Source organism: Trematomus bernacchii, unplaced genomic scaffold, assembly GCF_902827165.1.
Source record: "Trematomus bernacchii unplaced genomic scaffold, fTreBer1.1, whole genome shotgun sequence".
In the NCBI taxonomy this organism is placed as follows: domain Eukaryota; kingdom Metazoa; phylum Chordata; class Actinopteri; order Perciformes; family Nototheniidae; genus Trematomus; species Trematomus bernacchii.
The window spans coordinates 3,559,424-3,681,319 of record NW_022988066.1 but is presented as its reverse complement, the minus strand read 5'-3'; the positions used below and the strand labels follow the sequence as shown (position 1 = coordinate 3,681,319).

The 121,896-nt window shown below is 40.0% G+C and overlaps 6 protein-coding genes across 13 annotated transcripts; 5 read left to right on the top strand and 1 right to left on the bottom strand.

Moving 5' to 3' along the window:
* The first annotated feature begins 1,289 nt into the window (after nucleotides 1-1,289).
* On the top strand, nucleotides 1,290-39,651 carry LOC117474799 (phospholipid-transporting ATPase ABCA1-like). Of its 5 annotated transcripts, none has more exons than XM_034120808.1 (49): nucleotides 1,290-1,442; nucleotides 5,643-5,751; nucleotides 7,087-7,180; nucleotides 8,185-8,326; nucleotides 9,652-9,770; nucleotides 14,645-14,766; nucleotides 16,474-16,665; nucleotides 18,148-18,234; nucleotides 23,054-23,297; nucleotides 23,412-23,551; nucleotides 23,646-23,762; nucleotides 24,832-25,026; nucleotides 26,401-26,609; nucleotides 26,708-26,884; nucleotides 26,977-27,199; nucleotides 27,379-27,600; nucleotides 27,708-27,912; nucleotides 28,044-28,157; nucleotides 28,347-28,518; nucleotides 28,612-28,743; nucleotides 28,833-28,972; nucleotides 29,095-29,232; nucleotides 29,342-29,571; nucleotides 29,690-29,759; nucleotides 29,867-30,069; nucleotides 30,190-30,241; nucleotides 30,337-30,441; nucleotides 30,637-30,785; nucleotides 30,937-31,061; nucleotides 31,543-31,641; nucleotides 31,762-31,951; nucleotides 32,067-32,161; nucleotides 32,251-32,283; nucleotides 32,385-32,490; nucleotides 32,747-32,821; nucleotides 33,369-33,538; nucleotides 33,661-33,838; nucleotides 33,949-34,064; nucleotides 34,173-34,317; nucleotides 34,431-34,554; nucleotides 34,667-34,796; nucleotides 34,949-35,132; nucleotides 35,313-35,419; nucleotides 35,649-35,790; nucleotides 35,979-36,113; nucleotides 36,247-36,350; nucleotides 36,461-36,553; nucleotides 36,668-36,911; nucleotides 37,005-39,651. In XM_034120808.1, the coding sequence occupies exons 2-49, from the start codon at nucleotides 5,686-5,688 to the stop codon at nucleotides 37,146-37,148; spliced, it is 6,798 nt and encodes a 2,265-aa protein (XP_033976699.1). In that variant the 5' UTR covers nucleotides 1,290-1,442; nucleotides 5,643-5,685; the 3' UTR covers nucleotides 37,149-39,651. The 5 variants fall into 5 exon arrangements, with proteins under 5 accessions (XP_033976699.1, XP_033976697.1, XP_033976698.1 ...); XM_034120806.1 differs by having other exon boundaries at nucleotides 30,337-30,474; XM_034120807.1 differs by having other exon boundaries at nucleotides 29,687-29,759.
* A 237-nt stretch (nucleotides 39,652-39,888) lies between these two features.
* spink4 (serine peptidase inhibitor, Kazal type 4) lies at nucleotides 39,889-42,580 on the top strand. The gene is made up of 4 exons (XM_034120809.1): nucleotides 39,889-40,010; nucleotides 40,522-40,553; nucleotides 40,882-40,994; nucleotides 42,227-42,580. The coding sequence occupies exons 1-4, from the start codon at nucleotides 39,959-39,961 to the stop codon at nucleotides 42,270-42,272; spliced, it is 243 nt and encodes an 80-aa protein (XP_033976700.1). The 5' UTR covers nucleotides 39,889-39,958; the 3' UTR covers nucleotides 42,273-42,580.
* A 237-nt stretch (nucleotides 42,581-42,817) lies between these two features.
* Nucleotides 42,818-49,830, top strand: stra6l (STRA6-like). The gene is made up of 18 exons (XM_034120336.1): nucleotides 42,818-43,053; nucleotides 44,235-44,307; nucleotides 44,745-44,845; nucleotides 45,058-45,188; nucleotides 45,445-45,565; nucleotides 45,732-45,777; nucleotides 45,933-46,055; nucleotides 46,293-46,366; nucleotides 46,599-46,707; nucleotides 46,821-46,974; nucleotides 47,153-47,228; nucleotides 47,309-47,390; nucleotides 47,495-47,543; nucleotides 47,768-47,885; nucleotides 47,972-48,091; nucleotides 48,241-48,404; nucleotides 48,664-48,807; nucleotides 49,059-49,830. Exons 1-18 carry the CDS (start codon nucleotides 43,028-43,030, stop codon nucleotides 49,295-49,297), a joined length of 1,950 nt encoding a protein of 649 aa, XP_033976227.1. The 5' UTR covers nucleotides 42,818-43,027; the 3' UTR covers nucleotides 49,298-49,830.
* Nucleotides 49,831-50,001: 171 nt separating this feature from the next.
* On the top strand, nucleotides 50,002-72,818 carry tdrd7a (tudor domain containing 7 a). Its single transcript, XM_034120369.1, has 22 exons — nucleotides 50,002-50,247; nucleotides 51,656-51,874; nucleotides 52,129-52,273; nucleotides 52,475-52,607; nucleotides 52,900-53,028; nucleotides 53,601-53,638; nucleotides 58,776-58,828; nucleotides 58,984-59,154; nucleotides 59,411-60,181; nucleotides 60,479-60,675; nucleotides 61,203-61,395; nucleotides 61,476-61,587; nucleotides 61,740-61,951; nucleotides 62,303-62,437; nucleotides 62,570-62,653; nucleotides 62,808-62,942; nucleotides 66,922-67,032; nucleotides 67,328-67,523; nucleotides 69,681-69,847; nucleotides 70,322-70,518; nucleotides 71,513-71,673; nucleotides 71,770-72,818. Exons 2-22 carry the CDS (start codon nucleotides 51,671-51,673, stop codon nucleotides 71,991-71,993), a joined length of 3,768 nt encoding a protein of 1,255 aa, XP_033976260.1. The 5' UTR covers nucleotides 50,002-50,247; nucleotides 51,656-51,670; the 3' UTR covers nucleotides 71,994-72,818.
* Nucleotides 72,819-74,633: 1,815 nt separating this feature from the next.
* Nucleotides 74,634-97,298, top strand: tmod1 (tropomodulin 1). 4 transcript variants are annotated; one of them, XM_034120299.1, is made up of 13 exons: nucleotides 74,634-74,892; nucleotides 79,076-79,148; nucleotides 79,321-79,370; nucleotides 79,695-79,826; nucleotides 82,401-82,557; nucleotides 83,788-83,904; nucleotides 86,474-86,563; nucleotides 87,963-88,093; nucleotides 90,815-90,922; nucleotides 91,218-91,361; nucleotides 91,704-91,848; nucleotides 92,783-92,882; nucleotides 94,348-97,298. In XM_034120299.1, exons 4-13 carry the CDS (start codon nucleotides 79,704-79,706, stop codon nucleotides 94,400-94,402), a joined length of 1,170 nt encoding a protein of 389 aa, XP_033976190.1. In that variant the 5' UTR covers nucleotides 74,634-74,892; nucleotides 79,076-79,148; nucleotides 79,321-79,370; nucleotides 79,695-79,703; the 3' UTR covers nucleotides 94,403-97,298. The 4 variants fall into 4 exon arrangements, with proteins under 4 accessions (XP_033976190.1, XP_033976189.1, XP_033976191.1 ...); XM_034120298.1 differs by having other exon boundaries at nucleotides 79,290-79,370; XM_034120300.1 differs by having other exon boundaries at nucleotides 79,290-79,370; nucleotides 94,344-97,298.
* Nucleotides 97,299-97,872: 574 nt separating this feature from the next.
* On the bottom strand, nucleotides 97,873-113,088 carry cplx2l (complexin 2, like). The gene is made up of 4 exons (XM_034120539.1): nucleotides 112,868-113,088; nucleotides 111,377-111,461; nucleotides 101,207-101,385; nucleotides 97,873-99,547 (listed from the first exon to the last, which is right to left on the bottom strand). Exons 2-4 carry the CDS (start codon nucleotides 111,405-111,407, stop codon nucleotides 99,356-99,358), a joined length of 402 nt encoding a protein of 133 aa, XP_033976430.1. The 5' UTR covers nucleotides 111,408-111,461; nucleotides 112,868-113,088; the 3' UTR covers nucleotides 97,873-99,355.
* Between the last annotated feature and the right edge of the window lie 8,808 nt (nucleotides 113,089-121,896).

The window sequence follows — 121,896 nt, the reverse complement described above, 5'->3', positions numbered from 1 at the left end:
AAATTATGACATCGTCAAATTGATTTTGCTTCATGTTGTACACAAAGTTCCATATATATGGTTTTTTTAAATGAATATTTCTTTAAAACTCCTTTCCAATATAAAATCATAATATTTTGTAACAGAAATAAAAGAATAATGAAGTATAATGGTTTAGAAATAACATACCAGTCTGCAACAAGACCCTGAAATCAACTGGTAGAGTGGAGTGTGTTCATTGAATAATCATTCCTATGTTTTAACTCTATCAATGCTAATTTCATCCTCATATCTTAAATTGTAATACTGCTTGGGCCCCCATATGTCCCACTTAACTTAACACGATTTTCCTAATCCCAAATACTTTTTTGAGAATGTTAAATTCTGCTCAAAGATGCAACTCTTCTGCTCCTCTCCTAAGAGATATGATGGTGATAATATACCATGCTTGTGTATTTAGTATGCACACGCTACTCATGACTTGCCTAGTGCTTTTCTGAGATTGTTATGTCTTCCTTAGAATACACTCATTTTTCACAAGACACTGAGAACTTGTTATCTGCCCCATTGTCGGGCTTTACCTTAAACAATATTCATTTGACTTCAAAGACCTTTCTCTTCTCTGAACAACCTATTTTCATTACTACTTTCATCATCTGCATTATGGTTAAACAAAATCTGAAAATGTATATCATTGTAATGCATCTTAACTATTACAAATAAACTGCCTTTTGTCAAGTATGTTTTATTTTAAAAGGAATTATTGAACAAAAGAACACTGTCTTCATTTTTATATTATATTATTTACAAACATACATTTTTATCTAAATTGTACTCGTATTACTGCAAAGTCTTGGAACTTTGATAAAGTATGGCAATCTTTGTCTTGATCCTTTTATCCCAAAATGTATAACTAATATTTAATAGGGGAGTACTTTAATAACCAGTCTCAGATTATAACCTCTTCTGCTCAGTGTTCACATTATTTTTTTAATTCGTATATCTTATAGTGCAAATGCATTAAAAAAGTGATACATTTATAACGGTTATAATGAGTATTTTCATATTATTTGTGGCAATTCTAGTCAATCCTAGGAGTAGCATTAGCAGTAATTGAATATGTTCATACAACCTTCTTGAGCTTGGCACTAATTGAAAAGTCCCCACTGAGCATTGATTAAGTGTTGAGGTGTCGCTGGTCCTTTAAGAGATGTTTTGACTCCGCACGTGCTTGCCTTATAAGGGAGCCGCATCAAACGGTGACCGTTAGTTACCTCTGCTCCGCATCAAGCAGCGATATAAAACCCTGCCGGAGGAGAGGAGAACAGCTTCTCCAGACACTGAGACACGGAGGACCATCACAGAGAGCAGCTGGTTCACCATTTATAAGTTGTTCTCCAAGAAGGTTTGCAATATATGAAAGGAGAAAGAGTGGATATTTACGTCGCTCGGGATTAAGGACGGTGAGTTCTGTTTTTTTGTTGGGGGGCTGTACGTTTTTTTGGGGGGGGGGGGCTTTATGAGTTTCTTTGTTGGACCAACAAAGAGATACTACATGCCACGGTGTACCAGTTAACATTTATTTTCTCCTTAAACTATTATTTCTTCATATGTTGTCAGCTACTACTTTTGGCTTTGTATAATTAAGCGACGATAACAAAACAAAGATTGGATTGGCTGTTGAATGCCACATTCTGTTGTTTTTTTTATTTTCTTCGTTTCAACGTCGCAAAGATAGTCAATACCTGCTATGAGATGAATGGACTTCAAATGTACATGGCAATACCGTCGTTTGAGTGAAATGACAAGCATTGTCTTCGCTGTTTTTCGCTCTTTTATCATGTTTTTGTCTCAGTATCCTCCTCTGTGAGTAGGACCAGTGTCAAGATAGCTATTGTTAAAATCAGTACTTCCGGTAAGGCATTACAAAAATAAAAGCCTCATTGTGGAAACGAATTTATTTATTACAAAACCTGAATCTATAAGAGAAACTAAAGGCACCATTTCACATTTTTAATTGACTGCACTTTTAATTGTAACGTTACAGACGTGCATATTACCGTTTAGTGGGAAGTATATTCAAGTTACATGTGTTGCAGCTTTACTCTGAAAGCACATTCACCGTACTTCCTGTCTCATTGTGGCTGAATTGACGTTAATTTGGGTCAGTATCGCGAAACTGAATGACCGACAGTAACCTTAATCCACTACTAGAACAATTAAACAAAAGTATCACAAATAGCATATAATAAGTCAGTCACTCGATTAATTTTGGCATGTTATCATCATTTTGACATTTGGTCACAGTGAAAAATATGTCACTGTGTATAACAATTAACAGTAGCCTGATTTTCTTTCTTTCAAGTTACAATGTTTTTTTCTTCATAATGTGTGCTGGGTCAGCTAAGTTATGTCTTGTTTTTAGTGATTTTATCAAAGTGCATGTCTGCAGTGTTGGTGCAATGTCGACGACATACATTTGCTTTGTTTTCGTTAGTGGTTTAAAGAAGAAAACATGTATTTGTATGCATAGAATCGACGATCTATTATCATCTTTTTGGGCAAAATTGCTTTAATTTGAACAGTTTTTAATTTTTTTAATACATGTCAAGACAATGAGGGTTGAGAAAAACATCCTGTATCAATGAGGTATGACACGTGAGCGAGAGTTGATGTAAACAAGTATTATAAAGAAGGAAGGTTTCAGTGTGTGCCACTAGAGGCGCCATGGCTCTGCACCATTTGTTCTGCTCAACACTCAGCTCCACATCTCTTCTTATTTCGGCATGCGATGTGTTTTCACCACCATGTTTACCAAAAGCAGACAATTCTTGAAAGGTTAACTCTGAAGATTCTCAGATAGTTTGATTGTGGAAAACATCAGTAACATCAAGCTGATCCAAGTTCTATAAATATCAGGTTTCTTAATGGGTATCATCAACATGTAAACAGTATGTTATGTAAAAATATCGATCCCCAAATGGAGGTGGGAGAGTTTTAGTGACACAATTTATTTCAGCGGTCAGAAATGATAGCCATGAATGTATATTATTTATTCATTAATTCAAACTTCTATATAAGATTCAATACATTAATTGAGGGAGACTCTTAATTTGCAATGATGATCAAATAAATCAAACTCATGTGAAACCTCTTGTTAAAACCAAATATAAGATCAAAGGAGAGAAGAAAATAACATTAAATGTCTATCAAATGTGGGGAAAGTGTAGTTGTCCTCCCACACATTGCAGACCACTAATGTGTTCCCCTCACTCATTTTGTTTGAGATGTGCACTAGTGTATTGCAATATCCATATTTGCCACGAAAATCTTAACATGTGATTTCAAACCTGTACTGATGTGTTGAGCTTTACGCCAACTACAATATAGGCATTCAAGTTGTTTCTGGTTCAAGTTTTACTGCATATGTTGCCCTTGTTTAATCACTTGCTTTGCAATCATGTGTTAAATCAAAGGGGCAGTTGTGTATTTTGTATTCATTATCTGTTGATTGGGTGTATAAAATATCAGAAAATAGAGAAAAATGTCCAATCCAGTTTCTCAAAGTTGATGTCTTACATTTTGTTTTGTCAGTCCTAAAGCCAAATACATGTTGTTTATATATGATAGAAAACAGAGCAAAGCAGAAAATCCCCATATTTTAAAGGCTGAAAAACAGAATATTTGCATAAAAATGTAAATACTACCATAACGATGATTTGATTATCAAGATAGTCTATTGGTTGTCTAATTGTTACAGCAAGAGCATGAATTCCTCATATCTTTTTGTTTAAGAAAGTCTTTGGCAGGAATCTTTCCGATAAAGCTGTGTGTGCCGTCACTGCTGCCATTTAATCAGGTGACTCATAGAGAAAACAGATGTACCAGTTCAGCAGATACTGAACGTGGGCCGCTGCGTTGTTTGGGCATCCCAAAGGTCCTGTTGATTTTTCTTGCGAAATTTCATACAATCTGGTGGATTTACTTAATTCAGCCATTTCCATGTATTCTGCGAACATTTGTGCAATAGTGCCAACGTACTGGAATATAAACATAGATGTTTTTGTCATCTGTATTTATCATCTCTCATGTTGTCTTTTTGTCATCTGCACTGGCAATTAGTTAGATCATTCTGCAAGTGATGGTACACATTAGTTTCACCCTGTAAGTAGGCCGAGACTGCTAGGGAAGTGGTTAGACTATGTCGTTGTTATGATTGCGATTGAGAAAATGTGGTGTAAAACCATAGAAGTCTAAATTAATGATTTAATCAGGGCAGGACTTTTTCTCAACCCACAAGCAAATGATTGATGTGTCCTTGATGTTGTTTTGCTGTTGCTTTCTACGACAACCAATCAGCTTTATTCTGTATAAAGGGCATTCAATAAGATAAACAGGATTGCCTTAATCCTTTTCGAACTTGAGTTTTACCAACAACCTAAAAAAATGGCCACAAAAATTAGGCAACAGCATTAGGTTATGTAAAGCATTGTTAAGACACGTAAAAAAGCATGATGACATTAATAAATAAGCTAAGTATCTCAGTCTTGAGTGGCTGATCTGATCTGATCCCAACATACAGGATCGAAAAGCAGCATTAAAAAAATAGTTTGATAACTCCTGAATATTTTCAGTATTACGGTATTCTTTCTGGAGTCAATAACAAGTCCGGGCACCAATCCAAGGACTTTTGAATCTGCAAATAGAATAAACAAATAGGCATGTAAACTGTTTTGCCCCAGAGAGGTTTTTTTATATGAGATAAACAATGTGCCATTTATTACATCTGACAAAGGCCAGTTCCTTGCAAAACAGTGAAAAAGTGTATCAGCTTTTTCCATTAGTTGAGCAGTAGACCAACTGCTTTGGTTTAATCAGTGGGTCGTTTGAACAGAGGGGGGTTGGTGATGTTGTCTTGTAACATTTACATATAATGCAGCTTATCATGTGATTCGGAGGTGTTAACGGGGTAAAAACGGTGATGATAAAAGAATGTCCGACAACTTTGACCACTTAAAAACTTCCCACCGGCACGCACTCATCTTGTCAGTTGGAGGCTGACCTTTGGACGGATGAGTCTACATGTAGTGAAGCTGCAGTAGTTCCTCAGTTATCAGGCGACTTGGTTTGCTGAGTGCTGCTGTACTTTTGGCTGGTCTGCGTGTCAGAACTGTTTAGTCCTATAGGTAAATCCATTAGAAAGGCTTTTGTCTTTGAGTAAGGCTTTTTTGTTTCTGATGGCAGCTGTAGTTTAGTTTTAGCATTTAGCATTATTAAGCAACCAGGTCATATCTGTTGTGTTCCTGATATGGTATTTATTTTTGATAGAAGATCTATTTCTGACTGAATTTATTTTCTTATCATGGCACAATTTACAGGTTGGCACAGCTATGTTTGGTCTAAGCATGCGCTAGGTTACGGATTGCTGATGTCAGGACTTTCTGTTCTGTATTCATATTGGTTTCATGCGTCAATGTGGGATGTACGCTTTTTTTTTGTTTTCTTAACCATGTATTTTTCCACAGGAACAAAGCAGCTGTTGAGGTTTTAGTTAGCTGACTGTGTTTAATCGGTGTCCTTTTAACAGAAAGGAAAGTGTCTTTTGTTTGTCTGGTCAACGTTTGCATGGTCTGACCCTCTTTCTTTGTCTTTTTGGGTCCCAGTGAGGAGCTGGAGCGTGCTCAGTGAGGTTGGGAAGACGTCATCATGACTGTCTCCACTCAACTGGGTTTACTGCTTTGGAAAAACTTCACCTACAGACGGAGACAGACTGTAAGTAGAAGTGCTTTAAATTACTGACATATTTGTATTAATTGAAAAATATAGATATTTTCCATTCCATATGATTATTTCCCAAACCAGAGGTTTTCACTAATCCTTGCTGTTATTTTGTGAATTTTATTTTATTTATGATAAACACATAAAGCTTTTTATATATTTGTTAGTGTTATACTGGTCTCAGTATCACATACAGTATTATGCTGCCAGTCAGACTCATTAGCTTGCCTTGCATTGTGTCTTCTTTGAAGTTAGCTCTATTTATAATACAATTAGGCACAGTTTTAGGTCAGTCCCTTAAAAAAAGACTAAAAAGCTAAAATGGAGGGATATCCGTTCTTTTGAGAAATGTCCCCTGAGTGCTTTGTCCCAGTCACATTTTCAATGCACTTGACTGGGAGATGATTTTCCCAGTACCACATGACTAGTCATAAGGGCAGTACAAAGACTTTATAGATGTCTTCCCTCATAACTACGCAGTCCAAATGATGTAATTCCCCTCTCAATCAATCAATCAATCAATCAATCAATCAATCAATGTTTATTTATATAGCCCAATATCACAAATGTTACATTTGTTTCAGTGGACTTCACAGCCACTCGTTCTGAAAGCATCACAGTTTACAGATCACTGTGAGTCATTAATGATGTGATGATGACATATACAGTATGTCCAGTTACCATCATGTTCTGGTTGGTGCCCACATACTCAAAGTTATGTAAATCAAATTCACTTCCAAGCAGTAGCACAGTGGATCTTTATACATGAGGAGGCTCATCTGCATACAATTGAGCCAGCTGACCATGGCGGCTGGACATAAGTCCAATTATTTCCAACAAAAGGATACAGTGTGTACTCTAAGACAGAGTCTTTATTCTTTATCCCTGTGCTGCTTGTCTGACATGCTGTTTCAAGCTGAGACACTGGCAGCTGAAGTAGAGGGGCCATATGGAGCAGATGGACATAGTTCCTTAAACCCTGCAGACCTCCCTCTGTCTCGCTCTGTCACCCCTTATTAACCCATATACCACCCCAGACTCATTGTGGGATGGATTACTGTGTACAAAGGACAACAGCCACCTCTAAATACAGATATTTTAGAGGGCACAGAGACACACTCACAAACTGATCATGTTTTGTTTTATAAAGAAGCAGAAATTACCTTAGTTGAACTGAAACATCCCAAAACTGATGAAAACTTGTCAGTAGATGATAGTATACTAAAAGATAATTAACTCATTTGTTTTGGTACGTTTTTGTTTCCCAAAATGCTTTCTTTTATTCATTTGATTAACACATATCATCATCCTTTTGTCTTCTTTTCTTAGGTCCAGCTGCTGATTGAGATCATCTGGCCTCTGTTTATCTTCCTCATCCTGATCTCTGTCCGAATTCATTATCCACCCTACGAGCAGCATGAATGTAAGCACACATTAAGACAGGGAGAGATATACACATTCATTTTTTATTTCACTCACATATATAACAAAATTAAACTTCATTGCTTTTTTTGTAGTATTAAAATACATAGTTGAATTAAGATGAATGAAACCTCAGACATTTTGTTCTAAGACATTGTCTTTATTCATCCAATATTTGTATCTAGTGATCAACTTGTTCGGAATTGTTTGCACTGTGTGGACCTTCCTGGAAAAGTTGGTTTCACAACGTTGACCATGTTTGACTCCAACAAATTATCATGGTCTAGACTAGAGCACAAACAAAAAAGGGCCTTTTAGCATTTCCAAGTCGCTTTATTCACTTGGGGAAGGAAAACATACAAATTACCTTCATTCTGTACATCTTAGAACATTTTATGCAGTTTCAAGCTTGTAACACAATTATAGATTACTGTTTTAGGATTAATGAAGTGTAGCTCTGTAATCGATAGTGTTTACATGTGACCGTTTTAGTATCCACTAAACAAGTTCCCTTATTTGGAACAAAATCATCGATATCTCATGACAGTGTATTACAAGTGTGTCCAATCCCATTAACCCAGTGAACTAAAGCCTCCTGACCCCCCTTTCATCCTCTACACTTATCTTTTCGACATAATAGCTCGTTAACCTCAGTAATGCAGCATTAGCAGTTAAGTTAGCTTATAAGTGTACAAACAATTGTAAAGATAATGTAAGTGCCGTAAAGGCAGTGGCAATGAGTGACACGTTATAGTTAGCCTAAGTTCAATGAGTTGGACATTTAGTAGTACGGGTAGTTTTATATGTTGGAGAGTAGTGGAAAAATGGAAGTGAATGGGACACTTAAAATGAAAGACTTTACCTGATTGGCAAGGATGAAAAATATCCTACTGGTTATCAGTTTTCTCCAGTGAGCCTTATTAGGTCTGTAAATGTAGATTTTTACTGAGATCCACACTTCAAAAACACATCATATAAATTGAATTATTTTCCTTTCCTTTCCAGGCCATTTCCCTAACAAGGCTATGCCCTCGGCGGGTACGTTGCCGTGGGTACAAGGCATCATCTGTAACGCCAACAACCCCTGCTTCCGTAATCCCACCCCAGGCGAGAGTCCCGGGGTGGTGGGAAACTTCAATGATTCTATGTGAGTACCGTGGCCCTGTGGCTGATTTATAGCTCAGGCAGTGCAATACTTTGAATAATCCAAAATATTCACGCAGTGCATTTTTGTATAATTTTGTATCTATATTATTCAATCTTTTAATCAATAGAGTGGCGAAGTCACGCCCATCTACTTCCGGTCCATGGGACCTTTTTTTCTGAAAAATTATGTATTGAAGTCAATGGAGAGAGAAAACGTATCTTTCGATCCCGTTTGAATTGTGCCATGAATTACACATATGATGTTTGTCAATCTTAACAAATAATTTCCATGTCAAAAAAGTCACAGTTTGTCGTAAAACTGTTGAAATATAAGACTATGAAAAATACGCAACTAGAAAGACTACAAATCCCAGAGTCGCGTAAGTGATGTCACAATTGTTTTCCTCCACTAAAATAGAGATAGCTAAGATAAGATAACTTTAACAAGATGCCTGTGTGCTTAGTACCAGGTTGTTATCATACCAGCAATGGGTCTTGCTCGTTCTTTCGCTTCCCGTCTGATGAAAGGACCAGGAGTGGCTGGATCAAGTTAGCTACCTAGCTAGTAGCAAGCACGTTAGTTAGCATTACAGCCGGCTTAGCCTTGTCATTTTTATTAGCCTTAACATAAAGTAACCCAAAATGTTAAACAGTAAGAGTAGTAGTCATATTTTGTGAACCCTTTGAAGAGTACTGTCACACCGGTGTGATCATTCTATAATACACCATTTAAGCCTGGGGGAGAAATGCTAACGCTAACGCTACATTAGCATCGGCGATCTTTTGTACTTCATGCTATCTGCACAAATGGTTGACATTAAACATTAAAACGACCAGGCAGTTCAGAGAGAATCAAAGGAAGGCAGGCAGCTTTGCATGACATTCTTCAGGACGTGTTTCATTGTGGTGATAGTGAGGGTAGTCAATCACTTTTTTGACAAGACAGTAGTGACGGCCATCTTGGTGACGTGTGTTGTTGTGCAAGAGATGTAGTTCATTGAGCGTTTCACACAAAAAAATGTGTTACTTCACAGTTTTACGACACATTCTTTTTTTTTTGACTTGCAAAATTATCTTTTAAATTGACAAACATCATATGTGTAATTCGTGGCACAATTCAAACGGGATCGAAAGATAATCTTTCTCTCTCCATTGACTTCAATACATCTTTTTTCCGAAATAAGGTCCCATGGAGGTTCACCGGAAGGGGAGGCACTTCGCCACTCTATATATGAATGTATAATGTGCCTTTAAAATAAATACTCAGGCTTTGAATTCTCGAGATGAAGATGTGTCTGATTTTGTCTCGTTCTGTAACATCCCCAGAATCTCCCGTTTGTTCACTGATGCCCAGAAAATCCTGCTCTACAGTCAGAAGGATAAAAGCTACGATGGCTACACGGGACTGCTAAGGGCTCTCAGAAAGATGCAGGAGAACACTGCTCGTAAGTACATACCTTTTGTTTTATTTATTTGTTACAGTTATTGAATGACGACCTCATTGATTACCAAGTCACCCACCCATTCACAATCAGTCATTTCTGCTGCCTGTATCATCATTCAAATGAGAGCTCCTACATGACCTCACATCCAGTCATGATTGGAGTCAGTGACTCACACCTATAGTTCCTTCACACATTGCTGATGTTAAAACTAAATGAAGTTACTGCTCAAGTTCCCCTCGCCGTGTAACAGCTGATTGAAGTCCTGTAAGGAACATCCTTATCACTGCCTGCCAGCCGCTGAGGCCCCTCTCCTTAAAGCCAGTGGGTGTAACTTCTCTTTTAATGAGTGAGCAGAGTGGTGGCACGAGACAGGAAATTGCACCACCCTGACAATCATTATAAAATCACTGCCCAGATCTGGTAGAACATGTCAAGTTGTTCTGACTGGAATGTGTCTGCTTCCTGTCATGACATTTAGCTATCTCTGCTCTCAGTTTAAACCTGAAAATGTAATCGTAATCTTACATTTTAATGCTAAGGTTTGCAAGTTTGTTTTACCATGACCATGGCAGCTCTGAGATTAAAAAGGACATCTTTCTAAAATAACATCTTGTTTATGACTTCACTGTGCTGAGTCGAAGTAACCTGCAAATGGCAAAGTGTTTTAAATCCTCACTTGAATAAAAGTCATACAATGCACTTTATCTTTGCTCCGTGTAAAAAAACGTTTTTAATTCAGCACCCATTACTCTGACATGGGAGGCATGATAAAAGCAATCTAGATTTGTTTAACATTCGATCTTGTGTGCAAAGACAAGCAGGAAAAAAAGGAAATGGAAAACATTAAGACAGTATAAAATGGAGGATACTTACACAGGACAGAGAACAATAACAGTAAACAGCAGTGACGTAAGTACTGTCCTCCGTTAATTGCTGTAGTGAAATGAGGGAGTCTAATTGGACGAGGTCCTTTTGTCTGTTCCATTAGTGTAGCTTTGATACTGCGATATTTCTCTGATACACAGTTAGATGCTATGAATAAAGGGGGTATTAGCCTGGTTTCACTCCGACCCTAATGTAAGGGTATATAGAGCAGAGTGTATTGTCAGACATTATGCAACGAAACAGAACAATCAAGGTTGTTGTTGTTGTGGCTACAGTCTGATTTACAAGCAGTTATATAAAGTCCCTACAGCAAAGCATGGCCTGAAAAAAGGACAGGGATTACAGAGCAAATGAGAAGAAATTCAGTTCTATAAAAAAAATGTATTGTAGAAAATCTCTACATTTGCATGTTAGGTTTATTGGATCTACAGATAGATTTTCATTGTTTCTAATAACTAAAGGTCATGCATTTTAACTGGATTTGTTTGGCTCTTTTTATTTTAACAGCACTGGTGCACTTCACCAAAATTGATTTTTAAATGCACTGCCTCATGCTCAATCGCATATGACACTGTGCATGTGCCTTTAATCCACGTGAGGGAATGCAACTGCAGAGGGATGTTATAGGAATAAGAGCAGGGATCAAAGAGTGTGGAGACCCACGTGTCGGTTAATAATTGAGCAACCGGCGGGGGTCAGCAAATGAGATTCACACTGACAGGGAAGGAGTGCCGTGAAGGGTCAGGGAGAGGGATGAGCTTTTTCCCGGAGGATAACTAGATAAATCACACAGCATACGCTCTGTCTGATGAGGACTGACGCATTCCTGCTTTAGGAGAGAAGACAGAATGACATGGCAGATAAATGAAAGAGAGAAAATCAACAGACATTTGAACATTTATTCAACATTTTTGAGACGAGAAAGGTGTTCTTTTTACCATGTAGATTGATCAGGCTTTTGTTCTTATCTGTGTACCATTCCTAGCAAAAGTGAAGCCTGAGTTGGATTCGCATACTAACCTTGCATTTGTAGGCTTTCACTTCCTTCATGTTTTATCTTGCTGACTCCATTTAATTTAAAGGCTCAATGTGTCTGAGCCTGATCTTTTAAAATGGACAGTGTTCCGCCTTGAATGATTGTAATACTGGAGAATTCATTACTTTCCTCGCCTTTAAATCAGCCCATGCATGTCTAGCCCAACCCTTACTTTAAGCTTTCCCTTTGTTTATCCAATCGTGTTAAAACCATATCCCACATTTAAAATATGTCCTTGAGGAGGTGAGAAATATAATCCCCTCACAGAAATGTCCTTTAGGACGTGTAAATCTCTGATGGCTCTCACAAACAAAGTCAGACATGCTCAGATACTATCCAACATGTTACTTATTTTCCTACATCAAAATAGTAATTTACATTCCACCTATTGCGCAGCTCTTTTGTGAGTTAATTTCATAGCAGTCAGAATTTCATTCATCCATCCACCTTTTCTTGCTCAAACTAGAAAAATCACCTGGCATTCAGGAATGCGCCTTAATGCTTGTTAGCATAGGTGCGCTATGCCACTATTATCAAATATGAAATAAACGAGGCAGCGACAGGAGCAAGCACAGACTTGTGTTGGTGGTAATTTTATGCACACCCTTTTACAGCAGGTCCTAACGTAGGAAAAACAAACACAAATAAGGATTGTTACTTTTTACGTTGCCACACTTCCAAAGACGTCTTTGCCCCTGATAACGGGGGGGGGGTAAACCACTTGGGCAGCGCAAGCAAAGACATACACTCACAGATAAGATAAAACACGTAGATTGACTACAGACACACAAGGTCCTTTGATGACTGCTGCTAGGCTTTCTATCAAGTCTGGTCTGTCCTCAAGGACCTTTGAATGCAATGCACCATGGGAGATATGACTTCCAACTGGGACACTGATTAGACCTTATTAGCACTCCCGTGTTGTTCACCCCTGAGAGTTGAGGTCACTCACATGCAATTAGATGCACAGGTACACAATAACACACACACACACAAAAAATGCACAGAGCAGGGACGGTAGGGATGTTTGTTTAACACACACTCACTTTAAATCACATAACACACTCTCTGGTGCACATATATGGAGGCAGAAAAAGAGCGTGACTTCCAAAAAGTGCACTCTGTACACACAGAAATACACTGTTCTCTCTCACTTCCTCCTTTGTGTGTGTGTGTGTGTGTGTGTGTGTGTGTGTCAATACAAAGTATCGCTTTAAAAAAAACAGTAAGACATAAAATCACATTGTACACACAGAAATACACTGTTCTCTCTCACTTCCTCCTTTGTGTGTGTGTGTGTGTGTGTGTGTGTGTGTGTGTGTGTGTGTGTGTGTGTGTGTGTGTGTGTGTGTGTGTGTGTGTGTGTGTGTGTGTGTGTCAATACAAAGTATCGCTTTAAAAAAAACAGTAAGACATAAAATCACATTGTCCTGTGGTATTGGTATTTTGACAAGCAATTTAAATTGTTTCGTTTATTAACGCTACAACATAGCGTTTCGTGAGGCAGTTGTCGTTGTTGGGTGAAAAGCAAACAGCCGTTTGCTGCGGAATAGAGCTCAGCGCGAGCAGGCTCCTGTGCGCGGGAGCACGCTCCTTCACTACAGACTTTCGCGGCACCTAACCATTCGCCAAAATGTTTTTAAAACCACCGGCCAAGCGCCTGGCAAAAAACAATCTTCAAATAAAAGAAAGTCACCGGAGGAGATATGAGAGTATGAGAAGAAGAGGGAGAGAAAGTTTCAGCGACACTGGCTTGATCGATGAAGTTGGCTTCAATATGATGCCAATATAAACAAGGTCTTTTGTCGGCTCTGTACATCAATGCCGACCTATGCTGACAAGTAAGTGAAGAGTAGAAAATATAAAGGTATATTCGCTATAGGGAAATGTCCCAGAAGTTTAGGATAATGAAGGTTCTAATCTATTACATAGCCATTACATTTCTAACTCCTGTTAATGACAGGAAGGCAAAAAGCGCATTATAAAAATAATAATACTCATAGCAGAAATGTCACCCTCCTTTTTTTCTTTTAACAATGACCACAATATAATAATTTTAATAAACCAAATATGAACAATTGAGGAAAATGAGGAAGAACTGATGATTCAAATGTTGTAGTTCAAGTAGTAATTTGAACAGACTAGTGGAGAGAAGTCATCAAACCCCAATAGGATAGGATAATATAATTCTTAGTTTTATGCATTAAGCCATGCTTAGTTTATCAGTTAGACAACACATAGAGACAGCAATGACAACTAGTGAGTGTTTGCAGAGAAATTGGTAAAGACTCAAACAAAGTGGGTGAAAGGTGAACACAGACTTTGAGGAAGAGAGCTAGAGAGGAACAGGAAAATTGGTAGGCAGAATGTGGACCAAAGTGGAGTGCCCTAAAGTAACCCCGCTGCATAAAATTCATAGCTGAGTATAAAAGGGAAGTGTGTGTTTGTGCCTGTGAGTGTGTTCTCAACCACACAGCTGACTCAGGCCAGTTTGAGAAATGGTTTGACGTCTTTGGAATGCAGCAAAAGTACAAAACGCTCTCAAAGTGCAGAGAGGACAGTGTGTTTCTTTGCTTGTGAAATTATCAGCATTCATATGTATAATTAGATTTGGAGTCATTTTGAGTTGAATTGGTGTGTTTTTGTATGTTCTCAGTTTGTATGTCATGGACCTCTTACACTGGGGTTTCCACTGTTTAAACAATGTCTGAAATATAAAAATGTTAAGAAGCATAATAAACAGTATCTAATTTTGTTGGTTTATTCCATCTTAACAATAGTAAGTCTCATGACCAAACATGTATAGACTGAGCCTTAGCTTATAACATCGACCCTTATATTATTATTTATACACATTTGATGTAATGTTATTGTACATCTCTCTGCCAACACTGCTGTGAATCCTGGTTTTAATAGCCACCAAATGAACCCTATCTTTGTGTTTCTTTTCTAGGTTTCAAGCTGAAGGACTTTTTGCAAGACAATGAGACCCTTTCCCACTTCCTTCACAACAACGCCTCCCTTCCTCGTTACGTGCTGAAGCAGATAGTGGAGGCTGACGTCAACCTGGAGAAGGTAGAATATATACCATTGAAAAGTTTAATAATAAAACCTCCTTCAGTAAATGATGATTTTTCCCTTTCACTAATGATTCCCATATTGCCCATAGCGGTCAAAAGTGCAGTATGTTTTGTGTGCAGCTATTTTGTTTTGTTCTTTTCACATAAGCTGATCATACTGTCCTGGACGTAGTACATGCATACATCCAATAACCTTGGCTTGACAACAGGATACTGTACTACTGCACAGCTAAGCCCTTAATGCCCTCCAGAATAATCACTGTGGGAGAGTTTGTAGTTGGTAACCAAAAGCCCCCCTATTTTTCTGTCTCTTCCTAACATGTATTCTCCCACAAAAAAGGAAATCATATTCTCTTTCTGACATCATTTTTCTTTTGAAGACTGAAAATTGATTATTTTTTTCTAGTTTATCCCCCACAAAGCTCTCCCATTTAAATCGATTAAACGTACATTGACAGATTCTGCTTCCTATAGAGCCCCCATAACAACAGCTCCCAGCCCGGCCCACCACATCATCCCTGCTTTGCAATTGGATGGCTCATGTCACATGACCACTGCTCTCCCAGCTTCCCTTCCCCCTAGTTCTGCTCACGTGCAGACACAGGCTCAAAAACAAACTCACGTTACACCATCGGATTCTCTTCTACTTTTTTCCCGGGCAACTATTGATCAAAGGAGATGACTCTCCATTAGTCTTCTATACGGTCACTATAGACATTCACTATAGTCACTTAAACATTATTTAAGGAGAAAATTGAGGAAAGCTAGTTAATGCTGTGCTTTTAGTTATATGCAATGAAGGTCATTTTGTCAATTGTCAAAACATCAATTAAGTGCACGAGACTAACACACAAAGATGGAAATCCCCCAAGGGAAATATTTGTTTTGAGTTCTTTTGAGACAATAAGTATGAGATTCCCACTCGTCCAAACTTGCTGCTTTAAGCCCTTGTGTTTTTTACAATGAAAATATTACCAGCTGTGGTGTGTGTACAATTGGCACAAAGCAGACTATTCATGGACATCTTGACATATCATAGTCACTCTGACAAAGACATAGTGTCCGAACATCTTGAGTCTTCTTCAGAGAAAACAGAGCCTCTGTCCAGTCCTTACATGCTCCAATGTCAAAGGAAAGAATTTTCTGTTACTACACCTGCATAGGTGAAGCTGTACTGCCTCTTCCAAATAATGGGTTGAATCATATTAACAAGATAAAGCATTTTCTTAAATGACACAGACGGTATCATCACCAGATACATAGCTGGTGGTAGAGTTTTATCTGGATAACTTTTATCGCCATAAAGTCCTTGGCAGGCCCCAGCTTTGAGATATATAACATTTTGTTCCCTCATCGTTGCTTGGCGATATCTTTCTGTGAGCTTCATTGTTTTGTTCTTAATGTCAGGTTTTAGGAATCTAACTATTCCGATACATAACGATCTTTAAAAATCCAGGACAAACCACAAAGGGTTCTCTTTGTTTTATCACAAACAGTGATACTCACCACATATGGAGATCAGTCTGTTGCTCCACTATGTTGTTACATTAGCATTTGTGCCAAAACTAAATACTGAATATATTTGATGGATTTTATATTTTGATACATTTCTCTCCACCTCTACTCTCTCATTGTATCTAGCACACATGTGATCATAATATTGTACTCTTTCTGAACCACTCTGCCTATTTTTCCCATCCAGGTGCTGACTAAAGGTTTTGGCTTCCATCTCAGAGACCTCTGTAACACAACGTCCCTGGAGGAATTTGTCCACATTGCTGATCACAACGTTTCCCGTCAGATTCAAGAAAGTATCTGCAATTCCACCAGCGATTGGCTTGACAAGGCCCAGAGCCACTTCCTGTCCAACTTGGACTTCTTCAAACCCATTCGGGTGAGTTTGTCCTTTGAGTCACACAGCGGAAATGTGTGGTTTAACAGTTCCGATAAAACGTTGTGCTTAGCTTGTTTCCTTTACTAGTTTTTCCCTCCAACTCTCCTCCGCCTGTTTCTTAACAAACAGCTGGCCCCTTTCCCGTAAAAACCCGTGACATAAATGTGAGTCACGATGGTGAGGGGGGGCAAGAGTTGGAGGAAACATTGTGTTCTGCTGTACTTATCTGTAGGGGGAGAAACAGACAAAGGAAGAGAGACAGGGTATCATTATCAAGTCAGCCATTCTCAGTAACCTAGAGGCTTTCGCTGATTGCTGAGCTGTTGAAGTGATTAAAGAGTTGCTCTCTTCTCTCCATATGATATGAGGATGAGATCATCTACTGGCAAACCTTTGACCTTTCACCCAAAAACACAATCCCCCCCTTTTCGAGAACTCAATGTCCAAAATGTTGATGCAATAATCACACGTGATAACATTGTGCAAAAAGTGGGAACAAGAACTTCTTGCATAACCCAAAATGTGCCCATAGTTGCTCTGCGTGTGGGTGTATGTTTGTGAGAAAAAGAGGGAGAGAAATTGTTAGGGAAAGAGAGAACAGGACCAGAGAGTGTGAGAGAGAGAGAGTGTGAGAGAGAGAGAGAGAGAGAGAGAGAGAGAGAGAGAGAGAGAGAGAGAGAGAGAGATAGCCGAGTTTAGGCATATAGATCACGTCTCTCGATCTGTGCCTCATCGAGGAGCGCTATCGCCTATATACGTCTCTCTCTAGCCGCTCTCTGGCATCTAGTATAGAACAGTAGAAAGCTGTATCTCTTCAGACTGCTGTCCTTTCTTCATCAGCACCTGTGCTTTGAGTGTCAGGCTTTTCAGCAGCTGACAGCTTAGTGTGATAGTCGACACACACACACGGACACACACGGACACACACACACACACGGACACGGACACACACACACTCAGTTTGACAGACGGGAACATGGGAGTTCACAGCTCTGCTGACCTGTTGTTCTTTCCTATTTCCCTCCTCTCCACACCTTTGACCCCGTTGTTCCCAGACTTTCTCTCTCATTCCTCTGTCACAACAACATTTAGTCACTTTCTCAATTGTATCTTTAGCTTTAAACTGAATAAATATTAATACTTTTTTTCAAATGGAAGTAAACATACATGTTAATACAAATATTCATGTTTAAAAACATAACTAACATATTAGAGATGATCAAGATCAAGACAATATGCACTCAACAAGTAACTGTCACCAATTATACTTTTTCTTCATAATACACATTCATTTTTAAACTGGTTGCATTTGTAATGTTCTACTGTTTCTAGATGTTTTGTTGTTAAGCAGAAAAGGTTTATAAGCTGCCATGGCTGCACATTAATTGATTGGTTTTTTTCAAGGATGTATTGATTGTTTGTACACACCAAATGTACTAAAATCCCTGCAACGTAGTAAAGATGCCCTCTCTCTCTTATAAGGATGTGAGGTCGGACCCTAAAGTGGTCCAGGAAGTCTCAGCAGCGACCGACAGTCTTCTGGAGAGCCTGGGAGCATTGGCCACGGAGGTACATACACCACGTTTACACACTGATAACACAACCCACTCATGTTATGACATTTAACATCAGGACTTCCGAAATATTTACTTCCAAAGTGCAATCTTCTGTAGAAATGTTTGCAAATCCAATCAATTTTTACCAAGAATAAGCTTTTGGTTAAGTCAACTTACTACACACAGGTCAATTGTGGTGATACAAACCGTGGCAGTTGGGTCAGGGTTGTATTGACGTATTGACACATCTGTATGCACTGTTTCATGGAGTCATGAAATATGTGTTTAACAGGTGGTTCTGATGAATAAGTGCATGGTGTAAACGAGAAGAAGAAAATTGTGTTTCTTAGGGGAATCAAGACAGACTGCCTCATCGTAAAAAATATTTTTTAGAACCGTTTCTTCACGGTTTCATGATAAAAACAACACCGACGCATACCGGCTTGGTTCTACCACAGTGGGCTGAGATTTTCTGTGGATACCATTCCTCTTTTTCTGAAGCTCCACCTCAGATTACCTATTTGAATGAAGACAATAGATAATACAGTCTAAAATGACATCATAAAAAGTCAGCAAAAGATCTTTCTCTCAGGCTTAAATAAGAACATGCTGTTCTTGTAGATGGTGGCACGAAAGCCTTACTCAGCCAACCACCAGGTGCCCGGTTTTTTACAAACACACACACAGTATAGGATTACAACACGCATCACATACACTCACATGCCGGACCTAAACTCATGTAACCCAGTTTGAGCTGCTGGAATGTAAAAGAGGGGGCTGCAGTCGCTGGTGTAAAAATGTGCACAACCCCCCCACCCCCTCCCTGCTCTCAGGCTGCTGAGTATGCAAAACATAAAGATCCAGCTGAGTGTGTGTGTGTGTGTGGGTGTGGGTGTGCATCCTGTCTATGCGGCTGTAATTACATCAATGAGCCTGCAGTCTTTTCTTCTGTTCTCAACCACTAACATGCAACATTCATCAATCTTTTTATCCCTTAAAATGTTTTGTTTTTATATACATACATAACATTTTAAGAAGGACACACGTTTAAAAGTGTTAACCAAAATACACTGCTTAGATTAAGACTGTTGGTACTTTAGGTGTGATATGTGAACAACAGATTATGGTGGTTTTCTTAGCAGGCTGATGGGTGAGGTAAGCGTCTGGCTGAAAGGAGAAAAACACTCATGTAACCGTCCTTACCAGTGATCATCATGAAGCCGTGTCTCAACCCTAGTTAGAGATAAAATAAATAAAAATAAAGCTCATTTTCACATAGACTTAAAAGAAAATGCTGATAGTGGAGAGAATTTGTTAAACATGCAACTTTGCATGCACTATGACAGACCTGTTTTGGGAATTTTAAGCATGTTTTTACAGTGTGAATGTCAAGGATAGGTTAGCTCAAGTGGCAGATTTCATTCTTTTTCTTCATTTACAGTCGTCAATGCTCTTGATTGATGTTTTTTAAAGGGTAATTTGTTGCGTCATTCTCCTAGACCTTTTCTCAGAAGTTTCTTTTTAGCTCAGAGAGCTGGCAGTGTGGTGATTTTAATTCCTAATAATCTGCACTCACTCATACTCAGACTTTACTCAGATGTATACAAAACCCTTTATTATGAGTTGTGGTAATGAAGGGAAAACATTTATTAAATGTCTCCCCTCATAAGCCTCACAAATGCATATTCTTTTGAATCATTAATTCTAATTTAAACCGACATGCTTCTCAGAAACATTAGTGGTATTTATCTTCTTTGTGTTGTTTTCTCTAAGTAGCTTAAGCGGTTGCTTGGCAAAGAGGTAGAGAGTGTGAGGATAAACTCCAGTAACCTCTCTGTTTCAAGACATTACCACCGTCATCACAGAAAAATCTACAACCAGATATAAATCGACCAGTCTCTAACTTCAACTGAACTTCTTGCATATATAAAGTGCATATGGTTTAAATACAAATATGTCATTTTAACTTCATCAGACCCCGAACATTTCCAATTAAATATTACGATTTTTGTATCGGTGCGAGGTCATTTTCTGAATTATTAATTAGATAGAGCAGGATTGGACTCCAGTAACCTACAGACAAACTAATCCTACTCTACAGATAACATGAGTCTTATAATATTCAGGTCACCCTGGTTAAGGTGTTAAATCTTTGCTTGGTAACAAATCATTAAGCATTGGCCTCTGAGCTGCTCTGATTCAAATAGCTGTGTGCTGGGGTGGAAATCTGAACTTTAGTAACCTCACACAGACTCAGCTACGACGAGGTAACTCTGAGACGATCCTGTTCTGCTGCCTGTCTGTGTGGGTGTGTGTGTCCTTGTTTGTGTGTTTTTCCTCTATTGTCACACAAGTTCATATTGGCATCATCTTTAAATGACTTCACACTCTTGCACACTGTCGTCAAACAAAAACATACTTCAGAGGATAATGTGTGTGTTAGAGCTACTGTAGCCTGTGGCTACGAAAAGATGAAGACACATATTTTGAAGTACATTATGTAACACACACCTTACTGGACCCAGTTCTTTGCATGTGACTGAGCAGGAAGTTCATGGTTTGTTATGGCTGCGGGCTCAGCTGCAACACAACCACATGCAGAACGATCTCAGCAGTGTTTTTTTGTTGTGAGTGTGTGTGTGTTGTGTGTTTGTGTGTCAGCGACCTGAGACCCAACAGTTCTCTCCGTCTCACTTTCGCTTTGTTGGAAAAGAGTGTTGAATATTTCGTCTACGGGCAGATTAAGAATGACCTGCAGTAGACTGGTCACAGTTGACAAGGAAAACATTGTTATTTGTATTCAAACAGCTATTCATGACGTGCCGTCAGTTAATGTGTTTGTGTGTGTGTTTGTATATGAGAGTGTTTCCTCAGTAAGAATCGTCAGTATAATAGCACTCTGCCTCGGGAGCCTGCGGAGGTTTGCTTGTTAGGAAAACGACCGATAGTAACCTCTCTTTGTTCTCTCGCCTTCTGCACTCATTTCCACCTCGTGCTCTACTGCAACAACCCATTTTCTTTCTTTCTTTCTTATTTTCCTTCTCTCTTTCTATCTTTCCTTCTTAATTTCTTTGTTGTCTCTGAGTTTCTTTCACTTATCTCTGACCTCCTCACATATTCACCTCAGGAAAAGGTGTGATTTCCTAAGCCTCCATCCCTCACACTCTCAGAGCTCAAGCTTATTTGAAGTCCAAGTCGCCTCCTGCGGTTCACACTTAGGAAACAAAAGCTCCCCTCTTCGTCTGCCCTTTCTTTGTTTTGCTCACACGGAAAACACAAAACCCCTCCTTTCAGTGCTTGCCGATCACGAGGAAGTGACATAATTGAATCAGGAGTTGACCAGTTTGCAGACATGAACAGGGAACTTGTGGTGACTTGTCTGATGACCTGCAGCAACCCCTTTGTGAACCACACTTAAAGTCAGTGAGACTTCAGGCTGAAACACCATTTCAGCCTGAAGTCTCACTGACTTTAAGCTGATGTCGATAGTCGATCAAGAGCAGTTTCTCTGTGGACTTTCTGTGGACCTTTAAAATGACCGACTATAATAGGACTGTTAAAAGTAGCTGAGAAGCAAGTATTTCATAATATGATAATACAATACTGTGCTGCCCCTAAGCCTTCAGCATTTAGAATGTAAACTTATTAACGCTAGTGAATACAGGACAAAACTTCCTAAATAAACTCAGTGAACCTTCATCTTAGTTGTTTTTATTAAAAAAACGGTCTGATATCATTTAATTAACACGCTCAATTACATGATATAAGCTGTCTGACCTTTCCTGTAAAGAGACATACAACCCCCAACCACACACACACACACCACACACACACACACACACACACACACACACACACACACACACACACACACACACACACACACACACACACACACACACACACACACACACACAGGGGGAGGGAAAGAGAGATAGGACTGGGCACAGCAGTTACATTTATCTGAGTCAGGCAGACGGCTAAGTGCTAAGTGTCTCCACCCCACTGTGCAGCACTCACATGTCTAGAATACCACTCAGAGTGCAGTTGATAAGCATTACTAACTTCAAACCTGCAGCATCAAAACCAACTGGTTCATATATCCTGTCTGTTGTGAAAGGGGATAGCTTTTCAAATGTACATGTAGACATATCCATTTCACTTTCCTTAGCTACAGTAAATGAGACATGTGAGACACCCTGAAGGAGAAACATGAGCACAGCAGGTTTAAACACAGATGAAGTGGTAGATCAGTCGTATGTGGCATGCAGTAGATTCCACAAATAAAAGAACATTAAAGTGAGACCGTGTTCAGATTGAAGCTGATGTCATGTGATCTTTTCAAAGACATGGATCTCTATATTTCAGAATCAGAATACCTTTATTAGTCCCTCAGAGGGGAAATGTACATTGTTAATGCAGAAAAGAGCCAAAGACAGCTTAATGTTACTAAAGCATGCATAAACAATATTAAAGATACAAAAAATTATAATAAAGAAAGTTACACATTTTACAAAATACACATACACAGTTCTGAGGATTTGGCAGCCAGGTATATATTGCACAGTTTTTAACGGCATATATATATATATATATTGCACAGATATTTCCCAGACTTAGATCATTTTTTCATTAGATCAAGGCACTTTCTGCCACACATCCATTAGAATATCAGATTGTATGATGTTTAAATTCAATTTGTTCTCATCTGAGTTGAGCTTTACGGGTCTGGTAGATGTCTCTCTGTGTATTTGTATCCCCTAGCCTGTCAACAGTTGGAATTGATATGTTTATCGTCATGCTTAAATTTCTGTTTGTGTCTCTCCGTCCAGCTTGCCAGTATGAAGAGTTGGAAGGACATGCGTAAGGAGATCTTGTATCTAACTGTGAACGCCACAGGATCTCCAAACCAGATGTACCAGGCCGTGTCACGTATCGTCTGCGGACACCCCGAGGGAGGCGGCCTCAAAATCAAGTCTCTCAACTGGTATGAAGACAACAACTACAAGGCCCTGTTCGGAAACCATGGCAACGACAGTGACAGTGACCACCCCTCATCTTACGACAACACTTCAAGTAAGTCTGAAGCACCTAAAACGCAAATGTCATGCTTTTTGATATGGTTCCTTGCCAATAATTTCCCGTATGAGATAAACCAAGACTCAAATTGTCTCTGTTTTTATTTTCCAGCTCCCTATTGTAACAACATGATGCGTAGCCTGGAGTCCAGCCCCATTTCAAGGATGATCTGGAGAGCTCTGAAGCCTCTGCTCATGGGGAAGATCCTGTACACCCCAGATACTCCGGCCACACAGAGAATCATCCACGAGGTACAAAAGGCCCCTCTCATCTTTGAAAAGCCCCCATCAGAATAATGAATTAAGCCTCATTGAACGAGACTGAACGCATCTCTTTGTGTTCCAGGTTAATAAGACCTTCCAGGAACTCGGCCTGCTGAGGGACCTCGGAGGGATGTGGGAGGAGATGAGGCCCAAAGTGTGGAATTTCATGGAAAATGGAGAGGAAATTGATATGGTCAGGGTAAGTGAGATGCCCCGCCAACACACACGTACTCACATCAAGGCTGCGTCTTCCTGTTTACATGAGGGGGTTTAAAGACGGTAAACTGTGCGTCTTTGTTACCCAAATAAGGAAAGAAAGGTGCAAGCAGCTTCTGAAGTTTCTGTAGATGTCACCACCCAAACTAACAGAATATCTGACCCTTAATGTCACAAAATCATATGACTCCTTATGTGGGTTCACAAGGAGGAACTGGGAGAGTAGGACAAAGGCCAAGAAAAGTAAACTGTTCATACTCGCTGGTGTCTTTTGGGTAAATGCAAGATCAACAAAGCATAGAGGCATTGACAGCGTGGTATTAAAATACGATCCTGGCAGCAGTGTGAAGCCATAAAGCAGAACAATTCTTGCCCTCATTTAAACCTTTTGTTGATTCTCTGATCAAATCACAAGGGAAATATTGTACAAAGGGTTAGATTTCTTGCACAGAGAATAGATTAATGGGAATAAAATGACAGTCACTCTAACAGAAGGAGCCATTGAATGTCATATTGTTAAGATTGAAGTATTTTTTTAATGGTATATAGTTCATGCATGGCCCTCCTGCTGGCATCAAATGTGTTTTGTTTTTTTGCCAAAACGTAATTACATAAGCACCACTTCCACCTAGTGGCCAAAGGTGATACTGTGAAATAACTTTACAATGAAGAATGTTCCGGAGACCATTTACCGTGTAAAAAGAGTCCTTGCTGTTTTGAAATAGGGCTTGATACAGTTTTGTATTGGATCTGATAAGATGGCTCTCTCTGGTGTTTCTCAGCCTGTTTGTGTCATGACATAGTTTTAAATCTCGTGGGAAAAGGAAAACGGGTGTGAAGATAGACATAATAAACTTGAGAAAGCCTTGAACAGGGTTTCAGGAGATTTAAGACAGTGAAATAGGTCACAAGCCACACAAACAGACAGGAAGACTTTGAGCCATCTGTAAATGTTTATCTGTATCTGCTTTAACATTTGTAATATATACTTATAACAGGTCTCTTGACATTAAACTCTCTATAATAAACCATAATAACCTTCCTTTTTGCAGACGCTGCTCCAGAATAGCGCCAGTGCCGCATTCCTTAACAACCAGCTCAGTGGGACTGAGTGGCGTGTGTCAGATTTGTCCGCCTTCCTGTCGAAAGTCTCAGAAGACAAAAGACCTGCAGGATCCACCTACACTTGGAGAAACGTCTTCAACGAAACCGACCAGGCCATTCTGACCATCTCACGCTTCATGGAGGTTAGTTCAGGATGCATCACACCATATCTGTTTTTCCAGGAAATATATTCAGTGCATAAAGTTCCATATCAGTTTTGGCTTTAAGGGCAAGAATACAAAGAAGAGTATGTATAACATTTTAAATGCAGACGTGTGAAATAATATTCCGACATAGCTTAATCCTTAAGGGGGTTTAGGGGCATGGCCAATAAATCCATAATTGTACGTGTTTCAAGGTTTGTCTGTAAACAGCTGTAATCGAGTTTCTTCCATTTAGGTCAAGCTGCAAAGAAAACCTAAAGGGGAAAAATAGGTTATATGCTAATTGTCCAAATAGGTCATCACACTAAAGAATCTTCCAGTATCTTCAATTTTTTTAAATGCACTTTAAAAGGCATTAAGCTCCAGGCAGGACTATTAAAAGCCTTGAAATCAAATGTTCTTTCCACTTCCACTTCCTGTAATCATTGCTCTGCTGAGACTGTCTCTGCGCTTCGGGAAAATATGCCAGAGCCGAGCCTTAGCGATAAACAACTACCTTCAACTCCTGCCAAATGTTAATCAATATCAGTGCCCTGTTGAGTTGTCTTGCCTATCTGTGTCAGGGAATTTGACCATTCTTAAATGCATATTGAATACATTTTATAACATTAGATTATATACATAAATAATAATATCAAATGAGCAAATGTTAAACCATAACTTAATGGCAACAACTTAGAACACAGAATTGAATAATAATGACATTTCTTAGACTGTAAAAATATCTGCAAACAACTCAACTGACCTACTGACTGTCTCACCCTTTAAGGAGGTCATATCATGTGTGTAAACTGAAATTCCTCACAACCAAAACTATGTCAAGGCCATACACGACCATAAAAAGCTGTCATGCCTTTAGCATTAGGAGTGCCTGTGCTGTATTTCCATCATGCCTTCTGAACTCGTTGGCCTCTCACAGTATGTTGCGAGGAAGTGCAAGTCAGCTTATGTAAGCATGCGAGAGGTTTATCTGCAGGAGGTCTCATAAAATCAGCTCAACAACTCTGGGGTGGTTACTCAGTGTTCAGGCACATGAGTTTGTGTAATAGGGTATTGAGTTCATAGTCATTATCAGCCTCTGAACACACTCTGAGGAAAGCATGGGAATGTGTGAGCAGGAATTTCAGTAATTTGTGTTAAAAATAAGATAGTATATCGGCATACGACCTATATCCCTGACATTCAGCTTTTGATTAGATAAAGCTTGAGATTGTTCTTCTTCTGTCCCTCTGAAAAACAATGTCATTACATGTTTTGTTTTCTTTGTCCATCCCTCCAAACGCCATTTAAAGTCTTCATACACTTTCTGGAAATGCTTCTCTGAGTAAAATGTGCCCTCTCTTTTCCTTTCAGTGTGTGAACCTGGACAAGCTGGAGCCAGTAGCCAATGAGGAGCGACTGGTCAACAAGTCCATGGGTCTTCTGCACAACCAGAAGTTCTGGGCTGGAATCGTGTTTCCTGACATCGCCCATGGCAACAGCACTGAACTGCCTCCCAACGTCAACTACAAGATCCGCATGGACATCGATAATGTGGAGAGGACCAACAAGATCAAGGATGGGTAAGAAGCTACTTCTGAATGTTATTCTATTGCAGAGCCATTGCAAATTCTTCTCCACTTGTTTTTATGAAGTGACTGACTGTAATCTTGATTTGCAGTTATTGGGACCCCGGTCCCAGGGCAGACCCCTTCGAGGACCTTCGTTACATCTGGGGCGGATTTTCTTACCTGCAGGACGTCATCGAGCAGGGAATCATCCGAGCCATCACTGGCACAAAAGAGAAGACAGGAATCTACATCCAGCAAATGCCCTACCCCTGCTTTGTTGATGACATGTAAGGGACCACAGTGCAAAGCAAGAGACTAATTGCAATTTTCACTGTATAAGTATCAAAAACACGTGTGACCAATTTTCCCTCTTTTTCAGGTTCCTGAGGGTGATGAGTCGGTCCATGCCTCTCTTCATGACCCTGGCGTGGATGTACTCTGTGGCCATCATCATCAAGGGCGTCGTATATGAGAAGGAGGCCCGCCTCAAAGAGACCATGAGGATCATGGGACTGAATAACGGAACCCTGTGGCTGAGCTGGTTCATCAGCAGTTTGATCCCACTTCTGATCAGCGCCGGCTTGTTGGTGGTGTTATTGAAGGTAAGTCTTATCCCAGACACTCACAGATACATGTCAGCACTGATCATGGCTGATGTTTAACATTTTAGATGATATTCACTCTGTTTCCCTTGATCCCTATTTCCAATATCTGAACATGTTGAAAACAAGCTGCTGTAAGGTGGAAACTTTATAAACCTTTATTTTTCCATTTCTTTCAGATGGGCAACCTGCTGCCTTACAGTGACCCAGGCGTAGTGTTTATTTTCCTGGCATCCTTCGGCATTGTTACCATCATGCAGTGTTTCCTCATCAGCACTCTCTTCTCTCGCGCCAACCTGGCAGCCGCCTGCGGTGGCATCATCTACTTCACCCTCTACCTGCCCTACGTGCTGTGTGTCGCCTGGCAGGACTACGTGGGCTTTGGAGCAAAACTCATTGTGGTGTGTGGAAGAATAATATAAATATGTACATTATTACAGGAAGTATTTTGTGTTGAGTGTTGCATTTTCCTCTCATCTAAACTCTGGCTCCTCTGTTGTTCTCACAGAGTCTGCTCTCTCCTGTGGCGTTCGGTTTTGGCTGTGAGTACTTCGCCCTGTTTGAGGAGCAAGGGGTGGGCATCCAGTGGTCCAACTTGCTGGCCAGCCCCCTGGAGGACGACAGCTACAACCTGACCACCTCCATCTCCCTCATGCTGTTTGATGCTGTGCTCTACGGAATAATGACCTGGTACTTTGAAGCTGTGTTCCCTGGTGAGTCATGGATATGGTTTACAACTTTGGTATTTGTTCCTGTAAAGAGCTAAATCAACAATGCGCAGTTAAATAATTAGGGTTCTTTCGGTGGACTGCACTAAATAACTAACCATTTCATTCTCTTCCAGGTCAGTATGGGATCCCCAGGCCGTGGTATTTCCCTTTCACTAAGTCGTACTGGTGTGGAGAGAAAGAAAACCCCAACATCTCCACCCCTCTGTCAAAGAAGGGCAACGCTGAAGGTACAAATCATTATCCTTACAATTAATTGCATTTCTGTTTAAGGATTCATTTCCAGATATAAAACCACTGGTGAAATATTGTCTTAAGTTTAAAGAACAGATACATGATCCCTTCTTTAATGTGTATTTTCAAACATAAGCTCACCTCATGGCTAATATACCGTTGTCCTTTTCTTTATTTTTATCCAGTTTGTATTGAGGAAGAACCAAGCCACATCGAGCCAGGTGTTTACATCGAGAATCTGGTGAAGGTGTACAGCCATGGAAACAAGCTGGCTGTAGACGGGCTGTCCCTGAGGTTCTATAAGGGACAGATTACCTCCTTCCTCGGACACAATGGAGCTGGCAAGACCACCATTATGTAAGATAATACACAGATTATCCGCTGTACAATTACATTACTCTAAGCAAATGATGGTAATTGACTGTTATGTTCCTACCTGTTTTCCGATAGGTCAATCCTCACAGGGTTGTTTCCACCCACATCTGGCACCGCCTATATCCACGGGAAGGACATCCGCAGCGAACTCAGCACCATCAGGCAGAATCTGGGCGTCTGTCCGCAGCACAACGTACTTTTCAGCATGTACGTATACACAGCATCAAGAAGTCTTTGCACAGTAAAGTTGCTTTTTTTGTGCTAATTGTGCGATTTCTTGCTGTTTTGTTATTCAGGCTGACAGTCGAGGAACACATCTGGTTCTACGGCCGTCTGAAGGGGCTGTCCGAGGAAAAGGTGAAGGCAGAGATGGAACAGATTGTGAACGATGTCGGACTGCCTCACAAACGAAACGCTCGCACCCACACCCTGTCTGGTCAGTCTCATCACTAATTTATTTTCTTTTAGTCATCTCACAAGTCATATAAGACAGGTTTTACATTAGATAGTCCTTTTTAAAGATGTCATTCTGACTTTTTCATCGTGTTGTTTTTGCAGGAGGGATGCAGAGGAAGCTTTCAGTGGCCCTGGCTTTTGTTGGGGGTTCAAAAGTGGTGATCCTGGATGAACCTACTGCTGGAGTCGATCCCTACGCACGCAGGGGCATCTGGGACCTGCTGCTCAAATACAGACAAGGTAAACTAACCTGAATTTGGTGCTTACTCAGTAACAGTCATTCTTTCCAACAACTTCTGAAAGGACTACTGTTTTACAAACTACATTTTCCACTGTGTTCCTCCCTCAGGCCGCACCATCATCCTCTCCACCCATCACATGGACGAAGCTGACATCCTGGGTGATCGCATCGCCATCATCTCCCACGGCAAGCTGTGCTGCGTAGGCTCCTCCCTCTTCCTGAAGACCCAGCTGGGCACGGGCTACTACCTGACCCTGGTCAAGAGAGACTACGACCTGGCGCTTCAGTCCTGCAGGAACTCTGCCAGCACCGTGTCCTACATCAAGAAGGCCGAGAAGGTAAGAAAGATTGCTCGGGAGAACCTGTGTTTTAAAAAAAAAAAGATACACAAGAAGCTGTCTCATTTCCATTGTTTAAGTACAATTTACTTAGACCTTTTTGTCTTTGGTTAAGGAGGACAGCGTATCAGAAAGCAGTTCAGATGCTGGTCTGGGCAGCGAACCGGAGAGTGAAACCACCACTATTGGTAAGAACTGACAAAATGGCGGTTTATTCCTAAGGCATATAGTATGTTAATCTTATCATTTCCCCTCACAAACATCTCACTCTTTTCTGCTAATTTCTTCCCTACAGATGTGTCGCTTATCTCCAACCTGATATTCAAACATGTCAAAGAGGCTCGCCTGGTTGAGGACCTTGGCCACGAAATCACCTACGTCTTGCCCTACGAATCTGCTAAAGACGGAGCCTTTGTCGAGCTTTTCCACGAGCTGGATGACAGACTCACCGACCTTGGAATATCCAGCTATGGAATATCTGATACCACCCTGGAAGAGGTGAGAAGCAGTGAAGAGCTCTCAGTTTGCTGAATTAAACTTAGAGCAGTTATATACTTTGTCTAGATGGAATTTCTCTGTTCTTCTGATGTTCTAATTGTGTTTATTTCCACTATGCAGATTTTCTTGAAAGTTGCTGAGGACAGTGGAGTGGATGCTGTTGAGCTTTCAGGTAAGATTTGTGTTGCATTTGCCAGATTTACAGCATGCACACTCCTAATATCTCCATATTGTTATATTAACATGTTGACCCTCATGTGATTTCAGATGGAGTCGTTCCAACCAGGACTCGTCGCCATCATGCATTCGGAGACCACCAGAGCTGCCTGAAGCCCTTCACTGAAGACGACTTTGATTTCAATGACTCTGAAGGTAGGCCTTCACTACCCAGGGTTCAATTCAATGGTAGCAAAAATCTTATTGTTAACAGAAAAATATTTTTACACATTTTTGAATTTGCAGTAAAATTGCAATCTTAAATATTCTGTGGTTACTGACTTATTTGAAATATTACAAAATCAGGTCACAAGACAAGTTGGTTATATGTATCGTGTCTTCTCTGTCCAGAATCCCGTGAGACTGACTGGCTCAGTGGGTCAGATGGAAAAGGCTCATACCAGGTTAAAGGCTGGAGTCTGAAGAGACAGCAGTTTGTTGCTCTCCTCTGGAAACGATTCCTCTACGCTCGGCGCTCCAGGAAAGGCTTCTTTGCTCAGGTACGCTAATGCTTTTTAAAATATTTTACTGTTTGCAAAAATAGTTCTCCTGCAGAAAATATACACCCTGTTCAAATTAGGCAATAGTTCTGAAGTTAGTTAGTATTCATGTGTGCAAGTTGTGATAAATTGTCATGATGTTATTTTTCAGATTGTTCTCCCGGCCGTGTTTGTGTGTATCGCCCTGATATTCAGTCTGATTGTCCCTCCGTTTGGAAAGTACCCAAGTCTGTCTCTGGATAACAGCATGTATGGAGAACAGTTTACCTTCATTAGGTGAGATACCATTCTTTATGTCTGAAGAAAATTGCCTTCTAAACATTTTCTCCATTTATCCTTTAAAAGCACTTTTTAATCTTAAATTCACCTCAAACGAATCAGTCTCTTTCAATGCACATTTTCTATATAAATGTGGTATTTCCATCTACAAAGTGCACCACTCATTAAATATGTAAGAGGTTACCTCAGTTCACAAAGGGTTGCATGTTACATAACTGATGTATTTTAAATCCACAAGCTAGGCAACGAATAAGTGCTGAAAACTGCACTGCGTTCAGTATTTATTTTAGTACTCTGTGAAACTTTAGAAACAAGTTTTAAGAGTGGTGGTGTGATAAATTGATGATAAAGCTATTTTAAATGTCAATCTATTATTGACTGCAATCTTGTTCAACATAATTGTTCTATGTATTTCCGTTTCAAGGTAGTTAATAAATGCTTTGTGATGTTAAAGGCAATGTGTTCTATGTGTTTGCAGTAATGACATACCTGAAGATCCTCACATCAACAAACTACACAGCGCTCTTACAGAACAGCCAGGATTCGGGACACGTTGCATGGATGGACAACCCTCACCGTGAGTTTTTAGAAGAATTTAATCATTCATTAAAGAAAATAACAAACCATACATCTACAGAAGAAGCGTTGTAACACAACTATGGTAGCCTTTATTAAGAATTGTCTCTCTTTGCTCCAGGGACAGTCACTGCACTGAAGTTGGGGACGAGTGGTCGGCCCCTCTGGTCTCTCAAAGTGTGAAGGAAATGTTCGACAATGGCAACTGGTCTATGGAGAATCCCTCCCCCATGTGTGAGTGCAGCTGTGAAGGACGCAAGAGGATGCTCCCCGAGTGTCCCGCTGGAGCCGGGGGGCTTCCACCACCAGAGGTTGGTGACATCACATCATTAGAAAGTCAAAACTGAAGTGTAAACCAATGTAAAATGACAAATTAAGACCAGTTACACAAATGTTAATACATATTTTGTCTGTTTGTGTATCCAGATGAAGATCAGTGAGACGGACACTCTTCAGAACTTGACTGGCAGGAACATCTCAGACTATCTGGTTAAAACCTACGCTCAGATCATTGGCAAGAGGTAACACTCATCTTACATTTCTTAATTAGTTCTTGTCCTGTTGTATTATGTTTCATTGAACTTAATCTTTTCTTTTGTTTCTTTTTCAGCCTAAGGAACAAGATTTGGGTCAACGAGTTCAGGTAAATTATCATAGACCCATTTTGAGCTAATTTGTCGATAATATCAAACTGAATGCCTCTCTGCTCTTCGCTGATATTAACATTATTTGTGATCTTCACAGATACGGTGGGTTCTCGCTGGGCGCCAGGAGTTCTCAGCTTTCATCCCATGCAGATCAGGTTGATGAAGCGATCGCTCAGCTGAAGAGACGTTTCCGCCTGGAGAGAGTAAGAGATTTCATTCTATGATTATTTATAAACTGCACTAAGCTCATGCCAAAGTAGACACTAATGAGGTCAACTGTACTGAGCTTGTTTTAGTTAAGGCTAACTGCTGAGGAGATTGACTCATTTAATTTGTATGTTTTTATAATAATGGCTGTAGTGTAGCTAGATGGTATAGTCTATTATATATTTAGCAGGTTTAAACATTGTCTACTTACCCATGTGCTAAAGAAGACTTCCTCCCTCTCCCACCCTCCAGGGAACTGCAGCGGATCGTTTCTTTCATAGTCTCTCCAATTTTATGCAAGGGTTGGACACCAAGAACAACGTCAAGGTTAGCAAACGCACACGCACACGCACACACACACACACACACACACACACACACACACACACACACACACACACACACACACACACACACACACACACACACACACACACACACAGTGGTTATACAACAACACGTGGCCCTGCCGGTTACCTTCAAGCCGCCCTCACCACATTATCCAAAGTAGACACAATGGGCTTCTTTCACTCTATTCATTCTGTGTGACTTGATTACTCTATAATTGGTTCCTGCTTTGTGGCAGAATAGAAGATCTAAAGCTTCATCTCCACACATTCAATACATTTCTTGTTCTTTTTTTCCCCTATATATGAATTATGCATAATGTATTTCTCTCCATTGATCAAGTATTTTGGACAGAAAAAAACGATGGCTATATAAGGAAACAGATTTGAGGTCACCAAGACATACCGTCATTTACTCCAATGCAGATTTGTGGCACTCATCTGATCACCAAGTTTCTAATTTACTCACAGACTGCTCTCTATTTACTCTGAGCTAACAGACACTAAACATGCCTCTCTATCTCCAGATCTGGTTCAACAACAAGGGCTGGCACAGCATCGGTTCTTTCCTCAATGTGATGAACAATGGCATCCTGCGGGCCAATCTGCCATCCGACAAAGACCCCACTAAGTTTGGCATCACTGCCTCCAATCACCCGCTCAACCTCACCAAGGAGCAGCTGTCCCAGGTCGCATTGTGAGTATAACTGTTTAACTGTTTATACCAGAGTACACTTGGGAATCAACATCTCTTTGACCCTTTCTAAGACAGCACTTGTAATTCTCACGTCTTCTGTCTCTGTGTCCTCCCTCCCTCAGGATGACGACATCAGTGGACGTGCTGGTTTCCATCTGCGTGATCTTCGCCATGTCCTTTGTCCCTGCCAGTTTTGTGGTCTTCCTCATCCAAGAGAGAGTAAACAAAGCCAAGCACATGCAGTTCATCAGCGGAGTGCAGCCTCTACTTTACTGGCTGGCCAACTTTGTCTGGGATATGGTAAGACATCGCAAACCCCTCATTCATTAGCCCCTCTTCAATCTAGATTAAATACAATCAGGAAAGAGTGATAGGACTTACTAAAGCATATGTTTCTCTCTCTTTTGCAGTGTAACTACGTCGTCCCAGCCACACTGGTCATCATTATCTTCATGTGTTTCCAACAAGACTCCTACGTCTCCTCCACCAATCTGCCCGTGCTGGCGCTGCTGCTGCTGCTCTACGGGTACATTGACTCGGAAATAAATACATCTTTTAGCTTCTCCTTTCCTTATTCTCTCAATGTGTGTATCCTTTTCTCCCCTCTAACCTGATCTTTGTATCTCTTTTCCAGATGGTCCATCACCCCTCTGATGTACCCGGCCTCGTTCTTCTTTAAGATCCCCAGCACGGCCTACGTGGTTCTGACCAGCGTGAACATACTGATAGGAATCAATGGCAGCGTCTCCACATTTGTACTGGAGCTGTTTGGAAGCAATGTAAGACATTTTGATTCAGATAGTTAAAGAAGTTAACGATTGTGTAGAAAAAAGAGGCTTTTGAATGACTATCAAAATCAATACTAACTTCTAATATTCACTTCCTATCGAAGGAAATCGGTGGCATCAACGACATCCTGAAGAACGTGTTCCTCATCTTCCCTCACTTCTGTCTGGGCAGAGGACTGATCGACATGGTGAAGAATCAGGCAATGGCCGACGCTTTGGAGAGATTTGGTAATTACTGCCAACTTTTTTTAAATTAAATCGTTTTTTTAATCCTGACAAGGGAAATAAGTATACACATTGTTTAAACATGTTTTAATGGATTGTGGTTGTGTCTCTGTAGGTGAAAACCGGTTCCGCTCCCCTCTGGCCTGGGACATGGTGGGCAAGAACTTGTTTGCAATGGCTATACAGGGAGTGGTCTTCTTCACCATCACCATCCTCATTCAGTACCACTTCTTCTTCAAGGCCAGGTGGGTGAAGCCTTTAACACGTGTGACCCTCACAAAGTGTCCATACAAAACTTTTTGTTTCTCTATAACAACTTGGATTTAAAATATCTCTGGTTGAAAATCTGTTTCTGTCCTGAGTGTGACCTCTTGTCTTCCTGCCTCCTGTGCTGCAGGTCTTCCACCAGTCATCTGAAGCCTATTGGAGAGGAAGACGAGGACGTGGCCAGAGAGCGGCAGAGGATCCTGAACGGAGGAGGACATTCAGACATCCTGGAGATCAAAGAGCTCACCAAGATCTACAAGAGGAAACAGAAGCCGGCAGTGGATCGGCTGTGTGTTGGCATCCCCCCCGGAGAGGTATGACACAGACAGACAGCATGCACCTGATACACACTTGATGTTAACACAGGGCCACCAGGAAAACCTTACGTACAGATAAACAGTTATGTTTTGTTCAAATGTTCATGTGGTAAACATGGTTCCCAAATCTCTATATTTCTGTGATAATAAACATTAGTTTTCCCTTTTTTCCTGCAGTGTTTTGGATTGCTAGGAGTGAATGGGGCAGGGAAAACCAGCATCTTTAAAATGCTGACAGGAGACTCCACAGTCACCGGGGGAGAGGCCTACCTGGCTGGCAAGAGGTGAGACACATCTAACCTCAAAATATGCACATCCAATCCTTTGCATTATAATGTATATAAGCCTGATTGGATAAAAGTACAGTCATCTTTTTCTTGTCTAATTTTGATTTGCAATTGGAATATTATAGCTTTCTTTTATTTTCTAGAAAACGTCCAAACAGGGCAACATTTTGTTATGCTTTGTATGAAACGTAATAACGCTCTTCTTTATGTGCTCATCTCCCTCCAGTGTGACTTCAGAGATAGACGAGGTGCATCAGAACATGGGCTACTGTCCTCAGTTTGATGCCATCAACGACCTGCTGACCGGCAGAGAGCACCTCGAGTTCTACGCCATCCTGAGGGGAGTGCCCGAGAAGGAAGTCTGCGAGGTCAGTTACAAACTAATGTCATTAACACACATGAACCCACTCCATTTATTATGACATATTGTATTAGTTAATCAATTGTATCACACTTTCAAATCTATTTCAAATCAAATGGTATAATACATCATTGTGTATGCACAAAAGAAAAAGAAAATGGTGGACACTCATGACATCTTCATTATGTCCACTAGGTGGCAGAGTGGGGCATCCGTAAGCTGGGTTTGGTCAAATATGTGGACAAGTCAGCAGGCAGCTACAGTGGAGGCAACATGAGGAAACTGTCTACTGCCATCGCTCTCATAGGAGGACCGCCTGTAGTCTTTTTGGTGAGTAAATGTTCATTCTTAAACAAAATACTTCTGAATGAATTTGCAGTGAAGTAGTGTGATCCAAAGTTACTGAAGCCAGTGTGTGTTCAACAGCAGCAGCATCTGATCATCTGTTTCTTTCTTTTCACAGGATGAACCAACGACAGGCATGGATCCTAAAGCACGGCGCGCTCTGTGGAACGCCATCCTGAGCATCGTCAAGGAGGGACGATCTGTAGTCCTGACCTCTCATAGGTTAGATTATAGCATCTGAATTTGACATATTCTCAAATATGTGAACTTTATACTGTTGTTGTGAGTTTACCTCAACATGACAAAACTCATCCTGGTGTGTTTCTTTGCAGCATGGAGGAGTGTGAAGTGCTTTGCACCAGAATGGCCATCATGGTCAACGGCAGGTTCCGCTGTCTGGGCAGTGTGCAGCATCTCAAAAACAGGTAGGAACACATGATGCCAGACAAACACATATCTAAAAATATAATACCAGATTTTTAAGATTAGCACTTAAACAGTTCAGTTGAATTAAATGTGTTTTGTTGTGTTCTCATCAGGTTTGGGGATGGCTACACCATCATCCTGCGGGTGGCGGGCCCAGACCCGGACCTCCGGCCGGTGATGGAGTTCATCGAGCGGGAGCTCCCAGGCAGCAATCTGAAGGAGAAACACAGAAACATGCTGCAGTACCAGCTGCCCACCTCCCTCACCTCGCTCGCCCGCATCTTCTCCCTGCTCTCTCAGAACAAGGACACCCTGAGCATAGAGGACTACTCCGTCTCACAGACAACTTTAGACCAAGTAAGAGTTCACCCAATGCTCTGTCTACAACTGGATGGTGACTTTAGTTTAGGCTGAGTCTAATTTCTCCTCCCTCTTCTCTCCTTCCTGCAGGTGTTTGTCAATTTCGCCAAGGACCAAAGTGATGAGGACCATTTGAAAGACGGCCTTCTACACAAACGGGACGCTGTGGTAGTGGACATTTCACAGCTGAACACTTTCCTAAAGGACAACACGACCAAGGAGAGCTGCGTCTGATTCCACATACCATCAGGGGGAGTTGCTACGCTTTCCCCCCCCTCCCCCCTCCCAGCAAACATTGACCACTAACCTGCAGGGGGGAGGAGAACTTTGTTCATTTTTTATTTCAATTTTTTAGTCTTTTTTAATTGTTATCATTTCTCAGTGGACCTGCACTTCAGCGCACAGCCTCTTAAAAAAGGCAGAGGCTGCAGGTATTGTGACACTGAAACAATGCAAATCAATGCAAGAAATATATATGAATATATTTAAGAAGATATTCCTGTGAGGGTCGAGACCGGTGCTTCTCCTTCACTAGATGGACAGAAAGAAAGAAACACTTGAAGCGACAGCAGGATTTAAATGCTGCACAGGACTGAAGGCTTGGAGCCGCGCTGGTCCCTCAGTGGACACGGCATGTGGGATGAAGGAAGGAAATATCTCTAGGTTTTTTATCTCAGTTCCTAAAAGTAGTCAGCAGTAGTCCGTGGGACTGTGTATGTGCTGCTCTCTATCGTGAATACACGACAGCGTTAAACAAAAAACTAAAAAAACTGTTCAGATCATTCACTGCCAACGGCTAAAAAGACGGAATGACTATTTTTATATTCAGGGTCAAAGCTCTCTCGGTCTCTCTTTATTACCAAGTGCAGTTGTTTTTATCTTGAAAATTATGGTAAAAAAAAATCACAATCCAATTACTTTCAATCATATACATTTTTGCTAATTCTGTTATTGAAAATAATTTAATTCTAATAGACAAATGTAACCTCTTTGGAGTTTTTATTTTTCCTTTCTTGGATAATAATTAAGATTGATAACCAAGTTGTCTTTTTAATTTGTTTTAATTTGTGTCCTTGACATTGTCCAGAACAGTGCCTATACTGTACCATGGTGGAGAGAGAAATCTGAGCACTCCATTAAAACAACAACAATGTATGTAGGCTGCCCAGGAATGTATAAGACAGATACCAACAGGCATCGAAGCACAAAAAAGGGGCTTTTTGTGAAGATGATGAATGATGCTTGACTGTTCAAAAACAAAAAAAACTAAAATATTGTGGTTGCTTGATGTCTGTACAAGATGTGCAGTTTGCTACACTGGCTTGTTTTTACTCGCCCTGCTCTCTTCGAAAGAACTGAATGCTAAACAGAGTCGATTGCAAGATGACCATCACAAACTTGCAGCTGTGACTTCAAGAGAAAGTTGAAAGGAAATGTGAACTGGTTATGGAAAGTTCCTTGGAAATATTATACTGCATGCTTTCCACTGGGCCACACACTAGACTATCAGCACTTCTGTGTGTGTGCCGGAGCATGTCGTGGGATCAGCTTGTAAATGGACGGGTAACAACTGAATTGTGCTTCATTGTTGTGAGATTACTGGCACATATAGAGTCTAAATCCAAAAATATGTTGTAAAAGAGAAATAGAAAAGTCTGTATCAAAATGTGGCTTCACTGCTACTCGACTTGTCTAAGATCTAAAGATGGTAACTGGTGCTTTCATGCTTGCCTGTGTGACGGCAGCATGGCAGCATTTCAGACCTGAGCCAGCACCGATGTGGATATTATGTACAGTAGCAACTTTGTGATGTCAAGTCAGAAAAAAACGTTACCAGTGGAGTGAACAAACAGTATCTGTGCCAAATGGAGCTGAATATATATCTTTGATCAACCAGCATAACATGGAGGATGCGACTATTTTGTAAAGTTTAAGTTGTGCTTTGATTTAAGTTCTCTATCCATTGTCAGCAGCTCGATACAGAAAGCACATATTATGTCCAATGTGTGCTCCATCGTACAACTCTATCCGTTTTTCTATCTATTCGTCATGTTGCCAAATTCTAAACTTCCTGTCTGTCCTCATTAATAAGCTGCCACACTTACTGTACTGTCAAAAACTCAAATGTTCAGGCTTGAGGTTGAGCTACTTCAAACAAATGTTGTTTCCAATGCTACATTAAAGAAGCCAGGCTACACATAAACAGGGACCATGTGAATTAGAGTTGTGCTTGTAATGCTTTATAGTCCAAAAAATCGTATCCATGGTTTCCATTAATGACAGATTGTCATTACGGGTCATCTGTGTCATATACAAATCGTGGAACGTACCAAAATCCTCATCTAAATGTGAGCACTTTATAGACTTCATAGCCTGTTTTGTCAAAGATGTAAAAGTAGGGATTTGGGTATGTTAAATTAGGCATTTTAAAACAAATCTCTGAACTGGAACACAGGTATAATCCAGATGCAATGATGCTACACCACTGCATTAGGAACATTTAGTTTGAAACTTGAAATCGAGAACGAAGGCTTATATGTTAATGAGAAGATAAGTGGAACAGCGAAACGCAAAGTAAGATAGAGACAAAACTACAGTCGGGATTTTTCTCTTCTCGTGCTCAATATTATTATTTGTTTACATTTTTAAGTATTAAACAGCTGTTTGAGTCTGTTACGCATTGTGTATAGTTACTCTTTACATTGTGAAATAAAAAATTCATACATTTTGAAAAAAATCCTGATTGTTTTGCATTTTGTTTGTCTGATCTGTGTGCGCTCCCACAAAAAGCTTGTTGTCATATGGAAGTTTGTAGCTAATGACTGAACAAAAGGAATGTTTACTTTGTGTGTGTGTGTGTGTGTGTGTGTGTGTGTGTGTGTGTGTGTGTGTGTGTGTGTGTGGATCACTGTATGTTTCTAGAGTGTGCATGTGTTTGTGTGTGTATTTTCACCTGCTGTGTTCCCACACACAATTATGTTGCCAGTAAAACAGTGACAGGTTCAGAAGTTTCTGTCACTCTTAGTTATTCATCGACCAGCATCATGATTGGAAGACTTGTTTTTCTGGGACTCCTGCTCATCTGCGTGGCTGCAGGTAACAGAGAAAAACACTTTATTTGAGGTATTTTTTGCATTTGAAGGATGTTCTAGATTAATCTTTATGTCCTCACAGGGATTTTGGTTTGGATGGCAAAGAATGAAAAATAAAAGTATTAAAAGCTTTGAATTAAAGTAGCTTTTTTTACATTGAACCGCTACAAAAACGACATATTGTTGTCAAAGAGAAAACAGTAAGTAAAAATGAGAGAAATATAAAATAAAAAATACTTTGCAGACTGTTTATAGCCACTTTACAGTATAGTAAAATAGTTACCCAAGAATATACTCTACTCTATACTGTAATATCAGCATTAGCTATGTTAAAATTCTTCACAGGTAGAATACTACGCTTTCTTCATTCCAACATAAATTCATGCAATTTCTAGTCTATTGGTGTAAATCTACACATCTTTTTGATGCTTTTTCTTTATCAGGTGAGTTGTTTATGAACTTGCTCTTGCACAGGAATTTATCACAAATGCAGTCAATTATTTCCTTCTTTACAGATGCTGAGGAGGACTATGGACTCCTGAGAAAGGTGTGTGTGTGTGTGTGTGTGTGTGTGTGTGTGTGTGTGTGTGTGTGTGTGTGTGTGTGTGTGTGTGTGTGTGTGTGTGTGTGTGTGTGTGTTCAAACATGTGCAAGATAAAAAAGTAATGGACTTAGTTTTTCATACGTTTTTTATTAGATTATAAATATAAATATGTATCAGATAAAATAATAATAATGGAGTTAAAAAATGTATAAAAAATAAAACATAACATCTAAATAAATATAGATACATTAAGTGACAAAACATGTTTTAACACAGGTCAAGTTTTCTCTGCAGTAAGTCACCGCAGATCCTGTGTTTTTTTTCCCGCCAGCCCTCCTGTCCTGACACGGAGGAGATCATGGCGTGCCCCCTGAACCTCGCTCCTGTGTGCGGCAGCGACGGGAACACTTATGCCAACGAGTGTACCCTGTGTGTCCAGAGGCAGTGAGTACACACACACACACACACACACACACACACACACACACACACACACACACACACACACACACACACACACACACACACACACACACACACACACACACACACACACACACACACACACAGCTGCTCCACTCTCAGGGCCTTCACACTCAGTGGTTCTCAAACCTTTTCTGTCAGGCCCCCCCTTTGGAGAAAAAAAAGAGTCAGGCCCCCCCAACACAAATAGTCACGTAATGGGCCAAGTTAACATTTATTAAAATACATCAATATGAAAGTGAGCATTCCTTTCAAAAAAATAAAAAAATCACTTTGCTAGAACAGTGATAATAAAACAATGCTCCATAATTCTGTGTGGTCAACAAAATTATTACATAATACAATTGTGCAATCCCTTTGCTAGAACAATAAGTTATAATACTTTGCTCTCTCTCTCGCTCGCTTGCACACGCACACAAAATGGCTCGTTCCACACACACACAGAGCCGAGCTTGAATGAAACACAGAGACCCAGACGTAATTGTACTACTGTATCATATTATTTTCGAATCAATAATCTTTCAAAATTTGGTTTGATTTAATTTATTTTTGAATAACCATTTTTCCTCCTGGTCTCTCGCGCCCCCCTGTCATGCCTCTGCGCCCCCAACTTTGAGAAACACTGCACTAACTCCACATCATCCAACATGACTGTGGAGGTGATGGAGTCGCCCTCTGCTGGTGGAGAAATGTTAAGACTGCAGTCACAGTACTGACTCCTGATTGGATGACAGCAGGTCCTGGTTAAAATGACTGAGAAGCTTTACAGTTCTTTCTATTATTCACCTTTTTAGTCCTAAAAGGGAATAAGCCTATGGTACATTTTTGATACTATTTTGTCCTGAACAATTCTAAGAAAAGCCAAAAGCCAAAAGATTATTCGTGCATTAAATATTTTATTCTGAGTTAAAAAGATCCTGGCAAAACAATTGAGCAGATTCTTTGAACAGTTGAACATTTCTTTTTTTTTATCAAGGCATTTGTATTGATTTTAAGGACACATAAGATACAATGATCAGTACAATACAGTATTACATTCCAAATGACACAACACCCCATCCCCCGCCCGCTCCAACAGAGCCCCACCCCTATTTTGGTTTACTCCAACCAACATTGATAGGAAATGTACCTAAATCCCATCAGACAAAAGTTGAGTGATTCACAGCCATGTCTTGTTATGATCCTCTCTGCAGAACAACCAAGATGAACATTTTGATTGCTAAAGAGGAGGGCTGCTGAACTTAGCAGGGGATGATGTCATCGCTCAGGGAACCAATCAGGATCTGATTATGGACCCTCCTGTGGATCTGGGAAACAATACATCCTCAATGTTTGTGTCATTGCAATGACCAATACATGTATTTCAGCATTAAACTAATTTCTGTTCATTTCTTATGAATAAATTATACCACAAATAATTATTGATTATGTTTATAGAAGGACAAACACAGATGCTAAAAACTAAAATCAAGAAGAGGAAGCTATACATTTGTTCTTTTGTGTGTGTTTTGTGATGGAAGTGAAGTAAAGGAGAGAAATAATGGATTTATATCATCTGACCAAATTCCTTTGTAAAGTGAAGGCGGGAGGTGAATGATCGGTTGCTTATCTCTGTGAGAGACACATGTTTACACTCCTTGTACTGAGTAACACATAGGTCAATACTGGCCAGGTGTGTGTGTGTGTGTGTGTGTGTGTGTGTGTGTGTGTGTGTGTGTGTGTGTGTGTGTGTGTGTGTGTGTGTGTGTGTGTGTGTGTGTGTGTGTGTGTAAGCATGATAAAGACAAACAGGGAGAGTGTGAGCAATAGCATCGACAAAAAGCCACACACAAAAATATAATTAAACAAATCGTTGAATTCTACGGTCAAAGGTCACTGTGTGAGTCACATGCTCGAAACCAGGAAATGAAGAGTTGTAATCCAGTGACTTCCCTCATCTTTACAGCAGAGCAGGAACAAAGCTTTTTGGTCTTCAGTGAACCGACTTATCTAGGATGATAAGAAACCAAGTGGAAGACTTGTAAGTATACCAACTGCTCTCTGCTACCGCTCTTTACTTTCACTACCGGTCATAATGTAACATTGACTTTAGGAATAACAACCTGATATAACCATGTTTCAAATCAAGATAGGGTAACAGTTAACATACACCTGAACTTCATGATGAATGATCTTGTACTCAAAATAATGTAGCTATTTAACAATGTATAAATAATAATTTTCTAAAGGTTCTACATTCAAAAAATGACTTTTAATACTTTTAATTTTGTTTATTGGGTTATTGGTTCCTACTTTTGGATAATTATCTCACGCTGCAGCTATCTATTCTGCCAACTATTAAATTGCTCCAAAGGATCAAGAATATTATCTTCTGTTTCTGCACAGCAACTAGATTAATTACACAAGTGTTATTGAATTAAACGTGTAATATTTGATTTTGAAATGTACTGGAATTATGTGGAATTATGAAGGACCATTAATAGGAAGTAGACTGTCAGGGTTGAGCGAAGCAGGCAGGACCCAAATGCAGATTTCACAGAAAACACCTTTATTAAAAGGCTACAAGAAAAATACAAAGCTCTTCCCAGTGAACACAGTCAACGACAAACAAGGATCTAACAAAGACAGACAGAAAAACCAGAACTTAAATACACATAGGACTAATCAAAGAAACAAGAGACAGGTGAGGAGGGAGGAGAAAACACAGGGGCACCAGGTGAACACAATCAGGAAAACAGGTAGGAGGGAACACAACAGACAGGAAACCAAAGACAGATCTAGACAAGACAAAACACAACGCACACAGATCGTGACATAGACTCAACTTTATTGACCAGGTTTGTGTACATAAATTAGGAAATTATTATTTATTTGTGTTGCTTAAGTACGTTCAAAGAAATACATATGAACAATGACCAACACCACACAAACTCTTGAGTAAATTGTAAAAATGCTGAAATGTGTCAGTGACATCCCAGAACAGAAGAGTCACCAGAGGATCACCTCAGGGGTTGATGGTCTCTTGTAGTTGTAATGTCCTTTAGGCCTGTCCACACCTACGTAGGTTCATTAGCTAAATACATCAAAAGGATCCTGTCATCCTGTTTCCAACACTTGAGTTATTTATTTCTGTTTGGTTTCATTGTGTTTCCCTCTACTCCATCCTGCTACACTCTGTTTGTGTTGTCACTGTTTCTCCAGGCTTTCCACAGTGCAGGATTGTCAAAATGGAATCTCTATGGAGATCTTCCTGCATATTTCACTCATACCAGCAGTAAGTTGTCAATCTATTTAGCCCCAAATATCAATATTTTTGCTTTATTTCTCCAGAGAGGGTGACATACTAATGCACTTTCCATAACTTACTACCAATCCAATGATTTATTTTGTCTTTTTTTGGGTGGCCGCCTTGTGAGAAACATGTAACCATGAAAAATCATATATCACAAATATGGAGATACATGATTTCACAGGATGAGAACAGAGATCTTGTAGTACATAGCAATGCCATATGCATTTTGCTTTTACAATTAAAGAGTTAGCCTTGTTATGCATTCACCATATAAACAAATGGAGAATTTCTAGGAAACCAGAATAACCTAATTAAATCGTGAAATCTTTAGTACCATTACTACATCCAATGAATAAGCAGATACTAAAGCATATTGTTCAAAACCAAAGTTTATAATGTACTGATTTCTTGTCTTCTAGGTGTTGATTGCAGGGGTGCTGTCATTCCTCCAGAAGAGGGCCCACAGACTGGCCATCGATCACAGACTGCCCTTTCTGGGGGGACGTTTTGCTATTGTGGTGTAAGTCAACAACAGCAACAACAACTAGGATGAAAATAAGTTAGAAGCAATGTTTCAATATCACAACTAAAGTATTTAACATATAGCACCATGGATGTTATAGGCAACAGAGTTATTTAACATGTACCCATATTTTTTAGACATTAAACAGGTTAATTTAAGCAGCCAAATCAGCAATATCAATTTGTATTTCTGTCACTATTGTGTCCTAGGCCTTTGGATACTATAGGAAGCCTGAGCAATCGCTGGTCCTATGGGTTTGCATTTGGTGCCGTGTCCTCGAGCGTCATGCTACTCTTCTCTGAAAGTTACATCCCCTTCAGTGTGCCTTCCTGGGCCCGAGGTACTCCCACTGTTTGATATTTTTATCCAGGCTTAATTTTAAACCTATTTACTTTGCTACTAAAGGAAATAAAGATAGTTTCTAGGTGGTGACCCCAGAAAACTATTGGAAGAGTTGCTGCCCAGCAGTCTATACCATTCAAGTACAATGCCTAACCTTACCCATCCTAAATCTTCACAGCTTTGAGGTAACCATCTAGACACAACTTTAAAAAATGACGTTGATTGATGTGATGTTTTCTGATTCTTCTCCTCAGCTATAGTGTATCTGGTTGGAGCTTTAGAGGTGGGCCTGGTCTATTTTCCTTTCTTTGCCTGTCTATCCACACCCTTCAGAACAACTGGTGCAGTGCTGGGAATACTCTACTCTCTGTCCTGGTAAATGTCTATATGTCTCAAAATGTGGATTAGTACAGCAAAGGGTTTCTTTCACTGGTGTGTTTTTTATGTTACTCAACATTGTAAAAGCATCCAACAAGTTGGCCTGTTAGACAAATGAATGATGTCATAAGCATGTAATCATGTCTTGATGCTTGGTTTTTAGGATAATGGTCACACTCTGGGATACATTCACCTGTCCAGATGGCATGGTAAGTGAGTACTACATCCATAATAAAAGCTATGTTGCAGTCTGGCTTTCACCAAGGATCCAGTCCCTTCCCAAATCTAAAGAAATACGGCTGTACAAAACAGTGTTTCCTGTTGGTTTGTTGAAATAACTCACTTTTTATGTGTGGTTTTAAAGATGTTGGGTAAATACCAGAAGTTAATTATCCAGTGGCCCTGCATCCTTTCCCTCATCTTCCTCTTGGGACGATTTGTCTACATACTAGTAAAAGCAGTTCGTATACACCTGCAAGTGGAACAGGTCAGTATCCCTCATGAATAAAACCTTTGATCTTATTTTTGCTGTGTATTTTCCATAATACCTAGTAATTTACAGCTTATGTGATTTTATTGTCACATTTATTAAAACAATGGTATATAATTTTATTCTATGCTGTATTTTATTCTCCTTCACAGTTAGGTCTGCAGTGATTATCAGTTTTTTCCTGAACATTATGTATAATAAACTCTGTGTGACATACTCTGAATCTGTTGCCAGGACACTGAGGAGATGACTGAGCAACACCAGGTGCAGCATGTTAAAAGACTGCTGTGCAAAACACCTGTTCACAGGTAGAACACACATCCATGCACACCTGCACTGGTGCTGCTTTCAAGCGGACCGTGAACAAATGGGATTTACTAGTTCTGCTGTTTGAACCAGTTTACCAAAAAAAAAAAAAGAGATCTCGGAAATGTCAACCGTTTTCAAAAACACATTTTACACATTTCTTTTACACATTTTTAAAAATGTCAGCTTCTCACTATTCAACATTTCAATAACAGATTAGTCTCTCTTTTGCAGTAAGCCTCTCAGCTGGTTCCAGAGAAGAGTGTATGAGTGGGACCCTTTCTTCAAGTTCCCCAACAGGATCATTGGCACCGTCATTATATCTCTTATAGGCCTATACATGGTACAGCAGGACAGCTCTCATGTTTAATTATGGAAAACAACTTCTCTCATCTACAAACTTTGTTATGGAAACACAAAGCACTTCATCTGTGCATCCGCTTAATTTTTCTCTAGATGACCCTGGCAGACTACAGTGTCAGTGATTTGGCTTTTGACCAAGTTGGCAGGTGGAAGGATACACTTAAACACCTGGTTATTTCTTGTAATGACACTGAAGCTCTAGGATTCATGATAACACAGCTGGAAGAGTTCATTGACGTGTCTAGAAGTGAGTTATTTAACTGTTATTAATGCAATATATGGGTACATTTACACTAAATATGCATTGCTTCCTTACTTCTTCATAGTTCTGGTTTAAGAAAAGGCAAAAAAAACAGCTCCACATTGATACACTGTGGCCTGATCAATTAAACAGAGTAAATTTGTTGTTATTTCTTTAATTCCAGAGGCTTGGTTGGCCACCAACATCTTTGCTAGTCTCAACTCTGTAGCCTACTGCCTCCATGTCTTGGCATGTTACAGGTAAGAGACCTAAAAAAAAAACTAAATATGAAAATGTAGTTTAAGTTATGATAAACAATAATTGACATGATTCATCATAGGAAACACTTGAAGAGGCTGTGGAAAGGGCAGAAGGGTTTTCTTCCTGAAAAGTTTCACAACCCTAGCTCTGCTGTCAGCGTCGTAAGTAACACACACAAGTTTGACATTGGCTGTTAATCTGTTTCAGGTCACAATGTGAATGTCGTGTGCTATCGACACATTTTTCTGTTTCAATTTGTTTACAGGCTTCCATTGCAAGATACTCTGGTTGGCAAATAGCATTTACACTGTGGGGTAACTTTTTCACCTCATCACTAAATGCTTTCAAAACAAAATCAACAGCAATTACATAGGCTATTTTGATGTACGAAGCCTTACAACCTAGAAACCTGATAAAACAACAGTAGCGTGTAACAATAACACAGTCCTTCTTTATGAGCTTAATAAGAACATAATCAACATGTGTGTGAAGAGATTATGTGAAATATTTGAATGTCTCATTCGTATTTTCTCTCCAGGCTACGTGATTGTCCATTTTGTCCACTTCCTGTTTGCTCTGCTTTTGGTCTATGGGCTGATTCTTCCTCTAATGCACGGAAGAGCACTGAGCATGCTCCACAACCTGGGAATTATAGTGTAAGGCATGTTTTCCCTGTGGTTGTGGATATGTGATGGCTTTTGAATGGACACATTGGTTGATTGATATTTCGTGTGTCCTTCAGTCTGACCATGAGTCTGGTCATCTCCCTGGTCATTCTCCAGGTAGTTCTGGTTCAGATGTTCTTCCTTCAGGACAAAATGTGTCCAACTGATAAACAAAAACCTCTAGCTATCAATAACAGGTGAGTATATTTTAATATAAGAACATCAAGTCTTTTATTTGCCAGAAAACCCTGACTGTTAGAAATTAGCATTTATGGACTTATATTTTTGGCATACTTCAAAAGTAAATCTGTAGCTTGAAGTTCCAGTTTCTCTACCCCCTCTTCAGAAAGGCGTTCCATTGCTTCAACTACTTCTTCTTTTTCTACAACGTGGTGATGGGGATCGGTAACTGCATTATGAGGCTGCTGTCCAGCATTGTGGTGGGAACATGGCTGGTGTCCCGCATAGACCGAACCATTATGCAGAGAGGATATGAAACCATGGATCCCGGTAAGCTTAAGTTCAACAGAGACGTGTGTGAGACAAAAGTACAATATTAGTTTAAGTTTATTTTTTTACAATAAAACATCACAGTTAAAGTTCTATTTGTTTATACACTATGTTGGTAGGTCAGAACCACAACTGTAACTTTATCATTACTTGGGGGTGGGGTTTATTTATTTCAGTAGATGGTAGAATTTCACAAAGCATATATTGTTTATCTCTCATTATGGTGTGTAGAGATGACAGTACTTCTTGCATGTTTCAGGCTATGCTACTTGGATTGGGATGATCTTTGCTGACCACTATCATAACAATCCAGTCATGGTGTGTTTCTGCCAGCTGCTGGTCTCCAACACATGGGAGAGACACACTGCGTCTGCATACTCCACATTCAGCAACGTGCAATCAGGTCAGTATAGTGTGAGCGTGTAGTTCTTGTATAAACAAGTATCTTATATATAAACCACATTCTCCATCTGTCTGCAAACTAGAATGCAACAAGTGACTAAACTATGTTCTTCAAATTACCTTTAAAATTCACAGTTTTTGTGTGCACATATTCACATGTTTTAGCAATATTAATCTTTTTCCGTTTTGTTTCATCGTTACTTAATTTCCTTCTTCTTTCCAGTTCATTAACTTTTCATTATTTTTTTCTAGAATCCCCTGTGAACAGCCGGGCCAGGAGGCGTTGGATATTGTTTTATACCTTACTGAGGAACCCTCATTTAATTCTGCTAAGAAAACACCACCTCTGCTCATCTTCATCAGTACACACATCATCATCTCCACACTCAGACATGGTGGTGCAGGCTTGCGTCATGGCTTCTCAATCAAAGAGCTGCCAAGCAGAGTCACAGTCACCTCCAGTGGTCATAGTCACACCAACAGAGGATTGATGAAGGAACAATTCTATAGATTAGTATCATATTTAAAAAATACACGTGTATCAGTCAAACAATGTTGTTTATATCATTTTAAATTAAGATAAGTTTAATGGTAGATCCACAAGTTGTAGAAGTAATTCTGTGGTGTTTTCAAATGGTCATTTTCAAAAGCTTCCGTTTAGAAAGCATGTTAATTTTGTTAATATGTCAACTTTTCTATCAGCACAGAAGGAGTCTTCATTCTTAAGGATTTACTCATGTTGGATTTAACGAGAACCTATACAGAGATTGAGTGTTTTTAAGTGAAGCTGAGCTTTGAACTGCTGTACAGTATTTCTGTCTAATATTTGTATTAATATCCTAATAACGTACACTATATTTATATTATAATATAATATTACCAAGTGTCATGTAATGAAATGGTTTAAAATGTGTTTGCATAGCCTCTGTACTGTAGGCCTATACTGATTCTGTAGTTGTAAATATTTGGTTACTGTTCAAACAAAAGTTTTTAGTTGGAAATAAAAAACTAATTGTGAACCATGCATGGGGATGATTGATCTAAAAACAGTCAAAGTACTTTAATTTATGTTTAGAAACATTCAGGTTGCTACCTTTATTGTTGAATTCACTGTCCTAACATTGAATCCTAAGATTTCCCACGGTGCTTAAAAGCAGCATACTTTCTACATTTAGCTAACGTTTGACAAAACGACCGTTTTCTGCAAGATTGCCTTGTTGATCACCTAAAATGCAAAGTATTTAACTACCTAAATGTTCATAAGATTAGTGTTAGGAAAACATTAATCGTTGCATCACGTGCTTCAACGGAGACCCTTCCCATTCAATTTCCGGCAGTAACCATTTGAGACTGTGGGCGACTGGGCGTTAACGTGCACGTGATTTTGAACTCGGCAACACAGAAGAGACCACGGCAGTTCGCTAACAACTTAAAACTAAAGGTAAGTCCATAGAAACACAATGGAGACATCTTTGTCCGTCACAAAACATGGGCTAACGTCATTGCACATTGGAAATAATTATGTCTGGAATGTAACGGCTCAGTTGTGGGCCGAAATAACACAGTTTATTTTACCGCTAGCTGCTAACGAACAGCTATCCATTAGCCTCTGTTCAACACCTAGGCCATGATCCAACCACTAAGCGGCGGACAACCGGCTAACTACGTTGGCTAAGCTAACAACCACATTGGAAGACAGAGAGGCGAACACAATCGTAATTTACGCAGCTATGTCGTATACACAATCATCAGCAGCTTTATTTGAACAGACTCTAGGTCCATTTTTTAAAAGACATACAACACTCAAATATAATATACACATTTATGATTTACGGTATATAAAAGATCAGAGCAATGTAACGTTAAAGGTCTGCCTGTGGCCTACTACTTCCACGTGTCCCCCACCTGTCGCTTTGCAAAGGTGGAAGTACTCCAATACATTATTGTCAAAAATACCAAGTAAAGGTCCTGCGTTCAAATTTCAAAAGTAAAACAATATTCTCAGCAAAATGTAACTTAAAGTATAACACGTAAAAGTGATCAATGTGCAGAAAAATTGCCTTTTTAGTGTGTAAATGTGTTTATACATGTGACATTTCTAGATTATATTGTTGCATCAAGTAGCATTTTATTGTGTTAGACAAAGTTCTGATTTAGTTTGTTAAATATTAAAATAATTTGACTCTTGTGTTAAAGAGATAGTCCACTGACCACTAGTTTAATTTTTAAAGATGTATTTTGTTAAAGGTGGGGTAGGTAAGTTTGAGAAACCGGCTCGAGATATACTTTTTGTTATATTCCATGGAATGCTCTTAACATCCCGATAGCAATGAATATCTTAAGTGCTTTGACAAAAAATCCATAAAAAAATGTCATCTGTGGAAGCCGTAGTACTGTAAAAAGCACGACCAATCATTTTAGCCGGCCCGGCTAAAATAACTGGATGGCCTACCTGCCTGTCAGCCTTCCATCTGTGCACAAACTTATCTTGTGCCCTCATTGGTCATGTGTGCTTTCGTGTGTGTTGGAGGAGGGGCTCTGTAAGGAAGTGGCAGATTTTTTCCGGTTGTGTATTTTCACATTCTAGCGCACTCGAGCTGGTTTCTCCAAAATGACCTACCCCACCTTTAAGAGTAGCTAAAGCTGATTAATAAATGTAGAGGAGTACAATGAGATTATTTTTTAGATGTAATGGAGTAGAAGTATAAAGTAACAGACAATGGAAATACCCAAGCACCTCAAAACTGTGCTTAATTACAGTACTTAAAGTAAATGTACTTGGTTACTTCCCACCTCTGCCATTAGGGAAAGTATATTCCTGTTTAATGTTTCTTTTGTTTCTTTTTCAGTGTGAATCTATCAGGATGTCAGACAGCGAGTCCATTAAGAAAATGTTGCGGTCTGTACTTCAGTCCAGCAAACACGGGGTGTCTTTTAGCACCCTGCAGGTAGAGTACCGGTCACTGTGCGGAGAGAGCATCCCGCTGAAGAAGCTGGGCTACTCCAAGCTGGAAGACTACCTCACGAGCATCCCCTCGGTCGTCCGCATGGATTACCGCATGGGAGAGGTGAGGACATTGTCACTAGGGCTGTCCCGAATACCATTTTTCGGGCTCCGAATATTTAAGCAATAGCTCACGACAGGCCGTGGTTTATGCTCATTATATCACAGCTAAGGGGCGTGGTTCGGCCCGACACGAAGCGTCCCTAAACAGTGTCTCAGTTGGCTAGCATCAATACAGAACTGAAAAAGACTGCGGCAAAAGTTCACTTTTACAAAGCACATTGTGAATAATAAGACTTCAACACATGTGCTCTTTAGGTGAAATGCTTTGCTGCAGTGTGTGGAGAGACGGCCCACATTGCTGAGCTGGTGGCCAAGCAGAAGAATGCCAAGAAGGCTGGCCGCTCCCAATTCGTCAACTGCAAGATGAGATTCAAACCGTCCAACTCGTACATGCTCAACGGTAAGAGATGCTTGTTGCTTGTCTCTTATGTCAGACCTCTTATATCGGCAGTAAGAGTTTTTTTTATGAAGATAAGGGATGAGAGTTGCACACATTAACCTCGTAAATCATTATTTGTGATTCCATATAGTTCCTCAAAGCTTTCTCTGTGTCTCTGCTCCTTTTATCAACCTAAACTAACCTCCCTGTCCATGCATTTAGTGAGGCCACGGTCTAGTCTCCGCCAACCCATAGTTGGTGGTGCCTCTAGCTGGATAGCAAACCGCTCTCGGTCCGCTGCAGGCCACGGAGGCTACAGCGCCTCAGGAAGCTACAGCGCCTCAGGAGACTACAGGTAAACAATAACAGATTAAATCAATAATGATGAGCAGTGGCTGCACTTACAGCGTTATGGGGCAACATTGATTATACATTGTCTAGCCACTAAAAAGCAGCATTATTATTACATTTTTGTCAGTTATTTAATTTCAGTTCTTGGAAACCCAAAGTGTTGGTTGCTTTCTGTAAAAAGCACTCTTCGAATCTCATGCTTCAAAGACTATAATGTTTTTTTCTAGGCATCACGTTTAAGTGATTTCCAAAGTGAATAAACCAAAGTATCTGCTTGTGTTCTCCCCAAACATCAGGCAATTGGGCCGAAGCTTCAGCTCTCACGTCCCTGTCCCATACAGACAACCCGTTTTTCATCATGCTCCTCAACCAACTTACCAACCAGCCCCTCGAACAGCTGTAGAACAGTGTTTGGTGCCTGACAGGTGAGCATACACATGTGGACCATCCCTTTTCCCACCATAGCCTTTTTTCCCAGCTGAAAACCAAAACACTGCGAGTACTTTGGAAGTACCGTATTATTAATGCTGTGATTGTGTCTGGTTTCATTGATATGTAATATCCATAAACTAGGCACAAGGAAGAGTAGGCCTGTTTGCACAAATCAGCACCCACTGGTGAAATATTGCAACTGACAGCAGACGTTGATACTTGGAGACTGGCAGCATACATGTATTCTCCATTGTAGTTGGTCAGCACCTGTTAATGTAAAAAGTGGCTTAGTGTCCCACCCCTCCTTCACTCTTTGGATGACAGGGTTCAAAGTGACATTAGCTTGGTTAAATCTCAACCCTCGTTTTTCTTGCCAATTGCACATTTTCAGTGCATGAATAAAAAAAAGAATAACCTAACTATAAAAGCTAGCATGCTTACAACTGTTTGTCTACTACCCTTTACTAAAATATTGCTCAGGGCAGCTTTTTTATTATATTTATTGTTTTGAGTTACAGCTTTGTTAGTGTACAAAATGCTCAATAGACTGTTCTGTTGCCAACAGGAAAGAGAAGAGCTTGGCAAACGTTCAGAAGCCCAGTGGTAAGTTGGACCTGCTTGGTGTTTGTCCTTATCAATTTCACAACGTTTATTGATTCCCTTTTAGCAAAAACACTGGTAATTCAGTCATATTATTTATAGAGCAAACTAATTTTTATAATGGAAAAACCCTCATCTTATTTCATATGTCTGTTTTATTTTTTTTTGGTCAGCCATAAGCACAGAAATAAATTGTTTCCAATAAAACTGATTGTGATTTGATTTAAAATAAAAAAATTCAACTGAGAAGCTAAAGGCCCCGACACACCAAACTGACACCAAAGAACACGTCCCGACGGACCCAACTGTTGTGTCGCCTCACGTCTCCTGCGTCTTGGCCAAACAGTCGCACTGGAACACACCGCAAAGACTTCAGCCGAAGGCCAAGTAGCACGTACGCACCGCGCATGCGTGAGTGGCAATAACTCTCCTCACCAGCAGGCGGCGGTAGTGTGTATTCGTCATTCAAAAGAGGCAACCGGAAGACAGGGGCCGTTTCTCAATAGAGTGGCGAAGTCCCTCCCCTTCCGGTTGAGCCCCATGGGACCTTATTTCGGAAAAGTTATGCATTGAAGTCAATGGAGAGAGAAAGATTATCTTTCGATCCCGTTTGAATTGTGCCAGGAATTACACATATGATGTTTGTCAATTTAAAAGATAATTTTGCAAGTCAAAAAAATTAAAATGTGTCGTAAAACTGTGAAGTAACACATTTGTTTGTGTGAAAGGCTTAATGAACTACATCTCTGGTCAACCACACACGTCACCAAGATGGCCGTCACTACTGTCTTGTCAACAAACGATTGACTATCACCACAATGAAACACGTCCTGAAGAATGTCATGCAAAGCCTGCCTTCCTTTGATTCTCTCTGAACTGCCTGGTCGTTTTAATGTTTAATGTCAACCATTTGTGCAGATAGCATGAAGTAGAAAAGATCGCCGATGCTAACGTTAGCGTTAGCATTTCTCCCCCGGAATTAAATGGTGTATTATAGAATGATCACACCGGTGACAGTACTATTCAAAGGGTTCACGAAATATGACTACTACTCTTACTGTTTAACATTTTGGGTTACTTAATGTTACTTCATGTTAAGGCTAATAAAAATGACAAGGCTGTAATGCTAACTAACGTGCTAGCTACTAGCTAGGTAGCTAACTTGATCAAGCCACTCCTGGTCGTTTCATCAGACGGGAAGCAAAAGAACGAGCAAGACCCATTGCTGGTATAATAACAACCTGGTACTAAGCACACAGGCATCTTGTTAAAGTTATCTTATCTTAGCCAGCGCCATATAGATAGATTATATCTATATTGCGCTGATCTTAGGTATCTGAATGGTGGAGGTAAACAATTGTGACATCACTTACGCGACTCTGGGATTTGTAGTCTTTCTAGTTACGTATTTTTCATAGTCTTATATTTCAACAGTTTTACGACAAACTGTGACTTTTTTGACATGGAAATGATTTTTTAAGATTGACAAACATCATATGTGTAATTCATGGCACAATTCAAACGGGATCGAAAGATAAGTTTTCTCTCCCCATTGACTTCAATGCATAACTTTTCCGGAATAAGGTCCCATACCCCGGAAGTAAGTGGGAGGGACTTCGCCACTCTATCGCGAGGATGCTGGCTTGGTAGCACAGCCGAGCCGAGCATCTTGCTTCAGAAGCAAGGCAAGAATACTTCCTGGCATTCGGAAAACGAAGAGTGGAACAGGCTAGCAAGTGTGCAGGTGTGCGTCATATGAGAGGCCCCGCCTTACATCTTCCGCCACAGATTTGGGGAAATTGGTCCATGCGCAAAGCATTGTGGGGATTTTAAGGACGCGAAGTCTACCCATGTGCAGCCTCGAAATTTCCCCCAAACCAAGGACGCGGCCTCGGTGGAATTCCAAGTATGCTGGAGATTGGAACAGTCCTTCGGCGGCACTCGATGACGTAGCATCCTTGAAATATTGGCTTGGAAGCCAATATCCTCGCGATTGAGAAACGGCCAGACTGCGTGATACACCGAGAGAAGAAGAACAGACTGCGTGATAATATAACAACAAATAGCAAATAGCCACTCTGCCACACACCACCAATGCTACAGCTTGAGCCAAGCAGCACAGGGATGAACTATGCCAATATTTTTAACATTATCGGTGCAGTGCCTTTTCAGTGGGGAAAGATATAGCAAATATGTGTGCCCATCCTGCTATTTGTGTTTATTCTTTTAATCACACAGCGTTAAGAAAAATGTGCCTACATAACTCAGTTGCAGCCCTGGCATTATTATTGGTTTAACTACTAACAGTATATATTTAAAACATTTTAAAATGACCATCTTGAACAGCTACAACATTAAAATACTTCTAGGCAGATTGTGGAGGATAATGGGAGAATGAAGCCAACCTCACGTATGAAAGGTTACATGTGAATAGAGGGGCAGAAACCGCCTTGCAAATTTACATTTCAATCTTAAACAATGAACAGCGGTAGACGGTAACAAAGTATATTTACTTAAGTACTGTACTGCTCCACTCCCATTCAGGTAAATAGTGTACTTTATACTGCGCTAAATTTATTTGATAACTTTAGTATCTGAAGATTCAGAATACTACAAAATATAATCAATAAATAGTTTATCATGTATTATTATAGGTTAAGATTAAATGTTATTGATCCCATGGTGAATTTCACAAGCTACCCAGCAGTATATAATGTAAATGAAAAAGAATAGCCGTCTGTGTGTGCCTAATAGTTTGTTTGCTTACCTCACTTCCGTTTCGCTTCTCATGCACTGATTCGCTAAGCTGAACAGCCAATCAGAGTGATTTCCTTTGCCGACAGCCTCGGCTGCCGATTCAACTTGGTCAATCGGCAGCGGAAGGTGTCTGCACGGCCGAAAAGACACGACTGTGCGGAGGCAGAGTTCCCGTAGAATATTTTTTTGCCGGTCAAAATGTCCGTTAAAGTTTAAATCTTCCGGACAAAATTTGAAAAGTGCCTGTCAAAGGTCTTCTTTGTTATTTATTGAGCTTTAAAACAAATTGATATGATTAGATTTTAAACAAACTATTTATAGTAGATTAACTACATTATTCAAAAGTGTACAGTAACTTACAATAACACGGGAATAATAAACGGAGCGCTCTCTCCTTCTCCTGACAGCCCGTCAGTATCATGCAGCTCGCGGATCCAGTAATGAGTGACCCGACAGTAAAACTAAACATATCTATAACTAGTTTAGGTAGTTTGAGAGGTCATTAAAATAGCTACGTGTGATATTCTAACCTGAAATGTGTGTTTTGTTCCGCTCACCGCTGCAGGTGATCATGCAGAGCTGCGTGTCGACTCGTCAGCAGCAGCTGATCTCTCTCTCCCGTCAGATTAGACTTTACTCTAGTTTATGTCCATATCGATCAGATCTAGCTAGTTCTAGCTAATGATATGACTACCTGCTTATCAAGACACCTAAACAATAAGAGTCGCTATGCAACCTGAGGCCTGTACTACGAAGCCGGATTTTTGCTTAGCGGGCTAACTTCAGGGAAAACTCTGGGTTTACGGTCCTACGATGCTGGTTCTCTTTTTAGCGGGCTAGATCTCCATGGTACCTTATGCTGAGCGGCTAACCTGAGCAGGTTAGGTTGCAGGCTAAGAGATCAACTCAGTGAAAGCACTGCCTGCTGACCAATCAGAGCTCAGTGTGCGGAGTTTAAAGCTATCAAGTCATATTACAGGATAGAGGAAATACAGAAAGACGGCCGGCAAAAATCAACTGACTGTGTGAACGTGAAAATGAATAGAATATCTCCTCCCATCTTCAGAGCAATCTGACTATTATAACATTAGCGTTAAGAAAGCTTACTTAAATATCTGCCACACCATATGTAACCGGATCAGAGTAACATTAAGTACAGTCCGCGGCACTGAGTGCAGATGTCGATGTGTCCCATTATCATTCATATCACATCATAATGTATCATATATTTCCTTATTTGAGTCAGCTTCTTGAGCCGTATCTGGCCGTGCAACACTCAGTGTCACATACTGTATGCAGAAGTATTATTTTAAGCAACACATTAAGTTGACGAAACACTCGAGTCAAATGTAATTAAAGTCAGATCCACTCGTGTCCTAGACAGGGCAGTGATATCATAAACCTGTTAATGTACGCATTCAAACACTTTTTCTTTTACCAGCTGTATTCACCTTGCAGGTGCAGCTATGTGGCTTTTATCCTGGATAAAGTGTTTAAGTCATGGATGTTTAAAGTTTAACTTTCTTCATATTTGACTAATATTAAAGTTCACTTTTCATTCAGGAAGTATGACGCTGCGCTGTCAGTACGCTTGGCCATGTTTGTGATTGGTCGAATGCTCCAAATACCACCCCTTTCATGTGAACGCGCACCTAACTAGATAGGACACGGCTGGCTTGAGCGATCCACTTGATAACCAGCGTCGTAGGACCGCTTAGCGAGAGCGCGTATGTTTTGGATTAGGCCAACCGGCTAACTCAAACATATCCAGATTATGTTGAACCGGCTTCGTAGTACAGGCCTCTGGTGAGGCCACATTTTGTTTACATGCCCACCAGAACCCCGAGGCATTACCAACAGATCAACGCACAATCAACCCATACAGGACATCTCTTTCTCCACATTAAGTGTTAGACATTAGAATTGACTATTCTTGTCTGTCACATACTCTTTTGTCTGTCACATACGATTCTTGTCTGTCACATAAGTGGCGCAACTGATGCGGTATTGCGCTAAAGGGAAATGATTTTGACCGGAGAGATTTAGATTTGCCGGTCTTCAGCATATTTTACCGGTCATAGTCCGGTAATTACCGGCTAACGGGAACTCTGTGAGTAGGGCGACAGGACGCTCATCGACGGCCGAAATCGGCTTGGTGTGTCGGGGCCTTTTAGATGTCATGTTGTCTTGTCACTGTTGAAACACACAGTTGATCCCTTCCCCACCACCTGTACAGTATGGCAGACGAATGCATACCATCAACATTAGGCAACACTGCCAAAACAAAAATCATTTGATGCTTACCAGACTAACCAAATCCTGCAGAATCTGCCCCAAACTGTTTACAAATATCAGCACTTAACATTTTCTTCTCCATTTGCAGAACATTTCACAGCAAAGCCTCCTGTAAAGTTCTCCAGCCTTGGTCAACCCAAGGTACAAAATATACTTTCTCTGTGCTTACTGTCTCATTTATCTCCAACATAACATAACTGCTTAGATTTATCAATGAAACTTTAATTCATAAAATGTATCTGCCCATTATTGTGACTAAATCAGAGTAGTGATCAATGTGAAATTTCCCCATGCAGTCCGGTCTGTATGACGTGGAGCTGATGCAGAGCAGAATAACTGAACTCCTGATGATGTACTTCAGTGGATTGTGGCTGTCTAAACTACCAGCCGCCTACAGCAATATGTTCAGTCAGATGCTCCACCCTCAGGTGCTCATAGATCTGGAAAAGTGGACCCACATCGCTTTGGTGAGTCAGTCACTCTTATTTGTTCATGTACAAATAATTATACAGTAAATAAAGCCTTGTGAGTATTGTTTGAGGACTATACAAATGTTCATCTGACTATTTTAGTCTACTTTTTTAGTTTATTATACTTGCTAAAACTGCGAATACATGGATAAAGAGGGTCCATCAAAAGTATTCTCAATACCTAGACAAAACCTGAATAGGAACTTGTCAAATGTCCTTCCTCCTCGTTCTGTCTCCCGTCTGGTCCTCACAGGTGGAAAAATCTCCCAACCGATTGGACCGCCTCGTCTACCCTCCTCTGCCCCCTAAGACTAGTACTGTTCGTAAAAGTAGCACGACCAATGGGGCTCCAGCACCACCCACCGATTCAAGAAGTATCACCAAACCTGTTTCTACCTGTCCCCCAACATCCGACACAACTTCCTCCACCCCCCGCTGTCCTATCCCTGTCCCTAAACCCAGTCCTTCCCCCTTAGCTAAGCCCACCTTCCTTTTTCCTCCACAAACTGCCACTTTCTCTCCATGTAAACCATTGTCTTCAGTCACATTGCGCAGTCCTGCCCGAAACCCAGCACTTGCTCCACATTTGCAGCCCTTTGTTGATCTAGTCAATCCCAATGATGGTGGAGATAATCACAACTTTCCTACAACTCCCCACATCCAAAACACTCGTTCCTTCGCCCCTACCTGGACTTGCCTTGCATCCACTAAAGCTCCTCCATCAGCTTCTTCCCTCCATCCTGGCCCTGAGATTTTACCCCTTTTAAAGGTCACTTTCTCCCCTAACTCTGACCCTGTCCCTTGCCCTGCCTCGAAAGCTTCTGCTGATGTTGTGTCTGCTGAGGTGCGTCAGAGAATAAAGGAGATTCTTTTAAAGTACAGTCAAGGTCTGTGGGCCCACGCTCTGCCCAAACTCTTGATGGACACATACAAGACGCCATTCCCCGAACAGGTTCTGAACAACTTGTCTCTTCTGCTGGATATATGTACTGTGGAGTACCCTGTTCCACATGACAAGAAGAAGGTAAGTACACAATGTACAATATAAGTAAGTCCTCAAGAGTAGTGCATAATTATTTAGTCCTCAGTTAATGCTCTCTCACTACTGAGAAGTGAACCTTGAAGGCGTGGAATAACTCATCACTAACCTGATTTATTGGTGTGGATAAAATGTGGATTGTTTCCAACAGAAATAATGATTTACTTTCTGCCATTACCTTGTATTATTAAGGGAGATGTTAGACATCCTTCCTGCCACTGATATTCTTGAAAAACTGTATACATTCTTGTGTTTGTTGTTGATGTACTCTTCTGTTCTCAGGCCATCCTGTATTACTCCAGTAAAGCCGACATAAAAGCCGCAGACAGCCAGGAAAGCCAGCAGTGTAGACGCCGTCTCCTTCCCTCTGGTCTGGAGGTCCTGGGGTCTGCGGTGCCTCAAGGTCTGCTTCTTCCAGCGGAGCCGTACCCTTCTGTGCTCGTCACTGAGGCCAAGGGCAGCAATGTTGTTACGTTAAGGTGAGACGCACACGTTGGCAATATCCTTTCCTGGAGCTAATAACAGTACACACAACAGAAGAGTCGTTCATCAGCCAATGGCAAGACCTTAAATAATAAATTAAAGCTTTGTGAAGTTTATTTTGCATGAAAAATATGACCTTACAGATCATGTAGGTGTCAGTAAACCATATGTTGTACCAACAATATAGGAATATTGCTTGCTCAGTTGTATTTGATTGTGAACCGTTGCAAAACTCAGGCAAAGACACTAGCATGTCTGCTAGTGTTTAATGTTTAAACTACTGCCAATCTAAGCTCAATCCTAAAAATACCTGTGACTGCATTTGTTCCTGGAATGCTGATTGTAACCTTTCCAAAAGAAAGCCAGATGTTAGTGCTCTTTTTTTATTCAGTGGGTGAAGGGATTTACAAACTAAATGTAAACAACTACACGTTTGCTTTGTTGCTTTTGTTAATGCAACATCCAGCAAACTGTTTTTGATTACTACACTTCACAGATTAAAAACTTTTTTCTATTTGTTTAGGTATGTAGGTGAGAACTATTCCAATGCCCAGGAGGCCATGGAGGAAGCAATGCGCACGTTCTACAGCCAAGGCTCCACCCACCATCCTCTGTCTAGACCTGTGATTGGTCAGCTGGCAGCCGTCAGAGGGGAGGATGGAGAGGACTTGGCAAGAGCTCAAGTCATCGAGATTCTGACCCTTAACAAGGTCATGGTAAGTCATTTAGTTATAGTTGTATACGTATGCAGCCATCTAGAATATTCCCTCTGATGATCGTTTTGTCTGTTTGCCAGGTGTACTATGTGGACCATGGCTTCTCTGTGGAAACCAGCGGGACTAATCTGCTGGAGCTGCACCAGGACTTCCTCTCTCTGCCCTTCCAGGCTTTCAATGTTAGACTCGCAGGTACATAAAGGATAAGTGAATGACTTTAGGAACCCTTTGTTGTGCAAATGATGAAGATAAAAGCACCCATGTCACAACTGAAGGAAAACATATTTATTTTGTTCAATGGCCCCTCTTCCTTCCCTTCATCCTTTATTTTGCCTTGCTCAAAGGTCTCGAGGCATTTGGCTCCCACGCACTGGTGGTGTCTTCTGTGGAGAAGTTGGTAGTCGGAAAAATCCTGCTGATGGAGACGTTGGAGCCATGTCAAGAGAATGAGACGCCTGTGGCCGTGCTGTACGACACGTCTCAGGATGATGACATCAACATCAACTCTGCCTGCCGGAAGGCTCTCCAGGACGACACCATGAAAAACCCTCTGACTGTAAGGGGGGTGCTGAAAACTACACGTATTGTGTGAATGCATAAGAGTATTGAGATCCCATCTCTTAGAATAGCAGGCTTGACCAAACCTTTGCATGTGAAAAGCCAATTTAACTGCAGCAAAGGGGGGCTTCTCACATTTATTAATATCTCGTGACATTACACCTCAGCTCAACCAGTGTGTGGTGCTGTTGTCTTCTTCTCATCATTTTTGACTTGTGTTTGTTATTAACTAAAAGAAGTCTTATTCAGTTGGAATGAAAACCAGGAGTTGGTGAATCATGATCTTTGGGTTCTCAGTGTCATTAATCCTCTGTATATTATCTAACATTATTTTTTCTTTTGCCTGTAGGTAAATGCTACCTATCAGGATGTGTGTGTCACAAGTGTGTGTGCAGATGGTATCATCTACTGCCAGCTGCCCTCCAGAGGAACCGCACGACTCAACAAGTTAATGGAAGAAATGGAGACCTTCTTCTTCTCCCAGGTTAACAAGACTGTTTGCCTCAGCGTTTGTTAGGATTGAATCGTTTGCAGTGATAGTATAAAGAAAATCATGATTAGATATTCAATTCCTCTCAGGTAAAGGTCTTTATATCTTTGTTATTGTTTCTACCAGATGACGTCTGATTTATTGGTGTCCAGACCCTTCAGTGGCAAGTTCTGCCTAGCCCGTCACAAAGGAATGTGGTCCAGAGTGGAGGTAAGAAGAGAATTTAAATCATTTCTTGAAAAGCTTGATATGAAAAAGCTTAAAATATGTTGGATATTTAAAGTATAGTGAAAATCATATTGTTTATTAGGCAGTTTGAGGTCATAATTATTTTGCACCTACTCGCCTGTTGTCTTGTTCTCAGATCACCAACATTTTTGGCAACAGAGTGATTGAGATCGTCTTCATCGACCTGGGTGTCCAGGCTACTATAGAGGTCACTGATCTCAGAGAGATCCCCTCTCTTTTCCTGGAAAACGTCATCATCATCCCACCACTGGTCAGTAGTTTTTGTGTTGTGATCACCTTAATCTTCAACCAATCACATGGCTGGAGAAGCATCCCTTAATTTGCACATTGTTTAAATCTTATTTAACATGGCCTAGTTGAATACGCGATTCTGATTGGTCAATTCGGACATTTCAGAGGTTAATATGACAGTAGTACAGACCGCTGTTAAGCATTTTAATGACCGTTGCTAAGGAGGATCAAGAGAGAGAAAAGGAAAGCGGTTTAAAGACGGAGCGCTGGACGTCTGATAAATCGACAGAAGCTGACAGACAGGAAGTAAATACAGGGTGCGTACGGGTGCTGGAAATCCTTGAAAATGCTTGAAATTGTACGAGGTGTTTTCAAGGTTTGAAAAGTGCTTGAATTTGGGATAAAGTGCTTGAAATTGTAAATGCTTTACTTCGCTTTTTAGATTAAAAGAAAATAAAGAAGTCGGAGCGCGCTTAATTGCTTCGCTTTTACATAAAACAGCTCTGCTCCGGCCTTCCCGCGCAATGCGCGTGACCGGCAAGTGTTTTTGTTACGTGTGTGACCTGGGCATTCTGATGAGAGTGATAGATGACAGTATGCCAGGAGGTTGCCGTTTCAACGAGCGTTGGCTAGCAGAAGACAAATACAAGCCATGGCTAAGACGAGGGTCAAGCGAAGCCCAAGAGTAACCTCCTGCAAAGTGTGCAACAATAACGATGCGAGAGTCTGCGCTGACGAGCCACACACCACACGAAAGGTACGCCAGAGTAGAGCATTTTAGATTAGGCTATCGTTGCATGTAAAATACATGACACTTTTCTCTGTGCGCGGCAAAACAAGCTCGCCAAAATGGCTTCACTAGTCTGGCAGTATTTTAAGTGTCCGAAAATGACAATAAAATAGCGGTATGCAACGTGTGTGTGAAGCAGAAATCCTGCAGCGCCACCCGCTGTGACGGACCGGTGAGCGGAGCAGAACACACATTAAGAGTTAGACCTAACACACTTAGCTATTTGATCTACCTCTGGAACAAGCTAAACTAGTTATAAATATGTTTATTCTTCACTGTCGGGTCGCTCATTACTGGATCAGTGAGCTGCAGGAGATACTGACGGGCTGTCAGGAGAGAGAGAGGGGGAGAGAGGAAAGAGAGCGGGATCGGCCGATACTGATTCCGGCGATCGGCCCCAAAATTGGCGATCGGAGCATCCCTAATAATTGTATATGATACGTTTTATAATGATTGATCATGAATGTGTTATCAAAGCTGGTAAAGTTGCAGCTAGTTTGAATGACTTTGTATACTACAGAGTAGCTTGTGAATTTACTCCAGGTGGAACTAAAGTCTGATTTAACACTTGATTATATTTCACATCATTCATCCACATCTGTAAAGTAACTAAAGGGATTAAATAAATGTAGTGGAGTCAAAGTACACCATTTACCTCTGACTTGTGTTTACTGCCAACCTAAAAGTACCTCAAAAATAATAATCAATAATATATTGAAAAGTTATTTGGCTGATTGTTTTATATTGGCTCAGCCAGGTTATATGGGATGCCCAGTCTACGTACAGATGGGTCACTCATTTTGAAATATTAAACTTAGTTTTCTTTTCTAACATTTAAAATTGTTCATCCTCATGTAGAATGCTATTATGAAACACACATTTGGTTGTTTATAGCATAAAGAACATCTGATTTAATGTGAGGTAGGGAAATAATCATTTGAGTATAAGTATGTTTATATAAATATGTAATTTACAACAGCTGTAAGATGCTTGAAAAGCTTGAAAATGCACCTTGAAAATGCTTGAAAAGTGCTTGAATTTGACTTTGGAAAAGGTGTAAGAACCCTGTAAATACTAACAGGAACACGGTATGGTCTCTGAGAAAAGATCAGAGCTGCCTTCATTTTAAATTAAGTTGTTGTCAGAGTTCCAGCCGTTGGTGCGTCGTGGAGCAGAGTTTTGTTTCCTTAGCAGAAGCAATATGATAATTTTCCAGTCAATAAAATAATTTCAATTAATATTGGGATTCAAGTCGTGTTTAGTATGTGGCCGTGTAAAAAGCGGGAAAATGTGCAGCAAGGCGGTCATTATTGGAAAAATAACACCAGCGTCGGGCTCCGTGATCACCCTGAAGGGAAGACCGCTGCACATTATCCCTTACTTATAGTCCTTAACCTGTTAAGCCCGAGAGCCCCCGGTAGAGGGGGCTGCAGGTTTTTTTTTTTCACGAAACTGTGTCTCAGGGCTTCTTAATATTTAAAAACCTATTCATGTGTCATACTCACTTAACGGTTAAAAACTCAGCTAACTGAAGATATGAACAATTTTTACCGAAACAAAGCACAAGTCTCACAAGAAGCGTCTAAATGAGCCCCGAGCGAAAAAATGCTAACGCAGAAGCACAGAACTCACGGTATAAATACCCTTATTACTTATCGTAAATTTACTTTAAAATAAAAAAAAATCTATATTGATTCTGACTCTTCTACATCCAACTCACAGGTTTATCATTGCTTTGAGAAAAAAGATTATTAATTTACCCCTTTTAGAAGTGAAGATATAGTCATTTGTTTTCAAGCCTGAGACCTGGAAAACAGGCTCGGGGCTTAACCTGTTACGCACCGCCCCCCCGGTACCGGGCGGATAAACGCGTCATTTGCAGGAAACAACATCTAAGGAATCTTAATATTTAATAAACTATGAATGTTTTATATCCATGTAACGGGAAGAAACTCAACTAACTGATCTTTTTAAAAAAAAAAATCCAAAAAAAAACCACAATGCTAACACTCAGCCTCTGAATTAGCCACGAGCGAAAAAATGTAACCTAAAACTGCACCTAAACTCACTTATAACTCCCTTATTACTTATCCTAGATGCACAGCCAACCCCTCGTTTTGCATCTCCTGGAGACACAGAATCTGGGGGTGCCCACCTCAACACTCAGTGATAAACATTTGCGACGCTATAAACGAAAGCGTACATCATAACATGTGGAGCTAGGTAGCTAGAAACGCTAACATGGCTTACCTTGGTCAAAACTGGTCTTCAATGGCATTAAAACGATAAAAAAACGATGCTGCAGTTAATCCATAGGTTAATCCAATGTGTCTGTGTCCTCTTTGAAATGATTTCTGATAATCCATAAGCAATAAAACTGCTTTTTCGTTTCCAAATGTCAGAGCGAGAGATCGCTTCACTCTGGTGCAAACCTGCATGCGGGAAGCCCCCACCGTTTTTTTTCACAACGAGTGTGTGTGGGGGGCCTCCTCCTTCGATTCTATTGGCTCTAACGGTCAGAAAGAGGTGTCAACCATCCAAATCGACCAAGGGGGGCCAGAGATATGGAAGAAAAAAACATTTTCACCCAAATCACCTCAGAGGTGGAGTGGTTTTGGCTAAACCTCTCTAAAAAGGTCAAATGTCACTTGTTTTGCATCAATCTTGATACAGGGTACTTATTATATGTTGTTCTTTGGATTCCTAAAGCCTTTAGTCTACTAACCCATCATCCAAGGGTAGTTTTCACTATAAGTAAAAAAGAATATTTAGACGGACACTATAATTTACAGTTTTTTACTATGTAAAATCTGAATTTTCTTTAAAATAAAAAACATCTATATTGATTCTGACACTTCTACATCGAACTCACAGATGTAACCTTGCTTTGATAAAAGAAATTATTCATATAACCCTTTTAGAAGTTAAGTTGTAGTCATTTGTTTTGGGCATGTCATTTTCGAGTCTGAAACATGAAAAACAGGCTTGGTGCTTAACAGGTTAAGGGCTGAATCTGGAATTTATGTTTTAAATTTGTGGACAAAGAAGTTGAATTGCTGTTTTGTTGAACATGTCTATCATTGTCACAGTTAACAAGCAAACATTATTTCTAAAGCTGCAAATTAAAATCTGTCTAAAAGTGGTTGTCTGATAAAGTTATTCTTGTTTTGATAAAATGTTGACGTTTTTATTTTGTCCGTCTCTTCAGGCTATGAAATGTCGCCTGGCTGACCTCACAGTCCCAGAGGGAGACTGGAGCCCAGAGGCAGTCCGGTTTGTGAAGGAGGCTGTCCTGGGCTCTGATGACTGTAAAATGAAGGTAATGTCCTTTTTTAGGGCAAATGCAGCCCTTCCAACTATTACAAAAGTGTCCCTATTGATTGAATGCCTGAGTGTATGTTTATTATAAAGGCTTGACTGCATGGAGCACAATAACAGTGTAGCAGGAGTTGTTTTAACAGGTTAATCTATCTCCAAATATTCAAAATATAAACGCTGCAAATCAAGCAAGTAAAGCCCTGTTAAAGAACAGTGCAAAAACAACCACTATCATCTCAAGGTCTCTAACAATGTGTGCCTTTTTGTTTTTTTCTCCCTTTGTTCCCTCGTCACAGATCCACAAATTAGACCAGCACAAAGGGGACTGTCTGATCTACATGTACCTCTTCATTGGTGCTGACAGTCAGGAGCTGGACAAGAGCATCAACCATCAGCTGGCCAAGTCACAGCTGTGGCAGCAGCTCACAACACAGAACAACACAATCACCAACAACAACACAATCATAAGCAACAATGGCGGCTTGGATTCAGGTAACACTGCACGACGGCAAACGCCAAGTCCCACCAACAGTCAGCATTTGTTGCATGAACAAGTCTGGTCAAATGTTGGGCCTTCTTGTTCTCCAAAATGTCCTATGTGAATTAATGTAATACAGATTTAAAGGGGACCTATCATGCAAAATGCACTTTTGTAAGTCTTTTATACATGAATATGTGTCCCCGGTGTGTCAGGGAACTCACCAAGTGTCAGAAAACACAACCCTCTCTTTTCCTCCATACCCAAATCTCTAAAAACGGGGCTGCAACGGAGCTGATACAGATTTGAAATTGTTCTGACGTCAGAAACAGGGAGCTCCGCCTATATGGGCAACTCTCCACCTATCAGAGGAATGGGGGGTTGGGCCATGGCTATTGCCGCTCGAAAGCGCTGGAGACGCTGTAGTACAGGGGTTCCCAACCCCCGGTCCGCGGACCGGTACCGGGCCGCAGAGGTGTTACTGCCGGGCCGCGAAATAGCTGTGAGTTTATCGTAATATTTGCAGAATTATAAATATATAAAAATATTTTATCATAATATTTTTTCAAAAAGTGTTTAATTTTCGCACCTATGCCACCAGTCATATTATTTCATCCAGTAGCTAGTTAATCTTTCACCAGAAAACCGTTGAAAATGGCTTTTATGATGAGGGATTCGGCGGCTCAGCCTTATAAGGTCTCCTCTCGTGCGCACGAGCATGTTACCGGTGCGCCAAGTAGGAAGAGGAGCGCACAGGAGACAACCGTTTGATTGCAGACTGTTATGTTTATGTGGGGAAATGGTGGTGCATACATTATTTGAGATATATTTCAAACTCGGACTTCATTTTAAGGACATGTCGGCCAGGGGTGTAGAGCTATTTGTTTAAGCACCGGATTGGCAAAACAGAAGAGTAAACCAGTCTGCCTTGATCTATGAATTAATGTCCGGGACTCTCGGACCCGCAGCTGCCCGCAGCTGCTTTATAGACGGAAACCCTCCTTCACTTCTTAAAACGGCTGCAGCATCCGGAGGCAGCGGCACGTATACTCCGCTTCTGAGAAGTGCAGCACCAGTATGACTGTGTTTAACTTCATCAGAACAGTTTAAGAGTGACTGCAGGCTGCTACGTGTTAACCACACACACCTATACACACACATCTACACACATCGAACTGCCCGATTACTCCCCCTTTTATTAGTTTTATGAAGGAGATGTCCAGTCAGTCACCAAGGCGCATGATGTGTGTGTGTATGTGCTCTGCTCAGCTCAGCTCTGTGTGTTCGGTGTGTTTGTGTCTGTCCGACACCGGCATTTGTTTTCAAATGTTTATGAACAGTAATTTACACACATATGGCTAACTCCATATATGCGGCTGTTCCCAAAATAAATTAGTTTAATCTTAATCTCGATGTAGTGCTAATGCTGTCGGAGTGCACCGGAACGAACGACACTATCATAATATCTTCTGAAAACAAATGCCAGTGTTCATAATGCGGCTTCTCCTCGTTTTCCCAGCATTCACTGGATTATCCGTAAATCATACAAACAAAACCAAAACGTTAATTTATCTGTTTTCCCGTTTTGGTTTAAAAACTGAATAACGTCGGTTTTTTGGTTTTCCGAAAAACCAAAAAATGACACCGGTTCTTTTTTAAACTTTGTTAATATGTTTTGGATGCATATTGTTCTAGTATCTGTTCAGGCTGTTACATACAATTAGCCTCTGTTGCTACCTGCTGGTGGTGAGTAAATATTAAAATCAGTTAAAATTGACAACCGGTCCGCGATTTTTTTTTAATGTATCTGCCGGTCCTTGGCACAATAAAGGTTGGGAACCCCTGCTGTAGTACATATGCCAGGCCTGTAAGTGGCGCTGTAGTCTGTCACAAAAGCAGCGAAGAAGACTTCTCACAGAATCAGCCCTTGCAAAAACAGGGCTGGGAAAGAGCAAATAGAGCGAAATGAGGCATGGCTAAAATGCATGATCTGTTTGGTATTTTGAAAAAAAAACTTCACAGACATGTTTTATATAGGTATGACCCTACAATATATTATTCAAATATAGCATGATAGGTCCACTTTAAATCACACTGACAATGAGGTTAAAGTGCTAACTTGGCTTTAATGTGATGGTTTTGAATGTACCTGTGTTTTATCAAATGTCCAGGTCTGAGTGCTTTCGTGGAGAAGTTGACTCTGAGCAATCCGGCTCCTTACCCCTTCGCCAAGACTTCAAGCCAAGCTCTTCTCGAGGCAGGGAACGGTCCTCCAGATACGACCTCCAAAACTGGGATGCAGCCCCTTCCCCTGCCTCCTTCACTGGACTTCCCCCAGGTATGTGGACACGTACTAACTTTCTGTAGGGGCTCACTTATCATGCAAGGGAAGTGTATGTAAATGATGTCATTGCTTGTTTTTTGGGCTTTAATCAATAGGTATAAGAGCTAGGTATTTGAATGGAAACACATTGTTCTTATTCACATTTGTCTGCATCACACAGATGTTCCGATCACTTAAAAAAACGATCAAGAGCCAAACTCCTTAACGCCACAGTCACCACACTCCAAACTGACAATACATGTGTTGTGCTTGTAGATATTCACATTTCTGTTGTATATGATATAAGAAGTTTAAAAAACAACTTGCAGCTTATGGTCATACAAGCATTAACAGAGTTGGACCACCATTCCAATATACTTTACACACTTTTTGACATGTATTTTTACTGTAGAATAACTTAACCTACAGAAATAGAAAATATATGAATAAAAGCTTTGTGATAATATGTCACACCCTGTCTTCTTTCAGCCTGGTCAGAATATGGATGTGTTTGTGCCAGTGGCCTGCCACCCCGGTTACTTTGTGCTGCAGCAATGGCAGGACCTGCATAAGCTGGTGGTGTTGATGGGGGAGATGGTTCTTTATTATAACCAGTCGTCCAAGATCGACTCCTCTGCCCCAAATATCGAGAAAGGAGGGATCTACGCGACCAAAATAGACAAGAAGTAAGTGATTGTAATTGAGATGTAAATTGTCTCATGGTTACATCTTTCTGTACACTCAAAATGATGATAGGTCAGGAATGTCATTAGCTCCTTAACAGAAGATAATCTTAATAGACTTTGGAGGACTTCAGGATATGGAGGTCATATTAATAGCAGTCCTGTGGTATGTGAGGATGAATACATTCACTGGAAACCAATTATAGTGAATGATTATAGTTATACACTTTTGATATGGTGCAAAATGCTTGACAAAGAATAGTTTTTACGCAAATGCGTTTTAAAAATTCAACGTATAGTTATCAAGTTGTCTTTATACTGCTGTAATTCTTCTTTGATTCACCTCCTTCTACTCGGCCACCTGGTAATCTGTCTGCTTTCCATCTGGCTGCCTGAGGCTGGTGCTGCTTGCAAACTGACATCAGGACAGTGGAAAGAAAGTTACTTTCTAACTCTCTAATAGCGCCCTCTGCTGTTAAACCAAATATAAAGGCCTTTATTTGTCAAAGAGAGATATTGGAACAAGTTAAATAACCATATGAAATCCTTACAGCCTCAAAACCGCATTGAGGCATTTTTTGTTTAATCCCTACTGGTGATGTCATGCTCTTCTTAAAGTGTAACTGCTGATCTTCAACCTGCTTCTCACCCCAGCAGTCCTTTGAGGGAGAAAGGCAGATGAATTGCCATAGTCAATATGTGTTTTGTTTTTTTATAACTTCCCATTCATGTAATGAAAAACACATTTCAATTAGTTGATAGTCTGCTTTTGAAATAAAGATTACAAAAAAATGTAGTTAAAATAATCAACCTTGTATAACGATCATTTTGACCCTGCCAGGCGTGATGACTACAAGAAAGTTCTACTGATATCTGCCCTTGTGCTGGTTGTGTGTGTCCCACAACAAATCTGCTATCTATTTTGTAACGTCATGAGGAAGACTTTTTTTTTACAACATGTTGGTTGATGGCTTAACTGTTGCCTGCCTCCACCTAGTTGGCATCGCGTGCAGGTGAAGGGGATTCTGGCCAACGGCTTGGTTTCTGTCTTCGAGTTGGACTACGGCAAACATGAGCTGGTCCGCAGCATTTTCCTCCGGCCTCTGATCGAGGAATTCAGACAGCTGCCCTTCCAGGCTATCACTGCACAACTGGCAGGTGAGTCCCATCATAAGGCTCTCCTACAAATATGTCTTTTTTGTCTTTGATTCTGTAAAGAGATGCGTTTTGGATTACTCAATGTTTGCTCTGCAGGTACGACGCAGCGCCAGTGGTCGGAGGAGGCCTCCTTGTTGTTCAGGAACCACGTGGAGGACCGAGCGCTGGTCGCCCAGGTGGAGAGTGTGTGCGAGGTCAAAGGTGAGCTCTGGGAGCGCAGGTTGTCGGTTTACCTGGTGGACACTACAACTGAGGAGAGGGACCTGTGGATTCACAGCCTGATGGCCGACATTGGCGGAGAGCTGTCGTCGGCTGCCTAGGACTTCTTATCATGCACCATGGTAAACAATTGTATCTTTTCTGGTTCTTTTCAAATGGTGAAAGTGAACTTTGAAAGCCAAAAGTTGCTTTCTCGGCCCTCTGTTTGTTTTCAGCGTTCTGGATCGATCTCCTAATCCAAGACTTTGAATAAACACTTTTGAATGTTTCTGTATTATTGTTAAGGGCCATGTCAACGTGAGACAGGAGGGGATTTTTGAGTTACCTGTATGTTGCATGTTTTTTCTTTGTACTACTAAATTCCACCATCTGATTTGTTCTCGTTTGCTGTGCTTAATGCATTCTGCTGTGTGGTTTACTTTACTAACCCTAACCCTTAATTTTGTTAATATGTTTCTACATTAATCAATATTAAATGACTTGACAGCCCATCTACATTTTTGTTTGAACCTCTCGGGAACAGCTTGATTATTGTGTGACTTGTCTGAGAATAAGTTGTAATGTTTTACGGTTTCAACATTAAAGTTGTTGGTTATCACACACAGCTGCTCCACTCTCAGGGCCTTCACACACTAACATCATCCAACATGACTGTGGAGGTGATGGAGACGCCCTCTGCCGGTGGAGAAATTATAAGACTGCAGTCACAGTACTGAATCCTGATTGGATGACTGCAGGTCCTGGTTAAAATGACTGGGAAGCTTTACAATTCTCTCTATTATTCATCTTTTTTAGTCCTTACTTACAGGGAATACGTTTTGCGTAATAAAAAAAAACCATAAGATTTTCCTTTTGTTTACCAAATCTTAGAAAAGCAGAGTGTCTAAAGATGATTTGTGTATTAAAGCTTTAGAATTAAAAAGATCTTGACAAAACAATTGAGCAGATGCTTGATGGCTTGAAGATAGCCAGTTGAACATTTCTGCTGTGGTTCAAAATCTGATTTGTTTATCTCCAAATCATAAAAAATGGCAATCTGTTGTCTCAATTCTTTTAAATTGATTAACTTAAAAATAACATTTTCACAACTTAATTATATGAATGAATGCAGGGTTGTTCCTAGAGTCTCTAAAAGTACAATGGGAGCCAGAGCCTTTTCTTATCAAGCTCCACATTTGTGGAATCAGCTTCCAGTTTGTGTTCGGGCGGAAGACACCCTATCCGTTTTTAAGAGTGTGCTTAAGACCTTCCTTTTTGATAAAGCTTATAGTTAGGGCTGATTAGATTCAGCCCCTAGTTTTGCTGCTATAGGCTTAGCTTGTCGGGGGACACCTTACTTCTTCCTTCTCTCTGTCTGTACCTGTGTACTCTCATGTTCCGAATAACCCAGCTTCCCCAAATTTCTTTTTGGTGTGTATATATACGCCGGGATCCGGAGTCATGGCTGATCCTGTTGCTGTGGTCCTGAGTCCTGGATCGCGAGTCGTGGCTGTGCCTGTTGCTGTGGTCCTGGATCATAAGTCCTGGATGGATATCCTCGTGGATTCATCTTCTTATTATAGACACATGCATTTCCAAACATTTGGACTACCTATGTTGCAAATGTATTATCTTTTCAATTTACACACGGCATCTATTGCACGTCTGTCCGTCCTGGGAGAGGGATCCCTCCTCTGTTGCTCTCCCTGAGGTTTCTCCCATTTTCCCCTTTAAACTGTGGGTTTTCTCCGGAAGTTTTTCCTTGTACGATGTGAGGGTCTAAGGACAGAGGGTGTCGTATTGTCATACTGATATTCTGTACAAACTGAAGTCCACTGAGTCGAATGTAACATTTGTGATATTGGGCTATATAAATAAACATTGATTGATATGTATTACACAATACATGTATTAATTGATTACAACTAAATTAAAGAGTTTAATAACATCACTTAAAGGTCACCTATTATGCAAAAATTCACTTGTTGATTTCTTTAATACATAAATATGTCCCCGGTGTGTAAGGAGAATCACAAAGTTAAAGAAAATACAACCCTCTCATTTCCTCCTTACCCACATCTCTAAAAACGCGGGTACAACGGAGTTGACCGTCCCAACCTATCGTCCCCATAAACAGGCTGGATGCCAAGTGTAGTGTGCAGAAATTAGCCAGATAGAAGACTATTTTAGTTAATTTAATATCTTTTCATGTTGTGACCTATTTACTCCAAGTAGAACATCCAAATATCCATATTAAATAGAAGCACTAAAGTACAATAAATATAAATAGTAACACAATACTGAATGTTGCTTTGTCTTCACAGGATCACGTGATATGGAAGCAATATATAAATCCAAGAGTGTTTGTGAAAAACAGCAATTTTCATAAAATATTCTTAGAAGCTCTAAAATCCAAAAACACAAGTTTTATTGTCAAAGTAATAATATTGGTATGGATTGGGATTAATTGGTTCAGATGACATGTAAACTATTGGACAAAAACTGAAGCAATCTCTTTTTTGTCAAACTAATTCTGCAAAGATAACAAACGGTTTCGAGTTGTTCAAACTTATATTAAGGAGCAGGCTTGTACATATTTCACGTTATAGTTTATTGAATGATGGAGAAAGGTGTCCGATAATGGACACAGTTCCACTGGATGACATCACTGGAGTGACAGGGCAGCCGTGTTGGGGGAGGAAGGGGAGGAGGAGGAGGTTCTCTCCACATAAGTTTACTTTGCCCTTTACGGGAGACGAGTTTCTGCCTCCGTAAACCCGCCGAGAGACGAGCACTGACGGGGGAGGAAACTGTGAGCACGCTGAGAAATCTGCTGCATTCGGGATTATCTGGACGCTTTCTGCTGGTTTGGAGTTTTCTGCGGATTCCCGGTTTTTGTGCGTGCTGCAGAGCGGACCGCGCGGCGCAACTCCAGGCGGCTCTGAAGGAAACCATATCTGGTCAAAGTATTCGTTGCTGTCACCCAGCGGGACTGTCCGGCTATAAATAGCGCTGGAGGAGGTACGGAAATAAATGCAAAAATGATACTGCAGCCTGTAAAACAGTCAAATTAGTGAAGTTCACAATATCTTGGTTAAAATAATGTGCAGGAGAACACCTAAAAGAAAGCTGGGAGTAATCCGGTTCCTCCATGTCTTTGAGTATAAAGGGGGCTCCTCCAGAAACACTGAATAGTTTTTCTTAATTTCACTGCTAGTATTTTCCTACCTGTTGGAGAATATCTTATTGGCTGTTGTAGGCTCCACTCTTGATATAATGGCCCTCAGCAAGTCCTAACCCTGAAGCCCTGCACAGATGAGGTCTTTAATGCAGTCCTTATCACATACAGGAGCTACTTGATCAAAATAAATCAGTAAAATGTTCTGTTATGGCAAATGTGACCCCACTGATACAATTGGTTAGTGTGTAATAGTGATTGTACATATATATTCTCAATATAGCTTGCGGTATCTCTTAACGTCTGTAAAAGCTTTAGTAAAAGTCACTGCAACAACAACTATAGCAAAAGCTTGAGCTAAATTGGTTCATTTTCCAAGGTTTTTGATGATTTAAAAAAATGCACCATGTATAATCAGGATTACAGTTCTACTCTTGTGAGATGGAACAGTTGCCGGCTGACATATTGGATGTCAGTTCCTCTGTGACCTAAATGCATCACTGTAGAGTAAATTGAACCCTGTAACCTTTACTTAGTACATTTTGGTTTTCCACTTACTTTTCTTGAGTATAGCCATGCATACTCTTGTGGTTCACTGACGAGACAAAACTCAATCTTTAGTCACCTCACTTTAAGTTGTGAGCTCGCTGTTGCGGAGTATTTCATCAGCATCTTCTTTTTTAACATCTCTTGGATATATTGTATAATCGCACTAGCTATCTTGAAACGAAACTCTGATCAGTGTCACACATTACTTTTTGACCTTTGCAGAAGGCACCAAATAGTCGGTCCTCAGGCCCCTTGTTATACTCTTTATGATATACGACTGGTCCCCAAAGTGGAGACCAACGACACAGCACACACAACCATGGGTTTAGTTTCCTCCATAAAGTGGCAGAATGAGATAATTTCTAAAAACAATGCTTGGTGGATTTCACACACTGTAATAATATCAATCAATGATAAGAACTTGAAAAAGAAACCTTCTGTGGTCTACTAATCTATTTTGGTAAGCATCTATCTATGCATTTCACTTGTACTCACAACTATGTAAGTGGACACCCTTGTTACTGTCACAGCAGAAAACACACACACACACACACACACACACACGCACACACACACACACTCTCTCTACTGTAGCTTATCACAGCCACAGGCAGGGGAAAGCTGACCAGTTGCCTCTCAGCTGTTTTATGCTGGAAGATTTCAGAGACAACTGCAATCCTGCAAAAAAAGTTTACATAGACATCCTACAAATGTCGAAACAACACTTGAATTCATAAACAACAGAAGATTGATAGCATGAAGCATGATGTCTTATACATGATTTATCCCTCTAGGAATGTTGTTAGTAGCGGGTTAGTATTCTCAGGTTGACCAGATTAGGACATTTATCCTCATTAGTATCATTGTTTATGACTAGTATCTGTCATTGGAACCTCTTTCATATGGATGAAACTGAAAATTATTTTCATTATCGATTAATCTGCGAATTATTTTATATGTTAATCGATTATTTGTTTAGTTTAGACAAATGTCCATCATAGTTTTTCATGAAAATAGTGGTAACTGGACTCAAACATGAAAGCAATATATCTTTGACCTCTCAAACTGAAGAAGTTTTAAGTGGAATACTCACACGACACTTACTGTACATGTGATTGTTTATCATGACAATGGGAGCTGTTTGAAGACATTAAGCAGGAAGTTGTCCGCTGAATCATCTAAATATCCACTGCAGTGCCCTCAACTCTGTTTTATGTGCAGATTTATTGGCTGTACAAATCTTTGGCCTCTCTAAGAGCATGTGAGTTTTCCAGAGATGTGTTTTACAACTGAAAAACTTGGAGCAGGGTTTACAGTTAAAATCAAACTGAAATATATACAAATACAATTTCTGGTAGACCAGGCACGCAGAGCATTTTGTTGCAGGAAAGCTGACTTTTGCAAATCAGGTTTAAAACATATTTAATCTACATCAATTTAAAAGTTTCACACACATCAAACTTGATGAATGGTTCTGCTGCTATTCTTGGAGACTTGAGGACTGGACAAGTTTAGAGGTCAGGGGTCAAGTAAAGTGTTTATAACTTTACAGGGTACATTCTAACTCAGGTCAAATGTAATTGTCTTTCCTCTCTACCCACTGCATGTCCTCCAATGAAGCAGAAGCTTGTAATAACGTTATAAATACAAGCACGGGTCTGTTTGATATCATCACAGCAGGTCGCCCTCTTCCAGCAGACTTGCAGTGTTATTTGGAGTAGAGCCCAGTTCTTCATTTTTGGTTTTGGAAACTTGTCCTGTTGTGGAGCTTAGAGAAAGCAGAAGAAAAAAAACAGCACGCTTGACTCCACCTGTTAGGAGGTTAGTCAAAACACACTTGCTGTCATACTTAAGATCAAAAAAGAATATCTTCCCTTCTTGAATGGAAGTTCTTTGCACTTTGGTTGAGTTTTTAGGCTCCATCACAACCCTTTTTCTTCATTTGAGATCATTCTCATCCTTTGATGCAGGCTCAGTGTAGTTATTATTAGTGTTGTCATGTGGACATCTATCAGCAGCAGCTCACAAAGCATTTTGAACCCTGACCCATAGTTTTAAGGAACAGTGGCTTAGAGAAAGTATGTATGCTGAGCACTTGGTGCTGTTACCCACAAATGTTCTGCTGCTGCTCATCTATCATCAGTTATCTGGACTGCAATGTAGACAATGAGAGAGAAAGAAAACAGATCTTCCATCTGTCCATATTGTCGGCAGAGGAGGAGAGAAAAATAAATAAACTTTTCGGGGATTAGATATTTAGTGTATCCTGGGTTGACTTTTTCATTTTTCTGCAGCGAGCTTTGAGAAAAAACAGCACTTCCTGCAGTGATTCATGGCGGAGGGATCAGTGACAGGATATAATTCTGGGAGGAAATAGAGCATCTGCGTGCTTATAGAGATCTGGAGTCTTAGAATCTCATAAAAGGGACATTCTTTAGCAGCAAGTCACACTGCCTCTCTCTTGGTTTCCCTTTTCCAAATGAGTAGGCCTAGATGAGGCAAACCGTAGACAATCAACCATTTTTTTATTTCAGATATATTCAAGCCATTAAACCTTGTCTCACAATGTTAACAACATTGAAAAAGAATCCCTTTCTCTTCACATTGATTGTTGAAATGTAATGGATTCTCCCTTCAACAAAGGCCATATACAACCATATCTATATTTGTTTTTGTTTTGTAATCCTGGTAGAGATTAATAAACCAAAATTCTCGTAATTTATGGAAGATTTTAGATTGATGTTATTAAATACAGTCATTGAATATCAATACCACTCTTATATCACTATGTTAAATACTGTATGAAGCTACAATTAACAGCCAGTTAGCTTAGTTTAGCAACAATTGTGGAAACGGAGGGAAACAGCAAGCCTGGCTCTGACCAAAAGGTAACAGAAACCATCAATCAACTCTAAAGCTCATCGATTCAAATGTTTCATCATGTTGTGTAAAAATAACAATTGGCCATTTTATGGGGGTAGCCAACAGGTGCAGATTCATGGAAGTTACTGCTCCTCCTAGCCAAGAAATTGTCTGGACAGCGCCAGGCTAGCATTTACAGTTGTTGTGCTAAGTGTAGCTAGTTGTAGAGCCAAGAGAGTGTTATCAAACTATCATCTAACTCTTGTTTTTGCTCCCCAAAATATCAAACTATTGCTTTGAGACCAGTTTGTTTCCTTAAAGAAATCCTGCTAACAAATATGTGACACTAGCTGTCTAATCTGAAAACATAATGCTTGTAGCACCTAGCTAGCCAAACGCTTTTGTGTGCAAATTGAATACTATCGGAAAATTAGATGTAGCTATGCCTATGCTGTTAGTTACTTTAAGAAAAAGTGAAGAAGCTGAAATAAAAAAACACAGAAAGCTGTGAAATATAATGCTTAATATCTTCCTCCATAAATGACTGAGTGTATCTATTGCTTTTTCATTTTAAGGTCAATTAATCTCTCTACACTCTTCTTCTTCCTCTTCCAGGTCCCTCTCAGGAGCGTGACAGGCACTTGGCTGCCTTTGCTGTTATTTTACCCCTGAGCCAGGGGTCATTGAGGTAAGTGCATTCAAGTTTTATTTTTTAATGCCACATAAAATGACTCTTGCCGTAGTAAGTCAGCTATGCTTGTCTCTCGTCTCAAACCCTATGTTATTTGACCATTAATTTTAGGGATTTCGCTGTTGATTTGATCCACAGATTATTTTTCTCAAAGTGTACGGTCTTGCAGGCTCCTGATCTCCTACATTTGGCCTTTTCCTGTTTGGAGGGGTGATTGAGGTGAGGGAACTATTTGAATACCTCCCAAATCCCTTTGTTTATTTGTATAATATATATTTTCCCTGGAGGCACTTAATCTTACGCTACAAAGGTTTGGTTTAATTATACCACCTCAAGTTATTTTAAGTGCAAGAAATGTAAGTGTATGATCTGTGTTATAAATGATTGTGAAAGCCCACTGTCATTGAAAGAAATCAAAAGTAAGTTGTGAAAAATGTTCTACCCAAGAGAGTGTATTTTATGGTATAAAAACCTTACATTCCTGTCAATAATGTGCCTATTTATTATCATGTTGAATTGAGAGTGGCCTATCCATGTTTTCAGGTGTCCATCATGTCGGTTATGAAGAAGGAGATGGATAAGTACAGGGACATAGACGAGGACGAGCTGCTGAAGAAACTGTCAGAGGAAGAGCTGCAGCGATTAGAGGATGAATTAGAGGAGCTGGATCCTGATGTAAGTTTATAGTATCAAGTCCATAAAGAGTTTCTGTCGCTGTGTTGGTGTCAGTGGAGTGTGAGGTGGTCATACAGGCTAAACAGAGACCCCTGACTATGCTGTATATTGCTATAACTAAATAGCTGTGTGATATAATATGAAATACTGTTAGATCATTTTTGTTGTAAGCCAGTCAAACAAAGTGCAAACGATTAATGCTCGTGAAACTATGTGTAATCTTGAATCCGTTACACAGTAATAGTACAGTGGCAGCTAATGCACTTTGCTTTGTATGTAGTGTACGGAAGACCAGCCAATCAAAAACCTATTTACTAGCAGTCAGTTGGCAGTAAGCGTAACTGCACAATGAGGCAGCATGGAGTTAATATTACAAGCTAGAAAAAAAGCCAGACATTGGTGGTTCTAGCTTCTCAGATATGAGGCTCCATCCTTGTACATTGAAGACTTTTAGTTTTGGACTGTTAGTCAGTCATAACAAACAATTGAAGATGACGATGTCCCCTTTTGTTGTCCAGAATAGTCATTCACTTTTTTTGTGTGCTATTTCCCTTAAAGAAATATCAATAATAATTTGTACTTATATGTCTGAGGAAGTATGGGGAACAGTGTATGGGGAAACGTATGTGTCTGATTTTGTTATGATGCTTGCTTTGCTCAAGATTACGGTAATAATTGTTGTATTTGATGAATCAACCTCCAGGTTTGTACCCTCAGTGGTGTTTCATGGGTGGAGATGGTGACAGCAGCTGTAATAGCTTTGTGATGAATCTCCAACTGCTCATAAAGAGGCTGGATATCCCCTCAATGCCAGGGAATGACTGGAAGGGTGTGTGTGTGTGTGTGTGTGTGTGTGTGTGTGTGTGTGTGTGTGTGTGTGTGTGTGTGTGTGTGTGTGTGTGTGTGTGTGTGTGTGTGTGTGTGTGTGTGTGTGTGTGTGTGTGTGTGTGTGTGTGTGTGTGTGTGTGTGTGTGTGTGTGTGTTGTGTGTGTGTGTGTGTGTGTGTGTGTGTGTGTGTGTGTGTGTGTGTGTGTGTGTGTGTGTGAGCGAGCGAGACTGATGCCAGCAGGGAGTGACCGAAGTTCCTTCATGACGTAAACAGAGGAAATAGTCAGAAGCAGTGCGTGCTTACCTTGTTTGTGCCTGTTTATGAGGGTAACCCGTTGCACAACAGTGAAGTGCCCACTCTAACCTTCCCAGTACTTCCCACGTCAGTTCCAGTAAGACATTAAAAAAAACAGCATGCTTGCTGTACTGCGGTAGTGAGATTCATTTATTGTCGATGATCTTGAGAATACTTTGTGTTTTTGTGCATACTGTACAGTATTGCCTTCCAGTCTTTCAATGACCCATTACAACTTGGAATGGGTTATACAGTACTGTTTACTTTTCTAAGACATGACATACAGTACTTGTTACTGTAACTTTATAACTAAAGACTTGTTGTGACATCTTTGAATTAAAGCTCTCCATTTAAATCTGGGAAAGTTTAAATAAAATGTATCTAGATTACTGGTAAAAGTTTGGAGACAGGTAAAAAATAGCACACAGGGTAGTAAAGTAAGAAGTGACAGGAGAGAAAGACAAAGTCTCATGCTGGTAAAAATAAAATGCTCTAAGTGTGCCTGTTATCTACAGCTGATACAACGTGTGACATTAAGAGCTTGGCAGTGACGATGTGATATACTCCTGGCTTTACTATAAATACTGCTTTAAGTTATGTGAACATTTACCGACCACTACTGGAAAGACCACATTTGAAAAACTTACTTTAAAAGAGTACATTTAAACCCAAGTTATCATGTAACTGGTCTGACACTGGCACTTGTTTGGTTTGTTTTTGTAAATTGTTTGCTGGCCTTGAGTCAAAGCGTTTAAGAGAGACAGAGTCATGAAGAGAGAGCGCTGAGAGGAAAGATAAGATATGAAGCTATAAGTAGCACTTGTAAGAGCTTGGTTTGAATGCTGCTATGGGCTGAGCATAACGTAGGGAGCAGCAATGCTCTGGGAAATCTCTGGGTCCGGTTTTAGGCTGGAGTTGTAGTTAGGGACTGATGTGGGAGTTAAATTAAACAGAGCTCAGTCGATATCACTTTGCTCTAATACTGTAATACTTGTGTAACATGTTTTCAAATGTGATGCAAAAATTACCATATTATCGTTGGGCTTAATTTGGTAGTATTTTTAATGAATATTCTATGAGTATTCTGCCACTGGGATTTGTTTACTTCTTTTAAATGTAAACAAATACATTACATTACTAATGTTATTTGCATTTCATGGTTTATTTTATTTTATTTAGGGGGTTAAAGGTATTGTGTATTCTTATTTCCAAAGGCAAAATCTAGAAGAATTAACAGTTTTTCATTTAAAAAAAGACTGAAGTTGAATATTAACCACATCTTAATCACCACATGTATAAAGTATTTGTTCTTCGTCTCTAAATGTCTTGTTGTTTCTCCTTCTTCGGCACTGATGCAAGATACTACAGCACTTAACCGCTATGATAGAAAGAAAGAAATGAGATACAATCAGTATCAGTCCTTTAACTGATGTAAACTCTTGTTTGTCTAGAATGCGTTGTTGCCTGCTGGGATGCGGCAAAAGGACCAGACCAAAAAAAATCCGACTGGGACATTTCAGAGAGATAACCTGCTGGCCCATCTGGAGAAACAGGCCATAGAGCATCCTGAGCAAGAAGACCTGGTGCCTTTCACAGGGGAGAAGAGAGGTACAATCTGGGTTTCTCACTCAAAAAACAGTAAACAGCTTTGGCCATTTCATACGTTGAAATGTTTAAAGAGGCCCTATTATGCTTTTTTGGGTTTTCCCTTTTCCTGTGGTGTGTTATATATGTTTTTGGGTGCCCAATTGGACTCATGTTTTTACTTCCATAACATAGTGACATGTCTATTGGCTAGCGCTTTAACACATTGTACGTGATAGGGGACGGGACATCTCAAGGCAGTTGACCAATCACAACAGAGCCGGCCAGCCAACCAATCAGAGCACACTGGGCTCTGGTTTCAGACAGAGGGTGAAAAGAGCAGTATATGCAAAATAAAGCACTTTTTTTTTTACATTAAAGCATGTAAACATGTCATAATACAGGCACAAAATACAATGATGAAACCTGAAAATGAGCATAATGCGGCCCCTTTAATCGACTTGGGTCTTTGGACCGCAGACAAACTTTAAGTTCCTTAAAAAGTTCTGGCTCTACTTATCAGGTGGTTCTGTCTGGGTGTTGCCTTAATGCACTTGTATTCTTAAAAGACTTGTAAGACAATAACGTTTTTCACAGACCAGCTGTACTGAATCAGTAAAAATGTCCCTTCCCTCAAGAACTGGAGTCAAGGTCTTCATGTGGAACACCCAGTGAGCAAACAAGCAGAGGGAGACCACAGCAGGTTCTGCAAACTGTTTAGAACAGTTATCCATTTTAACCTCTCATCTTTTGCTCACCATCTGCTGAGACCAGGCCCACTACAGGTTGCACCAAAGCTGGACTTGAAACTGGTTTTACCTGTCACACACTTTAAACAGTGTGTTCACCAACCTAGAAGGGTGCAGTGGTATTATTAGGGCCCAGGGAGGACTTGGGGGATTTTCAGTTAGGCTGCTAAGCGCTCTGGTTAACATCTCGCCAAAGTGCTCATGTGGGGGTCAAAAAATATCTGGCTGAAACTCGAGGAGCTCGCCACACAGCTGACCTGTCAGCAACAGCAGCCTGTGGTCAGGGGTGATGTGATGGAGGGATACTCATTAAAGTAAGGGTTAGATTCATATTAAATCAGTATGTTCCCCGAAGACTATATCTAGTGTTCTTCTTTGGTTTGATTTGGTCTTCAGTCTTTGAATGTGGTAGCTAGATCATACGAGATATATCATATCATATGGGGTAAATGTAGTAGTAGTAGTAGTGCTTGTATTCGGATTAAAACCATCCATCATGTTGCAGGGAAAGCCTTTGTGCCGAAGAAGATGGTGGACCCCATCATGGAGAATGTGACTCTGGAGCCGGAGCTGGAAGAAGCCCTGGCGAGTGCTTCTGATGCAGAACTCTGTGATATCGCAGGTATCCTAAACACATCCACTCACATCTCATCACAGCAACATGTATTAAATATCCATAGTTCTTATCGTTTGAACTTTTCTCTCATTTATACTCGCTTATACACAATGGTTTTTGTGTTTCTTCTATACAAAGCTGTTCTTTATCTTCTTTTTGGCAAGACTTTTAGCACAATTACCAGAGTCCCCATGGTGAAGGCAGTTTGAAACATGCCTACAAAAGTGATAAGTGAATGGAAACATTGGGAGAATATATTTTCATAATTTGCAGTTCTTCATCAGAATTTCACGGGTTTATAATAGTGAAAAAATACAGATAAACCTTTCCTTTAAAAACTAATAACTAACATAAAATCTAAAATCCACACCCACATTTATAGAAACATAATCTGAATAGGCGCTTTCACACCGGAGTACTTTTCCCCGTACTTTTCCCTTTTAGTTTCGATAGTTCCTGGGATTTTGCGTTCACACCATAGAATGTATATAACGTTCACACCAAAAAGATCTGGAACTAGAACTTAGTTCATGAGAACTTTTCCCCCCCTTTTCAGTCCCTGCTAGAGAGCAGGGACTTTCCTGGGAGAAAAAGGTTCCCATTTCTGATTGGCTGGGCGAATTGCAAACCACGCCCCGTAAAACTCAGAAAAGTTTTTGTGAAGCTGCCATTTTATTTGCTGGCATTAGCATTATTAGCATTAGCATTAGCCCAGTGCACCAACGGAGAGAGACTAACTTATGGCAACACAAAAAAAAACATCCCAAACCACGCCCTACACCCTACCCCTACACACTCCCCCTCCGTGACGGAGTGAACTCCGTGGAGTGACACTCGCAGCTCAATGAGGCTCCCTCCTGTCAGATGGAGGGAGTAAATACAGCGGCAAGCTTTGGGACAAACGCCCCTCTCTCCGGCAGAAACAGGAAATGCCGTAACTGTATGTAACAACGGTTTCAAATCAGCATCTCTTCGACAAAAAATTAAAATTAATAACTAAACATCTTTAATTGTGTTACTTTTTTGTTAAGCTCTTTTAGTTTTAAACCTGATTTTTATAAGCTTCTTAGTTTTTGCAAAAATCTGTAAATATACACAATCTTATAATAAAATGCACACATTTACCTTTTTCTAGACTAAACACAGGTATGATGCTAAGTAAAAAAAATATGAGGTTATCATGAGGTTGTTAACATCGCAGTTTATCAGTGGATGTTTGCTGGAACTACTTGTAAACAGCGTGTTTCCTGACGGACACACACAGCGTTGAGACCGGTCAGGTAGAGACCGGTCTCCAGTCAGCACCGCTGCAGACTCGCTGTTTGAGGGCTTGATAGCCCACTCCCCCTCCACACCACTCCACACTCGTTGGTTTGGAACAGCACTTAATGTGGCGGACCCTCCGCGCGAACGCGCAAACGGAGGGGTAGTGTGTAGGGGTAGTGTGTAGGGGTAGTGTGTAGGGGTAGGGTGTAGGGGGCGGTTTGGGATTGGGCCTCCCTCAGGGACTTATTCCGGTGTGAACGCGATCTGCTCTTTAGTTCCGGGAACTAAAGAGTTCCGATGAACTAAGTACTGGTGTGAAAGCGCCTCTTGATTGTTATTCATAGAACTGATCTGTTTAATGTGCTAAAGTGCAGGTGTCTGATTATTTTTCATCTTCATCTTCCCTCACTTAACGGTGGCCTCAACTTCCCCCTCATTCATTTACTTTTCCTGAACCAAATCTTCTTCATTTCCTCCAGCGCTCCTTTCATCTTCCCTTCACCCTTCACCCCTCCCCCTCATCCCTCCACCTCCTCCATCCCTGCTGGATATCTCTGTTTCACCACCCAGGGTATCTGTAGACTGCACACCATGTTTGCATGGAGCGATTCTGCACCCTTTGCCATGTCGATGCTGCATGTACAAAAATGAAGATGTTTGAAAAAACGTGATGTCTCTGCAGTAAAGCATACAGAGGTCAAGTTTACCATTGGATTTTAAGAACTCTCTCTCTAAAACACTATATTTTAAGTATTAACAAATAGTTTATTTCAGTAAATCACAATATGCTTTGATATTTAAGTAGCAGTATCATCAAAAATGACTGCTGCAGGAATATTTTGGGAGCACAACTTGCTGAAGGTAACATAACCAACTGTTACAGCAAGCAGTTTGGTGGCTTGTGTTCCCTGACTGTTTATGTCTTTGCAAAGTGTTCTGTTCTCATGCTGTCAGCCTCTCTGATAAAGGTTATAAATCTCTCTTTATCTTTTATTCTATATAACAGCCTCCTAGGAGCTCAAAAATATATTCCGGTTGTGGGCTGCGGAGACCAAAACTCGTACATGTTACCATTTACCTGAAGGCATATGGCATTAAAATGTTTGATCGTGTAAACTGTCAGTGTCAGGTTTGACTTGCTTGTGTTTCCTAAAGTGATGTGTCAGCATGTTGGTCTTCTGTATGGCTGTAACTAGACAACCATTACATCTATAAACTCTTCAGCAGTCATCTCTCTCTCTCTGTCTCCGATTCTCCCCTCACGCTTTTTTACTTTCCATCCTCACTCTGTCTTCTAACTGTCTTCCAGCCATCCTGGGTATGCACACCCTGATGAGTAACCAGCAGTACTATGAAGCCCTGGCCAGCAGCAACATAGTCAACAAGCAAGGCCTCAACAGTACGTAAAAACACACACTCTCCCACGTATGTACTTACACTTTTTAGTCAGATTTGACTGAGTCTTTTGAATGTTTAAAACTGAAAGTTGTATGAGCAGTCTTCACCTGGTTCGATTCTAAGTGCATTTGGTGCACAAAATGAGTAAAAGTATCCTAAAATAAAGATAATCACTCAACTATTTGGAACAGAGAAATCACCTCATTCAAGAAAAATGCAAAGTGCAATGATCTCATGCTGGTAGAAAGTTTATTTAACCTAAGATGATCAGCACTGACTTTTTTGTTGCACTCCACGCATGTTAACATTTAGCTACACAGCCTAAACTAGAAGTAAGGTGTTCAATAGATATAAAAGTGTCTACAGACACTCATACATTGTTCTATAGCTCCTCCAGGAATAACTGATGATTCATCTGTTTACCCTTAATCTAGCACTGGTAGTGTAAACTCTCTGATATGACACACACACAGACACACACATCACATGTTAATGAGCCTGTGTTTATATTGCATGGCTGCTCATCCTATAGCTTCTGCTCCAGCTCTAAACAGAGACAGAGGCCGAGCACCTCACTTCCAAATATGACCGGCTCTGATAAAAGAGCCAGCTACGAACTCGGATTCGCCTGCAGAATTTCACGCTTGCCAAAACACAGGAAGTAAAAAATGATTTTTGAACAATGAGTCGTTATTATGTTATAGTTTGAGACTTTTATAACATGAAAACAATTGTATTTCAAAAATATGTTTGCCCTTTGTGATACTACACTAAGGGAATGCTGTAAATGTGCTTGTTAAGTAAATGGAATTTAGTATCCCAATATTGTTATTATCAACCTACTTTTCTTACTGTAGACTTACAGAAATTACATACCGACAGAAACATTGTACCACGCCAATTACTTACTAAAATAACTTTATTTACTCATTGTAGATGAGATAAAACACACTTCCAATGCACCAGTAAGAAAAACAATACTTTTACTAGGAGTCACTGGCAGAAACTGTTCTCTGCTCCTGTGGTAGTAAAGGTTTGAATGTACTACTTCTGTGGCCAAGTGGCTGTTGACATGTCTGTGCTGTGAAAACCATTGGCCTGGAAAGTGGGATAAAACTGATAAATCTATGCATGCTGTGTTTAAAATGATCAGCATTAGCCTGAGTACAGTTAAACAGGGTCTCTCTGGACATGGCAGGCTAATATGCTTTGTTTGGCCATTGCTGTAAGCAGATGATAAGTTACCAACATCAGATAAAACTTCTAACATTGTTCGGTGAAGTCTGGCAGTCTTTAACTCTGTATGAGTGAAGTGTAGAAAGGGCGTCAAACATGTTTAAATATGCGTTGTTCCCACAGTCAGACTGGTTTGATCCACAGCTGTGTGTCCTGTGTTGTAGGTGTGATCCAGTGCGCCCAGTATAAAGCAGTCCCAGATGAAGAGCCCAACTCCACTGACGTAGAAGAGACCCTGTTGAGGATGAAGAGGAACGACCCCGGCCTGGTGGAGGTGAACCTCAACAACATCAAGGTGTGTCTGTGGGAAAACAACTGGGTCTGATTTCTTTATTGATTTTGGAGTTGGAGCTTCTACTTGAACCATCATTCCATAAAGATGAAAAATCTTACGAAATATATTTGTCTCTCTTATTTAAAGTTATCTGTCCCTGACAATTATTTTAGATTTTTCTAGTACTTTCTTCTACATAAAACTAAACTCTGTTACACAAAAGATTTGTATCATGCTCCAAAAGCACAAACAAACTAAACATTGGTGCACAACATTCATTTTCAATTTCCAGCTATAAAAAAGGTACTTTTTAAGTAAAACACTTAAAGGTGGGGTAGGTAAGTTTGAGAAACCGGCTCGAGATACACTTTTTGTTATATTCCATGGAATGCTCTTAACATCCCGATAGCAATGAATATCTTAAAGGAGAGGTGTCATGCTTTTCCGGTTATTACCCGTCCCCTTGTGTGTTATGAAGGTTTTTATGCATGTAAACGGTGTGCAGAGTCAAAACCCTCAAATTACACCCTATAGCGAGTAAAACTCTTAACACAGAAAATACCTCCCCAAAACGCCTTGTTGGAGATACGTCATTGTCCATTTGATTATTCCGGGTACGGCATGATGTCAACCCGTACCCGGAACGAAATGGACCAATCCGTGGAGCCGTTACGTTACATCCGCGCAGCCGTTACGTTAAGCCCCCGCTGATTGGTCTAAATTGACCAATCCACGGACTTCCTCACACACACATCTGTGTGCAGGGAGCAGGCAGCTCTGCTGATTTCTCCTCCCTGGCTGCAGGCTGATAACAGACAGTTGGGATCGCGGCAAAATTCTCTGCAGACCCATTCTCACAGCGTTTATCAACCTTTTTCTTACTCAATATCAAGCCACACTTATTGTTTTTACTTCGGCTGTGAGTTTGTGTGTGCTCAGGATGAGTTTGGCTGTGTTTCGCTATGTATCCTAAACAAGGAAACAACACCTCCACGGAGCTCAGCGCGATTCACAACGTCCCGACCAATCAGAGCACACTGTGCTCATAGGGAGGGTGGGGGCTAGCTATTGGAGCTACAACGAGCCGTTAAAGGCAGAGAGTGAAATTCAGTGAATACACGTAGTTTACAGATGCCCCTTTCACACCGGCGCTTTTCCAGCTCTGGCTCGGAGCTGGAGCTGGAAAAGCGGCGGTTTTTCCTGTTCACACCGCAGCGGCGCCGCGTCATAGCTCCGGAATGCGGTTCACTTCCAGCTCTAAAAAATTGTCGGTCTAGAGGCAAGAGCTTCGGAGCTATGACGCGGCGTCGCTTACGTCTCTCTTACGTCGAGGCGTGCAGGAAACTAAACCCACCTCCGCTGAACATGGGTCGACTGAAGAGTCTCGTCATGCCTGCCTACAAGCAGTAGCGCTGAGCAAAGTGACTAGAAGGCAACCACACACTTATAATTAAAAAAAAACACACTTTATAAAGTCAGGCAACACTAACCAGGCTTCATGTGATTCTGTTTATTTGTACCTTACTTTGACCATCCGTTCGCTGTTATTGATCATTGTGGAGAGCAGGCAGACGTTTTGTTTGTTATTATAGCAGCTATCGGATGGAATCAATACATGGGCTGCACAGGTTGTCATGTCCGACTATCACAAGTAGAATCATAATGAAAAATACGCCGGTAAAATGTGCCTGTAGAAAACGGCTTAGCAAGTAGTCAGTTTAGCTTCGGTTGCTATGCTAACATCACCCATGTTATACCAGAGAAACTTTCATAACAGCGTTGTGATGCCAAACAGCGTCAATTCAGACTGACAGACATTCACTTAAGGGGAACTGGGGATATGTATCAGCTGCTTGTGTGACAGTCAGACAGTGAATACTTTAGAGCCGTGTGAGCTAACCCGGAGCTAACGGGAGAATAAACTCCCGTGGAAGAGCAGCCAGCACTGCAGCGGTCGGTAAATGCCGCTGAAACACATTAATAAACAATGAACCACGGCACTCTGGAGAAAAGTATAAGGTTGGAGAAGTCCTTATTTAATTTAATCTGGCTTCGTATGATTAAAAGCAACACGATCATCGATCCGACGCAGTCCCCCCCCCGTTGTTGTTGTTGTGAGCTCCGTTGGGGAGAAAATCAGCGATGTAAACGGTGACGTCATGACGCAGCAGCGGCAGCTGGGCGGTGTGAACAGAGCGGGAGCTGAAAAGGGAAACCGGAGCTGAACCAGAAAAGCTCTAGCTAGGAGCTAGAAAGGGAAAAGCGCTGGTGTGAAAGCCGCAAGAGATGCTGTATGAGAAACCAATGTGAGTTTGGAAAAATGCACAGTATAAATCTATTTTAGTATACCTCAACAATGGAATTATGATCAGTGGAAATGGCCATGACACCTCTCCTTTAATTGCTTTGACAAAAAATCCATTAAATATTTAATCTGTGGAAGCCGTATTACTGTAAAAAGCACGACCAATCATTTGAGCCGGCCCGGCTAAAATAACTGGATGGCCTACCTGCCTGTCAGCCTTCCATCTGTGCACAAACTTATCTCGTGCCCTCATTGGTCATGTGCGCGTTCGTGTGTGTTGGAGGAGAGGCTCTGTAAGGAAGTAGGAGATTTTCTCCGGTTGTGTATTTTCAAATTCTAGCGCACTCGAGCTGGTTTCTCCAAAATTACCTACCCCACCTTTAATATTGAGTGTAACATATAGCATTTACTGATCTGTAATGTTTATCTGTACCCAGAATATCCCCATCAAGACTCTGAAGGCGTACGCTGATGCTCTGATAGAGAACTCTGTGGTGGAGAGGTTTAGTATTGTGGGAACCAGGAGCAACGACCCTGTAGCATTTGTAAGTCACAACATTTACATTTTACACAAAATGCTAACCAGAATGCCTTTAACCTGTTTCTTTACTTTCTTTCTTTGCATATAAAATAAAAACAGTACAACAAAAACAATTATATGTGCTAAAGATCTTTATAATAACTCCTTCTGCATGTCATCCCTCTGCCTCTTTTCTCTTGTTTCTTTTACTATTTAATTAGACATTTGCTTAAAACAGACTTTAGGTTATGGTTATGAGGTTGGAAAAAAATGTTGCATAGAAATGTCATATACAGTGTGTGCTGTGTGTGTGTCCTCAGGCCCTGGCAGAGATGTTGAAGGTGAACACGACGCTGAAGAGCCTGAATGTGGAGTCTAACTTCATCACAGGGACCGGCATAGTGTCCCTCATAGAATCACTGCAGAACAACACCACACTACAGGAGCTCAAGATAGACAACCAGGTACCAACACACACACACTTAAATACACACGCAAAACCCACTTGCATATATAGATGTAGATTTATACAAAAGTATAATGCATACAACTGAGATGGTATGTGTGTATTAAGTAGTGTATACAGGCCATAGATCGCCCTCCAGTATAATGCACCCAGATTATATTGTCATGATATACTGCATAGTTCAACATTACTCATTAGTTCATTATCCGTGTTGCTTTTGCCACTTTTTCTCCTTGGCGTTGAGATAACAGCAGTTATTTTATTTATTGAAGTCTATTCACAGTACCTTTTTTGTCCAGTTTTAATGCTCCAGCTTTCCCCCTCTGTTTACAAACTCCAGAGCCAGCCGCTAGGCAACAAGGTGGAGATGGAGATAGCCCGCATGCTGGAGAAAAACACCACGCTGTTGAAGTTTGGATATCATTTCACCCAGCAGGGTCCGCGCCTCCGAGGCTCCAACGCCATGATGAACAACAACGACCTGGGTGGGTTACACACACACACACACACACACACACACACACACACACACACGCACACGCACACGCACACGCACACACACAAACAGAATTGGGACTGTGACGATGGTTCATGAACATGATAGTATTTCAAAACATCTTGTGTTATATGATAGATTTCCCTAAAATTGCTTTAAAGGGATGGTTTTGACTTTTTAAAATGAGATTGTATAGGTACTTATCGTTAGTCAATATGTTATTAACACTAGATTCCGCTCAGCAATCCCCAGTTTTTGAGAAACAGACAGAAGTACCAGCACAGACGATAAACAATGTATTGCTTTGGACGGGGGCATCAGAAAACAATTTTATTAGCCTAACAAAAAGGACTACCTAAAAAGATCAACATCATTTTAAATGTAGACTATGTTTAGAATATTTATTCCGCTATATGCTATATAAGTATAAGTATGCTAGTGCAGAAGGTTGTTGCGTGCGTCAATGCTGACACTTTATCTCCACTATATCTCTTTGGGTTTTACTTGAATCAGACTGTAATGCAAGTATCAGAGTGATATCATCGGCCGGTAACTCAGTAGTAAGGCCAAAACGAACCAGCCAATCAAAACAGTGGCTTCTTAAGTTATGACATCAGCACTAAGAAAAGAGTCAGTGCATGAGAGAGAAAACAAAATGAGACTGGGAGAAGAAACGCACATGCACAAGTTATTACGGTAATTAATTTACTTGTTTTTGCACTAAAGAGGTGAGTTTAACTCCTTATAGGTTTCACTAAATGAAGATAAAACAGGATTGATGTTAAGTTTGTAATTATGATTGGGATTTTGTTCATGGGCTTATTTTTGGATGGTTTTGAAGTGTGGTCGTACTCTGTCACTAAGCACTTGTAGTTAAGTGTATGTGTCATAATCTTGTTTTCCTTCCCCACGTCATCTTTAAGCTCGGGTTGTCAGGTCGGAGGCTGACGGCTCCTTCACCCTCACCTTGTCCGTCCCTGAGCTGGAGATGGCCTTCGGGAAAAAGTTCAAGTCCAAGACTAAGTAAAAAAGAAAAAAGAGAAAGAAGCACATGTGACCGCTCAGCCTTGCCTTTCTTCTGCCAACATCACCTGGATCCTTTCCAGACCACTGGAAACCTCTGCCACCAGCTGTCAAACTGCTCTGACAGTTTCTGTTGCTCCTCTGCCACCACCTGTCATCACTTGCTTCTTTTTTTCATATTCTTGTCTTCTCTGGTTGACTGTCTCCCAGATTTAGCTGTTGTTGCTCTCTGGTCCCTACAATAGTCTGAATATATAAACACATATGTGGCGGTCCACATACAGGGACATAAGACCTCCAGAATATATTTTTGTAATCCTTTGATTAACAGAAATAAGGAGTGAAACGTTGACATGACTTTGAAATAACTCAAGGCTAAAATAAACCATGCTTTTTTAATCCAGAACAATAAACAGCAGATACACTTTCCAAAATAGACAACCAAAATGCAAAGGAGCAGGCCTTGAACTCTGCTTCTATCGTTTGTTTAAATCCTAGCAACAACTCTACCTCTCCTGCCTTTGAATCTGATTGGACGGGATGAAACTCTCCCCCTTTTCACCTGCTCAAGTACTCCATCTTCTTTTGGCTGCACTATGAACCTGCATACACCTTCATGATCTGTGGTTTCTCCCAGCACTAGATCGATGCTACAATCTTTTCTTGGTCCACTTTTTTTCTCCTACGATCATTATATTCTCCCGACCTTCTGTTTTTGCTGTTCTTGCGTTGCTTTTGGCCGCCTCAGCTCAACCTGTTTCCTCTCCTTTACTCTTTCAAATACTGCTCTTTTCCAAAGGTGGATTGTTCATTCGAAACAGTTGCCCTGCATCCCCAATTTGTTTGTAATCATTTAATAAATTGCAGATTTGTTTGTTAAAACTTCACGCACCACTAAAGTACAGTATAAACTGAAAGGGTAGAGGCCTCTAAAGGCAAATGCGATGATTAACACACAAAACTATGTGAAGCCATTTCAATTCATATAGTCATTACTTGGTGCAAGTTGCTAATTGATCACAAATTCATTATTGATTATTAATATTACAAACTAGGGGTCAAGCGGGGTGCTTACGCTATTTTGGGGCAGAAGTGGATCAATTCCTGCTCTTATTCGAGTTTAACCTTTGACTGTTGTTATTTCTTCCTTCAAGAGCTCCTGCTAGAGCCCTTTGCAGCCACTTGAATAAATGGTGTTGCAACTCTAATCTTTCTTTCCTTTTCTGATAGCTTCTTTCTGTTGCCTCTCTTTGCTTACTCATGCAAAGCAACAAAAGGGCCAACGTTGCTCTGCTGTTGCTGTCTACGATGCTTATGCTGATGAATCACAGTCCTGCGTCTGTTTTTCTAATGGTTTTCTTTGTCCCTATTTACCTCCCTCTCTTCTTCCCTCTCATCCTTTCACCTCTGTTTTTCTTCTTCTGTCATTCTTCGGTCTGATCTAATCTTCTCTATGTACAGTAAGAAAGAGAAGGATTGAGGGAGGTCCCATTTTCCCCAAGTGTCGGACAAATGTGTAGAAACCAGGGCGCCCATCAACCCTCCGTTCCCCTTCGACCCGGACCATCCTCTAAACACCTTCCTGTAACCCTCTCCGGCCTGACACCCTCCGGTGGCAGAAAACAACAACCATCACGTCACCATGTTGTCTCTGAACTCTTTTTTCCAGAAATGTTTTGGTAGATATTAAAGGATATTATGGGATTAATCAGCAGTGTCACTCAAAGCTTTCAGGGCATGCAAAAGGTGAAATTCTGTGCCTATTTTTGCACTCTGATGTTTGATTTTTACTCGTGTTACAGGCGTGGACATTTGCTGTAGCTGTTTGGATAAACTCATGAATCCTTTAATATCTCTTTAAGTGTCTAGATCCTTAAAAAAGGGGGCTGGAGGCCTGGTTTTGAACAGGGGCACATTGAAATTGGACAGGAGACTTTTTTTGAAATCGCTGTTACCATTGATGAGTTGAATTAATTTTAATGATTATGCTGTAAATTAGTTGTGCTGCCATTACTGTTGTTTCCTAAAGTGTCTGATGTTGTTTCGAGATCGACATACAAGATATTTTCTACCAAGTATTCACAAAAGCCAATGTCCCATTTGAATTTGATAGACCTTAACATTGTCTTGGTGACTCAGTGCTCAGAGGCTATACAGATCCTTCAGTAATGGACAGTAGATTTATAAATGGTTACTGTGAGATTTGTCGCTATATAGAGAATATATTTATTTGTGACGGACCTGGGAAAGAGTCAGAAGCCATTCAAATACTTTTTGCTGGATAGTGTAACGTCTTGTCTAAAAAGGTTTCTGTAAATGAAACTCTAATGACACTTTACATTGTTAAATTATCCAGCAATATACAAGCAATATCTGCAGAGCATTCCTGCCAGCTGGGATTAGAAACTGAGTTATTTACTGACAATAGATATTCTATGAACCCACTGTAAAAAAACAACAACCTACGAACACTGTGTTGTTTTTATTGAATTTACTGTCTACTGTTAATTATATACGATAGTCTATAAGAACCCAAACTGAGTATTTGATTGGACTTCTGTTACACTTTCTACCAAGTCTGGTTTGTTGATTGTTTGTGTTTTTATTTGTATTTACTGGAGCTAAATCATGTGGTTTATTACAAAATGGTTGGTAATGTTGACTTACTGTTGATTAAAGGTTTCATATTAAAGCCTCAATCCAGGTTTCAATAACAGACAGTAGACGCCGATTTAAAAACACAGAAAACCTCTAATGTCATCACAGCTGTCAGATTACCTAAATCCATCAAAGTTATTCAAAACAAAATACTTTTAGCTGTTTCAAAATGCTTGTTATCTTTGTGATGAGTTAACAACCTAACGTCTGAAATATGGTATAACACTTTGATACTGGATGGATCCTTTAATGGTTCACAATGATGATTTACGGTTCCAACTCCGACTACACATCCACATGCTGGTAATGATGAACTCTGCTGTGTATTTTGCAACACTTTAAACATAATGAGAAAAAGGAGGTGTTAGCTGCTATGTAACCAGGAATTTGAGCTAATATGTTGCTGTCTGAAAATAAATTTGCTCCAGTAAAAATCCTTGGAAAACTGTCTGTTACGTTGTAATGTCTCAAGGTGAAACAGGTCTGTATTTTTTGGCTTAAAGAAAATGGGTCCCCTATTATACTATTTTTCAACAATATAATATAGGTCTCAGATATATACAAAACATGTCTGAAGTGTTTGGCTCGAAATGCCAAACAGATAATGCATTGTAGCATCCCATAATCCCCTCTGTTTCAGCCCTGTTTCAAAAGTGCTGATTCTGTGTCTGTAGCTTTAAATGCTAATGAGCTGCTGCTGGCCACGCCCCTCTGCTAGATTATTGGTTCAAAAACACAATGGAGATTCAAGTGATAAGGTGGGCGGGTTTTACCTTGGTTTGTTAGTGGCTAATGGTTGCACAACCCAACAAAACATTGTGACATCACAAAGTGGCCTAAATCTGATCAGCTCATTTGTAGACAGGTTTTTATATAAATTGATCAGGACAAAAAGTGAGCTAATCTTTTTTCCTGAAACTTTCAGAATCTCTTCACACAGAGGGGACACATGTTTACGTATAAAAGACACGACAAAGGGGATTTTGCATAATAGGTGACCTTTAATGTTGCAGAATCAAGGAAAAGTCTTAGCTGACCGTACCATCCTTGTTTCCTTGATGTCAACAACTGTACCTGATATTGACAGCCTTTTGAGGGTCAGATAACCCTTTTAATGTTATTTAATGTCACCGCTTTGTTACTCTTGTCAGTGCTGTGGGTGATGTTCAACAAATGGAAGTTATGGATGTAAACATTTGTCAAACAGGTACAACTGAATGCTAAAGGCAAAAGAGGACGTGGACTTGTGCTACTCTTCAAAAGTCTTTGTGTGTCCAGTTTCTGTCCAGTGTTTTCTGATATTTTAGTGCTTGACTCTGTGTTACATTAGATAGTTCATATTTTTTGGTTGAATGTTGTTTAATAAATAAATAAAGCTTGAAAATGTTTCGTTTTCTTGAACTGCCAAAGCATTTGTGTGGACATGTGCAGTGCTGTGTTATTGACAACAGTGATACTCTGTGGATAAATGGAATAAATACACCAGGTCAGTTCAGTTGGGCTGCCGTCTCTCCCTATGCTGCCCTCTTCAGACAAAAATTAGTGTTACACTTCTGTTAACTGCACAAAGGCAGTGGTCAAATATTCTGAATGTTGATCCATTGACAATAAGTTGTATCAACATACACCAAGTTGTTGCTTGGCAGCCAAAATAAAACTGAAAGATCTTGTGACTATTTCATTGATATACTGAAAAAAGATTTCATGGTATTTGTGATATTGGGCTATATAAATAAAATGTGATTGCTTGATTGAATTTGAGGATTCTGGGTACTATTACAGTTCTTATGATATTTCTTTCACACCATACAATGTATTATTGTGTTACATTTTTAGAACATAGTTTAGTATGAATGTTACAAGCATTTTTTTACCAAACGTAGTGGTGGAGAACAATCAGTATTTATAATGTTATACTGTACTCTTTCATGACATAATGACATAATGACGTTCTTAATAAATGTCTTATGACACACTATACTATAGCCTTTTTAATTACTCTTTTTATGATTAACTATACCATGGCCTTTTTAATGACATTTTTACTACATCATATACTGTTGCCTTTTCCAAGACTCAATATTCTATAACTTTTTTTATTTCATACTATATTGTGACCCTTTTGATCAAATAATTTTCATCATACATAGGACCTTTACTCTCTTTGATATTTCATTTAATTATTTATGAAATAATATACTAGCACTTTTTTTAAATTACATACTATACTGGGATTTATTTGTCTACATAATGCTGTGACAAAAAGTTTTCCCTAATTGGGAATAATAAAGTAAATATAGTCTAATCTTAAATAGAAGATGACACATTTGAATGTCTGTGAACAAGGTTTTACGTTTTTTATTGAATCTCAGGCAGAAACATACATGATAATCCTTTATTGCTCAATGGCATTCCACGTCGCACTCAGCGGCCTGTTCTTACATTCAACCCAACAATAAGTTAAACTGAATCAAGCATCACTTCCCGTCTGGTTTTACTGTATAACTAAATAGCATAGTAATATAATATAGTAGCCAAACTTGCTGTGTGTAAGTGTGTATTGAGGGAGGGTCTCTTTCTCGCAAATCTCCACATGATGCAAAATCCAGTCCACTTTCAAGTTTATACTGCTTATTATGAATACATATTTCTTCTTACTTATACAGATTCATTCACTATTCTCTCCCTAGTAGTATATCCTGATAGTAGTATTATATATATATATATAAGTTCTGGATTTATGGCTGAAAGCTTAAGGTTTTGGCTATTGTATGAATGGCTACACTGTCATTCTTCATCGAGACAATGAGACATCAAAAAAAGAAACCCTGCAAACCTGTAAAGGAAATTTCCTGAATGCATACATATCGTTTTTTTAAATTACTGATATTGTTAACGATTATATTGACATGAAAGTGAAAACACACTCAAACTTAGGAGTTATTGCCTTAATATTTTTTGCATGACAAAGAAGAGGATAAAAGGAGAGGGTGAGTTTTTACATATTCACACAACAAACATGTCCAGACAAATGGCATGCAAGACATAAAAAGGAGACGCACTGAACAAGGGGAATAGAAACAGTTTTAAACACTACACTACATGAATGGTATTACACTTATGTGTAGGGCAGATAGACAGGTCTGACATAGAATGTGTAACACTGTGTGCAAAAAGTTTTACATAAGTTTCAGACATGGTCGAACACAAAACAGTAGCTTTAGGAGCACACAACAGAAGTCTTTACATTTCCTTTTTAAAATATGGCTTATCAAGTTATCACATCTTTTTTTATTCTAGAGACAGACACACAGTTAGTATAATAATTTAATATCATATTTTATGATTGTTTGCCCACCATTAGGCTTGTATTGTATTCATTTACTTATGTACAAATCGAGTGAACAAGGTTATTTTTCAGTGCTGCGCGAGAGCTCTGCAGAGTAGAGTCAAAGGAATTTTAAATGTCTCAAACTAGAAGGATAAACCATCTAACGTTGTGTTTTTTTAGCCCCCCTGTTTGAAGTTAGCTTAAATAGTGTAACATAGCTAACGTTAACATGACTCAAGCTAACTTTCACCTGGCTGTTTAAAGGCTAATATTCACACTGTTGGTTGACATCTGATTAATTTCCCCACCGTAAAACTTCTCCAAAAACCATAAACCACATCGAAATTAAACTTTATTTCATGGACTTTCGTAGAAATGTTCACATCTTTCATTTGTGTGGGAACATTTTTTGTTTCAAGCCAACAGTGTGAATTTAGCCTTTGAATTAAGCTAGAAAAACGTTAGCATAAGCTAGCAAGCTAGCCTACTTCTTCAGCATGTCTTGCAGTGGGCCTGGCAGGTATTTCATCACTGTGTCCATGATACTCTCCTCTTCCTCCTCGTCGCCACACCCGGCCGGCACCAGCTTCTTGGGTCGAGTCAAGCTGCCCTCTGCAGGCTCCTCTGCAGCAGCTGCTGCCTCGGCCTCGGCCTCCTCGCGCTTTTTCAAGCCATACTGTTGTACAAACACAGAAATATAAATATGTGGAAGAGTAAAGGAAATACAGGCCAGGAAAAATAACATAAATACAGGACTCTGCATAAATAATATAAAACTACATCAATTTAATTTGGATTTAATTGAAATTAAATGATGATCCTTGGGCGGCGTGTTTTGCTTGAAAAACCAGGCACTTCTGAATTTTGTGGCGCCAGGTCTTCCAGGAGTAAAACACCTCGGATGATGAAGTGTAACTTTTATAGAAACTCCAATCTAACATGAATGTGACAAAATGCACACAAACTGCTACAGTACTTATCGATTTGATCAGACATTTAGATTAACCCAAACCCAATGGCGGCTTTTACAAGTTCTCGTGTTTTTAGCAGCTGTTAACCCTTCTTCTTTCTCTTGTTCTTTAAATTGTTTCTCCTTCAGCAATCATAGTAAAAGTATGCTGCTTTTCAATGTTCACACTGAGAAGTATTTATTTTAAAGGCATAAATCAAAAATCAGGACAAAACACACCGTAACTGCTAATAATGGCATTTTGTTCCCCCACAACTGCAGGAAACAGCTTTACATATGACACTTATATGTGTCATACGCTGCTCTATATATAGACGGAACTTGTGAATACTTCAGCTATTATACATTTCTCGCAGCATCTTACACAGCAGGATAAAGCTCTGGAGAGCGCTGACAGAAATCCTTTCGGAAACGAGCACTCTGGGAGTTGTTCCTCGCTATTTGTTCTCCTCCGGGATAACTTAAGAAGAATGAAGGAGCTGAGGAGCCTGGGGAGGAGTGAGGCTTTTTTATCCCAATGATTCACAGTATTCCCCTCAGAGCTGCCCCACCCACACACTGCCTGTCGTTCACACTGTTTCTGCAGTGAGGTGCTTACACTGCAGCCATCCCTGCACACCCCCAGCCTCACATTTGTGGAGAGGAAAACTTACAGCAACACTATCTGAGTATGACCTTACTCCAACTGTAGGCAATTAAGTATGCATCATAATAACAATGGCTGGATATTGCTTTTTAGAAAGAAAACTATTTCAAAATATAGGCTACAACATTTATAAATTATAAACCTGAAACCATTTCATTATTACAGTTCACTGGAACCCTTCATTGAAAAATGCAGGACAGCATGGGTTTGTAAAACAGACCCACCCATTTCTGTCTAAGAATTATAATTTATTCTTATCAATCATAGCGCCTCATTCTGCTAATTTATTGCTTTCTACTCTCTTTATCCTGTACAGCTCCCTCCTGATCCTCCTGTGATCTATTTTTAAATTACATAAAAGCAAACAGAAATAGTCCGATGGTAGTCCGTGTCAAACGCAAGTCTGTTATAAAAAGGGTTTGGCTGTCATGCAGCCAAGATGAGAAGCCTTTAGAAGCTACTTAAACATGAAAAGACAGGATGTGATCCAAAATTATCAAAACTTCTTACATGGATGTGAGAAAATCTTTGTCATTTGTGCTTGTCAGTTTTCTTCCTCTCCAATTTTGCGTTGAAATTTCTGTTAAAAAGCATGTCTTTCTTTGAATGTGTTGCTGTATTCCTGATTAAAACACAGTGACTGACTCCGTTCCTTGTGTTGGTTTAATGTTAACTTATTTTACATTACGTTTATAGATACCATGTAATCGTAAATATACCTTATCTCTGATGCCTTGCCTCATGCCTTCCCTCTCAGCCTCCATCTTGGCATATTTGCCCTTCCTCTCATCCTCCTGCTGCCTCAGCGCCTCCTGTCTCTCCTCCTCCTTGCTGGCTGCGTCGGGGTCCTCCTCCTTCTCCTCCCCACCCAGCATCTTGCCCACATCAGGGGGACCTCCTGTTAGAGAGAGAAAGAAATAAAAGAAATAAATAGGACACAACGGCAGCTCCTCTAGGACAGAGATGTCAAAATATCAAATGAGTCTGTGAGACGCTGCAGAGAATTTGGACACAAGATAAGCAGGCACATACACTTATGGGACTCACAGAAAGAGAGAAGCTTAAGCCATTTACAGCATTGAAACTGTTCTTATATTGTGCCAATATCCCATGGTGTTTGTTGCTTTTTTTACTAAAGCCTCATCACATTTCACATTTTCTATATTTCAATAAGTTAAAATGTGTTTTTGTTCAATTCATTGCCATACATCTAAATCCTTTCTCAAAGACCACTCCACAATACTCTTTATATAATTCTAATGGAAAAATAATCCCTTTATTTAAAGAAACACGCAGGGTGAAAAAATGATATTGAAATCAATTGTTTTTATATGAACTAATTATTTCATTATTAACCTCCCCCACACATTTATAGAAAGACACGACCTTGAGTTCCTCATTGGCATCTATAGCCCTGGTGGTTTGGAGGTCAAGAGATGTGAGAGAGTAACAACATGAATGGGACTATTTGCTGATTACACAACAGGGCACGAGCCTGGAATATGTCTTACGCAAGCCGTTTTACTGTCCCTGTAGAAGTCGTACATCCCGTGAAATAACGCCTTGTGATACAAAAGCAGGAAAATGCTGAGCTTTGCGAACAAGAATAAGCTGTCACCGAGCATCAACAGAAAAGAAAAAGATGAGGAGAAAAGCCAAAGGTCTTAGGGATTTGGGCAAATACAGGAGCAGATGAGTAGCAAAGAAGAGGTGGGGGGGGGGGGTGAGAGGAGCAGAACAAATAAGGACTGGAGCGATAGTGAGTCAGTATAGGGCTGGATTTTGCGACAAAAAAAGCATATTTAGGAAAACCAGAGAGAGCATGAGGAGAGGGAGAGAATCTGTCAGAAACTATTGAGTCCTATTAGCGGAGCGGTTCCAGTTAGTGGGATTACCCCGCCATTTCTGTGGGACCGGGGAGAGAGAGGGAGAGAGTGTGACAGCTGAATAGATGGAGAGAGGGAAGGAAGGAAAAGTGTGATAAAGGAAGGAAAATGAAAGGGAAAGTCAGGAGGATGAGGAGGGGAAAGGTTGAGAGGCAGACTAGGGGCATCTGAGGAGAGAAAGCAAGCAACCTAAGAGAGAAAGACAGAGTACTCCTTCTGTCTGCAACTGCCCCCGGTGTCATTCACATTTTTGACTCCTCAGCATAACGAAAACAAACTGCAGCAAATGCTTAGAGATGAAAGACAGGAGAGGATAAAGTGGGGAGGGATAAGTGCAATGAAGGATGAAAGGAAATGGTAGAAAAAGAAATGAAAACAGCAGGAAAACTGCAGGCTATAAACACTAAAAAAAAAAGTTGGGGCAATTATTTCTAGGACCCATTTCTAGGATCTCTTTTATTTTATACTGTGGTGGCTATGCAGAACTGTATGAGACATCAACCCTAACCCAAAAAAGGAAACTGTACTAATAATGAGCAAAGTGGGCATTTTATTACCATAGAATGTTTTGCCTACAAACATCTGATTGCAGATCACATTGGTTAAATCTAAATTAACTGTACACACATGAAGGGCACTGAACTCTGAGGCTTACCGGTATACTGAATCATGATGGACACCATGGGCGTTCTCTTAATAACGTTATCTCCTTGCGTCCTTCCTCTGAAATAGTTTATTGGCAACTTGACCAACTATTAATGTTGCCGTAACGTAGATCCAACTAGTAAACATTAACTTGCCTTTTCTCTGCTGACCTTCTGGAAATCACATTAGGGTTAGGGTTTTACATGTCTGCTACATTAATGCAAATATGGTTAAATGAGATTTAATTGGCTTTCCAAGTCTGTATAGAAAGAGAACTAACTGTATTATCAGTTAAACGCAAAAATAGGAAGAAGACATTTCAGATTGACTTTAATATAACATGCACAATTTCATATGAACACCAACGTAGGATGTGATCTTTTACCATATGACCTGGGTAAGTTTTAATTTTAGGTGGTCACAACCTTTAGACACTTACATTTAAACATTTGTACTTGTTTGTATTACACAGCCAACTGGGGTAGTGTGTTTGCGAAATGGTGGAAAAGGAAAATAAAATGGCCACCAACAGAGACTTCAAATGCACCACATCAGCTATTTGGTTTAATCTTCTTTTTTTTATGTTTGTTGTATGCTTTTCCAGTTCTTGTTTGGTTTACAGTATTTCACAGTAAAATATATATGAAAAGATGATTTGCATGTAAAAAAAAGCAATCATTGCTGCTTACACCACATTACAAATAAGCGTGAGTTTTAGGAGTTGTAGAACACAATCGGGGTCAAAGATGTAAACTGAATAAAAGGAATAAATCAAACTGTAATTCAGTCACATTAATGAGTCACTTGGATTCAAGTGAAAGACACAGATGAGACAGACATTCACAGAGAGAAATCCAAAGTAAACTGAGGTAATTGCTGTAGCCACATTTGATAAACAGTACAGATAAGCTGACATAGCAATATCTGCACACAAGTGTGTGTGTGTGCGTGAGAGAGGAAGACAGTGGGGACTAGAAGGATGAATGGGCCTAAAGAGTGTATACAGCGAGTGTCCCTATATGTGGGTATAAATAATTGCTTAGTTCCATTTTAGGCTCTCACGCATGAGTTGTTGTGTGGCTGAGCAATTACTCCTCATGTGTGTTTGAATGTGTGCGTGTCCATGTACAGTATAAGCAAATGTGGATACACATTATGCATGCAAAATATCTGGTGTGACTTAGCATTAATGATACAATTTAAAATGCAAAGAGTTTTTGAGATAGTGCCTCATATCTCAGTTAAAGTGTGACTCTGAACTTTAATCACCATTTTCCGCATACATAGTGTATAGAGAGTCTGTTTTATCCTTATTGTGTTGCTAGGAAACAGCTTGCATCCAAGTTTATTTTGTCAGCACAAGCAAATAATCTGACAGGGTTCAAATTGAACCAATTAAGAGTTTGCAGCTGAGTACCGCTTTTTCTTTGATTTGTGATTTAGTCAGCAAAACAATGGAGTTTCAAATTAAAATTCATGTTTACATGCATTAATATCCTCAGTGATGTCAGAATATATAGCTCAGAAATTCAAAGATCGGCTCCAGCGTAAGAGCTTATCTGAGACGCAGCAAACAGGATTCAGGATCAGTTTATGATCTGGGTACCTGAATATCTTCATTACACTCCTTGTAAACAGCGCTATTGAATCCTGTAAGTGGAGCAATGACTCACACACAGCTAAGTCTCGATTTCAAAAGATTCCCATCCCATGCAATGCCCAGAAAAAAGCCCTCCAGAACCTCTTCTAACTGCACACTGCCAAACCAAAACAAACCGGGCTGGTTTCACAAAATCTTATTAGCACATTCAGATCGTCTTCATTCAAATGTAGGAAGAAAAAAAAAAGGCAGATCCTGAGAGACAAAGCCCTGAGTTATATTGAGCTATGATCCCTGCTCACGCTTTGTGAGCCATTTTAGAGATACAGCAATGTCCTTTCAAACCAGAATAATTCCATTAAGCTCTGAGGCATCGCATAAGCTGTGTGGAGCTATGTTTTTGAATAAAGTGTCTTTACACTCTATCCCTGCATACTCTATATGGTTATAGTAGTAATGGGAATCACTTCATATAGAAGCTACTAAAAGCCTGTAATGAAAAGCTGACTAGTGGACTTTAGCCTCCACATTGTATTAGGTGAGTCAGATCGGAAAATACTCCACCCTACCAATCAAAAGTATATCATTTGTATACAATTGGACTGTTTAGGAGCTCTCTGGCAGGTCTGCACCACTGGCTGTTACGCATTAATGTAACATAATAATGTTGGTCAAATACACAAGCCTTTTCTAAATTACAATCAGTTGATCCCTGGGTTAAGGTGATTTGTCCTGAAACCAAATTCTACTTTTCAAGATACTTTACTGCAGAAACAATCTCCTTCCAACTTTCCCAGCCGAGTTAAAGCTATCCAATGATTCTTTTCTCGATACTTGGACATTGTTTCAATGCTTGGATAAAAATTCTCATCTCGCTAATCCTTTCCTTCAGAAAGTTCTTCGCTAAATCTTTGTTAAATCCAAAGTCTCCAGGGAAGAGGAAAGAAGACTAACCTTAGCTCCCCCAGTGCTTGAACCTTTGACAGCATCAGATAAACAGTACTTATATGTTTTTCTTCACTTCAGGTTCTCAATCCCCTCTGTAAATCCAAAGTGTGGTGAGAAAGCGGATGAATGTAAAGATCTAGGGTTGGCCTCCTTTGTGCCTGTAGCCATCAGGCTGCACAACAAGGGGTCAAAAATGAAAGAAAAAATAATAATAAAATAAAATAAAATAAAATCACTGGACACAAATATACACTGTTTCCACAACCCATGTTAATATATTAGTAGTAGACCAAATATGTAGATAGATATGTCACTATATGTACAGATGTCCATTTTCACTTTTCACTTTTCACTTTAACTAATTTCGTACTTCATAACTTAGATGACCAAATATGTATATATGCTGACAGTTATTTTACTCTTATTTTTACTCATCTCCTATTTCATAGTCTTTTATTATTTTAATTTTTTTTCTTGATTTTATTTTTTATTTTATTAATCTGTGTGAATCTTTGCTGTCAAATTTGCATTGGGAGTTCACAAATAATTAAAAGTTCAGTTCTTGTTGTGAGTGGACATAGCATTATCATCTTCATACAATAGCTCCATTTTAAGTGGGGGGAAACCATGGTGTTGGATTTGAATCTGTTGAGACTAAAACAGCCTGCCACACGTTCAGTACACAATTAGCAGGAGGTGGGTCCTAGTGAATCATATGGATTTACGCCTTTAACCAAGATGATGAACAGAATGGGGCTGATGTTGCATCCCTGTTTTACTTTAGTTTCCTCCTTTAAAATGATTAATTGCAATGTGTTTGGAAAATACCAAGGAATGAAACACATTTGGTTGCTTTAAGAGCAGGAGCAACACATTTATATATGTGTAAAATACTTTTCTTTTATATAAAAAGGTCATATAAACCGGCATGTTTCCAATAACAGCCTTCCTCTCTCTCTGTTTCTCAGTATGCGTGACTTGGATGGTTGAATGCTTTATTTATAGGATCTGGACATGCTGTCAGACACACATGCTTAGACACACGCAAATGTTTTACTGTAGGAGGAGCTCAAGGTCAATTTGATGACCTGAATTTGATTTGCTTGAGTAACGCACAAGAAGGAGACGGGGAAGTGGGTCTATGAGATCTGCTTCTTTCAGCCAATTATGTTAGAGTGCTGCCAAATTTGATTATCTGTACTTTGGAGGTGAGAGGAGAACATCTCAAGGTGTCTTTCGTTTCAATGTTGCCTCAAATCGCACAGCTTTCTCACACTTAACAACTACAAATGTCATCATTGAGTGGGAATGAATGTACTTCCTGACACGCTAGGTTACTATGAAATAATTAATAAACCATTTGAAAAATGGAAAAGAAAAACATGGAGGCTTTTAGTTTCTAATTGTGTATGTAATCAATGGTAGGCAATTGTTGAAAAATAATCCAAAACATTGAGCATGGTGTGGTTTACTATACAGTAGTTCAGTTGTTTTTTCTGCAAGTTGCAGCAAGTACAAGCCTTTTACCATCACATCCTTTATGCATTATTTAAAAAAAAACTGAAGGACATTGGTAATTGCCAAATTCAAATTCAAATTCAAATCCTAGTTCCTTTGAACTATATTGCACCATACATGCAATAGTGCTGCAAATTAATCCAAAGCATATTTCAACCTGACACAGTGCTACAAAAGTATGAACTGCTTAAAGGGTTCCAGACTCATATTCCTCCAGTTATTAAACTGTCGTCTTTTAAAGGTCTACTGATCATAATTCCATTGTTGAGGTCTACATTGTTCAATGTTCCAAAATCACATTGGTTTCTCATACAGCATCTCTGTTTAGTATGTGTATTCACTCTCTGTCCTTCACGCCTTGTTGGAGCTCCTGATGAGCCCACTGTGCTCTGATGTGTGTTTATGTGTTACAATGGCGTTTGTTAGCAAACAGAAAATGACACCAGTAATGACTGGCGTGGGGTCTGGGTGCTGTGTTGGCGGGACGTTGCGGGGCTCGCTGCTCCGCCCTTTGAGGCTCGAGGAGCGGACAGTGTGAGCTGTATTACTGGTGTCGTTTCCTGGTTGCTGCGTGGGGTCTGCGAGACAGCGAGAAACCGGGGAACTCAGCCTGAGCACACACATGTGAGTGTGTGGCGAACTGTGAGTGGAGATCCACGAAGCCGCGGCTGAGAAAAGATAAGGCTGAGTGAGTGTGTGTGCCGGCGAAACTCCGCGGAGTACTGCGGCTGAGAAAAGATAAGGCTGAGTGAGTGTGTGTGTGTGTGTGTGTGAGGAGCTCCACGGATTGGTCCATTTGAACCTGGGTATCGTTACGTCACTTAGACCAGGAAGAAAAAAATGGAAAAAGAGAAATCTCCAACGAGGCGTTCTGGGGCAGCACAGACAGGTATTTTCTGTGTTAGAGTTTTACTCGCTACAGGGTGTACTTTGAGGGTTTGTGACTCTGCAGACCGTTTACATGCAGAAAAAGCTACATAACACACAAGGGGACGGGTAATAACCGGAAAAGCATGACATGGGACCTTTAAACTAATCTGCTAATCATGTTAAAAGATTATTGATGTTTAAAAGAACATTTGGCACTGTACATTTGTAGCTTGATCCTCTTTTTTTAAAGATTTTAATTTGTCACAGCACACATTTATCAATGAGACATAAAACAAAAGCAACATTTTCTCAATTTTGTAATTACACCTTATTGGCTGTGTAGTGCTGACTTTTTGCTGAAATCTGCTGGTTTGACTGCTGCCTGAGGCTTTCAGGGTTTGATTGAGCTCAACACCTCAGGACTAAAGTCTACCTCACCTAACAGCACCTTATTCTGTCAGAAATATCTTCAGCTTTTAGGAGTTGGCACTATAGCACTAAAGCTCTTAGGAGCATAAGCAGTCAATGCACAAGTGAGCCACTGTAACCATTTACTACAGGCTGAAAAGGAGGAGTATTTTTAAGAGACAATGGGCGTCAGTGGCGACTTATCTATGTAATATAGAGAGCAAAAAGGTGTATAATATTGTAATTTCATATAGGTTTATACAGTAAGGTCATATTTAGTTATTTAGAGTCTTAACACCCAGAAATTAGTTAGCATTTTAGCAAGTCAATGTTTTGGTTAGATGCCTAAAATAAGGTATGTTGTTAACACAGTCTTAACTGTTTCTTCTGTTAAAAAGGTGAAATTAATAAATGAGATAGCAGGTCACCCCATTATTTCAAATAAATGACAGTGAGAAAATTGGGGGGAGGGGGTTCGAGAGGCAGCTTGGTAATCTAAACTAAAGAACAAATAGAGCTATCTAATTTGTACCAGTTTTACATTCTACTTAAGCTGTTTAACGACCTGTAAGAGACTTTACTCTTTTGTTATTGCTGAAGTACCTGGTCCCATACACCGGCAAGAGACAATGCAGCAGTATTATGAGCTAACATGGCTACCGCAGTAAGGAACGAAGAACAAATATCTAAATTCTGCAGATATACGGCTCTGAATTCCTGCGTTGATTCAGTCCTGCTGAATCATTGCAGTCAAACATCGCTCTGTTTTCTTCCAAGTATCTGTAACCAAATAAGCCTTGGAGAATTAGCTAATGCACTGGCAGCATCCTCACTGTCATGGAGACTTATCCAAACACCCGTCATTGAACACACTCAGCAAAACACTCAGTGACGGTGTAGAAATCAGGAGCAAAACAATGACAGGACGGAAAAGAGCGAGGTAACAACAAACTATGAGATCTGATCCCATAGCCAGTATGCTAACATGCAATGATGAAGCTAACACGCTAATCTTAAGTGGGTAAAATGTTTATTGTGCTATCCTAATTTGGGGTGTTAACATGCAAATGATTGCAGTTGCCTTGATTACAGTGCTAAATAAAATGCTAGGGGTTATTATAATTCATCCTTACGGGGGACATGAATGTGTGGATAAAGTTTGACAGAAATCGATTGAAAAAGTTGTTGATGTTGTACGTGGAAATTGTCAACCTCAGTGTGGTGCCGGAGGAAAAGTCTACTGATGAGAAGCCATATTAATCTTTATTGTTCTCTTTGTTTAAAAGATGACAGTAAAGCCTGACAAGACATGAGGGAAATTAAAATCAGTCCAATTTCAGAAGTAATAAATGTCCCAATTCAGAATCATCCATTTTATTGCTCATATTGATGTATTGACTGACAGGCAATGACTATCAGATTGATTAGCTGGCTAATTGGTTCTTTTCATTATCTGATTGTGTTCCCCTTCAGGGAGCTTCAATGGTCCAGTGCACTGTCAGCTATTTCGCAGACATATGAGTGGAAAGAGGTCACTGTGTCCCCGTCAGTAAACGAGGACCAGAACCAAAGACAGCTTGCACTGGTAGAAGAATAATCACCGTAACAGGCATACATATTGATTATTAGACACACACACCCACTCTCAGATTGTATCTTTCTTGCACCCTTTCTCACTTTCTCCTCCTTCTCTCACACACAAATCCATACCATACGTAGGCCTTTGCAGCGTCTATAATTCATTTCGCCTGGAGATGCAGTACACACACGTCCCATACAATGTCTATGAAACACCTCTGCCGCACAGGCAGGGTACGGACGCAAACACTGTCCACACTGTCAAATATATTTCAAAAGTCTGCAGGGGGAGTGCAGCTCGACCTCTGTGGAATAGAAATCACTATGCAATGCAATGCAGTTGGTTTAAGAATTCCTAGCGCAGACACGAGGCACAGCAGCTATGCAGAGCGAGGCAGTGGCGGCGTCCTCTGCATCCCAATGAGGAGCAGGGGCTGCAACTCCACACCTCAACTGTACCCGCCGAACACCTCTGTGAGCGGGACAACAACAGCTCAGCAACCTGCATGAATGACCTGCAGCATTAAAACTACTGGTGCCACTTTCATGCCTTTTCCTGTGAAGCTATAGCTGACAAGGGGGATCAATTACAGGGCCATAATGAGGACTAATTAGGGGGCAAATAATAGCTAAGATAATATCCTAAAGGATAATACCTGAAGGCTTAAAAGGACAAAAGTCTTGTTAAAAAAAAATGTTCATCATAGTTCTTGGCAAAATAGCCCTTCTCTATTTCTCTAGCTGTTAAAGACGCCAACAGTTGGCTAGAAAGCATAGACTGTGATAGCTGTAATTTTCTTTGGGGTGGGGGTTCATGTAATTAAAACATTACAAGGCGTCGATAATTAAGCCTTTACTGGGCTAAAAATCTCCTTAACACATTCCACTGAGGATACTCAAAAATGCATGAAGATCAGGCTAAAAAATAAGGCTGCTGCTGACGTGCTGAGAAGGTGACACGTTGGACACTTTTCAGGTACACTATTAGTGCTGTATATGTGGAAATCTTCTGCTGCTGCTGTCCGATTTCTAATGCAGCAGTCCAAACCTTACGACAGATACTTAAAAACGCTTTTTAGGGAATAATTGGTCATAAAGACACTTAAAAATAAGCAGAAAAGCAAGCAACAAACCATGAACAGGTTTCTATAATCTTCATTGAAGCATTACTTGACCAACAGGAAGTCATGCCCTGCCCTAAGAGGTTTTCAAAGATTGATGCAGAGAGAAGGAGAGAGTGAGAGAGGGGGAGAAGTGGAATGCGTCGCTGATGTTTGAAGTCAGGAGTTTGGTGCAGGACGGATTATCTCAGCCCAATATCCCCCATAACTACTGGGCCCCTAGTACAGTCCTGCTGCCATCGCTGCTGAACAACCCTTTAAATCTTTTACACTGCAGTGGTGTTAAATCAACCTCTAGCCCGGCAGACTACTCACCTCCCATCGCAGCTTTCATTACAAAATTCATGATGAAGCAGTTCTGTGTTCTCTTCCTTCAGTGGTCAGGTTATCGGGGACAGACCTGCAGCCGGGGAGAGAATACACAAGATCACATGAATGCCACTGTTAGGACATGCAGTTTCACTCCAGGGGTTTTTATACAAGTGTTTGATGGGATGGGGGAGGATGACGCTGAAGAGGCTCGATGCGGACAAGAAACGACCTCCAGACGCAGATCTCTGTTTAGCAAAGGACGCTTTACTACTTTAATAATAATCACAAGATTTTCACACACATTTGATTACTTAAACTCATGAGAAGTATGAATGTACACCTTTAGAGCCACAACATGTGACCAAGTCTAAGGAACAAAAGAGTGAGACTTAACTGGGTTAAGATGGTTTACCCTCCAGTACAACACTGAGTTTTGTAGAGGCACCTGCGCCCTTGATTTACAACAAACACTCCATCTTTTGCAGATTTTTGCTGACGCTGCCTGTCGTGTATCCTCCTAGATATATCTCCCAGAATAATAAAAAGCTGAGACAGAGGTCAAAGATGAGCTAGTGGGGGCATGCTGTATGGGCCTTGGAGAGCATCTCTGCAAGGGCATTCCATGACAGAGAAGAACATTACTTTTTTTAAAGACACTATCATTTCCTACATGAGCTCACGCTTTCTAAGTTTATGAAGAGCATTATGACATTTTATTCACCATAATATGACTATAACAATGACATTGTATTAATTGTTTTCTTGGGATTTAAAGATAATTAGTATTCATTTTGTAAAAACCTAACGTATCATGTGTTCTATAACACTGCTGCTGGGACGTCTAAGACACTTAACTGTGATCTAATGATGGTGCTTTTTGGTAATAAAGAAAAAACTATTTGTAATCATTATAATATTCTTATAATATTCTTCGGGAGTTGCGGAGCTCAAGACTGACTTTGAACCGACCTTATTGCACTTTATGATGATAATTTTTTTCTACCATCTTTTTTACGACATGACAACCGCACTGCATTTTACAGCATCGCTTTGCCATTGCGGCACAGCGGACTAGCAGAAAAAACACGTCCTCCTGAAAACTTGCTGCACTCATTATTATATCGCAGTTTCGTCCTGGTGACATTATCGCTCGCCCCAAAGTCGAATCTGCAGCAGCTGAGCGTCATTGAACCATTTCCTGGTTCCTCTCCATCATCTGCAGCAGCATCATTTTCCCCTCACGTGAACCCCTTACAGTATTCACTCACAGATACTGGTGCTTTGCAGCATTTCGGCACAATTAACAGTAGCCTACCGTACATTATGTACTCCCTGGTAAATAACTGCACCACACAGGCTTGGATACACACACCACGATGCATGCACAGTGTGGAAGTGTATCAGCATCTTTTACCCCTGCGTACGAGCCCCATCACCATCCAGTCCCGTACAGTAAAAGCCACACACGCAAATACCCCTTAAGGTTTCATTTACCTTGTTTTGATCCTCCTCGAAGTCTTGATCCCTCCAAAAAAAAAGCCTCGTCGCAGTGTTATTACCACCCGTCTTTTTGTGCTTCAGCTGGGAGAAGGAAAACACAAGTTGTGCGTCTTAAAGAGGGGATTGTGCCTCTGTGTCTTCCTGTGCGGCTCTCAGTTTGCAGACATGCCGGTTGTGTCAGAGTGAGGCTGCAGCGGCGGAGGAAGAGTCTATTCCTGCAGGACGAGATGAGAGCATGCAGAGGGAGAGAGGGGGAGGGAGGGAGCACATCAATGTAATATCACCCAAGAGAAGCTTCCATTTTATTCTCCACAATATACACTCAAAATATAACATTTAAAAGTACTTTGAAGGTTTTATTTAACTCATGCAAATGTTTTGAATCATTACAGAGGTAAACATAATATCAGTCTTTTCATACAATTTGCCTTTTTAGTCTCACAGTTCTTTATTCATTAGTTTTCGGTTCAATAATCCAATGCCTTTAGGGTTGCTTTTATTGTCTCACGAAAGGAAAAAACGATTCGAGTAAAGAAATAGTGTTGCACAGATAACAAACATATCACTAAAAGGCACTTAATAAATAAAAAACACAATTGCAAACACTACCATCAACATTAAACTAACACTTATAATACGAATGACTTTTTAGACTAGATGTCACCAATGTTTAAGGCAGCTTATTTAAAATTGTAGCAAATGTTAGCACATTCTCCATTCAAAAGACAGAAAGACACATAACATTAACTTAAGTTGTGCTTCTGCCCACTGGACAGACCCCCCAAAACTCTCCTTTTAGCTCCGTCTTTGGTCTCCACCTAGTCCTGAGGGAAATATCTGGTTCTTTGGCTGCTAAATGCTCCACTATGTTCAGTTAAGTTTGGTCCTGATCATGTAGCGTACAGGCGGTTTATTAAAGCTGTTAGCTGATCTGCCTGCACATGGAAACAAGGTTAATGAGAGCGACAAGACCAAACCAAAACAGTTGCAGAATGTAAGACCAAAGCAGTGTCTGAAATCACATACTAACATACTCAACCTGTGTGTACTGCATACTGCCTACTAAATTAAAGATTAAGTGTTCAGTAATTTATGAATGCCATTACTAGCAGACGGTTCACACAATCTTTTCTCTTCATCACATGACAGTGTCTAGCTATTTAGCACTATGAATTTAAATGTTCATCAAAATGTAAATCAACATTACTTCTTTCACTCACTAATTATTGTCCAGTATTATTTTTACAGCAATTGAAAAATATATTAAATATGGTAGTGTTACATTCGTTTTCAACAGTACATTTTATATGTCCTTTGCTTTTCCCCTTCACTGTGCCTTAATGTCACTCGCCATCATTTATTTTTTATCCAACTGTTAATTTTTTAAACCGCCTAGCCCACAGCCATTTGACAGTCTAAAGAGCCGTAATGCATTTTGGGCTGGTTGAAAATGTTCACTCAGCTCAAGTCTCATATTCAAGCTTTGTAGAGTTGAGATGAGTCCTACTTTTGTAATTGGTTTTGTGACATAGAATAAACCGGCTTTTCGGCTTTTCAGGGTGAATTCAGGTATATTCAGAGGTACAGTATCAGAAAAAGAATGTGTTTTTTTTAACACATTTAGCATGTTAAAGTTCAAGTAGGAGCTAATGTACAGAAAACTGAAAATTAGCATTATTTGTCCCCTTTAAAGGTGCAAAGTGTAATACCGAGCCACACGCTCAAAATAAATAGGGAGCATCATTACCCCTCTACTGCTAGCTTTATACAATCTAAATGTAATCTAAAATGACCTACCTTAGTATGTTTTTGTACGTATATTTAATATTATAGTTGTTGTAGTGTGGTATATTCATAATATATTCGAATGTATTCTTTTTACCGTGTATTGTATTCATTAGATTCAATGCTCATTTCAGTTGATATCATTGCATCACAATATAGACGTCAACACATTTGACCCCTTCACGTCTATGTTGGTAATGTTTATGTTTTCAATGTTTTAATATAAAATTCTGGCCATATCTTACACCTTTCAGCTTTAAAGCGAATTATATTGTGTTGAATGATTGAAAAAGACTTTGATAATGTCGTAATACAATTACTAGTTTCACGCCAAGACAAATAAAAGGAACCAAGGGCTATGTATTACTTTCCCCTGACCTTGTACCTGAGAGTTGGCTAAAGTGCTAATATAAGCCTTTTCTGCCCCTGAAAGTGCTTCTTAAGTCCTTGCTTTTTTTAGTTACGTTCCACACATGGTGCACAGAGAAGACTGAGGGGAGCTTAAACTGCTAGATCTCCCATCAATTAATCAAGACACAGGAGGCTGTGTCCACTCAACACACTCTGGCACCAGCATCCATCACCTTGTTTATAGCCTAGGCAGAGTGTGCGCCCATACACACAATCGTTGTGCACCCAAACAGACACACAAATGCAAAGACATGTACACACACACACTACTGTTTTTGTCCTCAATCACTATATTGTAGTGTTGTTTTTTTTATGTGCCTATAATTTATAGCCTTTTGGTTTTTATGGTTAGAAGTTGGCCACTTATGCTCTTGACCCATATCCACCACACATTTAAGTTTCAAGGCTGAATATAACGATAGAGATAGTCTCCTCTGTTGTCCTCTGGGTTTTTTCACACATTTCTTCAGACTTTCTCAAAGAGGCGTGCGCAAGTCAATTTGGTAAAAAAAAACATGCTAATAATTTGAAATTCAAACACAGTGTTTCTCAAACTGTCTGTTATAGTATCAGGTAGCAAATACATGTTTTATATATTAGATACAATTGTTAAAATAAAATAATAATATTTAAATAGTCTGTTGTTCACTTTTGGCTTCTGTTGACACTTTGCATTTTTAATAGAACAATATTCAAACAGTTAGTAACCAGTTAGTAATCTGACACCCTGTACGGCTCTGTCTCTTTGTGTAACATTATGAGTATTAATCTTGTTCGAATAGTCTCACAACAGGAGTTCAAATGGTTGTACTTTCCTTAATTGTGTCCAGGTAATGAGTCACTATAAAAATGTGCCCAACTAAAAGAAGTTGCCAATCCATGTCTGGGGTACTGAAATAAACACACAGTGACTGCTCTGAATACACTGATGCTGTGGCACAGATGAAACTCAGACACTTACAATGGATGCCATTTAAAAACTTCATTAGCATTTTATACCAAAATCTGTATGGCAGAGCTCCACAGCATGCCATTCATAAAAAGGGCAAATTAACATAGCAATGCTGTCACACCGCCATAGTGTTGTTTTTCTAGCTCTCTTAAAAAAACATTTTTTATTGACAGAATGTTTCAGAACTGGAGACTTTCAGTCTTAAGGAAGAAAAGTATGAAAACAGTACGGTGGGAAGCAATGCATCGAAATACCATGAAGTATATTGGATTTCATAAAGAAAGCAGTAGTGACAAATACAAATAAATATAAGGTTGGATGGACTATGAACCACTGTTCATGATTACTATTGTAAAACAACACCTACACTGTAAAATGTTTGGCTGTAAAATTACAGTAAATTACTGGCTACTAGTTGCATGGATTTCACAGGAATTGACTGTAAATATTTCACAGTAATTTACTGTGGATATTTTACAGTAAATTAGAATAAAAGTACAACTAAATACTGTGACTTTACAGTTGCCATGCCCATGGAATTACTGTGATATAGCAGTAGAGCTGTGGTATTATGGTACCTTGCTGTACATAAATTACAGTAATTACCTGTATTTTCACACTATTACTGTAGAAGTAATGCAACACAGTAGCCAGTTATTTACTGTAAATATACAAATGTAAATAATACGATAATATATTGTAAATTTGACTAGTTAACTGGGATTTTACCATAACTACACAATTCAATCAGCTCAATCAACAAAGAAAAACAAAGAAAATGCCCATTTTAACTTTGTATTACTCCATTGAATTGCAAAGTACATTTCACAGTGTCTTGGACATGTTGTTACGGCCCCAACCTCTACTCCGCGGTAGTGGCTCGTGCTGAGACCCGCAACATGAAAGAATACACGCAATAACTTGGTAACGAGCATTTATTGATAATCAGCCGTTTGCTCACACAAGCGAAACGGGAAACAAAAAGAGGTCTGGAGGACTGGCCAAAAGAAACAAACAGAAGGAGGGAACCCGAGCCAGCCACACCACGGGCCGTAGGACCCAGAGCTCCCCCCCCTAACCAGAAATCAAATATAAACCCTATGGGAAACAAAATAAAGCCGTGAAAACTGGACTACCAGGTCCTCCAGGATAAACATGAACACATCTGCAAAAATATGGCCTACAGCTCAAAATGGCAAAAAGGTATTCTAAGGAGAGTGTCTCCCGGCGTCAGGATAGGCGAGACCTCCTTCTCCTCCAGCTTCTCTTTATATATACACGGCGGAGTGGAATTAGGAACACCTGGGCAGAGGCGGAGCCAGGGGCAGACCAGGTGCACCTGGGCAGAGGCGGAGCCAGGGGCAGACTAGGTGCACCTGCGGGAGGGGAGCACTTAACACATGTCTACACAGACATCCACTCGAAAGTCAACAATTGTTCTGAAGAATGTGCTGACATGGGGGTTTAAATTGCCATGCCTCTTTTTGGCTTTCGAGCCCGTCTCAGGATTAATGCCCAAGCACCTGAAAACAATAAGCCAAGACAACAATTTCAATTTACATAGATTTATATGTTGCATCGTTTACATGCAGCGGTGCCCCTTTCAATTTAAGTAAAACCTGCACCAAAAGAAAGAAATTAGTATTCAAAGCCAAGCAAGAGCGATAAAAGCAAGAAAATCACTTAATTTGTTGTGTTATCACAGAGGATGGTCTGAATACAGTATTTTACTATGAAATAATACAGTAACATGTTGTGAAATCCTGGTAATAATGTATCCTGTACATTCACAGTAATTAACGGTGCCTGTATTGATTTCACTGTGAAATTCAAAATTACAGTATTATATTGTGAAAATTACAGGTAAAGACTGTAAAGTGGTAAAACAGTAATTTATTGTAAAATATTACAGCTAAATATTGTGAAATCATGGTAATATTTTACAGTGTACTATAGATAAACATTTTATTTAGTATTCAGAAAGTGAAATGTAAACTCTGAATTAACCAATCCTAGGAGCAGAAGGCAGCTACTATATATACAGTGCCCAACGTCTGTTGTCTTGCTCAAGGGCACCCTAGCTGGGCCCAGAAGACAATCTGGCACCTCTCCATGTACCAGTCCACACTCTGTACTCAGTTTGCCCTATGTGCTTATGCCTATTGTGGAGATACTCAACCTGCATCTGATCTGCTGAAGCTGCATGCCCCGGGACAAAGAGGAGCTGATATTGAAATACAGCACAGCTTGGATGCTGAACATCGCCTCTTGGCACCACTGCAGTCAAATGTATGGTGGATTAGTTCTCAGGACAGCAACTTAGTGCCGCTGTGCCATTTCTCAAGGCAGGATGTAGCAAAAAGGCAGCAATTTTGTTGTGTGCATCAGAATATCCTCAGTCAATAGCCTTTTAAATCGTTTTAAGTGTTCTCATTTTTGGTTACCTGCCTTAACCTGTTAAGCACCGCCCCCCCGATACCGGGGGGAAAAACGCGTCATCTGAGGAAACAGTGTCTGAGGGCATCTTAATTTTTAATAAACTATGAATGTTTTATATCCATATAACGGGAAAAAACTCATCTAACTGATAATTTTTTTATTATTTTTTTAAATAAAACCAGGGCTGCCAACATTTGTGTTGTGAGATTTTTTTTTTGGTGAACCGAAAAAAGAAACGTTCATGTGTACAGTGTTACAAATGTATTGAATATGTACAAACTAGGGTTTCCCATTAATGTACCGGGTGCTACAGTGGAATACGCACATACACAGTGGACCCGCGACTCTTACAATCAAGTGCTATTTTATAAGTGGAGGGGGGGTCCTCACCTCCTCTAGGGGGGTCCGGGGGCATGCTCCCCCTGGAAGATTTTTTTTTAAATATTGAAGTTAAAAGCATCAATCTGGTGCACTTTGAGAGCAAAATGAATTTATGGATACATCTCTCAATACCCATATGAAACAGAACTGTAAACAGATTTTCTTTTTCTTTATGGATATTTTACAAATCACTCCCCTTTTAAACTGTATTCTTGTTTTACTGTCATATAGTATTTCATAACTGTTTTTCATTTATTCTCATAAATGGTGACCAAAACGTTTGAGACCCACTGAGATAACTGGACTAAAGTGAACTATCTAAACAATCAGAGAGTCCCTTACCTCACTGAGCTGTAGTTATCTCTCTCAGTCTGACAGCAGAGAGCTCTCCTCTCCTTGTTTTAGAAACAGCTTCTAATATCCATTAGCGCAGCTAGCTAACCAGATGCTAACAACAACAATGCAAATAGTGAATTCGGTAGAAATATACTGTATAATAGTAAAGTTATTCAAGATAATGCCATATTTATTGAAGATTTACATTATAAACATTCCCCAAAATTCTTCAAAAGCATATTCTTCCAAACTCCTTGCTGTAGTATGACACACAGGAGACTATTGATGTGTTTAGTGAGTTTGGTAGTAATATACTGTATAATAGTGAATATTATTGTATTCTCTTTTTTCGGAGTTGCACTTTGCAGACAGTCCCTGAGCACTCGTTTCTTCTCCGGCTGCGGATAGAGACCAATGTAATGTGCCCAGCTCGGAGGACGGCACATATTGGCTTTTTTTGATCAAAATGTGATTGTAGTTCGTTGTCCTTACCACGGTACTTAGGAGACATCATTTGTGTCTGAATAACGTTTTGTTCATGAGTTATTGATCCGTGAAATCCGAATCTCCCAATATCGTTCCAACTTCACTGAACTAAGCCAGAAGACCGTCTCATTTCGTAGACCGCTCGGTTTGCTGTTCCTTCACTTTATTTTTATATACATTTATTTTGGACGGAAACTTAGCGTGAGGAAAGGCATGTGTGGCGTGAGTGCGTGAGATATGGGTTAATTGCGTGACTCTCACGCTCAATGCGTGAGTGTTGGCAGCCCTGATAAAACCCACAATGCTAACGCTGAGCCTCTGAATTAGCAACGAGCGAAAAATGCTAACAGATTACTGCACCGAAATTCACTCACAAAACCTTATTATTTATATTTTCTGCACATCCATGACATCGTTTCACATCGTGAGGTGACACAGAATCGATGGGTGCATACATTATCACTCCATGATACGAACTCACGACTTTATAAACAAAAAACAGACATCAAAACATGTGGCGCTTGGTAGCTAAAAACGCTAACATGGCTTACCTGTGTCCTAGTCTGGTAAAAAGTGGTCTTAAATGGCATTAAAACGATAAAAACGCTGCTGAAGTTAATCCATAGCTTAATCCAATGTGTCTGTGTCACATTTGAAATGATTTCTGATAATCCAAAAGCAATAAACCTGCTTTCCCGTTTCCAGATGTCAGAGCTAGAGTATAGGTTCGCTCTGATGCAAAACTACATGCGCGAAGCCCCACCTTTTTGTTTTACAATGTGTGTGAGAGGGGAGATTCCCCTTCAATTCTATTGGCTCTAACGGTCAGAAAGAGATTTCATTCGTCAAAATCGAAAAAGGGGGGCCAGAGATATGGAAAAAACCCCATTTCCACCCAAATCACCTCAGTGGTGGAGTTTATTTTGCTAAACCTCTCTAAAAAGGTCAAATGTCACTTGTTTTGCATCAATCTTGATACAGGGTACTTATTACATGTTGTACTTTGGATTCCTAAAGCTTTTAGTCTACCTTACCATCATCCAAGGGTAGTTTTCACTATAAGTAAAAAATAATTTTTGGACGGACACTAGAATTTGCAGTTTTTTACTATGTTCAATCTGAATTTTCTTTAAAATAAAAAACATCTATATTGATTCTGACTTTTCTACATCCAACTCACAGGTTTATTATTACTTTGAGAAAAAAGATTATTAATTTAACCCTTTTAGAAGGGAAGATATGGTCATTTGTTCTGGGAATGTCATTTTCGAGCCTGAGACCTGAAAAACAGGCTCAGAGCTTAACAGGTTAAGGCGCATTACATAACACCTACTTGCTGGTTTGTTACATCAGTCAGCTAAAACCATATTTTTCTATCTTATTTTCCCACAAATTGAGGATTAAAAAGCCTGAATTGTGTGTTTCATGCATGAGCTTGAATTGTACAGTTTCCCATGTAGCAGTCACCCCTCAGCATAAAGGACAGTTTAGCTGACAAAGAGCTGGCTCATGGCCCCTATACCACCTCTGGTTTATGGAGTACCGTCTATTAAGACATGTGGTAGGATCAAATCTCATACATTGTGATATAATATGCAAGGCAGCAGAATGTCAGCTAAATGCCACAGGGACACATTCACTTTGAAGCTTTGGATTGTCTGAGGAACACAAATAGACCCACAGAAAGCATGAACCATGTTTGCAGTGGCATGCAGCCAAAAACATCCTTTACAAAAAGTTTTGGGATGACATTAGTGACTTTGAAGCCTTTGAGAATAGAGCCAAGTCAGAATAAAAATATGTGTATCGATTACAATAAAATACTATGTCATTTAAAGTTGAACTTTAGAACATTTCATGAGAAGACATTTTCTGCTGTAAGTGCTCCGTCCAATTTAATTGTACCTTAATTTAACTTACCTATTTTAATTCATTTATGTAACGTCCTCGTATGTATGTATGTATGTAATTTAATAGTCATCCATTATGCAAAATCCACTTTTTCATGTCTTTTATACATAAACATCTGCAAAAGAGATTCTGAAAGTTTCAGGAAAAAATATTTGCTCACTTTTTGTCCTGATCCATTTCTATAAAAACCTGTCTGAAAATTAGCTGATCAGATTTTGGCCACTTTATGATGTCATAACGGCCCCTTATTTCCATCTAAAGTAACAGACAGAGAATCAGCACTTTTGAAACAGGGCTGAAACAGAGGGGATTATGGGATGCT

Bases quoted from the DNA above. Each gene is read 5' to 3' on its own strand.
- cplx2l (XM_034120539.1), bottom strand. From the start codon at position 111,407: ATGAATTTTGTAATGAAAGCTGCGATGGGAG. The intron at 101,386-111,376 runs GTGAGTAGTCTG...TCTCTCTAACAG, and splicing joins AATGAAAGCTGCGATGGGAG to GAGGTCCCCCTGATGTGGGC. The intron at 99,548-101,206 runs GTATATTTACGA...TTTGTACAACAG, and splicing joins GGCAAGGCATCAGAGATAAG to TATGGCTTGAAAAAGCGCGA.
- LOC117474799 (XM_034120804.1), top strand. From the start codon at position 5,686: ATGACTGTCTCCACTCAACTGGGTTTACTGCTTTGGAAAAACTTCACC. The intron at 33,839-33,948 runs GTAAGACATCGC...TCTCTTTTGCAG, and splicing joins CCAACTTTGTCTGGGATATG to TGTAACTACGTCGTCCCAGC. The intron at 36,351-36,460 runs GTTAGATTATAG...GTTTCTTTGCAG, and splicing joins GTAGTCCTGACCTCTCATAG to CATGGAGGAGTGTGAAGTGC.
- spink4 (XM_034120809.1), top strand. From the start codon at position 39,959: ATGATTGGAAGACTTGTTTTTCTGGGACTCCTGCTCATCTGCGTGGCT. The intron at 40,011-40,521 runs GTAACAGAGAAA...CCTTCTTTACAG, and splicing joins GCTCATCTGCGTGGCTGCAG to ATGCTGAGGAGGACTATGGA. The intron at 40,995-42,226 runs GTGAGTACACAC...TCCTCTCTGCAG, and splicing joins ACCCTGTGTGTCCAGAGGCA to AACAACCAAGATGAACATTT.
- stra6l (XM_034120336.1), top strand. From the start codon at position 43,028: ATGATAAGAAACCAAGTGGAAGACTT. The intron at 43,054-44,234 runs GTAAGTATACCA...CTGTTTCTCCAG, and splicing joins AGAAACCAAGTGGAAGACTT to GCTTTCCACAGTGCAGGATT. The intron at 44,308-44,744 runs GTAAGTTGTCAA...CTTGTCTTCTAG, and splicing joins ATATTTCACTCATACCAGCA to GTGTTGATTGCAGGGGTGCT.
- tmod1 (XM_034120299.1), top strand. From the start codon at position 79,704: ATGTCGGTTATGAAGAAGGAGATGGATAAGTACAGGGACATAGACGAG. The intron at 86,564-87,962 runs GTACGTAAAAAC...CCTGTGTTGTAG, and splicing joins CAACAAGCAAGGCCTCAACA to GTGTGATCCAGTGCGCCCAG. The intron at 91,362-91,703 runs GTACCAACACAC...TACAAACTCCAG, and splicing joins AGCTCAAGATAGACAACCAG to AGCCAGCCGCTAGGCAACAA.
- tdrd7a (XM_034120369.1), top strand. From the start codon at position 51,671: ATGTCAGACAGCGAGTCCATTAAGAAAATGTTGCGGTCTGTACTTCAG. The intron at 52,274-52,474 runs GTAAGAGATGCT...CCATGCATTTAG, and splicing joins CAACTCGTACATGCTCAACG to TGAGGCCACGGTCTAGTCTC. The intron at 71,674-71,769 runs GTGAGTCCCATC...TTTGCTCTGCAG, and splicing joins TATCACTGCACAACTGGCAG to GTACGACGCAGCGCCAGTGG.